Below are 144,179 nucleotides of genomic sequence, written 5' to 3'. Positions count from 1 at the left end.
GCACGACAGCTTTGTAGTCTGAGACACACAAGCGCATGTGTTCCTGTAGTGGTGAAGTGCACAACTAATCTCCTTTTTTGCTTCCCCATGATTCTAAATTCCTACTCAAAAGAAAACACTTTGGTCTCAATCTCATCCCAAGATCTGCAGAGCAAATCAACTTCTTTCAACACTGGTTTGAAACCACAATACTTGGCCAGTGTAGCTGCCATCTTCGTTTGAGATAATAATAATAATACAGTAGAGTCTCACTAATCCAAGCCTCGCTTATCCAAGCCTCTGGATAATCCAAGCCATTTTTGTAGTCAATGTTTCCAATATATCGTGATATTTTGGTGCTAAATTCATAAATACAGTAATTACAACATAACATTACTGCGTATTGAACTACTTTTTCTGTCAAATTTGTTGTATAACATGATGTTTTGGTGCTTAATTTGTAAAATCATAACCTAATTTGATGTTTAATAGGCTTTTCCTTGATCAGTCCTTATACTCCAAGATATTCGCTTATCCAAGCTTCTGCTGGCCCGTTTAGCTTGGATTAGTGAGACTCTACTGTAATAATAATAATAACAACTTTATTCTTATACCCCGCCCCATCTCACCGAAGGGACTCGGGGCGGCTTACATGGGGCCATGCCCAAACACAACAATATAAAAGCAAGCAAAACAATAAAGCAAATCACTCAACAATAAAAACAACAATATCGATAAAAACAGTCATAAAAGGTCAAAATACAAAATAAGGTGTTAAAAACATGGGTTAAAATCACAGATAACCGCTGAGCTGCTGAATTTGCCGACCGGGAAGCAGGGTGAGCTCCCAGTGTTAGCCCCAGCTTCTGCCAACCTAGCAGTTCGAAAACATGCAAATGTGAATAGATCAATAGGTACTGCTCTGGCAGGAAGGTAACGGCGCTCCATGCAGCCATGCTGGCCACATAACCTTGGAGGTGACTATGGACAACGCCGGTTCTTCGGCTTAGAAATGGAAATGAGCACCAACCCCCAGAGTTGGACTCGTCTAGACTTAATGTTAGGGAAAACCTTTACTTTTACTATAATACTACAGTAGAGTCTCACTTATCCAAGCTAAACGGGCCAGCAGAAGCTTGGATAAGCAAATATCTTGGATAATAAGGAGGGATTAAGGAAAATTAGGTTATGATTTTACAAATTAAACACCAAAACATCATGTTATATAACAAATTTGACAGAAAAAGTAGTTCAATCAATATGCAGTAATGTTATGTTGTAATTACCTTATTTACGAATTTAGCACCAAAATATCACGATATATTGAAAACATTTACTACAAAAATGGCTTGGATAATCCAGAGGCTTGGATAAGCGAGGCTTGGATAAGTGAGACTCTACTGTATTTAAGAGAAAGTACGACACTACTCTGTTCTCTGTTGACGTTCTCTGTCTAGTTCTGTGTGACACGTTTTAAGAAAGGGATTGACAAATTGAGAGGAAAGGAAGCAGGCAGGTGAAGAATCTGAAAATCAGGTTCAGTGAGAAAAAAGTTGAAAATACTGATTACTAGTATGTTTAATCCAGATTTAAAAAAGATTAAAAGGAAGACCTTTCTGACCGAAAGAGCTGTTCAGCAGTGGAACTCTCTGCCTTGGAGTCCAGTGGAAGCTCCTTCTTTGGAGGCCTTCAAACAGGCTGGATGGCCATCTATTGGGGGTGCCTTGATTGTGCATTTCCTGCACGGCAGAGGGTTAGACAGGATGGCCCTTGGGGTCTCTTCCAACTCTATGACTCTACATATACTCCATCTTAATCCTACATATAACAATCCAGGACAAAATCCTATTGACTGTGTTCCTAAAGTATATAATAATGTCTGGATTCTGCAGAGAAAATCAGAGAGCTAAACACATAATCATTACCGGATTGATTGCCATGAGTTTTGGATATCTAGATCACATTTTTTGGAGGAAAATAGCAAGGCGAATAGATTAGGTAAAAGGTAAAGGTTTTCCCCTGACATTAAGTCTAGTCGTGTCCTTAACTTCCTTCTTATTTACAAGTTTCACTCAGTGCACTTTGCCCAGCAAATTTTATGTTTTATTGCTGTGTTTTTCATGTGTTTTACAATGATTGTGATTTTTTATGCCTTTTAATTTTATTTGTGTGTTTTTGTATTTGATATTTGCATTTGATATCACTGTATGCTTGCTTTATATCTGTGAGCCGCCCCGAGTCCCTCTGGGGAGATGGTGGCGGGGTACAAAAATAAAATTATTATTATTATTATTTTATTATGACACAGCAAACAAGATAGACATGCTGGATTTCATATCACAAAATCACAAGTCGAACACTTCCCAAGCGTTTAGGACTGTGTGATGTATTTTCGGATGATGCCTGCAGATCCCAGTAGGGTGGCCTTTTGCAGTTGACAGATCGTAATTTTGTTAATGTCTATTGTTTCCAAATGCCAGCTGAGATCTTTTGGCACGGCACCCAATGTGCCGATCACCACCGGGACCACCTGCACTGGTTCCTGCCAGAGTCTTTGAAGTTCAATCTTGAGGTCCTGATAGCGGCTGAGTTTTTCCTGTTGTTTTTCGTCAATGCGACTGTCACCTGGGATGGCAACATCAATGATCCAAACCTTTTTCTTTTCCACAACTGTGATGTCTGGTGTGTTGTGTTCCAGAACTTTGTCAGTCTGGATTCGGAAGTCCCACAGTATCTTTGCATGTTCATTTTCCACAACCTTTGCAGGTTTGTGATCCCACCAGTTCTTTACTGCTGGCTGGCAGGTGGTACTTGAGGCATAAGTTCCAATGAATCATTTGGGCCACATAGTTGTGCCTCTGTTTGTAGTCTGTCTGTGCAATTTTCTTACAGCAGCTGAGGAGATGATCAATAGTTTCGTCGGTTTCCTTGCACAGTAATAATAATAATAATAATAATAATAATAATAATAATAATAATAATAATAATTTGTTGCTTAACTCCATTTCTGAGCCGAAGAGCCGACGTTGTCCATAGACACCTCCACGGTCATGTGGCCGGCATAACTGCACGGAGCGCTGTTACCTTCCCGCCGGAGCAGTACCTATTGATCTACTCACATTTGCATGTGTTCGAATTGTTAGGTTGGCTGAAGCTGGAGCTGACTGTGAAAGCTTACGCCGCTCCCCAGATTCGAACCGCCGACCTTTTGGTCAGAAAGTTCAGCAGCTCAGTGGTTTAACCCATTGTGTCACCAGATTGGCCCAAGCCTAACCTCTCTTTCCTGTAGTAATTGAAATGTCTTTTGGGCTTTTAAATAGATGATTTGGGATAACTTCCAGATAATCAAGGTATATATAACTTAGGAACACAATAGGCAACCTTCAGGTTTTTCAGCAATGTCCTGTGATGCTTGATTATGGATAGCTTTGGCACGCAATTGGAGCTGAAACAACCCAGCCAAATTGCATTTAGGATATATCATCCAAGACCGAAGCCAGAAAATGTCCCTGGTGTGTGATATGTGTGGCTTAATGAACATGGAAGGGTATCTTGCAGGAGGGGCTCAGTTAGTGTTGAGGCAAATGTTAATACTCAAGTTATTTTTCTCCTGCATCTAAAGTTTTGAGATGAGTGCCAAATACTTTTCCTCTATTGTGATGTATGCAGGCTATTTCTGGGCTGGTTCTACCATTAGGGAATGTGAGGCATTTGCCTGAGCTAGCACGTTCTGAATATCATGGGAAAAGGTAATTTGGTGTGTTATTGTTTAGAGTGGGAAGACGTGCTTTTAGGATTTTCTGCCTCGAGTGTGCAAAAATAACCAGATTGGTTTTGGTTATTATGCCCTTTCGACTTGGATCAAGTGTTGCTCTTTATTTACCAACCTGGACGCAGCATATTATTTGAGAACACAGAAATGCTGGACCACTCCAACAACTATCATGTCAGACTATACAGAGAAGCCATTGAAATCCACAAGCATGTGGACAACTTCAACAGAAAGGAGGAAACCATGAAAATGAACAAAATCTGTCTACCAGTATTGCCAGGCATCCTCAGAGGTTGTGAGGTCTGTTGGAAACTAGGCAAGTGGGGTTTATATATCTATGGAATAATGTCCAGGGATGGGAAAGAGAACTCTTGTCTGTTTGAGGCAAAAGTGAATGTTGCCATTGGCCACCTTCATTAGCATTGAATGGCCTTGCAGCTTCAAAGCCTGGCTGCCTCCTGCCAGCAGCGGCCAAACATGAATCAAGGAACATGAAAAGCACTGCAGACTAATCCAATCAGAGAAGTCAAAGAAGCATATTATTTGAGAACACTGAAATGCTGGACCACTTTCACAACCACCAAATCAGACTACACAAAGAAGCCATTGAAATCCACAAGCATATGGACAATTTCAACAGAAAAGCATGAAAATGAACAAAATCTGTCTACCAGTATTAGAAAACTCTAAAATCAAGACAGTAAATAAAGAATAACACACTGAAACAGGGAAATTCCAGACAGGAAACAATCAGGGCCAGCTAACACCTCCCAATTTTCACTTTTCCATGTACAGTAGAGTCTCACTTATCCAAGCCTTGCTTATCCAAGCCTCTGGATAATCCAAGCCATTTTTGTAGTCAATGTTTTCAATATATAGTCATATTTTGGTGCTGAATTAGTGAGTACAGTAATTGCAACATAACATTACTGCGTATTGAACTACTTTTTCTGTCAAATTTGTTGTATAACATGAGGTTTTGGTGCTTAATTTGTAAAATCATAACCTAATTTGATGTTTAATAGGCTTTTCCTTAATCCCTCCTTATTATCCAAGATATTCACTTATCCAAGCTTCTGCCGGCCCATTTAGCTTGGATAAGTGAGACTCTAATGTATTATCAATCAATCAATCAATTTATTAATGCTCCGACCAATGGTCATATGCATTTACAGAAACATGTAGTAAATACAGTAGAGTCTCACTTATCCAACATAAACAGGCCGGTAGAATGTTGGATAAGCGAATATGTTGGATAATAAGGAGGCATTAAGGAAAAGCCTATTAAACATCAAATTAGGTTATGATTTTACAAATGAAGCACCAAAACATCATGTTAGACAACAAATTTGGCAGAAAAAGTAGTTCAATATGCAGTAATGCTATGTAGTAATTACTGTATTTATGAATTTAGCACCAAAATATCACGATATATTGAAAACATTGACTACAAAAATGAGCTGGATAATCCAGAATGTTGGATAAGCGAGTGTTGGATAAGTGAGACTCTACTGTACTTGCTTTTTCTGGTTTGTTCTGAGTTTCTGGCCTGTATGGCTATGTTCCAGAAGCATTCTCTCCTGAAGTTTCACCCACATCTATGGCAGGCATCCTCAGAGGTTGTGAGGGCTGTTGGAACCTAGGCATGTGGGGTTTATATATCTGTGGAATAATGTCCAGGGTGGGAGGAAGAACTCTTGTCTGTTGGAGGCAAGTGTGAATGTTGCAACTGGCCAGCTTGATTAGCACTGAATAGCCTTGCAGCTTCAAAGCCTTGCTGCTTCCTTCCTGGGGGAATCCTTTGTTGGAAGATGTTGATGAACAAAATCTGGTTACCAGTATTTAAATAAATCTCTAATATCAGGACAGTAAATAAAGAGCAATACTTAAAAAGGGGGAAATTCCAGACAGGGAACAATCAAGGGCCAGCTAACACCTCCCAACAAAGGATTCCCCCAGGCTTTGAAGCTGCAAGGTCATTCAGTGCTAATCAAGGTGGCCAATTGCAACATCCATATTTGCCTCAAACAGACAAGAGTTCTTTCTCCCACCTTGGACATTATTACACAAATATATAAACCCCACTTGCCTAGTCTCCAACAGACCTCTCAACCTCTGAGGATGCCTGCCATAGATGTGGGCAAAACATCAGGGAAAAATGCTTCTGGAATACAGCCATATAGCCTGGAAAATGCACAGCAACCTAGAAAGGTTTTTCTACCTGTATGGAAGGGGACAATAATAAGTTAAACTACCCTCCACTGGAAGAGCTGGATTTGGTAATATTTATTGAAATGTACTTACTTTAATTTCCAAATGTATCAAAGCTGAAAAGTGACAATGGCGTGGTCCTTAACAGGAATCCTGTATTTCCCTTTGCATAAGAATATTCCATGCCAACTTCTGCTCTCATGTCTACACCATTGACAGTCTCGTCCATTTGAAGGGAAAGTGGAATTCCTGATTTAAAAAAAAAAAACAACAGAAATTTTTATTTATTTATTTATTTCCAACATTTATATCCTGCCCTTCTCACCCAAAGGGACTCAGGGCGGCGTACAAAATTGTGAACAATTCGATGCCTACACATAATTAAAACAGCAATGAAATCCAATTAAAACAATTAAAACAATATAAAAATATAAAACATATGATTAAAATCCATTCATCCAAAATCCTCGTGCTGTAGCCGTAAATTAGTCCGGGTCGTCTTTATTATTTAATCTTCGAAAGCCTGGGCACACCCTCTTATTTTTAAAAAATGATGTATTAAAATATTATTATTAAAAAAACAAAATGTATCTACTAAGTTTCTTGTGTCCCCATTAATATCCATGGGTTTGCTACTCTATTGCCATGTTAGCAAAACTATATGACCCTTATGAAGCAGATCCGTGTTCAAGGAGAAAAGAGGACTGAGCAGAAGGAAGGATTGACAGCCAGCTCTTGTGGCAGCAAAGAGTTAACTGGAAATGTATGTTTTCAAAAGACAGGGAAAACAAATCACATTGTTTTCAACTCTAGCATATCCCAGTTTCTAGCATATCACCGTTGTGAATCCCACTCACGGGAGAAAAGCGGGATAGAAATGAATATATAATAATAATAATATTCTTTAGTGAAACCTTTTCACGCTAAAGAAAAAACATCAATAGTTGCACCATCTCTATTCATGATCGATGGCATCCACAGCTTTTTCCATGCTATCAGCACACATCAGTTGCAAATGCCTTCACTTCTTTTGACATTTAGGACAAGGACAAACCTAGTGCATGAAATAGTCAGCATTGGCAATGACAATTGGCAATGGGCCCGGGCTGTGGCGCAGGCTGGAGAGCAAGCCAGCTGCAACCAGCTGCAATGAATCACTCTGAACAGGAGGTCATGAGTTCGAAGCCCGCTCGGAGCCTATGTTTGTCTTGTCTTTGTCCTATGTTAAAAGGCATTGAATGTTTGCCTATATGTGTAATGTGATCCACCCTGAGTCCCCTTCGGGGTGAGAAAGAAGGGAGGAATATAAATGCCGTAAATAAATAAATAAATAAATAATAAATCTCATATCCAGGTAAGAGCCCCAAGTGGCACAATGGATTAAAGCAAACCCTTGTGCCGGCAGGACTGCTGACCAAAAGGTCGGCGGTTTGAATCTGGGGAGAGGGGTGAGCTCCCATCTGTCAGCTCCAGCTTCCCATTCGGGGACATGAGAGAAGCCTCCCACAGGATGGTAAAACATCCGAGTTTTCCCTGACACGAAAGAAAAAATATCCAGGTAGCCAACTTGTCCCTTCATTCACTCAATCTGATATCATACAATGTATTAATTCACTGTAATTGAATGTACAGTAGAGTCTCACTTATCCAAGCCTCGCTTATCCAAGCTTCTGGATAATCCAAGCCATTTTTGTATTCATTGTTTTCTATATATCGTGATATTTTGGTGCTAAATTCGTAAATACAGTAATTACAACATAACATTACTGCATATTAAACGACTTTTTCTGTCAAATTTGTTGTATAACATGATGTTTTGGTGCTTAATTTGTAAAACCATAACCTAATTTGATGTTTAATAGGTTTTTCCTTAATCCCTCCTTAATATCCAAGATACTCGCTTATCCAACATTCTGCCGGCCCGTTTAGCTTGGATAAGTGAGACTCTACTGTATCTTATATTGTTGTAAAGCCTCCAGTGGCGCAGTGTGTTAAAGCACTGATCTGCTGAACTTGCAGCCCTTTTGGTCGCAGGTTCAAATCCAGGGAGCAGAGTGAGCACCTGCTGCTAGCCCCAGCTTCTGCCAACCTAGTAGTTCGAAAACATGCAAATGTGAGTAGATCAATAGGTACCGCTCTGGTAGGAAGGTAACAGCGCTCCATGCTGTCATGCCGGCCACATGATCTTGGAGGTGTCTATGGACAACGCTGGCTCTTCGGCTAAGAAATGGAGATGAGCACCAATCCCCAGAGTCGGACATGACTTGACTTAATATCAGGAGAAAACCTTTACCTCTCCTTTACTATATACAATAGAGTCTCACGTATCCAACACTCGCTTATCCAACGTTCTGGATTATCCAACGCATTTTAGTAGTCAATGTTTTCAATACATCGTGATATTTTGGTGCTAAATTCGTAAATACAGTAATTACTACATAGCATTACTGCGTATTGAACTACTTTTTCTGTCAAATTTGTTGTAAAACATGGTGTTTTAGTGATTAATTTGTAAAATCATAACCTAATTTGATGTTTAATAGGCTTTTCCTTAATGCCTCCTTATTATCCAACATATTCGCTTATCCAACATTCTGCCGGCCCATTTATGTTGGATAAGTGAGACTCTACTGTAGTTGTATCTTATTGTTGCATTACTGGGCTTGGTCCACATGTAAACCTCCCTGAGTCCCTTTGGGGAGATGAGGCAGAATATAAGAATAAAGTTGTTGTTGTTGTTGTTTTTATTATTATTATTATTATTATTATTATTATTATTGTGTTGTCGAAGGCTTTCATGGCCAGGATCACAGGGTTGTTGTATGTCTTTCGGGCTGTGTGGCCATGTTCCAGAAGTATTCTCTCCTGACATTTCGCCCACATCTAAATTTAATATGGATAAATTTATCCATACCTCACAACCTCTGAGGATGCCTGCCATAGATGTGGGCGAAATGTCAGGAGAGAATACTTCTGGAACATGGCCACACAGCCCAAAAGACATACAACAACCCTATTATTATTATTATTATTATTATTATTATTATTATTATTATTATTAGGGGCTCATCTAACTCTATGATTCTAAGCACTAAGCTGCAACTCCCATTAGCCGTGGCTCCTGGCTTTTCTGGTTGGTGAATTCCAGGAGTTACCAATCCAAACCCTATCTCAAGTATTGATCGCTTTGACTGGCTAATGTTTGACCGGCTGGTTAAATGACAAAAGCAGAAACTGATTTTGTGTGTGTCGATAGTATCTTTGTTCTTTTGGGAAGACTGTTTGATTTCTTGATTGCTAGTCAGATCAATCTCAGTCTGCTAACTAACAGTATCACGCCAGAGATAGCTGACTCTAGTAGCTTAGGATTTAACTTTCCCTTTTGTTAAGAATTTAACTCAAGATTTCTTTGTTTTAACAAGGGTTAATCTGTAGCTCACCTTGTTCTTTTTAAAGTAAAAATTTTAATCCTTGGCCATGAAGGACAGTGGTGGGGAAGATGCAACACTCTGAATACTCTCAGACTTCCATCATCCCGAAACCAGCACAACTTATTATTATTATTATTTTATTATGACACAGCAAACAAGATAGATATGCTGGATTTCGTATCACAAAATCACAATCGAACACTTCCCAAGTGTCTAGGACTGTGTGATATATTTTCGGATGATGCACGCAGAACCCAGTAGGGTGGCCTTTTGCAGTTGGCAGATCATGATTTTGTCAATGTCTATTTTTCCAAATGCCGGCTGAGATCTTTTGGCACAGCACCCAATGCGCCGATCACCACCGGGACCACCTGCACTGGTTTCTGCCAGAGTCTTTGAAGTTCACTCTTGAGGTCCTGATAGCGGCTGAGTTTTTCCTGTTGTTTTTCATCAATGCGACTGTCACCTGGGATGGCAATATCAATTATCCAGACCTTTTTCTTTTCCACAACTGTGATGTCTGGTGTGTTGTGTTCCAGAACTTTGTCAGTCTGGATTCAGAAGTCCCACAGTATCTTTGCGTGCTCATTTTCCAATACTTTTACAGGTTTGTGATCCCACCAGTTCTTTGCTGCTGGGAGGTGGTACTTGAGGCATAAGTTCCAATGAATCATTTGGGCCACATAGTTGTGCCTCTGTTTGTAGTCTGTCTGTGCGATATTATTATTATTATTATTATTATTATTATTATTATTATTATTATTTTATACCCCGCCTCCATCTCTCCAAAGGGACTCGGGGTGGCTTACATGGGGCCAAGCCCAGTTGATTACAATCATTTGTAAATAAAACACATCTGAATAAAATCCAGTTTCCTTTAACTACATTATTTTTATTGTGTCAGAAGCAAATTGAGAACTTACTGCAAGTCGCTTCTGGTGTGAGAGAATCAGTCATCTACAAAGACGTTGCCCAGGGGACATTGCCTGGATGTGTTACCATCCTGCTAGGAGGCTTCTCTCATGTCCCCACAAGCTAGAGCTAACAGACGGGAGCTCACCTCATCTCGCGGCTTCAAACCGCCAACCTTCAGGTCAGCAGTTCGGGCGGCACAAGGGTTTAGCCCATTGCGCCATCGTGGGCCATTAGTGCAACTACGGAAATACATTCAGAATCTATAATGCTCACAGGATTTGCTTTGTTTAAAAATGCAATGTGGGCAAGCAGCTTCCAAACTTAGTATAAAATGACATTTTGCTCCTAGTATATATTAGCGCATATTTCAACCGTGGTGCCTTTCATATCTAGTGCTAGGATCTAAGCACAAAAAAGGGAAATTCTTATTCTTCAGTGTGATAAAAATAAAAACCCGACAGTAGACGGTGGTGCAGGAGTTACGAAAAGAGCCCAGGAGCTGTCCATGGTCCATTACAGTGCTGGAAGGGGATTCCCAAGATACCGGTTTTCAGTAGAGCCGTTTAGACACATGCAGACTAGCAAACGGGATAGAGATTAAGGATCTGCCCAAGAATCCTCCCGAAAGATCTGTAATAAATATATCTAACAACTTCTCACTTAAGGACGTTCAGAAAGGCGTGGTTCCTTGCAAAGTCAAAGCAGAGTCTATTTTCAACGAATTGCATATTAAGATCTAGCAAGGGACAATTACGGCTACCAGAGGCACTTACTAGTAAGATATTTGTATTATTATGTAAGCAAAAATGACTTGTTTTCAGAGCCAACGAATCCTGTCTTCTTGCCTTTGCATTATTTCATTTGTTAGCAGAACAACAATGTTTACTCAGTCGGCTGCTGTGAGTTTTCCGGGTGGTATGGCCATGTTCCAGAAGCATTCTCTCCTGACGTTTCGCCCACATCTATGGCAGGCATCCTCAGAGGTTGTGAGGTCTGTTGGAAACTAGCCAAGTGGGGTTTATATATCTAGATGTGGGTGAAACATCAGGAGAGAATGCTTCTGGGGCATGGCAATACAGTCAGGAAAATTCACAGCAACAAAGTGTTTACAGTTTATTAACATTTCCCACATTTTTTTATAATAGGACTAATTAGGAAGGGCCATTTATAACCCAGGAACAAACATCATGTTACAGGGTGTTGTTGTTGTTATTATTATTAGTAGTAGTACAGTAGAGTCTCACTTATCCAAGCCTCACTTATCCAAGCTTCTGGATTATCCAAGGCATTTTTGTAGTCAATGTTTTCAATATATCATGATATTTGGGTGCTAAATTCATAAATACAGTAATTACAACATAACATTACTGCTTATTGAACTACTTTTTCTGTCAAATTTGTTGTATAACATGATGTTTTGGGGCTTCGTTTGTAAAATCATAACCTAATTTGATGTTTAATAGGCTTTTCCTTAATCCTGCCTTATTATCCAACAGATTTGCTTAACCAATGTTCAGGCAGCCCATTTATGTTGGATAAGTGAGGCTCTACTGTATTAAGTAAAGTAAAGATTTCCCTGACGTTAAGTCCGGTCATGTCTGACTGGGGGTTGGTGCTCATCTCCATTTCTAAGCCGAAGAGCCGGCGTTGTCTGTAGACACCTCCAAGGTCATGTGGCTGGCATGACTGCATGGAGCACCGTTACCTTCCTGCCAGAGTGGTACCTATTGATCTACTCACATTTGCATGTTTCCGAACTACTAGGTTGGCAGAAGCTGGGGCTAGCAGCAGGTGCTCACTCCGCTCCCTGGATTTGAACCTGCAACTAAAAGGGCTGCAAGTTCAGCAGATCAGTGCTTTAACACACTGCGCCACCGGGGGATTCACAACAATATAAGATACATTCAATTACAATGAATTAATACATTGTATGATATCAGATTGAGTGAATGAAGGGACAAGTTGGCTACCTGGATATTTTTTCTTTCGTGTCAGGGAAAACTCGGATGTTTTACCATCCTGTGGGAGGCTACTCTCATGTCCCCGAATGGGAAGCTGGAGCTGACAGATGGGAGCTCACCCCGCTCCCCAGATTCAAACCGCCAACCTTTTGGTCAGCAGTCCTGCCGGCACAAGGGTTTACTTTACGTATATGTCTGGACCTGTTGAGTTACAGATGCATCTGTGAACCTGATAAAAAATATCCAAACAACCCTGCAGGCAGCTTCCGAGAGAAAATGTTGGCAATTCCTTACCTGGTGCTGGGTCTCCAAAGGTAGCTGTGCTTGTATCCAGGGCAGGGTGGAGAAGGGTGAACTACAACTCCCAAATTCCCAGGGCAATCGCCCCCAAACCTTGGAAGCAAGGAGTTCCCTGCAAAAGAAAGGGAGAGAGAGAGAAGGGGAGAAAGGGTGCCCAGTCTAAAGTGAGGGCGTGGATACAGAGGGAAGGGTGCTCACTACCCACCTGGGAGTGCAAGACCCAAGGCAAGGTCCTCTTCTCCGTCGTCTCCGCTTCCAAAGCAGCATTGGTCGAGGCTCCTGCCTGCCTGCCTTTCTTTATGGAGGAGCTTGTCCTCCTTACCTGGCTGTCCTTGCCTCCTCTTTGCAGCCCTCCTCCCTGGACTCAGCACCTGGCAGCATTGCCATTGTATTCCCCACCTGTCCCTCCCGGCCCACGCAGCCGCCGCAGAACAGCACATTGGGAGAAGCCTGGAATTGGGACCCCAAAAGGCCATCCAGTCCAACCCTGCCTTCTTGATTTGTCAGGCAGGAAGACAACCATCAATGCATCCCCGACAGATGGCCAACCAGCCTCTGCTTCCAAACTTCCAGAGAAGTTCCTGAGTCTCCAGAGTCTGGGGTCTGAAAACATTGTTTGCCAGGCGGCTCACAGTTATATGGCTATAATGTTATTTTTTTTTCATAATTTCCATAATATTTCATTTTTACACACACATACATCTATATATATATAAAAGAGTAATGAAATTTCAGCCTAGGACAAAACAACAAAACTACACATCCCAGAAACACTAAACTTGGCAGCACAACCTCATCCATGCCTCTACGTTCATACAACAAAAAGAAAAGAAAAATAAAGTCCTAATTAGAGGGAGAGGAATAATTGTTTTTATCCAATTGCTGCCAGTTAGAAGGCTAAGCTCCGTCAGAGGAAAACCTTTACCCTTTACTTTAACTACCACCAATTCCTCAATACTTTATTTCCCATACCACCATACTTCGCCACAGCAACGCGTGGCTGGGCACAGCTAGTATAGATATATAATATTTTCATACAATTCATATTTTCATTCTCACATATACAGTACAGTCTCACTTATGAAAGCTAAACAGGCCGGCAGAACGTTGGATAAGCGAATATCTTGGATAATAAGGAGGGATTAAGGAAAAGCCCATTAAACATCAAATTAGGTTATGATTTTACAAATGAAGCACCAAAACATCATGTTAGACAACAAATTTGACAGAAAAAGTAGTTCGATACGCAGTAATGTTATGTTGTAATTACTGTATTTACGAATTTAGCACCGAAATATCATGATATATTGAAGACATTGACTAGAAAAATGCATTGGATAATCCAGAACCTTGGATAAGTGAGACTCTACTGTATTTCATATACAGTAGAGTCTCACTTATCCAAGCCTCGCTTATCCAAGCCTCTGGATAATCCAAGCCATTTTTGTAGTCAATGTTTTCAATATATCGTGATATTTTGGTGCTAAATTTGTAAATACAGTAATTACAACATAACATTACTGCATATTACTGTATATAATATTTTCATAATATTCATATTTTCATTCTCACATATATTACATGTATATACACACATTATATATACATATACAACATCACATATCTATAACATGACACACACATATATAACATGAGATATATATAACCTGACACACACATATAACATGACACATGTGTAACATGACATATATATTACATGTTATATATGATATGTAACATTATATGTATATTATATATAACATCATATATATAACATGACACACACATAACATGATATATATGTAACATGGTATATGTATATTATAGATAACATGACATACACATAACATGACATATATGCAACGTAATATGTATGACATATAACATGATAAATAACATGACACACATATAACATGACACATATGTAACTGTGTATACATACACAGTAGCCTCTCACTTATTCAAGACTCGCTTATCCAAGGTTCTGGATTATCCAACGCATTTTTGTAGTCAATGTTTTCAAAACATCGTGATATTTTGGTGCTAAATTCGTAAATACAGTAATTACAACATAACATTGCTGTGTATTGAACTACTTTTTCTGTCAAATTTGTTGTATACCATGATGTTTTGGTGCTTAGTTTGTAAAATCATAACCTAATTTGATGTTTAATACGCTTCTCCTTAATCCCTCCTTATTATCCAAGATATTTGCTTATCCTAGCTTCTGCTGGCCCGTTTATGTTGGATAAGTGAGACTCTACTGTATATTTATAATCTTATATTTTCTGCTTAGAACTTGATTATTTGAGGCCTCTTCTACACAGCTGTATAAAATGCACACTGAAGTGGCAGTATGGAGTCAAGATAATCCAGTTGAAATCTGATAATCTGTATTTTATAGGCAGTGTGGAAGATGCCTAAGTGAGGCTTAACTCTGCCTGTCCCCTGGGCTGAGTGGGTTGCTAGGACACCAAGTGGGCGGAGCTTAGCCTTCTAACTGGCAGCAATTGGATAAAAAACAATTATTCCTCTCCCTCTAATTAGGACTTTATTTTTCTTTTCTTTTTCTTGTATCAACCTAGAGGCGTGGATGAGGGGTTGTGCTGTCAATTTTCGAGGTTGGGGGGCCTTTAGTTTTGTTGTTTTATTGGTTGCCGGGATTCCATCACTCTTTTATACAGTAGGGTCTCACTTATCCAAGCCTCGCATATCCAAGCTTCTGGATAATCCAAGCCATTTTTGTAGTCAATGTTTTCAATATATCATGATATTTTGGTGCTAAATTCATAAATACAGTAATTACAACATAACATTACTGCGTATTGAACTACTTTTTCTGTCAAATTTTCTGTCAAAAACATGATGTTTTGGTGCTTCATTTGTAAAATCATAACCTAATTGGATGTTTAATAGGCTTTTCCTTAATCCCTCCTTATTATCCAAGATATTCGCTTATCCAAGCTTCTGCCGGCCCGTTTAGCTTGGATAAGTGAGACTCTATATATAGATGATATACATATTTATTTATTTATTTATTTATTTACTACATTTATATGCCGCTCTTCTCACCCCGAAGGGGACTCAGAGCGGCTTACAAATCAAATGTATATACAATATATCATTAGCACAGCACAATATAAACAATTAAATTACTATATTGTACTATATAATTTTATAGTAATATTATTAGTAATACAGTAGTCTCACTTATCCAAGCTAAACGGGCCGGCAGAACGTTGGATAAGCGAATATCTTGGATAATAAGGAGGGATTAAGGAAAAGCCCATTAAACATCGAATTAGGTTATGATTTTACAAATTAAGCACCAAAACATCATGTTAGACAACAAATCTGACAGAAAAAGTAGTTCAATACGCAGTAATGTTATGTTGTAATTACTGTATTTATGAATTTAGCACCGAAATATCACGATGTATTAAAAACATTGACTACAAAAATGCGTTGGATAATCCAGAACGTTGGATAAGCGAGTGTTGGATAAGTGAGACTCTACTGTATATAATTTTATGGTAATATTATTAGTAATATAACATGACACACGCACATATAACATGACATATAGACACACGCACATTATTAAGTGAGGGAAAAGGTACAATTAGCATAGCAAAACAATGCAAATTTCAGGGGCTTATATTGGGACTGTTCTCTTTCTCAAGCCACTCCAAGGTCATTCCCATTCTGAGCCCATTGCCGGGTGTGGGGACCCCTTTACCTGTCCTCAGGTGTGCTCCGGGGCTCTGGCTCCTGAATAGGGAAGCCTACAGAAGAGCTCGGCGGCTCCTTCTCGACACGTGTATCTGTGTTCGGTGTTGTTTTGGGGCTCAGCGCGCCTCGCTCTCCATCCCTTCCCCTCCGTCCCCACAGCGCCCCCTGCCGGCGGGAAAGAAAGACGCCCCGCATCCTCACCTCGCTCTGGAAGCGCCTGGGTCTCGCTCTTAAAGGAGCCGCGGACCTTCCTTTTTTTCAGTCGGAGGAGAGGGATTGCTGCTGCAGCTGAGAAGTCGGCTTTGGCTTGCTTACTTTCTCCGCCGCCCGGCTACTCGCTGCTCGCCTGCCTCTTGAGCTGCCCCCTTTATAGCTGTTTATAGCCTGGGCTGGCTCCTCCCCCTTCTGGACATACCCCTCGGCCGGCCAAAGCCATGAGAAAGAAGGGAGGGAAGGAAAGAAGGAATGGAAGAAGAGAAGGAGGAGGAGGAGGAGAGGGGCGCCGGTGCCTCTTGGCCGCCTCTTCCCCTTGCTCAACCCCTCTTGCCCAACTCCAGCCCCAATGTCTGGGCAGGCGAGAAAGAACTGGGTTGCTGGGAGTTTTCCGTGCTCTCTGAAGCATGCTCTCCTGACATTTCGCCCACATCTATGGCAGGCATCCTCAGGGGTGGAGCCCCCATATGGCGTAATGGACTAAGTGACTTGAAGGTTGGGTTGCTGACCTGAAAGCCGCCAGGTTCGAATCCCACCTGGGGAGGGTGTGGATGAGCTCCCTCTATCAGCTCCAGCTCCATGCGGGGACATGAGAGAAGCTTCCCACAAGGATGGTAAAAACATCAAAACATCTGGGCGTCCCCTGGGCAAACGTCCTTGCAGACGGCCAATTATGTCACTCCAGAAGTGACTCAAGTTGCTCCTGACACGAAAAAAAAAATCCTCAGGGGTTGTGAAGTCTGTTGGAAAACAAGGCAGGTGGGGTTTATATATCTGTGGAAGGTCCCGGGTGGGAGAAAGTTTGCTTTGGATGCATCATCGGTGCCGTTGAGTGTGCTCTCTGGCTGTAGGGTAAACTACAACAATAATAATAATAATAATAATAATAATAATAATAATTATTATTATTATTATTATTATTAATAATAACAGGAAAAACTCAGCCGCTATCAGGACCTCAAGATTGAACTTCAAAGACTCTGGCAGAAACCAGTGCAGGTGGTCCCGGTGGTGATGGGCACACTGGGTGCCGTGCCAAAAGATCTCAGCCGGCATTTGGAAACAATAGACATTGACAAAATCACCATCTGCCAACTGCAAAAGGCCACCCTACTGGGATCTGCACACATCATCAGAAAATACATCACATAGTCCTAGACACTTGGGAAGTGTTCGACTTGTGGTCTTGCGAAACGAAATCCAGCAGATCTATCTTGTTTGCTGTGCCATACAACATCGTTGTGTTGATAATAATAATAATAATACTTTATTTATACCCTGCCACCTTCTCCCCAGTGGGGATTCGGGGCGGCTTACATGGGGCCATGCCCAAAACCATACAATATGACAGAATATAAAACAATATATCATAACACAATTTAACAATACAATAAATAATAACATACATTACAACCCAAAATTCAGGGGGGGAAAGCAATAAAAACCAGGGCAGGCCACATGAACACTAAGTTAAAACTCGGTGAGAAAGACATATGAATAAAACCACGGGGAGCAGGGACATAAAATAGTGGAACAGTCTAGATGATAGATATCCCAAGGGAATAACCAAAGAAAGATATGACAGTTACTCTCCAACTCCCACTATTTACAGTAGAGTCTCACTTATCCAAGCTAAAGGGGCCAGTAGAAGCTTGGATAAGCGAATATCTTGGATAATAAGGAGGGTTTAAGGAAAAGCCTATTAAACATCAAATTAAGTTATGATTTTACAAATTAAGCACCAAAACATCATGTTAGACAAGAAATTTGACAGAAAAAGTAGTTCAATACGCAGTAATGTTATGTTGTAATTACTGTATTTATGAATTTAGCACCAAAATATCACGATATATTGAAAACATTGACTACAAAAATGCGTTGGATAAACAATAAAACTACAGGCCCCCCAACCTCGAAATTTGACAACACAGCCCATCATCCACGGCTCCAGGTTGATACAACAAAAAGAAAAGAAAAATAAAGTCCTAATTAGAGGGAGATTAATAATTGTTTTTATCCCATTGCTGCTACTTACAAGGCTAAGTTCCGCCCACTTGGTCTCCTAGCAACCTACTCAGCCCAGGGAACAGGCACAGTTAGGCCTCACTTAGGCCTCTTCCACAGATTATCTAATTTGTACTGGATTATATGGCAGGGTAGACTCAAGGCCCTTCCACACAGCTATATAACCCATTTATAATCTTATATTATCTGCTTTGAACTGGATTATCTTGACTCCACACTGCCATATAATCCACTTCAGTGTGCAGTCAGACACAACTGGACTTAATGTCAGGAGAAAACCTTTACCCTTTACCTTAACTGCCACCAATTCCTCAATATTTTATTTCCCATACCACCATACTTTGCCACAGCAACGCGTGGCCGGGCACAGCTAGTTACGATATATTGAAAACATTGACTACAAAAATGGCTTGGATAATCCAGAGGCTTGGATAAGCGAGGCTTGGATAAGTGAGACTCTATTTATTTATTCAACTTATATACCACTACTCCCAGTTTGGCTCGGAGCGGTTTACAAATATAGATTAAAACAATACACTTGGCTTTAAAATAACAATAAACCAATAAAAACAACAATAAAAGCAACAATAAAAATGGTGAGTGGTGAGTCAGTCCCCTCAAACCCCTCCAGTAGGTTGAGTTACTCATGGGGGTTCTGTGTGCCGATTCTGGTCCAGATCCATCATCGGTGGAGGCACTGTTTCCCTGGTTGTGGGTGAACTACAACTCCCAAAACGGAAGCTCAGTTCCCTGCAAAACCCCTTCAGTAATCGAATTTCGGCATATCATGCCTGTGTGCCAAGTCTGGTCCAGATCCTTCCGTGTTTGTGTTCACCGTGCTCTTTGGATGTAGGTGAACTACAACTCCCTGAAATGAAGGTGAATTTCCCCCAAATTTCTCCATGCTGGTGGAGGCCAGTGTGGATGTCATGTTGCACACGGATCACTGGCCGCATAGGGAAGCGGATGAAGCAACACAACCTGCAAACTATCCAAAGGTAAAAGATATTGGAACCTACATGCATATGTGGTGGGATTGTAAACATGGAAAAGGTTTTTGGGAATTGGTCATAAGGGAAATAGAAAATATCATCATTTATTTATTTATTTATTTACAGCATTTATATTCCTCCCTTCTCACCCCAAAGGGGACTCAGGGCGGATCACATTATGTACATATGGGGCAAACATTCAATGCCCATAAACACATTGAACCGAGACAGAGACAACAGACAGACGCAGAGGCAATTTAACCTTCTCCTGAGGGGATGTTCGATTCTGGCCACAAGGGGGAGCAGCTGCTTCATCATCCACTCTGATGGCACTTCCTCACTTCCTCATTCCAACGTCGTAAATTAAACTTGCCTCCCCACTTTTATAAGTGGTACCTTATTTCCTACTTGATAGATGCAACTATCTTTCAGGTTGCTAGGTCAGCAATGAGCAGGGGCTATATATATATATATACACATACCGTGTTTCCCCGAAAATAAGACAGTGTCTTATATTATTTTTTACTCCCAAAGATGCGCTTGGTCTTATTTTCAGGGGATGTCTTATTTTTCCATGAAGAAGAATTCACATTTATTATTGAACAAAAAAAAAAGAACATTTATTATATACTGTACAGTAGTTGTCATCACAAACCAACATAACTAAACCAGACAAACTGTGACTCCTGTTAAGAATTTATTGTTACTATCATTATTTCATATACAACTGGTATGTAAGCTGCCCCGAGTCCCTCTGGGGAGATGGAAGCGAGGTATAAAAATAAAATAATTATTATGATGATGATGATTATTATTATTGTATGACACAGCAAACAAGATAGACATGCTGGATTTCATATCACAAAATCACAAGACAAACACTTACCAAGTGTCTAGGACTGTGTAATGTATTATTATTATTATTATTATTATTATTATTATTATTATTATTATTATTATTTACATTTACCAATCCTGCATGCTATGGTGTTCTGTTTGGCAGGCGCTGGGCATGCTACCAAACAAAAACTTTGCTAGGTCTTACTTTCGGGGGAGGCCTTATATTTAGCAATTCAGCAAAACTTCTACTAGGTCTTATTTTTTGGGGATGTCTTATTTTCAGGGAAACAGGGTGTGTGTGTGTGTGTGTGTGTGTGTGTGTATATATATATATATATATATATATATATATATATATATATATATATATATATATATATATATTGATGGGTGCTCACCCCGCCAGAGGCTGGCCTCGAACTCATGACCTCATGGTCAGAGTGATTTATTGCAGCAGCTGTTTACCAGCCTGTGCCACAGACTGGCCCCTTACTTACTTATTAATTACTTATTAATCGCCCTCCATCCAAGATGCTCTAGGCGATTTACAAGCTAAGTTGTAAAGGATAAAAATACATACATACAAATATTGATAAAATTAACATAGATCAAAAGCTATAGTAAAAAGCCAGGTCTTAAGTGCTAGTGTGAAAGGCCCTAACTCACACATGGCTCTCATATAGGGCGGCAAGGCATTCCATAAGGCAGGGGCAGAAATAGAAAAAGCTTTGCTTTTTTTTTCTCTAGGACCCAGTACATAAAGTAAGTCGTGTTGGGATGGTCGTTGCGACCTCCGATGATGGGAGAAGGAGAGACGGTCCCTAAGGTATGATGGAATTTTAAAGGTCAGAACTAGCATTTTATATAGACCACGGTAATCAGTTGGAAGCCAATGCGAATGCTGCAGGACTGGTGTTATGTGGCATTTCATGGGTGTCCTTGTGAGTAGCCTGGCTGCCGCATTCTGAACAATACGGAGCTTTTGAGTCGTAGACATCGGAAGGCCAACATACAGGGCGTTGCAATAGTCCAGCCTAGACGTGACCGTGGCATGGATGACTGTTGCCAGAGCCTCATCAGATAGATAGGGTGCCAATTGCCTCACTTGTCGTAGATGGAAAAAGGTCTGTTTGCTAGCAGCAGCAACCTGAGCTTCCATTGTCAGCTGCGAATCCAAGACGACACCCAAGCTCTTAACTGTAGGTGAAGTACATAGGGCAGCACCATCGAAGGTGGGTAGCAAATGGGTCAAACCAATCGAGCGGCCATGCCAGAGAATCTCAGTCTTCTCCGGGTTCACCTTCAGTCTACTAGCACGTAGCCAGTTCGACAGAGCCTCCAGGCATAGGGTGAAATTGTCTGGTATTGACGTTGCTCCAGGCTCATAAGGGAAATAGAAAATATTATGAATATAAAAATTAGAAGGATTCCAGTGGAAATATTACTTTTAATTAAAAAAAAGAGGGTGAGAAAGATAAGAGGGGGAAAAAATTAATCAACATGCTATTAACAGCAGCTAGATTACTAATTGCAAAATATTGGAAAGGAGAAATGAAAATACAAATTAATCAACGGTATAAAGAAGTTTGGCGAATGGCACTGAATGACAAGCTTTAAAAGTAAAGAAGGGATTGTGGAAAAAATTATTTTGAAAGTATTTGGAGAACATTTCTAGAAAAATTATTGGAAAAAGAAGATGGGAATTTACCTCCAAATGAAGAATTGAACTTTTGGTGGGACTACAGAAGAAGAGATGGCTCTGGAGAAGGAGAGCACGGGGTGAATGTAAATAAAAGAGGGGGAAATGTATAGAATATGTTTATATGATTGTAACTTTTTCTCAAATAATAATAACAATAAAAATAATTAACAAAAAAAGGTAAAGGTTTTCCCCTGACATTAAGTCTAGGGGGTTGGTGCTCATCTCCATTTTTAAGCCGAAGAGCCAGCGTTGTCCGTAGACACCTCCAAGGTCATGCGGCCACTGGCATGACTGCATGGAGCGCCGTTACCTTCCCACTGGAGCGGTACCTATTGATCTACTCACATTTGCATGTTTTGGAACTGCTAGGTTGGCAGAAGCTGGGGCTAACAGCAGGTGCTCACTCCGCTCCCCGGATTTGAACCTGCGACCTTTTGGTCCGCAACTTTATTTATTTATTTATTATTCAGACTTATATGTCGCCACTCCCCTAGGGCTCGGGACGGCTTACAAGAACAGACTTATGTCTCAGGAGAAATGTAGCGCTAGGTGATTTTTCCCCTCTCTTTTAAACCCTAAAGAGATGGAGTTAGAGTAGCCAGGACTCAGTTCTTTACTATTAAGAAATGTAGTTATTATTTTGTAAATATACCTTTTGTATTTTTAAAGATTCAATTCTGGATCTTTGCCTCTTAAGTTCTAAATTTGTTACAGCCTCATGGCACTTCACTCTCTGCTTGCTGTGAGCTGAATGTTCAACTATAAGTATCCTGCTTTTGTATTTTTGGATGCTCTGCTGTACTTTTGGGTAGTTTTCCCTAACAGGTTTCAGGTTGGGGAAGACTAACCAGGGGGGGCAACAAGCATGGCAGTTGGGGATGATGGGAAATCTAATCCAAGAAATTTGAAAGATGCAAAAGACAGATGATCTAACCCGTGCCTGTCAGCGTAGGGAAACACAGGAGCCGCTCATTTAGGAACATAGCTTCCCAAGGGACTGTCCAACTGACAGACTCAATCTATATTTTGGCACCATCTCGAAAGTCAACTGATGTTGAGTTACACCATCCAACATTGTGAGATGATGTCTGTGTTGATCGTCTCCCAAGAGAGTCACTGGGGAGAAACATTTCAACTGCATTCCTGGCCAAATGCTTATGTGGTCATTAATCTCATAACCTATTTCATAGTCATACTTTTTCTCGACTTTTGTAATGGTTTTAATACATGAGAGTGAGAAATGCAATATTTTTTTTATGCCTTCACCTTGTGTCGAGAAGCCTTTGAAAGCTCACTTGGGTGTCAACTTTGCCTCCAATCCCAAAAGATCCCAGTTGAGCAATTCTGAGGGATTATATGCAGCTCTTAAAATTTCACTGTCATACAATTTTCCTTTTATATACGAGTAAACAGATGGTTCATTTCCATTCAGAAAATCAAATATGCCATTTTTCTTTTAGTAATGTGGAGCTGCGGTGGTGCAATGGGTTAAACCCTTGTGCCAACTGAACTGCTGACCTCAAGGATAAGTTGCTGACCTGAAGGTTGCTGGTTCGAATCCGCGAGATGGGGTGAGCTCCCATCTGTCAACTCTCACTTGCGTGGACATGAGAGAAGCCTCCCAGCAAAATGGTAACACATCCAAGCGTCCCCAGGGTAATGTCTCTGTAAAAGGTAAAGGTTTCCCCTGACGTTAAGCCCAGTCATGTCTGACTCTGGGGGTTGGTGCTCATCTCCATTTCTAAGCCAAAGAGCCGGCGTTGTCCGTAGACACCTCCAAGGTCATGTGGCCAGCATGACTGCATGGAGCGCCGTTACCTTCCCGCCGGAGCGGTACCTATTGATCTACTCACATTTGCACGTTTTCGAACTACTAGGTTGGGAGGAGCTGGAGCTAACAGCGGCCGCTCACACCGCTCCCGGGGTGTGAACCTGGGACCTTTCGGTCTCCAGCTCAGTGCTTTAACGCACTTCACTATCGGGGCTCCAATGTCTCTGTAGACAGCCAATTTTCTGACACCAGAAGCAACTTGTAGTATGTTCTCAAGTCACTTCTGACATGATAAAAAAGTCAAGTGGGGCAGTTTGGAGAATGTTTTGGCTCAAAGGACAGGGGCATCAAGGGCTTACTTGCCTAGAGGCCCCCACCCATCCTGTGCATAATTCCAGTGATGATTCCGATGAGAGATAGTAATAGTAATAATAATAAAAACCAAGCACCAGCTGCATCGTTTTAATGGAAAACCAATCTTCTGGGGTGTTTCCCACGATGCAGCTCAACCTTTTCCCTGCAAGATGTGAAAATGGCACACAGGAAAAGAAAGAAGTGGAAGCAAGGCGCTTTCCTATCTGCTCCACTCCCTTCTGGTTGGTATCCTGTCGCCTCCCTTCTGCCAAAACGGAGGAAGGAAGGGCTGGTCGCATTTCACCAATGAATGAAAGTCAGATTAGTAACCAGCCTGATGCAGCATTTCTCAAACATCTCTTCCTTTCAAGATGCAACCAGGTCATGTCCTCCTTAATCTACGTGGACTGGCTGTCAAATAAATGTGCCTCGCATGCAGCCTTCATTACCTTTCTGCCCTAGGCACATATTTATTTCATGAGCGAGCATATAAAACCGAGTTTCACTGGCAACCAGTCAATTTCTGGGCATAAATCTGTGCTGGTTATTATGACATATATAATAACCAGCACTTGTGCAGCTTAGCTCTAGGGCATATAAATTATTGATCAGCTTACCTTAACTCCTGGGATACAGTAGAGTCTCACTTATCCAAGCCTCGCTTATCTAAGCCTCTGGATTATCCAAGCCATTTTTGTAGTCAATGTTTTCAATATATCGTGATATTTTGGTGCTAAATTCGTAAATACAGTAATTACAACATAACATTACTCTGTATTGAATTACTTTTTCTGTCAAATTTGTTGTATAACATGATGTTTTAATGCTTAATTTGTAAAATCATAACCTAATTTGATGTTTAATAGGCTTTTCCTTAATCCCTCCTTATTATCCAACATATTCGCTTATCCAAGCTTCTGCCGGCCCGTTTAGCTTGGATAAGTGAGACTCTACTGTATATAGGTTTGGTCCGCAGAGGTTTCCTAAGCCTTTGTAAACTATAACAATTTCATAGTGTTTCATGGTATTAAAGTGCAGTTAATTCTAGTGTAGATGCACCCTTAGGCCACATTTACACTGCCATATAAAATCCAGATTATCTGCTTTGAACTGGCAGATTTTGGCAGATTTTGGTCCAGAAACCTCAGGGCATGGGGCAGACTTGGACTGGCAACCGTATTTCAGAAGTTATGTAATGCTCTGTGACACTGGTTCCCAACCTTGTGGTCTGTGGACCACCATTGGTCCTGCAAGAACTAAAATATGATCCATGGCCTCACCATTACTACTGGTAATAACACAGAAAATTGCATTGGATAGACAACATCCGCTCTAGATTATTAAATATGGTTTTCTGTGGGCAAGCAGATGGCAACTACTATATGTTCTGTTTCAGCAACTAGAGCTCGTGTGGTTTTTCTGAATCAGCACCTTATATAACCAAACCAAATCTAATGTTGACCAAAATTTGTAAACCTTTTGGTACTCATGTTGGAGAGTGGTCCCAGGTCAAAAAAAGGTTGGGAACTACTGTGATGACATTGGGATTATTATCATTTTTTAAACATCCATTTTGTTACCATTTATTTTATTATTTAGTACCGAATTGTTGTTTGTTTTCTGGGACAGCTTGTAAATACTGTTAATAATTAACACATCAAAACGGAAAGGGAGCAGAAGTGATCTGGCAGCACTTTCAGACTGTCTTATTTCAGCAGACACTGCTCTCTCTACTGCACGATCAAAGACAGAAGGTGGAAAGAGTTGTGAAAAAATAAATTACAGAAAAGGAGTAAATCAGATGTGATGTATTGAATAAGAAAGAAGAAAACAGTCCCTTCCTCTATTTTAGAAGTGGATTTTAAAGATGACCTTGGTGACCAGGTCATTAAAATCCCCAGATACAAAAGATGTATGCAACAAGGCTGCAATTTCACTACAACCGATAGAGGTCTCCGTGGCACTCCATTCGTACTGCAAAGGCTTCTTTCTCTAATTGCAAACCTATGCAGGTTTCACTCATTTCGCATTGTAACCTGTCAAGGCTAATATCAAGTAAACATAGATGTGTAGACTACCATGGCTCATAGCAAAAATATAAACAATAACACACATTGTGTATTTCAAGGCAAACAGAGCTAGAAAGATCTGAATGCAGGACCACAACATTCAAGCCCAGCACCATAACCACCAAATGACATTGCAACACAAGTCCTCCTTATGCTCTCAACTTTTGATAAATAATAATATATCAACGTCTTCCATATAAATCAGATCATAGAACAAAATGAAGCAGCTCCATTGTTCTTTACTCCATGCATCCTTTATTCCATTACAACCACTGTTGTTGCGTTCTGGCAACAAGTACACAAACCATAATCAATCCCAATCCATTTTTACAACAATCAGAGGCTTACAGTACATTTAAGGCCGTTCAATATGGGGAGAAAACCCCACAGGCCCCGTAGTGTAATGATTTAAGTGTCTTGCATATTCTGTGCGATTCCAGTGTCAGAATGAAAAAATTTCCCTAAACAAAAAAAGATCAGTTTTAATTAAAATTGTTTTTTTGTACATAAATTCATCAAAAGTAAATATGTATTATTTTTAGTTGTCTCGGAAATCTTATAAAATTTGTATTTAGCAAAATAATGCAGGGATAAAAACTTATAACAAAACATTAATATACAAACCAGAATTTATTAACTAGACTTAAATTTTAAAACTACCATTCAGGAATTATGCATAATGTAAATTCGCATATGTACAATATTTTTAAAAACTTCTATCAGGAATGCTTTACACAAGGAAATTCAAAAATCAGCTCTCTTTCAGATTGAATGATGAGGCTTAGTAAATTTACACATTTTTAAGTAAAAAGAATGAAAAGGGTTATTAGCCATCAGTCATTATACACTTTTTAAGAATATTACATGTTCTAAATATGCAGAAAATGGACAAATTGTTCCAGAATTGGCTCAATTGTAAGTAATGAGTGTACCCAGGATTTATTAATTGTTTTACTGGGGAAGCCAAAGCTGCCCACAAAGAGAAAAAAAAATATCCCCAAACCACAATGCGAAATCACCACAAAAACATTCCAGTTACAATAATAGCAGTTAGAAATGTTACATGGAGAGTGATGCTTTTAGACAAATCCATAAATGAAATAGGAAGCTGAGGTGCAGGCTTGCTGGCATTCTAGACTGTGGGAAGCATTTTAAAGAATGAGACAAGCAACGTCATGGGCAGGATAGGGAAAGGTTGGAAATATTATTATGTTGGACTAGTAATATCCTCGTATTCAAAGCTAGTCTTCCTTCCACAACTCCAACTCTTCTAGCATTAATGAAGGTTTTTTTGATTATAAAAATCACTGGGGATTACAGTAGTGACTGTTAACAATAGTTTCCTGATATAAAAAAGACTCACTTGGATCCACCCAAATGTGAGGGCATTTCTTCATAGTTATAAAGCTATTACAGCTAATCCAGTTAATGCATGTGCAAAAACAGGTAAATTCTTCCATTCACAGTTAACTGAGGTAAAAAAAAGAAAGGAAAAGAAAAAAAGAGATCAAGTCGGTTTTCTTCAGGAGTTAGGGAGTTCGTGAGATATGAACTGTTTTAGCCGTTCTAGATACTGTGCATAAAGCTCTATGTCGTTGTGGCCAGCCCCTTCCACCCAGAGGGGCTCTACCGCTCGGGGACATCGCTCGTACATTGCCAAACCATGGGAGAAATCGATGACTTCATCTTCGGTGCCATGAATCACCAACACAGGAGAGGTGACTTTAGAAATCTTGTCAATGCTGCAGAAGCAGAAAAAGAAAACCAAGAGATCACCAATGAGAAAACATTTGTGGGGTTTGCAACTCAAGATCACAGGTTGGAGAAGTAATACCACCAGACCTTGTACTACAGCTCCTATCAGTAGCCATAAGGCTGGCTAGAGCATAGGGGAGCTGGAGTAGTAGCAATAGTTTTGTGCCACAGCTATAAAAATAAGAAAGTAGTTTGTGGATGATTTTAGCAGATAATAACAACAATAACAACTTTATTCTTATGTCCCGCCACCATCTCCCCAAAAGGACTTGGGGTGGCTTACACACGGCACAAAAGTGCCTAAAAACAGAGCATAAAACAAAACACAATATAAAATGCAATTATATAAAACAAATAGACATATAAAACAACAATTTAAAACTCAATTGAAATGTGTCGTCGAAGGCTTTCATGGCCGGGATCACAGGGTTGTTGTATGTCTTTCGGGCTGTGTGGCCATGTTCCAGAAGCATTCTCTCCTGACGTTTCGCCCACATCTATGGCAGGCATCCTCAGAGGTTGTGAGGTATGGAGAAAACTAAGCAAAGAGGTTAATATATATCTGTGGAAAGTCTAGGGTGAGAGGTCAGTATGAATGTAGTGTAGTTAATCACTTAAATTAGCATTGAAAAGCTTATCTGCTGTCTTCTTCCTGCCTCTGGGGCATCCTTTGTTTAGAGTCGTTAACTGCCCTTGGTTGATTCATGTCTGGAAACCCTCTGTTTTCAGAGTATTGCTTTTTATTTACTGTTCTGATTTTTGAGTTTTGTAATACTGGTAGCCAGATTTTGTTCATTTTCATGGTTTCTTCCTTTCTGTTGAAGTTGTCCACATGCTTGTGGATTTCAATGGCTTCTCTGTGTAGTCTGACATGATAGTTGTTAGAATGGTCCAGCATTTTTGTGTTCTCAAATAGTATTCTGTGTCCAGGCTGGTTCATCAAATGCTCTGCTATGGCTGATTTCTCTGGTTGAATTAGTCTGCAGTGCCTTTCATGTTCTTTGACTCTTGTTTGGGCGCTGCGTTTGGTGGTCCCTATGTAGACTTGTCCACAGCTGCATGGTATCCGGTAGACTCCTGCAGAAGAGAGAGGATCCCTCTTGTCCTTCGCTGACCGTAGCATTTGTTGGATTTTCTTCGTGGGTCTGTAGATAGTTTGTAGGTTGTGCTTCTTCATCAGCTTCCCTATGCGGTCAGTAGTCCCCTTGATGTATGGTAAGAACACCTTTCCTCTGGGTGTGTTGCTTGGCAAGCAGAATTTCCACAGGAGTGATTAAACTGACAGGTAGCTGACACCCTCACACTAATCAAACAAAACTTCCCAGAAGACATCACAGCCCTGTTTCACCATTGCCTCACCACTAGCTACTTTCAGTGGGACACTGGATTCTATGAACAGAAGGATGGAGTGGCCATGGGGAGCCCTCTCAGCCCAGTAGTAGCAAATTTCTATATGGAATACTTTGAAAAACAGGCCCTAGAAACAGCACCAAAAAAGCCAACTGTTTGGTTCAGATACGTAGATGACACCTTCACAATTTGGAGCCATGGAGAGGAAGAACTCAGCAAGTTCCTGGACCATCTTAACAGCATCCACCCAAACATCCAATTCACCATGGAAAAAGAAAAGGAAGGAAAACTGCCATTTCTAGATGTTCTGGTCATCCGCAAATCCAATCAACAATTGGGCCACACAGTTTACAGAAAACCTACACACACAGATAGATACCTTCATAAAAACTCCAACCATCACCCAAGTCAAAAAAGGAGCACAATCAAAGCCCTGACAGACCGTGCACAAAGAATCTGCGAACCTCACCTCCTCCAAGGTGAACTCAACCACCTAAACTGGGCTCTACAAGCCAATGGATACTCCACCACAGACATCAGAAGAGCTGCAAGGCCAAGAACAAGCCATGAGAGTCAAGACAAAGATCCACCCAGAGGAAAGGTGTCCTTACCATACATCAAGGGGACTACTGACCGCATAGGGAAGCTGATGAAGAAGCACAACCTACAAACTATCTACAGACCCACGAAGAAAATCCAACAAATGCTACGGTCAGCGAAGGACAAGAGGGATCCTCTCTCTTCTGCAGGAGTCTACCGGATACCATGCAGCTGTGGACAAGTCTACATAGGGACCACCAAACGCAGCGCCCAAACAAGAGTCAAAGAACATGAAAGGCACTGCAGACTAATTCAACCAGAGAAATCAGCCATAGCAGAGCATTTGATGAACCAGCCTGGACACAGAATACTATTTGAGAACACAAAAATGCTGGACCATTCTAACAACTATCATGTCAGACTACACAGAGAAGCCATTGAAATCCACAAGCATGTGGACAACTTCAACAGAAAGGAAGAAACCATGAAAATGAACAAAATCTGGCTACCAGTATTACAAAACTCAAAAATCAGAACAGTAAATAAAAAGCAATACTCTGAAAACAGAGGGTTTCCAGACATGAATCAACCAAGGGCAGTTAACGACTCTAAACAAAGGATGCCCCAGAGGCAGGAAGAAGACAGCAGATAAGCTTTTCAATGCTAATTTAAGTGATTAACTACACTACATTCATACTGACCTCTCACCCTAGACTTTCCACAGATATATATTAACCTCTTTGCTTAGTTTTCTCCATACCTCACAACCTCTGAGGATGCCTGCCATAGATGTGGGCGAAACGTCAGGAGAGAATGCTTCTGGAACATGGCCACACAGCCCGAAAGAAATACAACAACCCTCAATTGAAATGGTGCTTATCTGGCGGTAATTTACTGTGAACATGGCCAGGCTGTAAACAAAGGCAAGGGAATGGGATAACTGCAAAGGTGCAGCCATGGGACGAGGACATGGGATGTAGTGCAAGAGTACATAATTTGCACAGAACAGCTAGGGACTAGATGTTCTCAAAAACTTGTCTGAACATCCAGATAAAGTTTTAACTTCCAGACATCTAGATAAAGTTTTAACTTACTCATTTTATTACCCATGGACTTTCTGGTTTTAATGTTGTGAATTTCTGGTTTTAATGTTGACACCTTTCTTAAAAAGCTCTATTTTTAATGCTGTAAAGTTTTAAAGTTTTATACATTTGGACTGTGACCATAACAATAAAATGCATTCAATGATGATGATGTTTATGTCTTACCTGCTCCTCCTCAAGTACAACAAATATGGAGAACAATAGATTGATAAACCCTGTTTCGTGTAAATCAGCAACAGAAAATTATTCCTGACCCTGTGCATGCTTACTCACTATTTACTAGTAACTCACAGCAACAATAATGTTGTATACAGGGCTTCTTTTCTACTCACAATCCCTTTTCATCTAACAGATTTTTACATTACTCCAGGTATATAGGTGTATGAAACAGGCATACAAATCAAACATTTACTAATAACAAATTGGTTTGTTAAGCGGGCTAATTTTCTTTCTTTAAAAAAAATTAAGTATAGTTGAGGCATTTTCTTCAGAGTCTACTGAAACACTGTTGTTGCTAACAATTTGTGTAAATGTCCAGGTGGTTTTTTGGGGGTTTTTTGGTGTCAGGAGCAACTTGAATCACTTCTGGAGTGACATAATTGGCCGTCTGCAAGGACGTTGCCCAGGGGACGCCCAGATGTTTTGATGTTTTTACCATCCTTGTGGGAGGCTTCCCTCATGTCCCCGCATGGAACTGGAGCTGATAGAGGGAGCTCATCCGCTCTCTCCCCGGGTGGGATTCAAACCTGGCCAGCTTTCAGGTCAGCAACCCAACTTTCAAGTTCAGAAACCTTTTACTGTTGCTGAATTGTTCAGAACCCCAACATTGAGCCAAAAGGACCCCATTTGGGGTTGGGACCCACAGTGTGAGAACCAGTGTTCTATGGCACATTCTGAGGAAAGAAGAAAGCCCGACAGGTGAGGCCTCCCCACCCCCTTGCACATGGGCAAGAACTCATGTCAATGTCAGCCATAAAAAGTCATGATGGATGCTATCCAGTGGGAAGGAGTGGAGACTATGGGCCCCATGCCAACACAAGAGGAATGGCTGACAAAGATCTGCAAACTAGCTCAGATGGATAAACTGATTAGATTGATTAAAAAGGAATATTTGATCAACTTCAAAAAAGATTGGGACATGTTTATGACCTTCTCACAATAATGATGGGGGTACTTATCAACTGTAGGATATATGAATTAGGAGAGGGTTACCAAAAAGTAGAAGTGTAATTATGCAGTTTTATCTAAAGGGAGTAGAACAATTAGGGATGAAACCCAAGGGATAGTGAGCATGAGGTTCATAGAGTTGTTTCAGTATCCTTTCTTAGTGTAGTTCATCTACGTAAATGTGTATAGATGTCTGTTTTGTTTTGCATGTTTGTGACCAAGTGCCCTCTCCCACACCCTGGCAGGGTTTGAGTGTATATACCTAAAGGTGGGTAGTTGGGAAAGGGATTTTGTTGATGTATTGCCCACCCTACTGCTTAATCCAGGGGAAAAGGACAGTATAAATAAATAAATAACATCCTATTTTAACATTGCCATAGTTAGCGTTATTCAGTCCTTCTTGGTCAGGCAGTTCAGAAAAACAATATTTGCAGTTTGGAAAACCATTTGAAGACATTCCACCGGCAGCTCAGCTGAACAGGAAGGCATCATTCAAAGACCACATTAGACTTATTTGGTATTCCTAACCACACTGCTCTGCAGCAGGAAGAATCTACAGAGACTACATTTTGATGGAGTCCCAATAGCAGGAAACACAAAAGATTTCTGTGTAAACTACAATTAACAATTTTGTCTTCGACCAGGCAGACAAGAAGGCATTAATTCAAATTGTAAAATATGTAACATACAATATTAATTTAAATTATTTAGAAAAAATACGTTTGCAGAAAACAACATACTTCTGCTGTAAAGCTGGTCTCTACCACTAGTGTTTTTCACCTGCTATTTGACTTGGCCCTTTTCATCCAAGCTCTGTTCCAAAGCCTTAGGAGTATGCTTTGAAAGTATTAATGCTCAGCAGAGGGGTTTGTCACACGGTAAATATCTGTAAGCTTTAAAATACAGGGATATCACACAACTAGAAACTACCCTACATGAACAGATGCCTAAGTAGTTATAACCTTTTGCATTGGTCAGATTCCTATGTTTTCACCTGAATAACTCTAATTGAGAGATGTCAAAGCTTGGAACCAGATTCCTTATGCATGCAAAGTTTGTGATCTGTCCCTGAGTTAGGAATTGCCTTCAGGCTAAGCATTCAAAGTTTGCTGTACATGTTTACACAGGCTAATATACACACGCACTCACTTGAGGACACCACAGGTACTGTCAATGAAGTAAATGTGTCCACAACCGAGTTTTGGTTTTTTTTAAAGGTACATATTCATTTTCAGTATCATCAATAAAGAATGCTTCCCTCAGAGAGAATTTCACACATACCTTGGAAAAGCATCAAAGCAATATGTTTTCCTAGTGTCCGGGAAAGCCACCCGCAACCCAGACATCAAGGGTGAATGAAGAATTACAGCTGCGCACTCATACCGGGATGCCAAGTCCACAGTGGGAACAGTTCCGATACTTTGTCCATACAGAATTATATTCTCAGGACTGACACCATACCTGCAAGGACAAAGGGGAGGAGAAAAAAAGAAGTGTATTTTCTTCAAAATAATTCAGGACATTTTGAAAGTTTTGCAGTTAAGATCATGTATTTGGTGCAAGCACACACAAATGCTAGGTACTCCTGACAAAAGGGTTCATGTGTAAAAAAAAAAAGTCTGCCTCCTTGGGTTGTGGAAACAGGAAATATAATAGATGTAGAAAGTATCAGTCATCGATCTGGTATTTTGGTCTTAGTTTCTGTACCCAGACAGTGATCACCTATAGATTTCCTCATAGCATAAGGAGAGCCGAAAAAGCAACCACACTTAGAAATACATTTGAGGCAAACTCTGCAAATGTTTTATATGGTAATGACAGGAATCTTCAAGCAATCAATTTAGTAGGGGGAAAAAATCTAAAGAGGAATGGGCAAAGAAGGAGGAAAAAAGTATAGGTGGCAGATATACATAATATAAAAAGCTTATTGACTATATAGATGTGCACATATAGCTTACACCAGTGTGTAATCCCCTACAGACGTAGACATAAGAAAAAGTTAAATGCAAAGAAATATAAGTAGATTTTAGTTCTTAATATATACAATCATGAAGAATACAGGTCTTTACCAATATACATTATAGTGTTTTTCTTCACAGCTCAGTTTTTCTGTTGAAAAATGGGAACCTCAATTCATTTTATAAGTCTGCCATGAAAAGATGTTTGTAAAGGAGACTCTTTATATCCTACGTGAGCACAAATACCTGTGGCAAGACAGACTGCCAGTGTATATTTTAATTAAAAAATTTGGAGGGGGAGAGGTAAGGCAGTTTTTATATACTTTATAATATTAAATAAGTTTTAGAACATAACATGACAGAAAAATATTTGACCTGCAATACAGCTCTTTGCTTCAAGCAGACTGTCCCAACCAGCTCCTTGGTGGTCTATCCTGGAATACATGCTAGATTTTCAAGGAGAGCTATGGAGCAACTTCTAAAAATACCTTCTCTTGACTAAAAAGAGTGTCTTTGAATACATAAACAAATAATCATATGGTTAAATGGAACATCCAGGTTAAAATGAATGGTTATGCAATCCAGTTGCCCCTCTTCAGAGGTATTCTAAACATATCAGGATTGAAAACACAGATTGAGGCTAGGGAAGCAGAAGAAACAGAATGGGAAGTTACAAAAAATAGTATCTGAACCCATCTGTTCACGAAGGTCAACTCTATACTTAGTTTTGAAGACAAAAATGCAATGAATGTTCATAGTTCAAGGAGAATTAAATGAGGGAATAAAAGAGATAGCTATTTTAAACACAGCACAGCTCTAGATGAAAACCCAGCATAGTGTAGCAGTTTGAGCATTGGATTGTGATTTTAGAGAGCATGGTTCAAATCCCCACTCAGCCATGAAACCTCACACTTTCTCTGCCTTAGAGGAAGACAAAGGCACCCCCTCCCAAACAAACATTGCCAAGAAAATCCTGTTATAGAATGTCCTTAGGACTGTCATAAGTCACAGTTAGAATGTCGGACAACGTCTCCACTGGGTGACTGGACAAGTGACCCTCTAAACATCTAAGGAAGCCAGAGGCAAACTTCCCCTGAACTCTATTGGGCAGTGCCAATATGTAATTAAAGAAAGTTGTTGTCAATATCTGAATATGCTTTCCCACTCAGGCACCCTAGAAAGTGGAAGGCCTACCACAACTTTTAATCAAATCCATGAATAATCAAATCCACAAAAGTCAAGTTGAGGAAAGACTGCACTGTGTTCAATTCCTACATATTTGCTCTATGAAAGTTGACACACATAGTAACACTAATTGGTAATTAAGATGTAGATTCAGAGCTTAATATTTTCAAGCCCAGAAAGGCTAGGTTTTTTAAAGCTGTCTGAAAGAATGAGTAAGATACTTTGCCTTGAAATTTCCAGGGATGTATTTTAAATTTTTTTTGATACTGATGCTACAAGTAACCTGCTGGGATGTGACTAGACACCAGAAACTGTTTATTCTGCTACATGAAAAGACTCTGGTTGAAAGATTTCCAAGTATTTTCTTTACAGTTTCATGGTCAGACGAATAAGCAATCTATGGTTAGTTCAGGTCGTCTTGCTCAACTTTTCTGTGGCAAATTTATACCTCTCAGTATGCGGATATAAGCATATCTAACTGAAGTAACTTGAATGGGTTTTATTTGATTATAGCTAAATTAAAGTGACCTTCCAACATGAAAAGGTTCCTCATCATTGTCCTGATCCCTTAACCCTGAGACTCCAGGTCAAAATCTGGATGCAGAGTTCCATATGTATCCATAGTTGTCTGAGCTTCAGCGATCAAACACCTCCCAACAAAGGATTCCCCCAGACATGAAGCAGACAGGCTTTGAAGCTGCAAGGCCATCAAATGCTAATCAAGGTGGCTAATTGCAACATTCACACTTGCCTGCAACAAACAAGAGTTTTTTCTCCCACCCTGGACATTTCCCAGATATATAAAACCCACTTGCCTAGTTTTCAACAGACCTCACAACCTCTGAGGATGCCTGCCATAGATGTGGACAAAACATCAGCAGAGAATGCTTCTGGAACATGGCCATACAACCCAGTAATCAATCATTTTAGATGAATTAAACATAGGATATGAAGTTCTACTTGCTCATCTAAGGAGATAATACCCGAAAAAGCCCAGAATCCAATGAAATAAGACTAATAACTGAACATATTGGTAAGCTTCTTTCTATTTCACAAAGCCTTGTGCTTCTCAAATTAGTACAAATACAAGAAAAATGGTATGTTACCACTGCCAGGACAGACTCACAGATCCTTTACTGAAACAGAATGTTCAATTAGAATCAGATTTTCTCAACTTAAAATGGAACTGACAACCAGTGCAAGGCATGACTAAGTGAAGCTCTTCTAATTCAGCAGAAGTACGTTAAGCTGTTGCATCCTTTATTGCACTTCATATCTAAAACAGTAGTTTTTATTTTAGGAGCAACAGAAAAAGATAAACCAAGATAATATCACTGTTGTAGACCCAGCTTCATCTATCTGGAGCACCAAATTTACTTTAACTGAGTGGCATTTACTTAAGTATTTCCTGAAACAAAGAAATGTTGGAAACCTAAAAGCTAACTTATCACAGGCAGGAAACATCCACTGACCACTGAAAGATTCTTTTCACTGACCAATGTATTAATAATTTAGAAGAACTAAGTTACATTCTATTATACACTTTATGGGGCTGCTTTGAGAGCTCCAAAGAAAGTAAGCCTTTGGAGGAGATTTCTGCAACTGATACCCAACACAGGAAGTTCTCTTCCCTGCTCTTTAGGAAAGGATACAAGTTAACTTTTTTTCAGGAACTATTTTTTGTTCCTCTACTGCAAGGATCCCCAAACTAAGGCCCGGGGGCCGGATGCGGCCCTCCAAGGTCATTTACCTGGCCCCCGCCCTCAATTTTATAATATAATATTTTTATATCATTTTAATAATATAGTGTATTTACATATAATATTGCTAATAATATTATAATTTTATACAATATAATACTAATACCATATAATAATATTAATTATATGTTATATATTACATATAATATTACGGTATAGTGCAGGGGTCTCCAAACTATGGCCTGGGGGCCAGATGCAGCCCTCCAAGGTCATTTACCTGGCCCCCGCCCTCAGTTTTATAATATTTTATATCATTTTTAATAATATAATATAGTGTATATACATATAATATTGATAATATTATAATGTTATACAATATAACATTAATAATAATACCATATAATAATATTAATTATATGTTATATATTACATATAATATTACAGTATAGTGGTATCGTTCTTTATCTATATATATAAAAGAGTGATGGCATCACGGCGACTCACAAAACAACAAAAGTGCCTTTACATTTGTATGCCTAACTTAATAGATTTTCCAAAAGACAAGGAAGGGTCATTATGTAGTGTTGGCTGGCTGATTGGTGAAAATGGATATATCACAGGTAGGACAAATGTTCTTTTTTCCAGCTATGTATGCTATAAACATCATTATATTGATGGGAGACATAGTCTCAGTGCAATACTCTTAACCGCTGCCTGCTTCCTCAATTGCCTAGTACGTGATTAGTATTTGGCCAGGGAGTTACAAAGATAAGTTCAGGGAGACATGCAGTAAGGATAGCATGTATATTATCACCATAATTGCTCCTGATACAAAATAGGAAACTGCTGTTCTGCTTATTGTTGTTTGGAAGACTTGAAGGCACACAGCAACATCAATCCTAATTCACTTGATTATCTCATTGGGCAGAAGCAGGCCCACACTTCCCATTGAAATCCTGATAGGTTTATGCTGGTTACAATTGTTTTCATTTTTAAATATTGTATTGTTCTTTCATTGTTGTTGTTTTGCACTACAAATAAGACATATGCAGTGTGCATAGGAATTTGTCCGGTTTTTTTACAAATTATAATTCGGCCCCTCCACAGTCTGAAGGATTGTGGACCGGCCCTCTGCTTTAAAAGTTTGAGGACCCCTGCTCTACTGGATGAATGGTACAATTGGCCCTCTGAATCCATAGATTCAACCATTCATAACTTGAAAATTTTCTCTCTCACACAGAGACTTCCAAGAGCAAACCCCGAATTTCACATTTTATATAAGGGACACCATTTTACGACAGCACTGTATATCATGGTGCTTGAGCATCCACAGATTTTTATATTCTCAAAAGGTCTTGGAACCAAACTCTAACAGATATCAAGGGCCCACTGAAGACATTTTTTTCTGAAAGGTCTCCAGGAATTCACTTCTTCCAATCTGAAGGCCAGGTACTGTTGTTCATAAACATTTTCACATTCAACTCTTCCAAACAACAATAAGCAGAACAGCAGTTTCCTATTTTGTATCAGGAGCAATTATGGTGATAATATACATGCTATCCTTACTGCATGTCTCCCTGAACTTATCTTTGTAACTCCCTGGCCAAATACTAATCACGTACTAGGCAATTGAGGAAGCAGGCAGCGGTTAAGAGTATTGCACTGAGACTATGTCTCCCATCAATATAATGATGTTTATAGCATACATAGCTGGAAAAAAGAACATTTGTCCTACCTGTGATATATCCATTTTCACCAATCAGCCAGCCAACACTACATAATGACCCTTCCTTGTCTTTTGGAAAATCTATTAAGTTAGGCCTACAAATGTAAAGGCACAATGTTGGTCATAAAACTCAAAATCCACATTCTAGTGATATCACTGTTATTTCTGCTGTTTCTGTTTGTTCTATTCCTTCAAGACATTGCTGACTAATGGCAACTCTAACACTCAATTCAAGCTCTCTTAAAAATGTCAAGCAATCAGGCTGGGATCTAAAATTAGGGCCCTAAAATAATCCAAATAACTGAAACCGGATGCAGGGATCACCAAGCTATCCGCTCTAGCAAATTGCTGGGCTTTCAGAAGGTTGTATCTAGGCAACATGAATGCCTGAGGAATCAAGACCAGTCAACAGCACATGGCTTTCTTACAACTTGTATACTGTTACAATACACTTGCTGAGCTTTAGTGCTCTGACACATACAAAGAGTTGTGCCTCAAGAGTCTATTTCACAGAGCAGAAGCACACAGGGAAGCCATACAGAGCTGCACACATGAAATACTCAAACAATCACAGCTCAATTGATGAACATTTCCTTCAGTTCAAAAGGATGTTTAAACAAAACAGAGAGGGGGCCAAATGTGTCCCACCATCACAGTTAGTCTCCCTTACACTTGTGGAGGATCTCAGATGCTTTGCTAGCTCTGGATGCTTTCCATGTGAGATGAAAGCTATAAATTAGACTTTGAATTCACATAAAGTATGTGCATACATTTATTTATTTATATATAACTGGAGTACTCATATACTGCTTTCTAGCCAAACAGGATATCAAAGTGATGATCAAAGAGTTAATTTGACTATCACTGGCCCAGTTTAATAATGTAGAGCAGGCATGGGCAAACTTCGGCCCTCTAGGTGTTTTGAACTTCAACTCCCAGAAATCCCAGCTAGCTTACCGACTGTTAGGAACTTAGTCTCTCTGACCTAGAGACTAAGTTTGCATCTACCTGCAGAATTAATGAAGTTTTGAACCACCTGAAGTCCCATGGCTCAAGGCTATGCAATCCGGGTATTTGCAGTTTGGTGAGGAATCAGCACTCTTTGGCACAGAACAGTAAAAAACTACAATTCCATAGCACTGAACCATGGCAGTTCAAGTGGTTCCAAATTGCATTAATTCCACAGTGTACATCTGTACGTAGAACATCTTGCTGCAGTGTTTGTTAGATGGCAACTTGGGGTCCTAATTTGCTTGTCAGTTGCAGCTTTTCAGCTTCTAGTGGCTTTTTCTCCTAACACAGAAATGTTGAAGACAGGGCTTGTTGTATCTGAGATTGTTTTGCTTGTTCAATATTATGGCCCAATCTGACATGTGCTTATGTGTCAATAAGCCCCTCGAAATGCATGGGGCATCAATCTAAGAAAATGCATATAGGATTACTATAAATGTATATCTTTATGACTGCTCTGTATGTTGTCTTCACAATAACCCCCTCTAAATAGAATAGATCTTACTTCTGATAAAAGTCATGTCATTATAATTGTTATACTTCATAAAAACAATGTATTTTGTTAATATGCTCAAGATGTATTGCATATTTTTGTTTTTCCCAACATCTTCTTTCTTGCAAAATTTCTGGAAATTATACACATGTATTCCTAAGTAATCTCTTGATGCTAAAAAACACATCATATCGTGCAAATATGTTTAAACCCTAGCTTTCTAGCCAAGATTGTTTGTCTTCTAAATGTCATAATTTTGTATATTATTATGTTGAAGTAGTGTAAAAAACAAGCGCAGCCACATAATCTTAAGTATTGCTGGAAACTTCACAAAGCATTTTAGGTACATGGTAGCCTAACATCATACAGCATGGTTTTATTAAAAAGAGACTACTGGGATTAACCTTCCCATTGATTTCCACACAAAGTAGTTTTTCCCAGCATCATATTTAACAGTCTGATCACACTTAAATCAGTGGGTTTTGAATTTCATTTTATATTCAATACAGATGTAATGCTAATTAAATTTAACATAGTAAGGCAATTGAGAACATGCTTCAGGCCCGTTCCTGCTTAATTTTAATGCCAATTGTGGAGGAGGATTTGTTCTGCAGTGGAACAAAAGATGTGTGAACACTACCGGGATTTGCAAATCGCTTTTCACTCTGGTTTCAAACTTAATTTTAAAAGTCGAGCATAATCCATGCAATAGTGTACTACAATTAACACTAGCCAGGCAAAGGAAAAGAGTAAATTAGAAACTGGGCGAGACAGGGATCACAACTTTGGTCACCACATGCACAAGGCTGTAAAGAGGCAATGGGTGACTGAAGATCAAAAGGAAAAAGAGGATTATGAAGAGGATTATGAAAGAAGCCCCAAAGTTCATTTTAAACATGCAGGTAAGGCTGACATAATAAGAGACAGGACAGTCCCTTTCTGAATGATAGATTTCTGAGGAAAAGAAAAATAATCCATACAAATAATTATTATCAACATTATACCCTCCGCCTCATAGGAATATAATTGGAGTTTGAGTTACCGGTAACACGCTCCTGGATATTATAAGCTGGTAGAAGCTCAAACAGCTATTCAATCTTCACTTGCCCTTTATAAATGATATCAAACCTTGCACCTTAAGGTAGCGGCGCATGTCCTCAATGAACTGACCAGGACTTTGGCTCCCTTGCATACTTTAAATGTGTTATGTTCCCTGAACACATCAGAACTTTACACTATATACTCATATTTTAGTCTAGAAATTTTAATCGCATAATCAACCAAAAAAAACCTCAGGTCAACTTTTTATGGCTTAGTGTAAGAACCGAATTGCTGTTTTCCATGTAATTTCTCATGCTGCACCAAGCATGCAGCTGTGGTTAATAACAAACCAGTATACCAAGTCAACCTCTAACCTTTGATTAATATCCTATCTTTCTCTGAAGTTCTTTTCTTGGATTAGATACCTGAAAATCACAATGAACAGAACATGTCCTGGTTTGGTTGTTCCTGCTACCAAATAACAGCTAAAGGTACAACCAGAAGCCACGATTCATATCTCAACTTATCTGAAAACAAATTTCAGTTTTCCACAAGCTGTCCAGATTTTGGAAGTTTGCTTTATTGGCTGGGGCACTTCTCCTTGTATTCAGTTCCAAATTCTTTACATTAAACCCTCCTAAACCAAGAACCGTCCAGGCGTTGAATTGTATCTTTGAGTGACCATGCAGGAAGAGGAGGATGGGACTTGTAGGCCAAAACATCTACAGTGTGCGAAGTTGGAAATGGATTGCCATAAGTTGGAAAAGACTTTAAGGTGCACAACAACAAACTACAAGAAATTATACAGAACTGTCCTTGTGAAAGGTTCAGCTGAACAGGTTCATCTCTCACAAGTTATCAAAGCTATAAAAGAATATAAGTTTCAGAGAAAAGGGCATGACTTGCTCATAGGAATAAGGATGTTTGTTTAAAGGGAGTAAGAAGAACAATTACATGCTTAGTCATATCTATTATTTGGATAGTCTTATGAAATGATGGGTGCATAAGCCTCCAAACTGAATGGTGTTTCGATTGTTTTAATGTATGGAACAATGGGATGAGGAAAGCTAAACCATTTTACAGAAACAAAGAATAATGAGACACTGATGATCCAATCCTATAGTAACTCCCTTTGCGTTCAGAAAAGTTTACTTCCACGTATGTGGGCATAATGTAGGGCTCATCTACATTAAGATTATACAATGTACACCACAAAATTACACTGAGATTGAAGTACATCAAGAAAAGTCGGGGGGAAACCCAAAATAAGCCCCTGAATGCACCGCATCACAGCTGTAATGTAAGCCACAGTGTACAACAAACTGGCTTCACATAATACAATGTTAATTGTGGACAGCCAACACGCTAATGCACACTGGGAACTTCAGAACAAGGCTAGGCAACAGGTGGCCAATTGATCACATAGGACAGGTAATTGAATATCTCCACTGCTTATTATCACTTTCTGCTTCTTTTTTCCACCTTATGTACCTCCGGCGTAAACGTGCACATCTTGCTTGAGAAACTGGAGGAAAAACCCCACATTCTCTGCAACTGTCAAGTCGCAGATAGTGCACACTGTGGAACTGGACTGAGTCCACCTTCCATAGTTAATGTAATCATTACTCTGGCTCAAATTTGTCACAGAAATTGCCATCTAACCATTTGCACAGTGAAACTGGTTTCTGCCAAACCGCTTTGGAACTGACCCCAGCAGTTAGAGTAACTGAGCCCCTTAGATTCTTTCAAATTTCAAAAATGTCTTATATGCTAAAAAAAAAACCTGCCAAAGGATATAAAAGACTCCAACCTCAAATCAACAGGTTTTCTCAGTCAGTACAGCATTCATATGCAGGCAGTCCCCCAGTTACAAACATCCGACTAACAAATAACTCAGAGTTAAGAATGGGTTTACGAACAAGATAGGTTCTGCAGGTTTGTGCTTAACTTGAATTTGTATGTAAATTGGAACAGGGAAATTTTTAAGTGTAACTCCAGATATAAATATTCTATCTTTGGATCACATAAGAAAGGGTTAACACTTCTGTAGTGTTTGTTTTGCAGTCTGTGCCACTGTTCAGAAGATTTTACCTCACTTTCTGTAGCTGTCATAATTGGATTTTGAAAAATTTGGCTTGTTGTGGAAACAAGGGATGATGATAAAGCTTCATTGGAGACACCTTTTCCCCATGATAACTCTTTCAGGAGTGAATTTCCCTTCCTGGGATTGATTTTTTCCCCTTCCTGTTCTATGAGTCATTCACCACCCTCTGGGAAGAGAGGGTGGTCTAGAAATAAAGTTTATTATTATTATTATTCATAAGTCAGATGTTTGTAACTCGGTGACTGCCTGTAATTTAAAGTCAATTGGTTACAAATTTGATGTCAAGCAAGGAACAAGCTCAAAAGATTTGTTTAGAAATAACCACCACCATTTTGAAGGCAGCTGTATCCAACCTACAATTTACCTTGTTCTGAGGGCCTGCCAAGCAGCATCGATGTCTGCATAAAGGTTTTTCTCAGATGGTTTACCAGTGCTCACTCCATAACCAGAGTAATCATAGGAGAAGACATTGCAGTTGATGCGAGAGCCTAGGCCAATATAGAAGCTGCACATCTGGCCCAGGTCCACAGCATTGCCATGGGAAAACAGTAGTGTATACCGGCTAGAAGGGGCACAGCGCACAAACATGCATCCCAGCCGATTATCCCGGGCCGTGCGCGAAAAGAAGACTTCCACTGCGTCCAGCTCCCGCTGGGAATACTGCCAGTCGGCCCGCTCCGTCAGGTGCAGGCTGCAGCTCCCGGTCGGTGTGCCCACGGCAGACCCACCTTCCTGCTGTTCGGGCTGCATCACGGTGTAAGTGGGCTCTGGCGGCAAGAAAGCCAGCTTGGCCGCAATGCGACTGGGGCAAGGCGGGCAGCAGAAAAGCCAACAGAGCTCGCCCAAGGAGAAACCGTTCATTCTGGGGCCTTGTTCTGGCATCGGCGACACTTGACGGGAAACCGCAGCAAAGAAAGAAGGACGATGAACTGAGCAGGAACAGGGTTTGAAAAGGAAAATGCCTCACCCCAAGCTACACAGACCAACTGGGACACATATTAGCAATACCACCAGTCGAATTAATCTAGACCTGCATATGGAAGTACCTACAGGAAGTCCAGACCTGACACACAGGATCTAACACAGGATTTATACTCAGCACTTTAACCTAGCCCTGGTCCACTCTTGCACAAGTCCATGCCCATCCCTCTCTAGTCTGATCATGCCCTAATCCTGGTTCTGATTGTTGAGTTTTGTTTGTTATACTTTTAATGATGTTTTTATACCCTGCTGTATTTTTAATTGTTTTAATTGAATTGTTTATATGCTATTATGTTTTTAGCTGTATTTTAGTTGCTATATTTTGTTGTATGTCTCTTGGTCCCGTTTGTAAGCCGCCCCGATTCCCTTCGGGGAGATGGTTGGCAGGGTATATTATAATAATATTATTATTATTCTTTGCATCAATATGCTGAAACACCTGCCACCTAGCCCTTTGTGCTCCAATCTGCAAGCACCGAAGATTAGCCAATACCTTTGCAGGCCCTTCTAAGTGTCACCTAACTCTGACCTGAGAAGCCTGCATAGCCCTCGAGAACTAGAACCCAAATAGATCTAAAAGAGGCACTCGTTTCGCCAAACCAAACAAGTCAAGGCTTCCCTTTAAAATCCAATTAATACACAGATAACACCTGCCACTCAAGCCTTTTATGCTCTAAACTGCAAGCACCGAAGAGCAAGCAATCCCTCTAGAAACCCTTCTAAGTGTCACCTAACTCTGACCTGAAAGGCCTGCATGACCCTCGAGGACTTGAACCCAAATAGATCTAAGAGGTACTCGTTTGACCAAACCAAACAAGCCAAGGCTTCTCCTAAAAATCCAACTAATACACAGATAACACCAGCCAGCCCAGCCCTTTGTCCTCCAATCTGCAAGCACCGGAGAGCAGCCAATCCCTCTGCTGTCACCTAACTCTGACCTGAGAGGCCTGCATGGCCTTCAAGAACTAGAACTCAAATTGATCTAAGAGACGCACTCGTTTAGCCAAACCAAACAAGCCAAGGCTTCTCCTTAAAATCCAATTAATACACAGATTTTTTTTGGAAATGTTTCCAGGTCTCACATGGGGCCCTATTCTGTGGCAAACCAGGCTTCCAAATCCCCAGGCCTTCCCTTCCCGGTGGGCCTTGCATCCGGGGCCTGTCTCACGCTCTGAGGAGGCCGCAGCCCGGCTGGCGGTGAGTCTCTGAGGGAAGGAGAGCCGTTCAGCGGCCTTCATCCGAGGCTGAGAGCTCCATGGAGGAATACAATCCAAGTCACAGCGCGGCGGCCATTACGCCTGGACTGCCTGCTCGTCCTCTCTTTCCCCCCTCAGATCTACGGCCCGACAGGATCCGCTTCCGGGTTAGCACCCGCCTGGCCCTTGGAACGACCTCCCTTAACGACGCTAACCCGCGAGAAGGCCGTCTCTATGGTTACCCCTCCGCGGGAGGAGGCGGCGGAGGAGAGCCAAATAGCCAATGAGACGAGACAGCGGGTTTTCTCCTCCCGCGCATGCGCACTGTTGGACTCTCCATCCTCTCTGCCTCAACCGTACGGCTATTTCCTTCTGCCTCGGACGCTTCGAGGAACTGACCAATCACGCTTCTTTTATTTGACGTCACCTGGACAGGAGCCAGAAGAGTCGCTCTAGTAACCTCAGCCGTTCTCAGTGCGTAGGGCGCATGCGCGGTAACGGTTTTGCTGCTGCTCTGTCTCTAGGCCAGGCCTGAGCCAACTTGGGCCTTCCAGGTGTTTTGGACTTCAACTCCCATCATTCCTAACAGCCTCAGGCCCCTTCCTTTTCCCCCTCAGCCGCTTAAGCGGCTGAGGGGGAAAAGGAAAGGGCCTGAGGCTGTAAGGAATGATGGGAGTTGAAGTCCAAAACACCTGAAGGGCCCAAGTTGGCCCAGGCCTGGTGTAGACTCACCCTTAGGAACCATGCTTCAGAGGGAATCTGAATTTGAAACTTCTCAAAGATACTGAGAAGCTACAACTCTCAGGTTGTTTAGCCAAGAAATCTCGGCCTTGTTTTCATATTTTAACTGTAACAGGGTAGACTCATATACGACAAGACTACATGCTCTCATCCTACCTATTCAACTTGTATGCAGAACACATCATGCGACATGTGGGGCTTGATGAATCCAACACTGGAAGAAACATTAACAACCTTGGATATACAGACAATACCGCTACGATGGCCAAAAGCGAGAAGGAGCTGCGGAGCCTTATAACCGAGGTGAAAGAAGAAAATGCAAAAGTTAGATTGCAGTTAAACATATGGCAACCTGACTGGCAAATAGAGGAGAAAATGTGGAGGCAGTGACAGACTTCGTATTTCTAGGCGTGAAGATGACTGCAGACACAGACCGCAACCAGGAAATCAGAAGATGACTTCTTGGGAAGAGAGCAATGACTAATCTTGAGATACTCTCACCCTACCTATTCAACTTGCATGCAGAGCACATAATGCAACGTGCATCCTAGGCTGGAGATATGCAGATGATACCACTTTGAGGGCCGAAAGCAAGGAGGAGCTGAGGAGCCTTATAACCAAGGTGAAAGAAGAAAGTGCAAAAGCTGGGTTGCAGTTAAACATCAAAAAAACCAAGATGATGGCAACCAGACTGATTGATAACTGGCAAATAGAGGGAGAAAACATGGAGGCAGTGACAGACTTTGTATTTCTAGGCACAAAGATTAGTGTGGATGCAGCTTGCAGCCAGGAAATCCGAAGATGTTTACTTCTTGGGAGGAGAGCAATGACTAATCTCAATATAATAGTGAAGAGTAAAGACATCACACTGGCAACCAAGGTCCGCGAAGTTAAAGCAATGGCATTTCCCGTAGCAACCTATGGATGTGAGAGCTGGACCATATGGAAGGCTGAGCAAAGGAAGATAGACGCTTTAGAACTGTGGTATTGGGGGGGAAATTTAAGAGTGCCTTGGACCACAACAAGATCAAACTGGTCTATACTCCAGGAAATAATGCCCGGCTGCTCACTGGAGGGAAGGATATTAAAGACAAAGATGAAGTACTTTGGCCACCAAATGAGAAGACAGGAAAGTCTGGAGAAGAGAATGATGCTGGGGAAAATTGAATTAAAAAGGAAGAGGGGTCGACTGAGGGCAAGATGGATGGATGGTATCCTTGAAGTGACTGGCTTGACCTTGAAGGAGCTGACAGGGAACCCTGGCATGGGCAGGTCCATGAGGTCATGGAGAAGTGGAAGCGACAGAACGAATAAACAATAGATTCATATAATGCAGTTAAACAGCATTATATGGCAATGTAGATAGGGACTGTCTTTTTTGTTCTTCTTTCTGGCTTGTTTCCTTTTATCCCAGTATCAGTCCAAGCAGTACAGTGCTGCTGGCTGGATCGTGATGCCAGCTGGCCGTGATAATAGTAAATAAGGCTTGAATCAAAATGTGAAACACATTCAAAATCAGCAGGGATCAAAAGGAACACAGCCGTGATTAAACTCCCAAGGAACTTGGAAACGTTTGCTGGGGATGGAACATTGCCTGATATGGAAGCACAGCTTATAACCTCGGCTATGGAGGGCTGATTAGGTAGCATTTCGGCTATGCCGATTGTAATTTATCCTGATTTATGTGCCAGGTTGCATACAGCTATTCTTCCAAATTGGGAAGTATCACTGGTCGGAGTGTGGCTGCGCTGGGAAGTATCAGTGTTTGGCAAAGATCAGCAAGACAGTGACAAGGACCAGAATCCTCTAAGCCTGCCTTATGTAACTGCATATACAGGCTTTCCCCAAGATACAAACAAGGTTCTGTAAGTTTGCTCTTAAGCTGAATTGTTATGTAAGTTGCAACGGGTACATTTTTAAAATGTAATTCCATCTCTCTCTCTCTCTCTCTCTCTCTCTCTATATATATATATATATATATACACACACACATACACACACACATGCATACACACACATACTTTGGATAGCATAGGGAAGGGTTAACACCCATGTGGAGTTTGTTTTGCTGTCTTTGTTAAATGAACATTGTTTTTTCACCCTATGAGGACAGCCTTTCCTATGAGGATGGTATGTGATCAAGACCTTTCAAGTTAATGCATGCAAACACAAATTTAAGTAATTTGTAAAATAAAACCAACTGAATAAACACATGTAAGTCCCCACTGTGGTTAGTTAAATTTTTTCTACAATAGAGCTGATGGAAAAGGAAGCAGTCTGGAGTAGGAGGTGGGTTGCACCAGCTGGATGTTGCATCCTTTAATTTTGAATCAATTTACGGAAATTAGTTTTACTGCAGCTCCAAAATCCAGCCCAGTTATGAAGAAATCCCAAAGGTTCTTTTAGGGATTTCACTTTCATCGTTCTCAACAATCTTCTCCCTGTGGAGGATGTTGATGCCTTCAGCTATTATTCCATTGTTGGCCATGGGAGCATCAAGACATGAAACACACAGGGGGGTTTCTGGCGTAATTTGAAGGGTGTTGGCTTGCACCATTTCTACTGGAAACTGGATTTATGATTGGGACAAAACCACAGTTAACAATGGAAGAAACGAGTTGACGCATGAATGTCCATTTGATGGCTAGTCACCTAAACAAACAGTGTTTTAGGAAGAAGAGCCTCTTTGACGCCACAACAGAAGGAAATTACTCATCCTTACTCTGAAATGCAAGCTTCATTGATTTTTGAAAATATCTGCCCAGAACCTGTTTTGAATAAGCCGGTGTGCCTCACAATTAATTGGCTGTGTTGAAACAAACATTAAAAATAGAGATGGCATACACTTCAACTGTTCCAATTTGGTAAGAACAATCCTAATTACCGTAATCCTCTCGTCCCACTTCTGAACTGCTTTTAAAATGTCTCAATATCTTTCTCCTTCTCTCACTTTCCTCCTTTGTCCTTAGCTAACATCTGCATCCATTGAAAGTGCATTGTCATTTGCACTCCATTGACTCAGCAGTGGGAAAAAGAGAATGGAAGGAAACATATTTACTTATTTATTGGATTTATATTGTGCTTCTCTCAAGATGTGATGCAAGCCATCTTAAAAGAATCTTCAAGTGATTAAGCTATAACACTAGTTTACAAAACTTAAAAGAAAATTAAATAACCATATTATTTAAAAACATATAAACGGTTATATTTATTCAATTTGGGTGCAACTGTTTCTTTTTGTGGGAACTGCAGGGATCAGAAGACAATGGCTTACAGATCTCAAATAGTCCCTGGACCACCACTTTGCATAGCACTCTCTGGGATAGAACAGTGTATTATTTTGAATGTTTCAAGTTCATTTTGAACCATATAACTTCATCTATCCAATTTGCAGTTTTTGCACGTGGTTGGCATACCTATCAATGATCTGCAAGTGCAAAAAGTGCATTAACCTGTTGAGATAATGGACCCCCTTCCGCCTTTAAGAATATATAATTTGGGTGATCTGGTTTCTGAAGGGTCTTGTTGCAGTTTCAGTCTGTCTTTCCTTTGTGCCGAATGTTAACTGTTATTGATATGAGTTGGCACACTCACCTCTGCACTGCAAGCACTAAAGCTTTGGGCTCAATGGGGAAGGCTGTTTCATTATCATTGTGGTGGTCAGGGTTTCAGCTGCTGCTTCTTAATATGCTGAACCTTTCTTTCTTATGGGCTTATTTCCAGCACCTCCAGCTTCCATTTTTAAGGAGTGAGTTTTCAAACATTCAATCTCTTTACCCTTGTAGCCTGAAGTGGCAGTAGGTTTTAAAGCCTCACCCTTTGAGCTCTGTGTGTAAACTCATCTTCAAAAACTGCTCTCCCACCAGCAAGATATTTGCTTTGGTCTAATGCACTTGAAGCTGGACTGATTTGGCTTCAGTACAAAAAAGCTTGTTCTTTGAATCCATCCTTTTCTTTTTATTTACACACCTGCCACCTTGGAGCATCTACATTCTTTTCTAATTTCTTTTCTTGTTGAATCAGCCTTGTTCACACTCTTGCGCCACCGATCTGGGCCCCAGCCTTGTTGCGCATACCTTCTGATCTCACACTGGAGAAAGCATATTGGTAATTCTCCCATGCTGATAACTCCATCTCTTTCATTGATTGACAGACAGAGATTATCACAGCAACCACTCCCAGTTATGCAATCTGCAAACTACTCCACACCATGAAAATGTTAAAGACCAGCATGCAGTCCAAAGCTTTGTACTTTGCTCCTTCCTCCATATAACCAAGAAAGGCATAGATGATGTCGATTTTGGCTCTTTCAGGTGTGAATTGTTTTGCATGTTCAGTCATTGTAGGAAGCTATCCCTGTTGCATCAAATAGGTTGCACCCAACAATATGCTACTCATTCACATCCTGGTTTATTGAGCTATATTTTAATCTTAAGGCTTGGGAAGCAACGGGTCGGCTTGGAGGCTTGGGGAGCAAACTAAGGCTTAGAAGCAACGGGTTGGAAGTAATATAGTTATTGGCAATATTATCTTTGAAATGAGAAAGGAAGTTACATTTTAACAGCAATGTAATAGATCGCACTAAGTTACATGTCAAGTAAGGCTTTCATCACTTCAACAAGCTGCTTTTAAAGTCAACGTGGACAAGCATTGTCCAAGTTTTGTTTTATTTTATTGTGCCTAAATTGTTAAAACTAACTTGGAATGTTCTTTAAAGCTGGGAGTGGGCAGATGTCAGGACACTTTTAGCCTCATATTCAAAAACATTATTACATTATGATCCCCCCTTCTCTTTAATTCCTTTTTCCACCCTTGAATTCACCAGTTTGGAACTTGACTTCCCTTTGGGTATTTGGCTTGGACAGGGCAAGACAGAAGATAAAAGGCAGAGAAAAATGAGCATGTTTGCAGGGGCAATGTGAGGATCTGGTATCGTTCTTTTAAAAAAAAAACCTGAAATATTTACACAGCTGCTGGGCTACTGTTGAAATGCTTTCTCACGAAGCATCATACATGGGCTGGAGGTTGCCATGGATGGGGAGAGGAAGCCATGCCAGGTCAGTGTTGGCATCAGCAAAAGGCCTCTTTGGGCTGTTGCCAAGACACATTTTGTTGTGTGTCTTCAAAGCATTTCAAACCTATGACTTTATCATGGGGCTTTCTTGGGAAGATTTGTTCTGAGTGGGTTTGCCATTGTCTTAATTTGAGGCTGATAAAGTGTAACCCAAAGGGCCTGTATGGCCCAGCAGTAATTTTTAACCCATGTCTCTCAGGCTCTGGTAATACTTGTCATGTGTTTCCCATTATTATTTTTTGGAAAAAAAAATAGAACAGCTGAGAACAGCCTGTTCAGTTTATTAGGTAAGGTAAAGGTAAAGGTTTTCCCCTGATGTTAAGTCTAGTCGTGTCTGACTCTGGGGGTTGCTGCTCATCTCAATTTCTAATCCTAAGAGCCGGCGTTGTCCGTAGACACGTCCAAGGTCATGTGGCCGGCATGACTGCATGGAGCGCTGTTACCTTCCCGACGGAGCAGTACCTATTGATCTATTCACATTGGCATGTTTTCGAACTGCTAGGTTGGCAGGAGCTGGAGCTAACAGCGGCCGCTCACGCTGCTCCCGGGGTTTGAACCTGGGACCTTTCGGTCTCCAACTCAGTGCTTTAATGCACTTCGCCACCGGGACTCCTTTAGTTTATTACAATTCCTATAATAGGGGGCACTGTGGGAAATTAAAATGAATGAATTGGATTGGATTAAAGCAGGGGTCCCCAAACATTTTAAACAGGGGGCCAGTTAACGATCCTTCGGACTGTTGGAGGACCGGACTATAGCTGGCCACTGAGCAATTATTATTACTCATATGGTACCCTTTGGGACCATTGAGTCCAATCCCCTTCTGCCTTTGTGCACCAAAAGCACAAGAAAAGCACCTGACAGATGGCCACCCAGCCTCAATGTTAGTAACAACTATACTACTACTACTACTACTACTACTACTACTAATAATAATAATAATAATAATAAAGAGGATTGGAAGAGACCCCTTGGGCCATTCAGTCTAACCCCCTTCTGCCTCTGTGCACCAAAAGCACAAGCAAAGCATCCCTGACAGATGGCCACCCAGCCTCAATGTTAATAATAATAATAATAATAATAATAATAATAATAATAATAATAAAAATAAAAAGAGGGTTGGAAGAGACCCCTTGGATCATTTAGCCCAACCTTCTTCTGCGGATAAATGGCTTCGATGGGCCGCATCCGGCCCCCGGGCCTTAGTTCGGGGACCCCTGGTTTAGAGACACAGTTCTTATTTGGAATACTGCCATCTCCATCATAAGGATGAATTTGCATCGACTAGTAACAACATTTATGCTTTTCATGCTTTTCTACAGGACTCATTGAAATAAAAGTTTGCATAAATGTAACTCCATCCTCCTCTTTGACTCCAGCCTTCTTGAGTCTGTTCCACTTCACGCTTTCTCATCTGCCTGTTCCGAGTTCCATCATTAAGGATGCATTTTCTAAGTATGAGAAGTTGGGCATTCAAAGTGGTCCTCCCAGCAATGTGGACTCAGGTTATCCTTGTGGGAGGTGGGTTGAATTTCATCACTTGCTGGCTTTTGGAAAATCACAAAAACGTACTCATTTCCTCTCGACTTGTAGGCCAGTCTTATGTTAATTCCTCGTTTGGGGGGTTTCCAGCTGTTGCGTTATTATGTTTACAAGCTGCTTTGAAAAACAACATAAATACTGCATACAAAGAAATGACAGTGTAAGTCCACATATAGTTTACTTGGAAAGAAATCCTACTTAAAATTTAACTTGCATTTTAACTCTGTGTATCTGTGTGAGCTTTAATAGTGTTTTATCTTGTTTTAACGATGTTATACCCCACCTCGAGCTGCAGAGAGAGGCAGATAATAAATTTATTATTATTATTATTGTACATCTATGTACAATTGGCTGTCTTGTCAGTGTATAAACAGCACTGAATGTTTGCCGCATATGTATGTTCTGTGATCCACCCTGAGTTCCCTTTGGGGTGAGGAGGGTGGAATATAAATACTGTAAATAAATGAATTATTATTATTAGACTGAGTGAATAACACCAAAGATCAGGATATCCCCTTCTTTTTACACTAGAGTCTAATGATCCGTCTTAAGTATGATAAATAACAAGTGGCGATGGCTCATTATTTTAATGACATTTTAAAAGGCAAGTTATTAATTATACAGAAACACAAAACTGGTTTTGCTATACAGAACACTTAGAAGTACAAAATACACCTTTATCCACAGCACAGTTCCACACAGACATGAAGGAGTTCCAAAACATATGAATGCAAACAATACAAAAATTAGCTTTTTTTTAAGGGGGGGGGGGGAGAGACATCAATTCTGAGTACTTTCAGGTTTCAATGGGAGAAAGCTTAGCACATGACTATCTCCTTCCCATTGAAAAACAACAGGAATGAAACCACTGAATTAAAGTATACCGATTTAAGAGGAAGGTAAGCTTGCAAAAGTTTGGACTAGAAAAGCACCATTCCCTCCTCTTCATTTAGGAAGGGCTAGGGATCAAACCTAGCTGGCAATGAAAGGAGCCTGAAGAACTGGGATGATCAAACAATGCAGCCAAGACAGAAGCTAATGGCAAATGGAGCCAAAATGAAACTGGACAGATTGGGTGTCTACTAGGCAGGAATGAGGCAAGTCATGGAAGAGTCAGACAGAATCTTGTATTTTAACTAGAGCTGGTTACATGATCAGACCAGTAATCATTGCTATCTGAAGTAGTGTTTGAAACAGCTTTGTAGACCAATTTCCCCATGTTTGAAGCAGCATATATTTTAATGCCCCACAAATGCAGACATAAGTGTAACAGAGACAGCCTCAATTTACAAATTTCAACAAAGGTGTGCTATAATCATGCAACCCATACCAAAAACAGTTCTCTTCTAATGTTTAAAAGTTTAGGAATCACTTCGATTTGGCCTACAACTCCCAAAAATCCCAGCCAGTTTACCAGCTATTAGGATTTCTGGGAGTTGAAGGCCAAAACATCTGGGGACCCACAGGTTGAGAATAACTGTTCTAACTCATGGCATAATTGCCGTCAAAGTATGGCTTAATCTGATGACTACAACTGGCATATCGTTCTAATAGGATATCTTGAAGACTTCATACTTTCTCCCCACTGAAATGATATTTCAAAAAGTTGGAGATTTGGCGCGGTTCAACAGTATTAAAAAGGCTTAATACCCATCAGGCCCATCAGGCCTGATATGATATAAGCAAACTGGCCTATGTCCTTGAATTCAGGCTGACAATTTAAAATATATTTGTTCCCATAAACATAGCAAAATGTCCCCATTTCACCCCATGTTTAGCAATACCGTCTCATCCAAAACAACTAAAGCCCCAGTCCTGTCCCTTTCAACCTCCAATAGAACCGGAAGAACAAACTTGCTCCTCTAAAACTACTCATTCACTTGTTATCTTGTAAGGCAACAAATCCGGCAATATGACATTGATAAGGCATTGAGGATTGCACAGTAGCCTATCTTTGGAGAAGGAGGTGCTGAGAAAACAGGACGTACAAAATATGTTAAAACAGTCAGATCAATGCAACACTCTTCTTAACATTTTATAAGGACCTTTCAAATGGTAGGTGTTGTTTTAACAATTTCAGACTGTCCTCTTGAGCAAGGAAAGTCAAGCAAACTAGACATGATGATCGAAACAGTAAGTAAAACTACATGTTACACTTAACATAGGGCCATTGCTGAAACTGGCAGCACTGCATGACCTTTGTCTCCTCTAGGACATAATGCAAAGTATGCAGGAATGCTTATCTCTTGCTCCCCTTTGCTTCTCTACCTGTTCTGCTTCTGGCTTTTTGGGTGATTTATAGCTATAGAGGAGTAAGGAGGAAATTCGATGAGCTTTGGCAGCAGTCCCAGCTCAAGAATAACACACAGTGCTGGCTGATATAAGTAAACCTTTCCCAACTAGCCTCTATAACATAGGCAGAACCATAACCATTATTAATAATGGATGTCACTGAAGCAGGCTTATCTCCACACAAAAATGTGTCTCCTCCTGGAAGCTGATATGGCTGTTGACTAAAGATAGCACGGGCAACGTTGTTTGCAAATTTCTTGCTTGCCTAATTAAAAATAAAATGAATTGGAATTCATTTGGGGACTTCTGTGTTTGTAAATGGATTTATGTCTGCAGGAAACTTGAACAGTTTCACAGCATCCATATTTAGCAAGGCATTATTATGTAGGGGCATCAGTGAAGTGACCACTGAGTGTTGTACAACAGGGCTGATGCTCAACAGAACCAATGTACATCAGGACCGAAGCACAAAAGGATGAATGTACATGATGGGATGATCTGTCTTGCAGGTGGCCTGATACACATATTCACAATTCATTAGGAGGGTTTCTTAGCACTTCTGTTACATAGCTTAGTATAGGTTAACATAAACTATGATTGAACATTCTGGTCTATTTTATTTTTAAATCAAAACTTTTGAGACAATTGAATCTCCTTCTCTGGAGGTTTTTAAGCAAAGTCCGAATGGCCATCTGTCAGGAATGCTTTGTTTTCCCCTGCATGACAGAAGGGGGTTGGACTGGATGGCCCTTGTGGTTTTTTCCAGCTCTATGATTCCATTATTCTACACAACTATTAATGGTACCAAAGCAGTCGCTGCTGCTTTTCATTATGGCAATCCTAGGGGCTGTGAAGTTCAGAGACAGTGGGCTCTTATAAATGCTAATTTTCAGCTGAGCTACTGACAGAAGTTGCTCATATCCTCAGTTAATAAAGAAGTTACTTTCAAAGTTGTATGAGAAATCTCCTGCTCATTTCTGCCATATTGCTGAACCCAAAATTGTGCTGGTTTCAAAGCAGAAATGCTCAGTAGTTTTGAAGATATGAAGAAGGGAGCCTTATTCAGATGCTTTGCAATCTATTCTGAGTGAACAGGAGGGGAGAGTGAACCAAGCAGAGCAAAAAGAGGAGAATCTCTCTACATGTGGAGAACCTTCATGCATTTTGGATGGCCCCTCTCCACAGGGACAGAGAAGGAGATGGGATTAGAATGTCCCCTTTCTTGATGTGTTTACTTAGAGCAGATTACCAAGCAAGAGGTGGTGCTGACAACTTTGAAGTCTTAACAATCATGAGAGGATTAGGTCATGTGGGAAAGTCTTGTTTCGGAGCACTAGGAGCTCTGTCCGGAAGGCAGAACTTTCCAAAGTACAGGCAGTCTCCAAGTTACAAATATCCAACTTACAAACGATTCATAGTTAAGAATAGGGTGAGACAACAGGAAATTAGCCCTAAGAAGGGGAATTCACTTCTGAAAGAATTATTATGGCAAAAAGGTGTCTCCACTTTTATCACCAAAAGCCACATTTTTCAAAATCTATTTATCTTAGGGACAGAAGTGAGATTAAATCTTCTGAACAGGGGCACAGATAGCAAAACAAACACCACAGGAGTGTTATCCCTCTCCTATACTATCCAAAGCTTGTGTGTGTGTGTGTGTGTGTGTGTGTGTGTGTGTGTGTGTGTGTGTGTGGAGTTACACTTAAAACGTACCTTTTCCGACTTATATACAAATAAAACTTAAGAACAAACCTACAGAATCTATCTTGTTCATAATTTGGGGACTGCCTATACTGAAAGTGATCATTTTTTGCTTGAAGATCAGGTTGACCATTTGGGCTATGGTTATTGTTGAGTTCTCAGAGGAGCAAAAATTCCATAAACTCACTTCTATGATAAGCATAATCCAAATTAATGCTCTTTTGAAACTTATCACAATGCAAAATGAAACAGTTACTGCATAGAACCCAGAGCAGTCATACAACCTCAACTGTGCACAGTCATTGGCCTCACTTGTTGAACTGGGCATATAAAAAAGCATGCCTCCAGCCACTGTTTTTATTTTTTCAATCCAGTACTGTCTCAAACTAGATTTCCCAGGTCTCAGAACAGAGGACATTTCCAGCTCTGACCCCACCTACACTGCCATATAATGCACCTTAAATGCACTGAACTGGATTATATGAGTCTACACTAAAGTTAAACCTCATTCTGAAACTGCATTATATAGCAGTGGAGGTGGGGCTTCTGTTAATTGAATTAGTTTCCAGTGGAGATGCCAAAGAAACTGAATACAAGACTTCATCATGCAAATCATTAGCTCTAGTCATTGAGCTAAGTGCCTTCCATAGTAAAACATACAGGAACTGAATCTGTATTTCTTTTAAGTTAATTCTTGCTAAATGCACCATACTCAATCCATTGAACTATCCTTGCTCTAAGCCTTGATGAAATCCAAGTAGCTTATGTTCAAGTAATATGCAAAAAGATTGGGAGTGCTTGTTATTTCATTATCTATTTACACAAACAACTTTCTCTAAAAGGGAAAGTAAGAAGTGGTTCACATTCAAATGTAAAGAGCTTAGAGAAAGTTCACAAAGTGCCTTCCATACTACTGCATCCCCACCCCAAACCCCACTCTCTACTGCAAATGGACATGAGATATAAAACGAATCCTTACATGAACCCCAACCAGGCAGCATGAATTATTTCATTAGAACTTGCGCGGTCAGCATTTGGAAGGACAGCAAGTTATTATTATCTAAGAAATGGGAATGGAGACTTCTTGTTTAATCACTTCTATGATAAGTTAACACAGAAAAAAAGCAGAGCCCAACCTACACCAGTGCAGATTCTCCCTGCTTCAGGACATTCTTTTAAAAGGTTATCTGGCTAGATACATTTACTCAGAAAACGGAGGAAACATGCCCAGATCAGCAAAATCTTCAATGTTGTAATTCCCCGTCCCCTGTGTTGGATCACCTGGGATAGGTAACATATCCTAGAAGATAAGGACAAGTAAAACAATACATTATTTTCCTTGTTTTCTTATCTCAGGCAAAGTTGTTTTTGTCATCTGCTTTTATTGCAAGATGTACAGCAACTAACTACAAAACTAAAAGAACAGACTGGAAGCAAAAGTACAAGAAACAGGCTTCATTCGAAATATCAGAAACTACCAGTGTTTGACATATGTCCCAAGTCTCTAATTCTGAATCCAGGAGTAAGCAAGTAAACGTATTTGGCTCATTTCAATTAATCTCATTGCAGATCTGACTCTTCTCAGAAGATATCAGAACTTAAAAAGTTACTTTTTGGACCACAGTTCCCAGAACTCAATGGCGACTTGAGGATTCATGGAGTTTTAGCCCCCCACCTCCCCCCCCCCCCCCCCAAATACCAGCTGGTACATACCAGCTGCCATTCCACTGTATTTCAGGCTTAGTTTTACAAAGCTGTCTCGTAATAAGCTTAATACTATCACCTCACCCTGAAAAGTCCACACACTATTTCTTGTGGCTTGTGAAAAAGAAACAGCACATTTCTGAAAATGGAGTACAATTTCTTTTCAGGTCTCCACCCTTTAAAATTGGGATTTTTAAAGCAGTAGTGCCTGAACTCACCTGGAACACTTCTGTCTGGCTTGTTTGCTGGTGTGGGTGCTGCTCACTGTTCTGCTGGTTGTGATGCTGGCTTTGCCACTGGGACCACACTTCTGAAGGCCTCCCTTGAAACTGTCCACTGCTTTGACTGCTCTCAGCTGAAAGAAACCCATCTACAAAAGTTATAAGAGTATAATTTTGTATTTTTTTTAAAAAAAAACTTTTTGTCCCCACTTCCAGTATTATTTCAAACCAAATATTCTCTTGTGCTTTAAACTGTGGGTCTCAATCATTTAGATCGATGTTGGGGTCATGAACAATTTGGCAACAGTGAAAGGTTTCTGAATGCCACCCATTCACACAATCTTGTTAGCAACAATGAGCCGCCTTAAGAGTGAATGCAGAAGATGCTTCAGCTATACTCCACAAAAAAGAAAACCAGCCTCTTTAGCAAGCCTTGCAAATACGGATTTATTTTCAGTAAATGTTTGGTTTTATACCTATTTTATATATCTAGCGTCACATTAAAATGTACATCAGACATTTCCATTCCATTCCAATGACCCTTCACTTTGAGCAATCTCTACCTGAGTACAGCTCAAGCCCTCTCCGTTATTTCACACACCTTACTTACCAAATTAACTCCTTTAGTTCTGAGACAGGCCAAGTGTGATTTTATGGCCAGCAAGCTCCAATGCAGCTTCACCTTTTGGTTAACATTTCTAACAAAATTGTTGCCTCTTGGCTCCAGAGGATTCTAAAAGTAATGGATTAGGTCCAAGGTGAAAATGTTTGGCCCTTGCATCTCTAACTTTAGCTGACAAGTGACTGGTTTGCTTGTTGGCCTGCCTGGTTGGCTATTTAAAGCTTTATGTGCTTCTGCTATCACCAAATCTGAAAGTTCCATATAGTAATAGTAGTAGAGAAAGGAAAACAGACATACAGAATAACAGCAGTAGCAGTGGCAGCAGTAATAGTCATAATCATCTAAATTTACTTTAATCCCATTTCATTCTTACCAAATCCTGCTGTTCTGTTAGCTAGGCTGGAATAGGCGTTCCCACTTGGAGAAGAGGTGGCAGGACTAGACAGGGGACTGTAGGATGCTGGATCAGTGGGATAGGTATGGCTGGTTCCAATCGCGAAGGGAGAGGATTGAGCCTTGCCAGATTGTGAAGCAATTTGCTGAAGAGGAGTAATGTGGAGGTGGGGAAGCAAAAAGACATTATTTTTCTGGATTTCTGGCATAGGAACAAGGGCACAATAGAATTCCAGTGTTATTAAAGACAACATAATTGTGAAATAACCTTTATCTTTACCACCCCTAATTATGCTGCAGCAATGTGAACTCAAGGTCAATTCAGTTTAAGGGGTTTTGTGAGAGATGCTCTCCTACAAAATAGTTCTCCATTAAGGTTTGCCTGGGCCTCTGAACAGAATGCCCCGAGTCAACCTCTATCCTTGCCCTTTTCCTTACTGACAATTCATCTATGCGTTCCCTCTGGGTTGACAGCTGAGGAGGAAAGAGCAAGATGTGGGAGGACCTCTGCTCCTTTCCCTTGGCATGCTATTTTTCACAGGATTGGAGAGGGCAAATTTCAAGAGGAGACATCAAAAAAGAGGAAGGCCTGAAGGTTGTTTGATCATGTAATAAAAAACTGAAAGAGAATGGTCAGGTTGCTTACCTGTAACCATGTTTCTTTGAGTGTACTCTGTGAATTCACACTAATGGAGAAGGCTGCACCTGTGCAGGCTCCAACGAAAACTTTTCCAAGCTAAAGTTTGAATTTTGGTGGTAACCATGCCCCTCTCCCCGCAGGGCATATAAGGCAGCCCTGGGCGCTCGCTCCCCAGTTCCTGCGTTGCAAAGGCAACAAGAAAGGGAGAGGTTTGCCAGCGGGGATGGAAGGGCAGGTTTGTATAAATTCACAGAGTACACTCGAAGAAACATGGTTACAGGTAAGCAACCTGACCTTTTTCTTCGTGTACTCTGTGAATGCACACTAATGGAGACTAGCAAACTGAGGTCCAGGACGGTGGGACAGAGCAAACCCGACAACAAGTTGAATGTCCAAACCCAATGTTTATTTGGTACAAAAGAAATAAGGCACAATGCGGAACGGGGCAGCCTTCTCCATTAGTGTGCATTCACAGAGTACACGAAGAAAAAACAGAAGTTCCCTGAGGCTAATATGCAAAAATTAAAAGACCAAAACAAGAAAGCTGATAGTGCAGCCAGCTTTTACTGATTTAAAATCTAAGGAAACTATTATAAAGCTTAAAAAGTTTACTTTTTAAAACTATAGTCCATGTTTGCATTCAGGAAGTGCAAAGGGGGAAGGCATTGTAGCTTTCATCCAGTGTGTATACATTTCCCGAATTTTCAATTTAAGGAGACAATCCTGGTGGGTTCACCTGCCTGATGCCCAAGCTGAAGACTGTGAGCAAATTTGTTTGGACAACTGTTAAAGGAAATGGTGTAAAGCCATGTTTCATATGCCCTTAAATATGAATTAAAGCCATTCACATTGATGTTGCTTCACTATTTGCTTTGGGGAATGTGACACACACACACAAACACAGAGGCAGTCCCCAAGTTATTTTTCCAACAAGCAGATAAAAAGCAACTTTCACACCTGTCCAGGGAATGGAGGGCGGCTCCCTGTCCAGGCCACTTGGCTCTGATTGAGTTGTCGAGAGATCTGGGTCAAGTTCTGGCTGGTTGATGAAGAGGACTGAATGTCGTTGACTCCTGGCACGTGGACCACAGATGAGCTGAAAAGAGGAAAATGGACTTGAAGGCTCAGGGAGGCTCACTTTGGTGCACTGACACCTTTACAGAAAAGGAAGTATGGAACAGAAAGTGATACTTCCTTCTGGTTAACCTTCCAGGGGCAATATGTAGTTGAGGGACAAAACCAAATTTGGCAGGCCTACCACCTTTTCCTTTTTATACACACACACACTTTCATTTCACTCTTTCCTCTCACTTTTCAGTAGAGCTTTCTTTTCACTACAGCTTCAGCTTTTACTCAACTACAGAAGAGGGAAAACCAGAGTGAAACAGGTTTTTGGACCATCTTTCAAATCTCAATTACTATTACATTGATGAGGAAAAGAAACTGGTATTATTTGTCACATTAATAATACATTTATTTGCAATGATATCTTACACAATTATATACACTACCTGAAGGTTTTTCCAGAATGTCCTGGCTGGAAGGGACTCCCTTGAGAGTAGATCTGCTGGTTTCCTCCTGTGGATGCTGAAGGCATCATCTTTTTATCAGCTGCAAGAATAACCCACAGGACAGAGAAGTTTCAGGATTATCTAGCTGAATGAATCAATGCACAGCACAAACATGTTGGTGTCTGTTCACTAGAAAAAGATGGTGGCACTCCTTTGGATGATGTAGGCAGATGCTATGGGTTTTCTTCAGGTTCAGTGGCAACACACAGTGATATCTGATAAGACTGCTGTTAAATCTGTCCCATTAAAGCATGGCTGGGCAATAGGACAGGGAGCAGGGGTCATTTTTCATTTCTGTATCTGCCCAATGGAACACAGAATATTTTGGTGTGCCTGAAGTGACCTATAATGCTGATACATTTTTGGCTCCTCTTCCTTCTTCTTGCACAGGGAATATTTGGAAGGTTAAAGGAAACATTTATAGACAATTTGGAAGATTTGTGGGCAAAAAAATCATTTGAGAATTGAAAAATTAAATTTTGGAGGCAGTGTCCAGACAACTTGCTATATAAATTGATAAATAACATGACCTAAGTTCCTGAATGACCCAAGGTGCTCTTTATCCTTGCCCTGCAAGGTTCAAAATGTGCATTTCCAAGGGATAGCTATGATGCAAAAAAACCAGTCAGCAATGTGTGCTTGCTGACCTCACCAGGAGCATTAAATAGTTTAACTGCTACACTGCTCTGTTTCTTGTGGGAATGAGTCATGGGTAGAATGGATTCAATGAATGGCTGCTGACTGAGGAAGCATACAATTCTACTTAGCCTTATTTGACTTGGTCTAAAGCCATCTAATAAAATACACTAAAAGCAACATTATATACTAAACTGCACATTCACAGAAAATGTTGCAAAACCCTTGCAGACAGTATTCTCTGAAATGGATTTTCTCAATTCAACTATCTAATCTGTAATCCTGTTTGTTGGATTACAAATTAGATAGATAGGAAGCAAATACATGGCTACATGGCTGTCAAAGCAAAACTGGTTCTTCTTCACAATCAGAGTTGGAAGAGATCCCAAGGAACATCCAGTCCAACCCCATTTTGTCATGCAGGAAAACACAATCAAAGCACTCTGACATGATAGCCATGCAGCCTCTGGTTAAAAACTTCAAAAAATGAACTTTCATCATGCTTCAAGGCAGCATATTCCATGGGCAAACTGTTCTTACCACCAGGAAGTTCTTCCTAATGCTTAAGTGGAAACTTTTTTCCCTGTCATTTGAATCTATTGCTCTGTGTCCTAGTCTCCAAAGCAGAAGAAAACAAGCTTGCTCCCTCTTCAATGTGACATTTTTTCAAATATTTAAACGTGGCTATCATGTCCCTTCTCAACCTTCTTTTCTCAAAGCTAAACACATGGGCTTGGCTTCCAAACCTTTCATCATTTTGGTTGCCCTTCTGTGGATACTTTCCATCTTGTCCATATCCTTCTTGAATTGAACTGCTTTGCCCAGAACTAGACACAGGTGAGGTCTGACGAAAGCAGAATAGAGTGGGACTACGATTTCCCTTGATCTAGACTTACAGTACAGTCAGCCTTGAAAGACATAAATGTAGGCCAAGGGCTATGCTATGTCACATGCTCCATGTGTGGATAAATTAGGAGACACAGAATACTATACACTAGTGCTATTCAAAAGGCTGCCTGCCTAGTGAGATTTCAGTGGGGGGGACAAACAGTTGTAATTAATGGGCACAGATACAATGGCACACTGGAATAAACAAAACCTGCCAGTCTTGCACACCAAATAGCCTGAAAAGCACTGCCACAATTACTGTAAGATCCTTTTCCTAAGGTAAGAATATACTTCAACAATTTAACATTTAAAACTGATTACATTTCCTCCTTGCTTTCAATTCTCGATTGCAGCATGAAGTCAGTGACTTATACTTTATGTCAAGGCGTACTACTTAGCCAGTTTTCCATACAGAATGGTCTTTGTTTGCACATGGGCAAGGAATAGAGGAAAGGTTCCTTATTTTTTAATCTGGGGATTCTATGAGTACAGGTAAACATGCACACGCATGCACGCAAATACACACATCAAATGTCTATCTTTTAAGGCCTGCTGCTTATAAACATTTGGCCGTGGCCAGAAGACATATTTTTCCTGCTAAAATACGTGCTTGACGGTTGCCGAGTGAATGTCCCCACCATGCCTGGCTTCCCTGCATGAGCTCCAACTATTTGCACAAACGGAACTAGAGCAACTCAATCCAAAATCAACATAATACAAATGCCTAAAAGTAACATGAAGTTTTGCCTGCACATCCGGACTGGGGAACCACTGGTCATCCAGATGTCTATTTAGTGAGGAATATGAAAGTTGTCTTTCCTATAATCCATCATTCCCAGTACAGTGTAGTAGTCTTTGAGTATTAGATAAGGGCTCTGAAGACCAGAGTAATGGTAAGGGGAAGGAAATGGCAAACCTCTGAATAATTCTTACTAAGAATACCCTCATTATGAAGTTACTGTAAGCTGACTTGAGGGCACCTAATAACAACACTGGTAGCCAGAACAGTGCAGTGGTTTGAGCACTGAACTATGACTCTGGAGAATGGGACTGGATCCCTTCTCACCTATGAAAACGCACTGCATAAACTTGGGAAAGTTACACTCTCAGCCAAAGAGGAGGCCAAAGGCATACTTGATAAAAACAAATCTTGGTAAGAAAAAACTGCAATAGGCTCATCTTAGGGTCCTCAAAAGTCAAAAAATGATCAGAAGACACACACCAGCAAATTTTAATTACATATAACAGGACAATGGTTTTATGTCCCATTATATATCTTTGATGGAAGTACACAGGAAAAATAGTACTAAACCATCACAAGATATTTTACATCAAATTAAGGGTGGAGAACCTTTGGTGTTCTGGGGTCAATTCTAGTCATTAAGCATCCACTGCAGGGTAGGAAAAAAAGTCTCAGTTGCTGGAAACCCAGTTCCAGTTTCATTGATGTTCCTACATGTGAGTGAAACAAGGTATAGAACTGCAGGTCACTGTGTCCGCTTATGAAGTCTTTCAGCAATCTTTCCATAAAGTGGACATTCTCTCTCTCTCATTTTTAAAGAACATTTTTGGGAAAGGGCTGAAGGGAGTGCAAAACTGGGTAGCAGGTTGTCTGCAACTCATAGGCAGTGTGTTACTGCCCCCTGATGTAATCCAGGTGAGGCTGCAGACCAAAGAATAGACTGATCTATGGCTAATCAATCCAGATATGATGCAGAATCTGTTAGTTGCTTATTTATTTACTTAGCTGGATAACTACAGGAAAGGAGATTCCACCTGAACATCAGGAAGAACTTCCTCACTGTGAGAGCTGTTCGGCAGTGGAACTCTCTGCCCCGGAGTGTGGTGGAGGCTCCTTCTTTGGAGGCTTTTAAGCAGAGGCTAGATGGCCATCTGTGGGGGGTGCTTTGAATGAGATTTTCCTGCTTCTTGCAGGGGGTTGGACTGGATGGCCCATGAGGTCTCTTCCAACTCCATGATTCTATGATTCTATAATGTTCAACAGGGATGGCTGCTTGTCACCCAAATAATCAGATGTGTAATCTGTTATTACCCACTCACTCAGCCTAAGAGAAAAGAAATGGCTAGCCTCCTTTTTTATAAATCTTGCCAAGAAAATCCTCTAAGACAGTTGAAAGCATCTAACAATGACACTGGGAGTCACCATGGTGTAGTAGTTTGAGCACTGGATTACAACTTTGGAGACTAGGATCCGAATCCTTGCTCAGACACAGATAGCCATTGAGTGACACTGGGCAGGTCACACACTCTCAGCTTTTCACGAAGGCAAAGGAAAACCCTCTCTGAACAAATCTTGCCAAGGAAATCCCATGGAAGGGTCACTTGAGGATTGCTACCAGTGAAAAATGACTTGAAGGCAGAAAACAATACAAGAACAACAACATACCTCCAGGCTGTTTTTGCAAATGGTCCAAAAAATTGCCAAGCTCAAGACAAGACAGCAACATGGTAAATTGGGGCTGGAGGACACTAAAATTTTATACTAGAGCTTTGTCATTAAACACTTGCTTCTGTACTCAGTTAAAAAGGACCAGTAACAACTTTCAAAGCCCTAAACAGCTTAGGGCGAGGCTATCTCGGAGGACTTACTCCTCCTTGACATCATCTTCTAGATGTCTCCCCAACACCTAGAAGACAGTATATCAATTATGTAAATAGCATTAAATAAAATAAAAATGTGATAAGTTGCATACTAACAAGAGGTATTTTTAGTGACAGTGCAGCTCAATCCCCAGTAAGGCAATGTTCTTCCCAATAGATTCAAAAATCATGTTCATTTTTGCTAAGTGAGTGTAGGAAGGAGATACCCCAACCTCAGGGATATCTAACTTATGAAATAATGTTCTCCATGTTGGAACAAAGATCACGGTGTACCCAGAAAGGTGCCTCAGCAGTCTCTACATCTCACTGTGTCCTGTCTAATAGTTGGATGTTTCTGCCTTTGCTAAGAGCTGCTTGCATGATGAGTAATTCATAATGAATGTAAAAACTTCATCCACTGCTAAGAAGGTTAAGAACAATAAACAGAGAAGACTGTCATGTTAAAAACAATCTTTAAAAATAAGTAGAGAACATAACACTCCTTCTCTCCCCTGCCTCAGAAAAAATGGAATGTTATCTGATTAATACTTATGTATATGAAATAAAAGTGATGTTTGCTGAAAATAATAGAAACAGAAGAGCTGGAAGAAACTACAAGTGCTGCCCAGTCCAACCTCATTCCGCCATGAGGGAATACACAATCAAAGCACTCCTGATAATGGCTATCCAGTCTCTGCTTAAAAACCTCCAGATAAGGAGACTCCGCCAAACTCCGAGGTAACAGCATATTCCACTGTCAAATAGCTCTTACTGTCAGGAAGTTCTTCCTGATGTGTAGGTGGAATCTCTTTTCCTGCAATTCGTATCCAATGCTCCATGTCCTAGTCAGCAAAAAACAAGCCTGGCTCCATCTTCAACGTGGCATCCTTTCAAATATTTAAACATGACTGTCATGTCCCCTCATGACCTTCTAAATGTACTCAGCTCTTTAAGCTGCTCCTCAAAGGGCTTGGCTTTGAAACTTTTGATCATTTTGGTCACCCTTCTCTGAACACATTCTAGCTTGTCAATATCTTTCTTGAATTGATGATCAGGTTTCAAATCCCTGAAAACCACCGAGTGACCTTGGACAAATCACCCTCTCTCAACTTCATGAGAGGGCAAGAAATCTTGCCAAGAAAACCCTGCCAACCAGTTGGTATTGGGTCACCATAATTCAGAAATGACTTGAAGGCATACAACTACAAATTACACACAAATCATTGGGGTAAGTCAAGATTTCAAATGGATAATAGATCACCACTCCTTCCCCACATGAATTATCATCTGGAAGGAGATGTTGGATTCAATATCTTTTTACAATACAATGGATAGTTAATATCAGAATAAAGGAAAACAACAACAAAAAATGGAGCAGAGAACTGCCACATACAAGTAGTTATGCCAGTGAACATCTCAGCAAATCTCGGGTCTCTCTCTTGGGTGAAGATAGCATCAGGCTTCTCCACTGGCTTCCCACTCTCATGAACATTTGATTGTATACTTGGAACAGGCACCTATTTTTGACACACATACACAGAGGAAGAGAGAGAGAGACAAAAATGCTCAGAGGTTACATTTTTCTTTATCAGCAAGTTTCTATATAAATAACTCAAATCTGTCTTCCAGGTTTACTTTCACAATGAATCTGCATCAATCTTTCTAGGTCTGGTGTCTTCCTGATAGGATTATCATCCAGCATTGCAAAAAGACTGATATATAGAGCGGGCTGGACAACAGAGATCCATGATTGCTATTAATGCAGTTGGATATTTCTCTACATCTTCCATAACATTATGAATTTCCACTGAGAAAGCCAATTAATCAAGGGGTCTGATTAACCATTTTACCTCATTCCCTTTCACCTGTCAATCCAACAAAGAACGCACCCAGGACTTTTCTTGCTTTTGCTGTAGTAAAATACAGACAGTGTAAACACACTACTTTTAACATATAGTCTGCACTTCTTGTCTTAAAGATCTCTTATTTCCTGTCTAATTAACCAGTCAGGTGTGTCTCACCTGTGATAACTCATATGATGACAGTCCATCTCTCTGGTGTACTTCAAGTTCGGCTTGCTGTTGCTGAAGTTGCCTGGAAATATAAATCAAAAAGGTAGGACTGCAGATTCCTTTGAGACTATAGGTCTATATTTAAAGGACATAAATGTGTGTAGGGAGGGTGGATCCAATCTAATTTCCTGCCACACAGAACAGATGGCCATCAAGTCACCATTTAACAACCTCCTAAGAAAAAGACTCCAAGGCTTTGTATTATACTGCCAAAAAACACACTCTTGTCATCAGGAAGTTCTTTCGAATAATTTGGGGGAATCTCTTTTCCTGCAGTTTGAATCCATTGCTCCATGTCCTAGTCTTTAGAACGCCTTATTTTGGATTGTAGTTCCCAGAATCACCAATCATGACTGCCACTAGAGGATTTAAGAAATTGTGATGCAAAACGGATTCATAGCAGGCTCTGGATAGTTGAATGCAAATTTCAGTCCATTCATAACCTGCATTTCAACTGACCAAAGGAAGTAAAAATGACAATGTAGAAGATGATGTACTTTATTTTTAGGTACAGTAGAGTCTCACTTATCCAAGCTTCTGGATAATCCAAGCCATTTTTGTAGTCAATGTTTTCAATTTATCATGATATTTTGGTGCTAAATTCGTAAATACATTAATTACAACATAACATGACTGCATAGTGAACTACTTTTTCTGTCAAATTTGTTGTATAACATAATGTTTTGGTGCTTAATTTGTAAAATCATAACCTAATTTGATGGTTAATAGGCTTTTCCTTAATCCCTCATTATCCAAGATATTCGCTTATCCAAGCTTCTGCCAGCCCGTTTAGCTTGGATAAGTGAGACTCTACTGTATGTACATAGCATGAAGCACACTATCTAATGGTTCCTTTATTTATTATCTTTATATTCATCAGAGATTGCTCCAAGCAGCTCAAGGTAACACATGCAGTTTTTTCACCCTCTTCAGCTTCACAAGGTTGACAAGAGAGAATGAGAGACCAAGAATTCTTAGAAGGCTTCATGGTTGGGTGGAGATTTGAACCTTAATCTTGCTAATTCCTGGCCAAATTAGGATTGTAAATTGTGGGCTAGATGGAGAGTAATGGGGGCCAGACCAGCCTCAGGGCAGTAGGGTACCATACATTGCTTTAACCCCAGTAGTATAACTGTAGGTGCTAAAATGACACCTGCTACTAGGAGATTTTATGCATACATGTATCAAATATAATTCAAAGCATATTTTCAAAACTGAAATGGGTTATCTATTATATCTGTTGAAACAGTTCTTACTTTATTGACTGACTATGCATTGCAATCCCAGTATGTATTTACATAAACACTGAGTATTAGTTACCTACAGAACTTAGAGAGGCTATTTTTGTTTGGACCAGTGTTTCTCAAACTGTGCTCATCCAGGTGTTTTGGACTTCAGCTCCCAGAAATCCCAGCCAGCTTACCAGCTGTGAGGAATTATGGGAGCTGTAGTCCAAAACATCTGGAGGATTACAGTTTGAGAAACTCTGGTTTGGACTATAGCTCTCCCAAATCGCATACATTAAATGATGTGTGGCCATGCTGGTTAGAAAATTCTGGGATTTATAATCCAAAAAAGCAACTTTTATAAGCTGCCGTTACCCCGAGTTTGATTTTTGCAGTATGCTTCACTGTCTTTGAAATTTGTTGTTGTTACTTATCCAACATCAGGGTTCTTCAAAACCAGAGTAAACTTTATCGAATTGTTGAACTGGTCGTGTTTTCTTCCGGTAAAAGTCACATAAAGTTAATCTTGAAAGGGAGAAGCAAAAAGTCTGTATACTGAACTTTGCTTTGGAGCAAAATGTAACACAAAACCCTAAACACTACATGCCTTGACTCACCAAGAAGTTCGGTTTGGATATCTGTGCCCAAAATAAACTACTTTTTGGAGGGAAATAACTGAACATTTGAACTTAATGGTGAGTTTTTTTCCCAGTATAAAAAACATATTTGGAAATCTGAGGATTTGCAGCTGGAAGGGAGCATAAAATAAACTTTAACTGACTATCATAATCAGCAGCGACCTCTACAGTCCCGTGTTTTTAAACTTTGAAAGTTTTGGAAAGCTTTTTGCAAAAAGACCTGATTCTGTATAGATAATCTCTATATTTTCAGAAAAGGAAATATCATCTTTCCCACCACAAACAGCATTCACTAATAATTCTATATTTATCATTTAAATAGATATGTTTTTGTCTGTGTTGCATAACAGCACATCTCATAAGCTAGAATGTATCTTCAAAAATAACACATTATTAATTAATATATTTACATCTCATCATGTATCTTAAGATACCAGAGTGATGTAATATCTCTTTAAAACAGTAAAAATAATTAACCAGTTAAAAAGCATACTATACAATCTGATATTAATTTTAATAACTTTAGAGCCATACTTGTGCAGTATTTGCACAGATTTGGGTGAAATCATTAGATCTCAAAGGTGGGGCTAATGGCAGACAATCACATAACCATGGAATCAACTAAATTCCACAGAACCAATGACTTTTACTCAGACTGGCCAAACTTATAGTGAGGATAAACAAATAAGGTCAGTTGTGTTCATAGAATCATAGAATCATAGAATAGTAGAGTTGGAAGAGACCACATGGGCCATCTAGTCCAACCCCCTGCTAAGAAGCAGGAAATCGCATTCAAAGCACCCCCGACAGATGGCCATCCAGCCTCTGCTTAAAAGCCTCCAAGGAAGGAGCCTCCACCACGGCCCCGGGGAGAGAGTTCCACTGTCGAACAGCCCTTCTCACAGTGAGGAAGTTCTTCCTGATGTTCAGGTGGAATCTCCTTTCCTGTAGTTTGAAGCCATTGTTCCGTGTCCTAGTCTGCAGGGCAGCAGAAAACAAGCTTGCTCCCTCCTCCCTATGACTTCCCCTCACGTATTTGTACATGGCTATCATGTCTCCTCTCAGCCTTCTCTTCTGCAGGCTAAACATGCCCAGCTCTTTAAGCCGCTCCTCATAGGGCTTGTTCTCCAGACCCTTAATCATTTTAGTCGCCCTCCTCTGGACGCTTTCCAGCTTGTCAACATCTGTTTGCCACCCTGAAGCGAGTGGAGAAAAATCCACTCACACTGACTAATGCAGATGCTTTAAAAAGTAGAACATAAAGTGCAACAAGGATATAGTAACAGTTATATTAGAAGAAGGAGGCACTTGGGAAGTGTCAAGTCACGTACTTTACATTTGTGTTGGTGCATATGATGTACTCGATCTCATCTGAATAAGGGTTCTGAAAAGTAAAGCTGCTAGTCCTGATTAACATCCACTCCCGATTCTTAGTACGGAAACGATACATCACAGAGAGCACCTGGCCTTTCAGCTTCACAACCTGCAGAAGCCATTGGAAAAGTCAAGGTGAAAAAAGTTGTGGTGATTAATCACGTGTAACTTAGCAGTAGATGTTCCACTCATAGGGTGTGACCCAACAGTAGTTAACACTGAAGTCCTAAACACAACTGGGATAATGTGCAACGAATTGGTTGCAACATTTAATATATCATGAATTATCACTGACTATGGCCTACCCTATCAGATGCACTAATGCAAGGTAAAAGTTCCCATAGTGCATAGCTGGGGAAAGTCAGAGAGTGGGGTTCTATGGGATTCAAACTCTGATGTCTAGAATTGTGGTCCAACACTAAAGTACTTCATTATATAAATAACTATAAGCTTGTGATGCAACAAGAAAGAATGTAGTAGCCCTCACTAAGTTTGGTATGGTTTGGTTATTAAAAAAAAAACCAAAATGACAAGTACCCTCTTTATTCATTCATTCAATCAATCATAACAGATTGCTTTCAGGTTCTGCTACTAGGGAACTAGAATCTCAAGTCCCACTAGAAGGAGGATTGTACAGTTCCCAGAAATCTGGTAAAGCAAAACCAAGGGAGATCAAGCTCTGACTTCAATCAAATGAGACATATCCTTTCAACAACAACTTTCAACCACCACACCCCAAAACGGGATTATAAATGAAAGAGAATTGGTGTGTGAATGGCCAGCTGAAGAGTTTCCTAATGGATATTAGACAGCCACCCTTTCCAACATTGATATAAAACCCACTTGTTGTTCTTGGCCTCCAAGCTTTTTGTCCAAACTTAATTTTTCCCACCATAATGAATGACTTTATCTTCTCCAGGCAGTAAAAACTTTGAAACAGATACTGGCAACTGGCCAAACATTGCAAAATCCCTCCCTGGATGGCTTTGTCTGATAAGGCCAGCAGTTCAAAAATGCCCAGTTTTCAATGGGCTATCGCACATTCACTACTCTTGGAATAAGGTATCAACTACCAGGGATGAAACAACCTCAAGTCATTCTTAAAGGGCTGTAATAATAAATCACAGATCTTATGACAACAGCAACAGAAAGGGTAACATCAATGCTTATGATAATGAACAAAGAACTATTGCCTCCCTACCACTCATTCTGGAGACCAAAAAACTCAGACTTTCAATAGACAAATATCCCAAATACTACAAAAGATTTCAGGAATCTGCAGGGGAGGGAGATTTTAAAAAGAAAGCAAAAAGAAAGTTTATATTGTTGCTTTTTAATCCCAGGAGCCAAATCAGTTGGGAAGTCTGACAGCACAGTTATAATATTCTCTGTGCTGAAAAAGGAGGTTTTATGCTTGCATTGATCCATACCTTACAGTTTGACTATATAATTCAACAGACATTGTATTAAAATACATAAGGGAATGAGTGTAGAATATGGAATGCAATGAAACCGAATGAATACACAGAGCATTACCTGTTGGAAGCTCTCCCTCAAATGGTTTTGATCTTCTGGGTGGCAAAATTCTAAAATGTCTTTCCCCAAAAGGTCCTAGTAAATAATCCACAAAAAAGAGAAGGATAAAAAAGATTTTTTAAAAACCTACAATATACTTCAGGCATCAAAGGACCAGTCTGGGTAAGCTTCAGGATGTGTAGAGCACATTCTGCAATCTGGTGCCATTCAGAAGTTTGAGACTACAACCCACATCACTATCGACCATTAGCCATGTTGGCTGGGGCTGATGGGAGCCGTGGCGTGGGACATATGGAGAACACCACGTTAGGGGATATTAGTGCACAATTTTAAAATGTGGGCACAGTTCCTGGGCCCACCAAACACTTTCTCATATTTCACCATGACCCTTCCATAAAGAAATAGGAAGCAAACTCCCAAATGTCCCACCGTCTGTCTGTCAAAAGAACGAACCTGTGGTTGGTAGCCAATAACACTGATACATCTTGGATCAACAAAGGTGATGATTCCATCTGAGTTATGTCTGGACAAGAATTCTGTGGGAGCCGACATGCCATTCATGTCCATGCACACCGGAGAACTTGTTACCTGCAAGTAAGAATAGGGGATGCCCAGTTCCAAGAAATGGAAGAATAACATCTACTGGGAACACTCTCGCTTAAAAAAAAATGATGGGCAATTGTAACCTTCCAGATTGTCTGACCTTCAGACAATTTTGGTCCAAAAACCTTACTCAAATACTCCCTAATGAGTGAAACATGCCTACTTCCACAATATCTTCATATTCAACCATACACTGGCCAAGCTGGCAAACGGAAGGTACCCCATGTTCATTTTTTGTCATTATTTCGACAAATGTGGGGTAATTTTTAGATGGAACAGGTAGAGGCAGTTTGGAATGGCATATGTGTAAAGAAGGCTCTTGTCCTAGTTGCCCACTCTTGTGCTATATGAAAGAGACAGGATGAGTGCCTAGGTTACCTTTTTAGGCATGCAGGGAGAATACTGCAAGGTTGCAAGAATAAACTATCAGCAGAGTTTAAATATTCTGCCCAATCCATACCCTGCAGATAGTATATTTTAAAACTTTAAGACAGAAATGAGAGAAATTAGGTTACTGAAATAGGATTTCCAAAATCTCAAGCCAAGGTGCCCAGAGAAAATTGCTGCCATAAAAAGTAACTTTTCTAAGCTCTGCTTTAAGAGCAATGTACCACATCTGTTGGTCACAATGAGATGGATCCTAGCAAATGAAGAGAGAAATGAGAGCAATAAAGACTTTATGAGAAAATCTGTGAATTCTTTTCAAGGTCACAAGGAAGTTCGCTTTTCTGTGACCTCTCCTCCACACCCCACAGTGCCAGATGAGTTTCTCAGGCACAAACAGCACGTATGATGTTTCTTTTCTTTAACATTGTCCTCTGAACAGCAAGAGTGTCCGGATGCCAATCTGAGGAGTAAGGAGGTCACTGGCTTCCAGCTGGATGATTTACTTCCCAGGGGGAAACAAGTTCATAATTCATGCTCTCTCCACCCCATGGCAACTTCTTTATGATTAAATCTACCCATCTCCCAGTGTATGTGATGACTTCCTCTGTCACTCACAGCATTCCTTACATAAGAAAGATGTCATTGCTCTGTAGGCAACAAGATGGATTTCTCGATAACAGTTTATTTTGGCAGCTGTTATCATCTGCAAAAGAGTTGTCTTGCTCCACACATGTCTACCCTCCTTGGAACTTCTTTGTCTTTCAACTTAATTGGGATTATGATTGCAATGCAAAGAAGTTCCAAGGAGGGTAGACATTGGAAGGAGATTGTTCTCTCCACCCAGTAATGTGGGATCTGATGTGATCAGCTGTTCACCAAACAAACACAGGGTTCTTGTCTCAACCATTCCCAATGCTGCTACTTAAAGATCTTATTTCTCTCACTCAGTTAAAGCACATCTGTGGCTTCAATTCTTGACTATTCCAGGTACAGCTGGGAAGGCCTCTGAAGTGAAAACCTGGAAACTAATGTACAGTATTTTTCTCTCTTAACTGCCTTTCCTCCAAAAGTGAGACTTGAGTTAGAATGAACAAGAGTAGTGCAATGTTTGTGTTGGACTAGGAATTTGGGAATCCAAATTTCAAATCTCTATCTGCCGCGAAAACCCAGTGGGTGATCCTGGGCAAGTCACACTCACTCTCGGTATCAAAGGAAAGCTATGGAAAATTCTCTCTGAACAAATTTTCCTGTGAAAAACTTGTACTTTAGTGAGAAACAACCTGAAGGTTCATAACAACAACAATATCCAGTAAACTGCCACTCCCAGACCCCAACGGATATAACTGGCTGAATCTCTGGTCAACATATGACTATATGATGTGTATCTCCTCCCCAAAGGGTTTAACACCACAATATTAGCCAGTTTGTACTGGGTTTGCACTGGATGCTTGATTAGAGTATTTATACCCTGGTTTTCAGCCAAAAAAGCTCTTAGAGCAGCTTACAAATTATTAATTTGACAGTTCCCTGCCTCCATGTTGACAATTTTAATATGACATCACACATAAGGCAAAGGGATGGCAGTGGAGGATGAGATTAAGTTCAGCAGTGTTGTTGATTCCTCTCTCCCTCTGAAGCCCAGGCAATGGCAGTTGGGACAGAAGGAGGTCCTTTAACCAGTTGTTGATGCCTATTTCTATAATTAATGCTGAGATTTTAAGTGAAAATCAACAATTCACATATTAATTTATTGAAGTTATTTAGAAGCATAAAATGTCTTTACCTGCAGTCTTCCTATTGCCACCAGACAATATTTGCTGCCTTGCCCCACCTCGGCATCTTCTTCTGGTATAGTCATTCCTAAAGACAATCCAACAATTAAAATTATACACACACACACACATATATACACACATACATATATATACACACACACAGCTGATATATACCCTTTGTACTCCATTCAATGGGCAAACATGGTCCGCACTCTATGCCTTGTTTTTGCTTTGTGTATTTTGATATATATTTTATAGAGGTATGTTTCAATATGTGTATTTTACAGTGTTTTAAAATGATTATATGTTTGTATATGTTTTAGTAGTGCTGCAACCCACCTCGAGCTGTGAGCAAAAGTGGACAAGAAATAAAGCTAATATTATTACATTTATGATTGAAAGGTAGGCCATGTAGATGCTAAAGATAGGAGAGAAGATGGACCATGATCTTCACGTCTTAGACAGAAGGGCTGCATCGCAAGAAGACTCGAAAGAATGCCTTTGGCAATAGCACTGCAGTTTGATCAAAAGTGCTTCTACACTGTAGAATTAATGCATTTTGATACTACTCAAACTAAATATTAGTAAAAACTTCCTGAAGGTGAGAGCTATTTAACAGTAGAATGTGCTGCCTTGGAGCATAGTGGAGTTTCCTTCTTTGGAGGTTTTTAAAGAGAGGCTTAATGGCCACCTGTCAGGAATGCTTTGTGTGTTCCTGTAGGGCAGAGGTTTGGGTTGGATGGTCTTTATTGGTCTCTTCAAACTATGTAATTCTAAAATTCTATAGTACGGTCCCGAAGAAAACCAAACAGTAATACTGGGCTTTTTACGAAACAGGATAATCTGAAATATTTTCAAGGAATAGAATACAAACATCAAGAATACAGCACGAAGAACTGCTTCTTCTTTTGTCCATGGATCCTTCCACATACTTTCCAGTACCAGTAGTGGCCATGTGAAGGTACTTTTGCCAAATTTTGAGGGATGCCTTTGTTCTTTTATGTCCAAAGGAGGACTTCTTTAAAACCAGAAGTGACTTCTGAGTCACTTCCTACTTTTCAAATACTCTCCTGAGGGGAGTGGGTGGACATGGAAAGTCAAAAAAACACAGCAAATTTGCCTTCTCCCCCAAGGATGAGGTACTCTGAGCAAAATACATGTTTTCCAAAAGTCGACAGCATATAGAGAGCAATCCTTTGTGGTCTGCAGAGTGTTATACACAACCTAGAGACTTGGGTTGTTGCCCACCCAAGTCTTAGGAGTATCCCCACAGTGGTCTTGCTTCACTGCTTTCAACTGTAAAAAATAAGTACTCTACAGCTTCTATTTATATACAAAATATACACAAAATCAAATCAACATATTTTGTCATACTGAAAGGAAATAGCAGACTGAAAAATATGTGGGTGTTTCATTATGCTTCATGTGTTTCAACATTCTAGTGGGATTTAATGTCATAAACATAAAAACAATACAAAGGCATGTCAGGATACTATTTTTGGTGCCTTGTGGTTACACAAACATCAGCTTTTTGGTACATCTGCCTAGTGCTCTTCTAAATCTTTAAGTAATTCGATTTCCTAAAGTTTGGGGGCCATAAACTTTCTATAAATACTTCAATGATGTTAAGGTTTTCAAAACCCTGTTTCCCCAGAGCATCTTGGATTTATGTCAAATCTCCATGATGCAACATTGAAAAACATATTTTGGCACATTAATCAATTTAAATAGAAAGTAAACTAGTGTTTCCCTATAGAAATTTAAGTCAAAGGATGTTAACCCTATTTAGACAAGGAGTGTGTTGTGCATGTGTGTAATCAGGAAACAAATCCTATATTGATTGTTTTAGACTGAGTTCCATTTGTTGTTGTTGTTTAGTTTTTTATACTAAGGAAAAAACATTTTTATTGTATAAAACTTGATAACATACAAAGCCTACCCACACACAGACATCTCTGATAATAGGGGAAGTCCTTCTATTATGTTTTCCACTGCAGAAGAGCATGGTGGTTCGTAGGGGCTGCATGTGGCCTAAGGACTACTTTCCCACTCTCATGTTCTAGGGATATGTTCTAGGAATATGTGCATGGGATTGCAGGCTATAACGGAAAACATTTTTCAAAGTGATGAAAGGGGGTCAGAGCATTAGTCAAAACCCCAATATGCTACGTTTTGCTGGAAGAAATGTAAGGAAGATATGTCACAGCTAGTGACAAAACAAAAGTAAGGCATGAAATGGAAAAGAACACTGAGAAAGAAATATGAATTTTATTGTTACTTTTGTTAATTGAAAAACCTTCTTTCTAAGACACGCACTGGGGTAGTTCCCACAACACTTATCCTGTCTTTGATTTAACTGTTATAAAAATTCTTGTACACACACACACTACAGTGTCTTCCTCAACCAAATATTTTCCACCAAATGTTATGTGATGAACCAAACTGATTAGGGGGGAATCATATGGACTGGATAAAAATTAATTTCCTTCATAGAAATATGAGATTCCTTAATTGAAACAGAGGAGTCAGGGGACACAAATATTTCTTTAAATTGAATTTAGAATGAAAATACCAAGGAGTAGGGAGTCTGCATTTTATATGTCTACTTCCTTGGTTGGGTTAATGCAGGCAACAGTTTATATGCTATAAGATGCACAGAGGCAGCAAACAAACAAGCATGTGATCAAAAGTTTGAGCACAAAACTTGTTTCAAACAGGATGGCCCTTACTCTTAATGCTACAGCACTTACTGACATAATATACAATAATGTGCCTTATTCATAACTGAGCCCTTTGTCTCAGTCCCATCAGACCAGAGCTTTCCCAAACATTTCATGCTGATGACACACTTTTTCAGGCATGCTTCATTTCACGACACAGTAATTCAGTTTTACCAACAAACCAGAGGTTAAACTAACCCCATATAAAAGATACAGACTTACACATTAATGTATGGGGACACAACATATCTCATAAAACCCTTGCATTTATATATTTTTAAATATATGATTTATTGCTAATTTCACATAGACTTAGAGATTTCTAACTATGTTTGTGCAACACACCTACACATTGCAGCTGACACAATAGCGTGCTGCAGCACAGTTTGGAAAGCTCTGCATTAGACCAACTTAATCACAACAGAAACAATATTTGATACAAAATGTACACCTGGGACATCTTCTTTGTAATTTTTAAGTATATTTTCCCTACTGAAGAAGCCAGTGGAGCTTGAAACATTTTATACTTGTTTGCAATATTATATATTGCTTCTGTTATTTGTTTTCAAGCAGTTCAATTATTTATTGTGGTCTTGTGAGGTATGAACACCCAACATGTTCAGAACATGACCTCCAAATTCTCAAGACAAACTTAAAATATTTGTGAGCCTCCATTAACCAAAAAATATGGAGGCTAAAGTAATCATGAGACAGGCCTGGAAGGAGTTGTCACTTTAACACTTCACTCCGCTCATGGAGTCAGACTTCAAGGCTGCCAACCTTTTCTCCAAAAAGGATAGAATAGAAGGAAAGAATCCTTCTTCATAATGACCTCCAGACAAAAAGAAGTGAAGAACTGTGAAATTAGGTCATCTGTTTGCTCACTAGAACAAGGCTCCTTGTGACTCTGAGCTCAGGATAAAAGCAAGAAATTCAATGGAAAAGCTAAAACACCAAACCATAACCTATCCCGCAAAGTGCAATTTTGCCTTTTTTTTTTTGTTTCCCCAGATTCTTATGAAAACTGCTGGAGAATTGCTGAACAGATGACTTTGTAGCTGGATGAACCTAAGATATAAAGGTCTGGTTTCATTTAGTTCTGAGACATCTGTTTGGTACTACATAAATAAATAGCATAGGACCTTAAGGAATGTTTGGCAGGCAGGAAAGAAAAAAAAAAGTGTAAGGGAAGAGAGGGGTAAAATTCTGAGAGGAGAGAATATTGCTGGATGGATCTGGACACCAATGAATGCCAGTCATGAAAGGGCACAAGTTGAAACCTGGTCTAGAGAGGCAGTTCCACATTGGAGGAGTGGGCTTCCTTTCTACCCATAGTTTTTCCTCCATGGGTTCCAGCACTAGAAAAAGGGATGTAGGCCAGGCATGTTTGGTGAGGACATGGCAGAAAGGCATCTCAGCAACTGATCCCAGGTTATTTAATTCCCTCCCTTCTAAGGCAAAGTCGGCTTTTTCTGTGCTCTCTTTTTGCTGGAAAGCAAAGACTTCATTATCCTCTCTAAGCCTTTCACTGTTTACTGGCTTGGCGAACATCTTTTCATGAGGATGTCCTGTATTTTTCATCACTATTATTATATTTCAGTCCAGCCTAAATATCCTGTCTGATCTTGGAAGCTAAGCAGGGTCAGCCCTGTAAGCAACTGGATGGGAGACCACCCACAAAGACCAAGTGCTATAGGCTATATTTCAGAGGAAGGAACTAGCAAATCCACCTCAGTATTCCTTACCTAAGGAAACACTGTAAAATTCCTAGGATGGCTTTACGTTGACAGGCGACTTGAAGTCATTGACAGAGATAGATATTATATTTGAACCTTCTTTTTCAGTATTAAATTGATATTTTAAACATGATTGTTTAACTTTTTAAACTTTTGCATTACCCGTGATTTTAAATGTATTTTGTTTTGAATTATACATGAGTGCCTTGGATCAGATATTAAGAAAAAGATGGGAAACAAATAAACAAATAAAAACATCAACCAACAGTTGGCCCTGTCCAGGCATTAAAGTGCTGATAAAAATGTAGTGGAGCAGGAAGCGAGTGCAGGCAAAGCACAAACAGATGGGGAGATGTGAGGAATATCAGGACTGAGCAGGGAATAGCAATGGGTTAGTAGGTAAAGGTAAAAGTTTTCCCCTGACATTAAGTCCAGTCATGTCCAACTCTGGGGGTTGGTGTTCATCTCCATTTCTAAGTCAAAGAATCGGCATTGTCCGTAGACACTTTCAAGGCCATGTGGCCAGCATGACTGCATGGAGCGCCATTAGTAGGATGCACTTAATACAATTGGATTCAGAACAGCTAAACAACTGTCCTAGTAAAATCTAATACAAATCTGAGTGGGATTTTCATGGTCCTTCAGGATCTTTACTACTGATCTGAAGGGATGAAGCTCTAACCTTGGAAACATACTTATTAAATTACTGAAATAGTTATTTTTAAAGAACCTGATGACTAGAGGGGATAAAACCAGACCAAATGGACAAAAAACTTGATCTATGTTAAGGATTGCTGCCTATGTTTCAATATTCTTCTTTCTTGCAACATGAAAATGATTTTTTTAATATACAGTAACTGGAAAAACTTGCTAATACCAACTGAATCTGCAAAGGAAGAAATTCTGGGCTAACTTCATTACCACACAGTTGCTGCCATGTGATATCAATTAGGCTAATTTTGTTTTTTTCCCAAAAATTCCAGAAAAAGATACGTCACGTGCACAAGTGCACGCAAACAATAAGTGAGCTATAGACCTGTCAACAACAAAGTGATTAATCAAATACGTATATTCATACACAAAAATCCATTTAAGTCCATTTTAGTGTGACTGGACTGTTGGCACTGGCAGCCTCTGGGAGAGGAAAGCAAAAAAGACCACCATCATTCCTTAATGTTTGCGCTTAAGTTCCACTCAGACTACAAAAGAGCAAGGCAACTCATGTTCTGAACTCATGTTCTGATTCCTATCAGCAGGAGATGTCAGAAAGAAGAGAAGTCTCTCAGTTCATCAAGTGGATAGGTCAGCCAAACCATCCCTTAACAACCTTGGATAGGATCTTCTCTTTGTCTCCTGTGGTTTTGCACATTTTCCCAGATGTAAATATTCTCATCTGCAATACAAAGTTACTGGGATGTTTTTATAAAAGAGAGCAATTAGACCAAAAAATGAACTTTCATTCGCAGCAGTCTTTTTGCAAACCAGGAAAAGCTTACTCAGGAGGTGGAAAATACAACGCATGGGATCTAAGAGCTTGAGCTTGTGCAATAGGACTGATTTGAACATTAATTCATCTCATCACACTGCACCCTTCAGGTTCAAAATTGCTTTACTGATAATGGCAACTATCCAAAACAACAAGACCAACAACAAGATATAGTAGATATAAAATTATGCCTTGCCTATTTTCCCTGCCGGAGGCCAGGCCTTAATGTAACCAGTACAATGAACCACTGCGTATTGAGCTTCTCCTTCTTTCACAGGGCCAAGGCCGTTCCTAGGGAGAAATAAGGCATTGTTTAAAAATATACAACTGGCAAGGCTGTCCAAGGCATATGATGCTTTTAACAATGTTTTAAAAATTGCTTTAACCTTGCAGCAGTAAAAATTATAAAGATGCTAATGATCTTTAATGTTATCAGTTTAAGTATTAAAATTGGATATTGTAATATAAACAAACAAATATTATAAAACAATATTTTATAAAATATTGTATTTTTATCCCAATCACCCCAAATAAAATATGCATATTTAATTTAAAAGTATTCTTGTAATTCCAAACAACATTTAATATGCTATCCCACACTTGTGACTCCAAAAGAAATTCTCGCTTTATTCAATGGATTATATTTCCATAAGCCTGGACAATTATAAAATTAGAAAAAAAAATACAAGTCGAATAATGGTCAATAATCAGGACACTTTGATTTTCTCCCTACCCAGTAGGTACTATGTTTCTATATAAGAATAATAAGGTTTGGTGAAAAATGTTTTGCTTTTCTGCTTTCCATATGCATCGAGCTGGCTGCTGTGTGAATAAAATGCTGTACAGTATCAGATGTAATTAGCTACTTCTCAAGTTACTTTTCTAATGAAAGTAGTTCATAGTCTAAGCAGTGTAATTAATTATTATCCCAAGCCACCCCAAGTAATTTCTCATAATAAATACTTTTTTTTAATTATCCGCCTTTCCTTTTGGCTCGAGGACCGAGATAATTTTAAACAGACTTATAATACAAAAATACAAAGGCAACACACAGGCAACTCTAAGACAAACTGTGGTTTAGTAAGTAAAAACAAGAGCTGGTTTCTTTGTTCTCCATAGTCCCATTATTTTGCCAATTTCTTAATTTAGTTGCTCAATTAAGTTTCAGTCTGCACCTTGGCACAGTTATAGAATCCATTCACCCCTGTATGTCAAGTATTAACCACAGCTTGGAAAAGTGGGTATTCCATCTATTCTGTAGTGCAAATTGTTGCCCAAAAGGTGATCTTTTGATATGCTGATTGTTGTGTGCCTTCAAAGTCATTTCTGACTGATTGGGATCCTAAGACAAATGAACTTATCATGAGATTGCTTGGTAAGATTTGTTCAGAGGGGGTTTGCCACTGCCTAAGATAGTGTGTCTTACCTAAGGTCACCCAGAAGGTTTTCATGGTCAAGCGAAGATTTAAATCCTAGTTGCAGTTTAATAAACGTTTTCCATGTTTTTATGATCGAACAAAAATAGTGTTATGCATGGCAGGGGGTTGGACTAGATGGCCCATGCAGTCTCTTCAAACTCTATTATTATTCTAAGATTAATAATAATAACTTTATTTTTGTATCCCGCCTCCATCTTCCCGAAAGGACTCAGGGCGGCTCACATGGGGACATGCCCAATCAACATAGATTAAAACATAATTAGTAAATTTAACAACATTATAACCACATAAAACAACATCAACAACAATTTGAAACAGTATTACCGAACAGTAATAATTACTGATTCTTTTGTTTACATGCCATATTCATGAGTCAATGAGAGAATATGTATCATCATATTTAATAAATGCAGATTACCAATTTTAAAGCATGCAGAACAAACTAAGATTCTAAGCTGATCCTATGGGCATTCATAATATATGAATGGAGAGTTGTGAAATGGCCCAGGAGGCTATCACTGGTCCAGAAGTTGTATGATTGCCTAATCTGTGAAAGGCCCTAAAAGGATTGCTTATTCTCTCCCAGATTTCAGATCTGACTACAAAGACCAATATCAAACTAGGAAAATGCCCACCTGTAACGTTTCCGCATGGTAGTTAATCTGTTCAGAGGTAAGTGATCTAGTGGGGCATTTCCACACCTGAAATGAAAGGAAATTTAGGAATACTTCACCACATGTTAAAAACAGAGAGAAAAAGAACAGTATGGTTTTAAGCAACTGAGTTAGAATAAAAATAGTAAGCTTTTTCTTTAACACTTCCTGCCTATTATCTTTTTCTTGATTTCCCTTTTTCAGCACATTCTGAATGTTCTTATTCAAATTAAGAAACATAAGAAAAAGATTGTGACAGGGATATGGATTTTGAATTCATGCCAGTCATAAATAACATTATGTTTACATGCCATATTCATGAGTCAAGGAGAGAATATGTATCATCATATGTAATAAATGCATGTTGTCGATTTTAAAGAATGCAGAACCAACTTACAAGTGAAATTAACACAAACTGGGAATACCATGATTTATCCATACTTCACAAGCAAAATCCTTTCCAGCTAACAGCCCATTGTGTACTTAAAGCTCAATACATCAACATTGAACTTAATTCTCGAGACAAAAAGAACGTACACGTTGAAGAATCCCAAGTATTTTTCAGGCTAAAGAACAATTAAACCACAACCCAGGAAACCTGAATAATTCCCAAGACATATGACTAAGATAAAAACATTTAAAGACAGGCTCCACAAAAGTTTGAAAAGTGCAAAAAAAATGAAGATGTTCTCAAGTTTTGCTCATGTGCTTAAAATTAACCCAGTGATTAATTCTTTTCCCTTCAACATGTTTTTTAAACAAATGATAATATTGCTTTGCTGAGACCGAAAAAATAACCACAATTCCATTTCATTGTGAAATGTTTGTTTCCAAAAGTACTATTTTAAATAATCTCACATTAGGGTGACACAATGGATTGCATTCCTGTGGTTAATGGGATGTAGGGTTTCTCTGAGTAAGGTCAGGGGAAAATTAAGCTCTGATAAATATATAGTGGAAAAGATATAAGCTGCTGATTTCTTTATTAACTGGAGAAAAGTCACAATTTAGATTTACTGCTATGTTAATTAAAACAAGACCCCCTTTTAAAAAAAGAACATACTATTTTGGAGTTGGTGATCATCTATCTCTTTTACTATGGTGAAAGGAGCCCCCGGTGGCGCAATGGGTTAACCTATTTGCCGGCAGGACTGCTGATCGAAAGGTCGATGGTTTGACCCTGGGGAGCGAGGTGAGCTCCTGTCTGTCAGCTCCAACTTCCCATGCAGGGACATGAGACATTCCCACAGGATGGTAAAACATCGGGGGGGGGGGGGGGGGGGGGCTGGGCAATGTCCTTGCAGACAACCAATTATCTCACACCAGAATCAACTTGCAGTTTCTCAAGTCGCTTTTGACACACAAAAAAACATGGTGACTATGTAGCATAAGACGATTTGTGTTTTCCGTGGTATGAGGAAAAGCCTGAATTAAAATGTGATGTTGGAATAAAGATTCCTGATATGACATGGTTGAAATGGACCCCTTCTAACTGGGTCACTCAGCCTGTATTAAATATACAGATTACAACAGTAATAAGAAATAAATGGTGAAACAAATGACTGTTTGGAACTATATACCTCATTCTACAGATGAATGAACGCCTTGATCCCATGCACATTCTCATTGAGGACTGCTGGCCTTCTTTCTTTACTGTCCCAGTCTTCAAATCCAGAATCCTCCCTAAAATAATTGAAGTAAGAAAGAGGAGAAAAGCCCCAAATAAAGATTAATGAATGAGCCTCAAATATGCCTGTTTTACTTATTACACCTATGACCCAAAAGCAGGTGACTTTATAAAGGTAATCAAGAACAAGTCTGTCTGCATGTGGTAAAAAAGGCACAGACATATTTTCTCAGTGAAAATTCTGTATATTTGAACTTTCAATGCTTGCTACATCTCATTTCAGTACTGCATTCTTCTCCAGTACAATATATTACTATCCATGTTCTCACAAACTGTAACAAAAGAAAAAGGAAGAAGAGAAAATGGAACCAGTAAACAACAAGTACTGTTAGTGCTGCATGAGCTATCCATGTTTGCAGTTCTGCTGAGAAGTCCTAAGGGAGAACCATGCTGATATGAGTAACAATCTCATAGCAATTCAAACTAGTATGCAGTGAAACATTGCTTGATTTTATTTAATAGGGAAAGGTTCTAATCTGTTTTTCAAACTAGTTGTACAGTGGCTTACAAGTGATCTGAAATGAACAAGCACGCTGAACTAAATGAAAACAATCAGTCACAAAGAACAGATCAATATTGAATACCTTCACAGTGATGCATACTCCTATTCACATAAACAGAAAACAAAGGCCTAACTGAAAACAAGTATGTATTTTGTACAGTTGTATTCATCAATATACATTCCTTCAGCAATACAATGAGTTAGAAAAACAACTGGAAAAACCAATTAGGAAAATAATTCTCAGTAATGACAAATGCCTTTCATAAAAGCAAGAAAACATGATGAATGCTATGATCAAATTCTGGAAAATGGAAATGACTCCCTCCTGCTCTGCTCCCAGTGGTAGACAGTTACACAAGACATTAACTGCCCTCATATGATAGATATTTTGGCAGACAGCACCTTAATGCAGCATGCTACCCACTGTCATATTTCTGGCCATTACATCGTCTCTTTGGAATGTCTTTAGATGATGTCTCCAATGTATTACTGCATGAGCCAGGTCCTGCTCCAAATTATACCCTAGCCAGCCCCAGTGACCTACTTGAGGTATGACCCAGAAGAATATTTATGACCAGAGAAAGGATGACAATTATAAAGTGTTCAAAGAGTTAAAACATTACACAGCAACCCTGGCTCATTCTTACATTTGTTTCTGTCTTAAAAGCCTGCCTAAATAGCAAGGTTTCAACCTACCACAGGAACGACAACTTGTTATTTCATTAACTCAGGACAAAATGTAACCTACCACCTATTATCCCTGCTGCACCCTCCTGATTTCTGTGCTGCAGGCTTCTTCTTCCATTGAAATAAAACTAAGAAATGAGTTTTGTCTTGGGAAAGATAACAAGAAATGGTTTTATACTCCAAGACAAATGCTCCAAAGGCTGCTCAGAAAAGAAAACAGAAAACAGGGATTAAAAAGGTAGAAGAAGAAGTCTTGGTATAATCAAAAGACACCCTTATCTTGTTGTGGGAAGAAATCCCATAAAACAAGACACAAATGAACAAGAGGAAATTATTAATGGTTTGAAGCAAAAATGAGAAACGTATAGTATCCCATGCAGCTCCAATTAGAAACAGATCTTATGTGTAAAGTTTGACTAGAAGTGATCAAATTGGGTGGTTGTTAGCTTCTTGAGTCCCCATGGGGAGAAAGGCAGAGTATAGAGTACATAAATACAGAAATTAATAAACTCACATGTAAATAGTGTTCTAGTTAATCCTCAAAAGCAAGTCCTGTTCTTAGGTTTTTCACAAAATAAAACAAGAAAGCAAAGCTAGAGAAATTACTTTTGGGGGCTACAACACTCAGAACCCTACAGCCAACTTCCACTATTACTTCTGTTTGTTGTCCACAAAATGTGGCCAACACTACCCAAGCTGCAAAAAGGGAATGAAACAAGAATATGAAACACGAACAGATGTGACTTCTTGGGTTTTGCAGATTTAATGAAATGCCATTCAACAGCAGTAAAAGCAAAATGGAATAAGGATGGCACAAGAATCACCTTCACTTTCTTTTTTATGAATGCAGACTTTGGCTTCCATGAAGAAAAAAATACAAAGTCAGAAGAAAAAAACCCAGAATAATCCTGATATCTTTATTTCTTTTCTTCCCACCACTCCTATACCCAATAATCTTAAAACATGGTATTTGCATTATATGATTGGCCCCTTTTCTACTTTATTTTTTCTTGTCTTATGCTTTTGAAACATCCCAGAACCAACACAATCATGTTGCAGAGGGCACCGCCACAGGCAGCTCTTGACAGTCATTCCTGGCAACTCATATTTCTTGAAGGCTGCTTAATTGATAAATGACACAAGATAATCTTTCTTGTCTAACATCCTGGCCCTCCTAGACTCGTATCTGATTTGTTCTGCTTGTGGTTTTTACTTTGGACATCTTGATTTTGTGTCAGGATTCGAAATGAATTACTCTCACTTAGCATGTATTTATTTGACATTAGGTTAACCACTGACCCTACTGTGACCTTACTCCTATCTGGACAGTCTGCTACTTCTCAAGAAATGGACCAATGAACTTGATCAGATGATTAGCTTGTACCTGCCTTCTTTTAGTGCAGGACAGACAGGGAGTGGTGGTAACCATACTGTCTGACACAAATACATACCCCTGAAATGCATTCAGGTATCTCTGGTAAGCCCCAAGGAAGCCTGGATATCCCTTAAATACAGATTGAAAGACTATTTATTTATGTGTATTCAAAACTGCTAAAGGTCTTTTGAGTTTCCTCCTGCTTCCTGTTGCCAAAGTCTGGTAATTTCTGAGTTTAGTTATGGAGAACTAAGACCAGTGCTGTTCCAAAACTTTAAAAGAAAATGAAAAATATAGGAATATTCTTGTATAGTACTAAAAATGAGGCTAAGCATACAGAGCTCCAAATAAACTTTTCTCACTGGAACAAAGACAATTGGCTAGTGTGGATGGAAATTGCTGCTATTAAATTATGAAACTTGCCAGAAATTTCATAGAAGCTCACAGCTCTGCACAGAAATAGATATCATGTGCCAATGTGGTAGAAAACCAAATCCCCATGCATTTCAGTGCTATAAATGGGACATACCAGGCCACTTCTCCAAACAGCAGACAAAAGAAAGAAGGGAGGGAAGGACGGAGAGCGAGAGAGAGAGGTACAGAAAGCAGATACTGGGTGTATGCATGTCAAAATAACCCCATTCCTGGGTCTAAGAGGTCCTCATATTCATCACACCCCTACATTTTAAATTTAATTTTGTTGATCTCATTGCTCAAAACGCCTTATGGGTGCATTTTAGTTTTTTGTGCCATGCCTGATTAGGCAACTATCCTATGCCTCAGTCAGCAAATGTCCCAGTATTTAGGATACAGGAGCTGTTGAGTAGTAAATTCCATCTAGGTGTGATGACTCATGGGCCTTGTAGTCCTGTTCCTAGTACTATTGTGGCAGACGAAGAGGAAAACATGGGATTTTCGCCGGTTCAGCCAGAGCCAGAGCCTCTCCACCTGGAGGATGTTTGCCCTCAAGAATTCAGCCAAACAGGCCTTGGGCAGAACTCCCCCCCCCCCCCCCCGTTTTCCCGGAGGGACAATTATACTAGAGATAGAGGAGTCAGAGAGGCTAATCGCCGGAGCCTGAGAATCGCTGCCAAACAACTAGCTGATTAGGTCTGCTTCCCTTGGGAAATTCTAAGGAGTCATGCATCTGGACAGAGTTGGGTTTTGCTTCTCGTTCTCTAGGGAAAGTGTTCTGTTGGAGGGAAAACGAGACCCAATATAGGTGTTTGTCGCAAGGGGAACTTTGCGGAGTCAATTGATCAGCTTGAGGAGAGAGATCGTGTGTGGACTTCGTAACCCCAGTTCCTTGCTTCCCGGATCAAGTTTCAAGCCTGCCTTGTTTCACGTTTTGCCACGGACCTTGTTTCATGCTTCATGTTTGCCTCGTTTCAAGTCTTTGATCTAGCCAAGAATCAAGTTTATTTTCCAGCCTTGTTGTCAAGCTACATTGGACTTTAAAGACTGTCATTTCCCCACACTATTGCTTGGCAAAGTGTGTGTTTCGGTCAAGTGGATTAAAACTTTGAACTCTAATATCTTATATTGGACAATACATTTCTGGACTATATTTGACCTCATCTGAAAGGTCTGCTTCTGAACTATATTCTTCACTTGTTTTTATTGACTTTATATATTTCTTTAATAAAGATATTAGATAGCTTCTGGCCTCTGTGTAAGGTTATTGGTGCTCTGCAGCCTGGGTCCTGACACTAGGGCACTTAAGAGTATCTAGCAGGATGAAAAGAGAAGCATGAGGGTAGTCGCAGACAGTCAAGGAATCATTCAGAAAGTTAGGAGTTCAGATAAACAAAGCTAGCAAAAAATAAAACAAGGTTATAAATCATAGTCTAAGGTCAGGAAAACACCAAAGTACTGCTAGTTATCAAAAAGTGAGGGTTGAAAACAACAAAGCTACTAGAGGGTATTTGGAAGAATTATAGACAGATGTCTCCAGACACAAGGCACCTAATTAGGTCAGCGTCTACTACTTAACAACTGCTGGATATGATGCAATCTCTCTTGGTCACTTTGTTGATTGGTGGCTATTGGTCTGCAAGTTCCTACAAGCAAATACCCACCCCCTCTGCCTCAACCACCAATTAGTTCCTTTTACTCAGAGAGATCACTGTTAACATGAGTTGCAGATTTAAGGCAATATGCCACCTCTTTATCTGAAGCACCCAACTCAGCATGCTGGCTGCATAATGAGCACCAATAATCAAAACAGAGAAATCCAGTACAGATATTGGCAGCAATCCATTGATAACGGCAACCAAAGCAACCAGATATCATGTGGGGTATTTCAAGAGATGTGATTAAAGTGGAAAGGAGTGGCACTAAATTGATCACGAACCACAGGGAATAAAAGATATAAGTAAGTCTATGAAATGTCATTTGGGGGTAGGAATCCAGACTGCTATTTGTGTGGCACTGACCGTTTATTATCTTCTGGTACTTATTAAGCAAACAGTTAAAGGTATTTTTCTACCCCTTTTCTCCACTGCATCTTCTTTTTTGGCCTGGTGTCATACACTGTTAACAGATTAATTAATCTTCAATCACACTCAACCAATCTGCCTCCAACAATATGTGGATTTTCTCTCTGTGTGCAAACTTTGTTTGCCACAATGATCCTTGCAACTGGACTTTAAACTAAACACTGCCCAGCTGTTGAAGACATCAGTATCTGCAGATCTTATGTTTTCTGAACGGCAGGTTTCCTCTTATTCTGATCCCTGCAAACTCCCTGTGTATTCCAATATTAGGGTACACAGCTTTTCTGCAGTATCAATGTAGAATTTATACTCTTGAATTTAATAAAAAGTCACCAAACAAAAAAAATCCAGTCTGCTCTCATCACTGTTTCCAGTAAGATTTTTTTAAAGTGTACATTGTTTTCTGTTGTGGCGCCGCAAAACAATCATATAAATGGAGCATGCAATCCTGTCAATGCCAAACAAATTAAAATCAATTAAATCTGCTTGTTTGTGCTTTTCAGTTGCACGGGACAAAAAGGACATGGATGGTTTCTGCGTTTGATTATCTGTTTTTCTGAAAGTTAAACCTCTCAACACATCTCAGAAGAGACAATAGCCATAAGCTTGATTAGGAGAAGAGTTGACCAAAACCCTTCACATTGTTTTGCTCCAAAACGAACCCAGATGGCCTAAATCAATGTCATGTATATAAATTAGAATTACTTTCTCCTTGCTCAATAAATTCAAGCTTTAGTCAACTGAAACAATCTGAGGGCATAGGGGGGAAGTGAATAGATGGGAGAGAATGGGGACATGTTGAAAACAACTGAAAAAAGTAGAATGGCAGAGGATTAATCTTCCCTGGCAAATCAGGACAGAAGAATGACATGTGTCTGGTCCCCTCTTTGCTATGGATTGTTTGTAAACGATATCTCAAATATATTGTAAGCCACCTTGCAAACACTTCTCAATTGAATGGCCATTTGTAAATGTAGTAGTTACTAGAGATAGTAACAGTTTTGATCTCTGCCAGGACTTAGAGAATGGGCAAAGTCCTTTCAGAAATTGCTGGATGGAATATTTTAGCATTCACCATTGGCTATGCTGGCTTGGCGTGATGGGAGTTGCTGTTCAGCAATATTTGGAAGGCTGTGCTTTAGCTTCAAACATGCCATCCAGACAATTCTAGGGTGCAAGCACAAGATATACTTCAGAAATAGCAAGTTAAATGAGCAATGTTTGCCATCCAAAGTAGCACAAGATATACTTCAGAAATAGCAAGTTAAATGAGCAATGTTTGCCATCCAAAGTTCCTATTGGTTGAGATTGATATTGTACAGATGTCAGTAACAGGGCATTGTTAAGCACATCTGAATCTCTAGCTGGCTGTGGGGAGCCAGGGTTTTTTTAAGGAAAGAAAAAAAGCCAGAAATAAATATATTAGCTGGCTACACTACAGCACAGTCTTCTTTCAGAGCTTCTGCTGACCTTTCTTTTCCCTACAAAAACTTGTTTGCCTGGAAAAAGTCTTGGGGCTGACCAGATGGCTTGCCAAGTTCTGAGTTGTCTCTGCCACCCCCCAAAATAATTTTATGTGATATTGTAAAGCATGCTTTTCTCCCCACTAGCTTGCCAAGTCATACAAGAACAATGTGAAACAATACCATTAAAAAGCAGAATGCTATCTATTAAAATATTTCAGAAGTTACAAAGATCAAAAAGCCTGCTGGAATAAAGAAGATACTCTGTTCTCTTCCTAAACTTTTGAAATGCTACTTGGAGAAGCTACATAACTATGAGCCATGACCTAAAAGGCTGTTGACCCAAATTTATTTTCAGAGAAGTAGGAATTTCCTGAGAAGTGGGGCCCCACCATAAGTGATATTCTCCAGAACAAAATGGGGAGTTGTCCAAGAGTTCAAAAGGCTTTAAAAAGGGTGAAAGAAATTAAAAGAGTGCAAATCAAAACCAGGCAAGGCAACCAGTAGTCTTTGGTCTCTGCAAATTCAATCATATGAGAAGAGCAATTTGCTTTGCCTACAGCAGCCTGATAAGCAGGGAGGGAAACAAAGGGAAAGAAAAATAAACAAGTACTAGAAAACAAGAGATTGAAAGAAAGGACCTCACAGAGCAACCAGAAGGTTTCTGTATAAAAGCATGGATCCACAGAGTTGGAGGAGACCACAAGGTCACAGAGTTTATCCCATTCTGCCATGTAAGAACACACAATCAAAGCACTCCCGAGAGATGGCTAACCAGCCACTGCTTCAAAACCTCCAGAGGAGACTCAACCTGACACTAAGGCAGCATATTCCACTGTCAAACAGCTCTTACTGTCAGAAAGTTCTTTCTAATGCTTGGGTGGAATCTCTTTTCCTGCTATTTGAATCCATTGCTCCATTGTGTCCTAGTCTCTAGAGCAGAAGAAAAGAAACTTGCCCCCTCCTTTTTACCATGTCACTTCAGTTTAATCTTCCACCATTCTGCAATCTATGAGATCACATTCCATCAATTTGAAAGACATTACTGAGAGTTCCATATGCTTCTGCTATTATTTTTAATGGGAAAAACAGGCAAGTTCGTGGTCACTGTCATAAAGGAAAGGAAGTTAAACACAGAAACAGAATATGGAATAATCCAAGAAAAAAGCACACACACAGAGATCCAGAAAGGCAATGGAAATACACACACAAAAACAACTTCAATGAAAATGTAGCAGCACAGCCAAGGTGAACACAAAACAGCAGCCAAAACAAAGTTGAGACAGTGGCTAAGACAAAAAGCACAACAACAAATTACTTACATCAGCATTCTACGACCAGCAAGAAAAGGTCAGCCTCACCAAAACCACAGAAGAAAAGATCAGGCTTACAGGGTCTGTATTTTTGCTCAGTCTTAGGGATAAACTTTCCTACATTATATGTGCTTTAATTTGCCCCACCTCCAGCATGCTTACATAGATTATTTTATTTCTCATGCACAATATAAAAATATATATCTTGCATTATGTGATTCCCAATAAGAATTCCCATATGACAGAATTAGAAGATTGATTGGAGTGACTTACAGATTGTTTGTTTGACAGTGCTCTGCCCTCATATTCATAGTCTCTAACCGATCTCATTAAATAGGACCAATCGACTCCAAACTAGAGTAGATCCCTTATGTTGTACTGGTTCATTGAAAAATAATGTCAGACATGAATTTTGATGCAACATTAGTTGAGACCAAAAATGGTCCCAATGGTACAAACTCACATAATTTGTTGGGTACTTTTTGTTCCATCACCATCACTGGCTAATGGTGAGAAATTGTAGGTCTGACGTCCTTAACAATTGGAGGACATCAGTGGCCTTTCACACTAAATTAGTCCTTCACATTTGCACAGGACCCCATGAAAGGGAAAAAATGCAAACAAAGGAACTGGGTTTTTTACCTGAGAAAATTTCTCTGTTAGAATGTCTAGGTCTTCTAACTTTCAATGTCCGCTGGAAGCTGAACAAAGAATTGCACTGGGAGACCTAAATATTCCTAGAAATGTGTTTTCTCTTGAAATCTCCAGCATGACTCAAGAAAGTTAATCACAGTCCAACTGGAAGGTCTAGCAATTCCTGGAGAGAATATTTTTAATCAAGCTCCATAAATCATCAAATTCACAAGTCGTTTGCCAGTCAGATAGTCCCTCAGGCATCTGAGGCACTACCAAGAAATAATGCTAGCCAATGGACATGAAGATGGTACTGGCCTCTGGCAACTGGGAAAATTGCTGAGTGCCCATATCAGATAACCTGGTAACACTGCATCAGGGCATTTTCATTAGAGACAGTGACAATATTACAGATCATTACAAGGAAACTCACACCTCAAAAGAAAGCTGACCTGTCATTGAGTTCTCAGAGGTACAGAGCTGCTCCCTCAACTTCTCCACATCATCAGGATGAACCTGCTCATAGAGGGTGCTACCAAACCATTCGGACTGTGGCTGGTTCAGAACAGGAGTAAGAGAGTCGGACACATAGATAACTCGGCCCGTTTCAGCAGCAACCACAAAGAGAAAACCGTCCGCTGCTTCGAGGATGAGGTGTTTCAGTTCCTTGCCAAGAAAACAAGAAGAAAGTATTAGCAAGCCAATGAAACGTGAAGTAATTTCACAGGGCAGCAGAACGTTTTGTTGTTGTTGCTATACAACTCAATATACTTCATTTGTAAGACCAGATCTTACCCCATAATGTGCTAAAGTGTACTTTTAAAAAAAGAAAACAACATTATACATTTCTAATCACACACCTAGGTTTTAATTTCTCTTTCACTAATTTGAAGCTATTAATTTTAGATGTATGGAACCATTCCCGATAGCTGCCATTATTTCATTTCACTGCAGAACATGACACCAAAGTTATTCTGGAAAAGTAAGATAAATAGGGGGGCTAAATCTTCCCTAAAGGCATCAGATTCTGTCTGATCTTGGAAGCTAAATAAGGCCAGACCTGGTTAGTGTCCATGTCAGATAACCTGGGAACAATGAATGGGAGATGGCCAACTAATACCACATGCTACAGGCTATATTTCAAAGGAGCTGGCAAAACCACCTCTGAGTATTCCTTGTCTAAGTAAACCTAATGAATTTCAACAGCAACACACATATAACATTAAAATAGTCATGAATAGCTGCAAAGATTAGCTTTGCTGCCACTACCCTTGTTCTCTCCACAAAGACCCCCATTTGCTATTCTGAGCATTAATTTTAGAACAAACAAAAACACGCTCCAAAGTTCCTTAATTATTTCCTTCCAAAACAAACACGGAAGCCTATTGTCTAATAAATAGCAAATTCTAAGAGGTCCCTGTGCCAAGTGTTTGAATACAGAATTGTGCTCTGCCAAGGCCTGTTCTACTATTAGATAGAATGGGTAACAAGTTTTAGAGTGTGAGCAGTGAAAGGCAGCAAGGTGTTTGTGAGGAAAGAATGACAGGGGCCAGGTGACCCATCCCCCTGCACTCCTTCAACCAGTCCGCTGGTCTCAATGTTGAGGATGCCACTGTCCTTCGGGTTCTTCTGTAGGACCAGATTCTGCTTAACAAAAGGTTCTCAACACTGCATCCATCTGCAAACTGTTCACTTCCCATGAGCTGCTAGGGTCTCAAGAAGGGTTTTCAGACCAGGCTTGGCTTTCGCTTTTATAATTCACACTCCTCTGTATTTGACAGGCTCTTCCACTGCAAGCCTACCTATCTACCTACAGAAGATATGGCTTTTTTGCTGCTTCACTCAGTCTTTAAAGGTCTTTCCTCACCTGAGGCTTGAAGTTTGCCAGCTGGCATTGATGTTTTTCTTTCAGCACAAGCTAGAAAGCTTTTTCTTTCCTCAGAACTTCTGGGTCATTCTAGTTGCACCAAAAAGGGAATTCACTATGCTGCATGGCTACATATTATTTTATTGCAATATGATTTTCATCTTTCTGCTTGACTGGTTTTACATGCTGTTTTGGGACTTGAAACTGAAGACTGGCTAACAAGCACTTGTAGCAGTGCAAACTCATACAAACTTCATTTTAAGAAAATCCATTTTAATTTTATAGGGCACAGTAGAATTGAATCTGGCAATTTGATTCTAGATTTTGTCCACTGCTGGTTTTTCAGTAGTAGAGGACTGATCCTTATATAGCACAATGTTAAAATTATCACTCTCTCTAGTCTACAGTGCAATTTCAAAAATCAAAATGGTCCATTTTCATTTATATTGTATTTCGGTCAAGCTTTCAAGCTTTCCATAGAAGATGGAAGGTTAAAGGACAATGATTACATTCAGACATAATGCCTAACTACATTTAAATACATGGAGCATTACATTTTCTTTCCTCTTTTTGAACTTCATGCTTCAGTGTTGCATTATCCATAGTCTGATATGTCCTATCTCTCATCTTCATCTCTTCTCTCTCACACACACAAATGCAATGCAATAAGAAGGACTATTCTGTCTTTTCCTTCTCCCCCATGCAAAGGTATAAATTGCCTGTAGCCTCCTGCTGATAACATTCCATGAATGAGTAGAGTTAATTATATTCTCACTAAAACTTCCATCTACAGTTAAATGCATTGGTGCAGTTACATGTGCCTGTGCAAGCACATATGAACAAACAACAGTTTTTCTGGTCACTTAGATCAAATGGAAAAGCCATAGCTCAGAGCCGTACACAAAGTCTCTCTCTCTCACCCCTTAAATTTTTATTCAGCTATTAAAATTTCTTTCAACAACAAATGTTAACTACTTAAGAGGCAATTTGTGAGAGAGTTATATGCCAATCCAAACTAACTAGATGCTGGATAATAATAACAAATAAGGGTTTTATTTAATAAGCAAACTATCATGGCGGATGAATCCCGATGGGAAGGAAGTTCCACAGCTGAGGAAAAAGGTATGGAAATTACACAGGCACACAAAGACTTTTCTTGATATATGACAATTTTAGGATGTCATAAGATGTGTTTGTACATTCCTATTTCTGATCAACTAAAGGAGCAATGGGTCCAGATGGAAAATTCATCCTGTCTACAAAACAACAGAGCTCACTTTTCCAACTACAGCATCTAGAACACAATGGCCATTGCAGTGCCTCAAACCACCTTCCGTACTTCCACACCCATGAAGCCACCCACCTGCTCAGTTAGGAAAGAAGGTTTATATGCGCCATCAGTAGATTTGTTCCCAGTGCCCCTCATAGACTTCATGTGTGACACTGCCATGCGGAGAATGGTCAGCTTGTCAGGTTTGCGCGCCAAGGCGCTGCAGGTGGGCACCATGTCAGAGAGCTCGGTGATGTACTGGGTCATCTTGTTCCTCCTGCGTCTCTCGATCTCACTATGGTTCTCCCTAAACGCACATGAGAAGGAGCAAACCGAGAGAGAAAGCGAGATGCTGTCGGTAAAAGATGTGGTGCTTGGAAATCATTACAATTGATCAGAGCGTATTCAAAAGGGCCAAGAAATGGAACCCAGAGGACAAGGCTATGCAGAGAGGAGAAGGCTAAATTCTCAACAGTTCCCCCTGTGACCTATGGCACTGCTGCAATCCTAGATGTGACTTTGTGGTTTTCACTTTGGGCAGGCATACAGAGAATTGCACTGTAAGTTTACTGCAGAATACAAAATTATTAGGTTATGATTAAGCAGTTTTAGCCAACCAACCCAAACAGAAGTTGGGAAGTAATTTTCTTGGACTGAAATTCCCAGAATCCCACAGCCAATATGGCCTCATGTTCACTGGGAAGTCTATAAGCCGAAATTGTTACTTTTCTGGCCCTACATTTCATACTCTCCAACATGTCACCGATAAAAACTGGGACACAGTGCAAAGGTAATTGCACCCTTTTAACTCTATCTGGTTCACAAGTTGTTGTTGGACTACAAGTCCCACCTTCCCAGACTATTCACCATGCTTATTAGGCTCTGATAGACGTTGAAGTCCAACAACCATAAATTACCCACCCTAATATCATATGTTCTCCACATGAAAAGAAGTGATGACCATCAAACAATGATTGGGAATAAGTAACAATTCATGGGGAATAAGAACTGCCATTATGCAGTGAATACTTTGCAATTTTCATGGCATTTTTCATGCATATTAAGGGCAAAGAATTACTGCCTTTAATTAGACAGGCTGAAAATTTACGGCAAGTAATCCCCAAGCCAAGTGATTTCTTACAGGCACAGAGCACACCTGGAGCTCCCCTGCCCACAAAGCCTTAAAATTGCAATGGAGGAAATAGATCCACTTTCACATTTTCTGGCACAGGCAGATCTTCCTCCTCCACTGAAATGAACAGGGTGGATCTCTACAGGCCGGGGAGCTCCATGTATGCATTGGAGTACACAGGAGCTCTGCACGGAGGCTATGTATGGCTGAATACTAGTGTTAGGTCCCACCTGAAGTCCAATCTGAGCTTGGCAGCAGGCAGGGGGTGGGCAAAGAGTTTTTAAAAAGCACTGCAGGAATCTCAAAGAAGTTTTAAGGAATCCAACTTCCTCCCCCCCCCCCCCAAACACCATCCCACAAGTCTGGTTAACATGACTATAAGTGAAGTTGTTCCCCGCCATTGAAACAATCTGCACAAACAAATCTTACTTTGCCAACATATTCTCTACATTATCATACCTATATATGCATTTCTAAGTGTGCTGGCCATGTAAATATTTTAATGAATTCATTTAGACCCAGGCAAAACACAGCTTGATTCTTTAACATGCATAAATTATGAAGCTAAGCAGATTCTCTTATTTTCGGTTCATACTAATTTTGTCAAATCCATGGGGAGGTGTCCAGAGAAGCCACCACCTGGAAACTGGAAATCTTTGTTCCACCACCCTCTAGCTTCTGATGACTCCGTAGACATTGTTGTATACATAATTTCAAGTGAAATGATGTTTTTAGAAAGCTAATTTCTACACCCAGACATAGTTGTTTTACATCTAGAACCAAAATCCTGAACAGTCATAAAGTTCTACACAGGGCGAAGTACATGTCTCCCTCTCCCAATTCAGTTTTTAAGCTACTGTAGCCTTCTACCTAGAGATCACTACAGAAATATTTATTAGTGGTTTGAACATGTTTGTAATTCATAGCATTTATGAAGGCAACTTGTGGAGAGAGAGTAAATGTTACTCAGTAATGCTGAATATTTGAACAGTCCATGAACATGACTTGCTCTCTCTTTCAAACACCATCCTGCAATCCATTTGGAGGAAAAGACCATTTATGTGCACTTACAGTGTCCAAGTTTTAGGTGATACCTGACGGGTAAAGAAGCCTGACAAGCCCACTGCAAGAGAAAACGAGCTCAGCTGCAGCAGTGATGTCTCTGCTGCAAATAGTAAGATATATTAACCACAATTTGGCATGTCACATGTTACATGTTACCTTTGGAACATAGCAAAAGCTAAGGCTTAATGCAGGGGTTAGATTTTCCACAGATCTTCTGCTGCCCCCCACAAAATGATCGGGAGATATCATTTTACAAACATTTCAGGCTTTATCATGATGTTGTCAAAAATGAGCAATGGGGGAAAAAAACCCTGAGCTTGAAACCCATTTATGAGATGCTGTTTTCATGAAGCCTATTTTTAAAACCGCAAATGTGTCAAACTGGCATGTATAGGTGAGTGATAGAAGGAGAGCAATGAAACTGTAAATATAAATATTGCTTTGTCATTTCATTAATTTCAAGAGGAATTGCTGATGCAGGCTGTGGGAGGACAGTGCAATAAAGCCAGAGTAATAAAAGCTTACAGAAACTGACTTATGATAAAAAGCACCATTCTGTCTCACTTCCTCGAACAGACCAATATACTGCGCTGTGCTTTGTCAACACAACAGAAAAATTATTTTAGTACACAATCAATCTACCACCTTGACGTCCTCCATCTTGGCACTAGGAAGAAAGGGCATAAATTCCCTAACAAAATCAACACTTAAAATAGTGCCAGGCTGATTTTTCATGTGTGATTGTAATAATTATCAACCACTTTGATAATCTGAAAAGGGTTTCATTTCATTCTGGGAGAAATTAATTTAAAAATGGAATAATAAGAGTATTCATTGAAACTAGAGATGACAACACCATATTAGAAGAGGCTGTTTCTTCCAGGTGCTTGAGAAAATGAGAATGCATCTGTTAAGAGATTTTCTGCTATGACTCATGAATCTAATATCAAAAATTTGTTTATATGCAAGTCTGGAGCCAGGGCTTTTCAATATTGTTGTATTTTGTTCAAAGCCATGCAATATTAGGTATAATATCAGGTATAAATTATGCAAATATATGCAAATCAGACCTATTACATTTCATATGATTTATCAGATACCTTAATCACAATAAAATCCTGTTACTACATGTAAGATGTTTCAACACCATCTTGAAATAATCTGAGTCTGAATTTTCAACGTACCTTGAAAATTTGCTGGGCCCTTCACCATCTTCGTCATCAAAGTCCATTCTGAAAAATGTTAAAAGTTTCCTGAATGAGTCAAACTCACTGAATGAAACAAGTGGTGGATCATTTTACCTTCCCATTTTCGTAACTCTACTAAACTTTCCATTTTCACTTGCTTTTTTGACTAACTGGTCAAGATTTTATAAATATCCCTGTTCAAATAACTTTTTCTTATTGAGAGATATTATATGATGACACAAAGCCATGATGGGAAGCAACCAGAAATGTTTATCCAACTTGTGACATTCCCTCTTGCAGAAGACCTGTCATCCAGTTTCTCCATTTTTTGGCAGGCAAAGGCATTTTTTATATAGGCAGGCCTTTGGTCTTTGAGTTACGGTGTGGAATGAACTTTCTATTATGTTTTTATGTTTTCATCCAAACTTAAATGTGTTTTCAACTGTTGTGATTTGTTTGTTTTTTTAAATGGAACTGTTTATGTAATGCTTTGTAAACTTTTGTATCATCTAGGCTTTCGTGTACAGTACTCTATGTTGCCCTTAATGTGATGTGAACCAATGTAGGTCCTGTCCTGAAAGAAGGTCAAGATTTAATTTAAAAGGCCCCAAGATCCCCAGCCAACATGCCCATATTGTGGGATGATGGAATCCAGAAAGATCATGAAGGTAGCCAAGGGGGAAGAAACCTTCCTTTACTATCCTGTCGTCTTTTGGAAAGCAAAATTTGGGACCACCTTTGAGTACTTCTGGTTCTTTCAACTCCTTCCAGCGGCATCTTATTAAAAGAGAAGCCAGTTATAACTGCTTGGAAGCTGATGAGCATCTCTTACCTAGAGTCTAGCCTATAATTACAATTTGCTTCTGACTGATCTCACCCCGATTCCTGCTCAGCGTTTATGCTTTTTTCTTACAATCTAGATTCTAGACAGACAATCAAATTCCAATGTACTCAATGCTTCCTGATTACTGGCCTGTATCTTAATGTGGGTATATGTAAAAATCCTACAAACCCAGAATGATGAAATAGAGAAAACTTATACAGGCAATCTCCGAATTACAAACATCCGACTTAGAAACTATTCATAGTTAAGAACAGGAGTTAGACAATATGAAGTGAAAGAAATCTACATCTAGGAAGGGAAATTCATTCCTGAAAGAGTTATTGTGGGGAAAGGGGGTCTCCACAGAAGGTTTATCACCAATATTTGTTTCCACAACAAGCCAAATTTTCCAAAATTTTCACAGGGACAGAAAGTGAGATGAAATCTTTTGAACAGGGGCAGATAGCAAAACAAACACCATAGTAGTGTTAACCCTTCCCTATGCTATCCAAAGCATGCACAGCCTGGATTTTAAATACACACACACACACACACACACACACATATAGCCATAAATAATGAAAGAACGCTCACAGGTAATTTGCCATATTCAACAGGACAAGAGGTACAAACATACCCATACAGGCATCAAAATTCCTGATTCATTGCCACCAAGGCAAGACGTCTTGTAAGAGACACCTTAGCTATTTTTAGCCCTCTGAATATTGTTAGGCTGCAATTCCCATCAGCCCTAGCCAGCAGAGCAGGGGTGAAGGATCTTGGGATTTGTAGTCCAATAACAAGAGCCATACATGCTCTCAACTGTCTTAAGCACTATGTTACATTCATTCATAATTGTGCCTTCAAATTTTGACCAGGTTTTGCCAACTCACAGCCATTATTTGTTGGACAGGAGAGATGGGAAATTGTGTGTTTTTCATTAAATCCAGAGTTCTTTCTGAGCCCCATAATTTATGTTACTTCTTGCAATTATATATTGGTGGAGAAACAGTGGCCTCCAGTGGTCATTTTAATTTGCTATAAAGCGAGCTCAGTCAATGTCAAAGATACCTTGAAGTCAAACCAAGTCCTCTCGTAGGTCTTCAATCATCACATCATTTCTACCAGGAAAATATCAATCCTGCAAGTCTTTTTTTTTTTTCAAAACAAGCTCTTCTTATTCATACACAAATTAGATTTAACTAAATCTCACTCATATGCTTTAAAAATAACAGTACATCTATTTAATATCCAAAATACATGTTTTGCCAACAACTGTTCTCATATAACAACACAAAAGGAAACCATAAAGATTATCAACATTATCTTGCTTCCACAAGTTCTTTGTAATAGCAAGCAGACATAAAGCAATTATTCCTATCAAAAGAATTTCAAAAAAGAAATAGATAGTACAAATTGTATATAGTTTTACCTCAAGGTCTACTTATTACATAGCTTTTAGAAATGTGAAGAAAGATATAGATTAATGTGTTGTCCTAAAATTCATCATTCCGTAATTCATTTTCTCATTTTTTCCAGAAAAAGAAAAGTTTTAGGGTAAAACAAACTTTTCTTGGCCTTTACATTTCTAGGTGCCCATATTCTGTTACTTGGAAAGAGGCAGCTGTAACCATCTTAGCACTTACAGCACATGATGGTGCAGCACATTGAACTGCTGAGATTTTATATGGACATGTATGCAAATTATAAATTACGTTGAATGAGACTTAATTGGGTTGAATCTAGGATCCGTCTTCCACACAGATCTGCTTCTCATCCAACAAAGTCCTTTCATCTGATTTTACTGAGCAAATGAATACAAGATAACACAGAACGTAATAAATATTTTTGTTAAAAGTTTCTAACCTTTATGGTAACAAAAACATTTGTTTTAATCAGTGTAGACAATGTCTGGTGGCAGCTCAAATGTCAGAGACTTATCAATGAGCAGGATACAAGGATCTTGTTTAGCATCTTGCACAAATAACAGAAGTGCAATTTTCCTCAATCTGTGTGCATTGCAGAATCCATAAGTCTAATTTGTTTAAAAAATTGCTTGCTAGTGCAGATTATACACTGCTTTCTAATCTGCTGGCTCCCAGATCTGCCCAGAACAGTGGTTTGCAACCTGTGGGTCCCCAAATGTTTTGGCCTACAACTCCCAGAAATCCCAGCCAGTTTACCGGCTGTTAGGATTTCTGGAAGTTGAAAGCCAAAACATCTGTGAACCCACTGATTGAGAACTACTGTCCTAGAACAATTAACCTCTACTTTGAAGGATAACAGGGCTATCCAAGCCAATGTGTAGTGATGGCAAATATATGTCACTTCCAGAATTAGAAACTTCATGTCTCCAATTCCAGCCATGATAGGTGCTTTGTAAATCAAAGTATCTTGGGAGTCCAGGATTCCACCATCACTATGGTAAAAATTGCAGTAACAATTCTGCAAGTTAGTTCAGTAATACCTAGGACACCAACAGCAATCGGTGATGTTAAAATTAAAATTGAGAGCATGCGATTAAGAGGCAAGCCTTGGTGTTTCAAAAATATAATAGTCAGGAAGTTGTTATTTGTTATTAATTGTTTCCAAGCTCTGCAACTGCCAGTGACAGCTCTGGCACCTTCCTCTAGCTTTAAAGGTATGCTCATAAAATAAAATTTCAACATTATTTTGAATCCATGAAGTCAACTTACCCCGAGCGCCTCTTTCCTCCTCGACCAGGCACAGACCCTGCCATTCTTACTTGCCCCGCAGCCATTGGTGCCACCGGCAACGTCACTGGTCCAGGTATGTCTGATGCCATTTCTGTAACAGAGACAGAAAACAGAGGAACAGTTTAGCATGATGAACTCATTCCAGAATAGTCAGATTTTTGGACCTGGAATAGTCTCTCTCATTCATCTTGACCTTATCTTACAGTCCTATTCCCATGAGAATAAAATAAAGAGGAGGAATATTGGGTATGATATCTTAAATGGACGAATAAGCAAATACATCATTTGGAATGTATTTATGGCTGGTATACTGTTGAGAATATGCAACATCATAAACCAATGTACAATTTTGAACAGTTTTGAACTGTGGAGTTGCACAATGGATGTATTTCTAGGAAAGCAGCATTACCATACCATAACTTTTTAAAAATGTAACATTTCTGTATTTCTGTATGCTTTGAATTAATAACTCTCTTCAAAACAAGCCATTTTACATGAATGCAAATACAAACTATAGCTGATTCTAAAGTAAATTGACATCATTTTTTAAAAGGCAGACTTCAAAGATAATGTGATTTGAGCCATGAATGATAGTCTTGTAACCTCTGTATAACCAACAATCTTGCAATTTAATACTCAGTAATTTGTAGATGGGCACGGTAGATGAGTGAAGAAATTAGCTACAAATCCTTTACTATAATGAAAGCTTCATAAGAATATCTCGTGTAAAAGACAACTGTAAATTTAGTCCTCTCCTACTCATCTAGCAATCATCAAATTAACATCAAAATAAAATAAAACTGAACCCTGCAAAAGAACAATGAATGAAAGTCCTTACTCAAAAGTAAAAATTTTTGAGTAGAAACCTCAGAGCTGAGGCTTAGAACAGAAGGAAAAAATCTTAAAACAACAGGTATGCTATAGAGGTTACACTAAATCCCTCCCTTTCCCCATCTCCCCCTTCAGACACACACACTGTTCTTACAACAAGACTCAGCATGGCTATCCAGACCCCCGTATCACATCTCCCACCTGTATATAAGTATGACCTCAATGATATCGGTTTATCCTTGGGATTGAATCCTCCTTTAAAAGGAATTCGTGACAAATACTGGAAACCTTTGGGAAGAAATACAGCCAAATTGGTATTCTGCTCAGAAAGTGTCATCACAGATCTGTTTACCTTAACTGTGGACCATGATTCAGCTGGTGACAAATGTCTTGCATACTGATCAATTTATTGTGAAGTGGGGAGCTATCACCATTTTCTAAGTTAACCATTTGTGTTCTGGAGGTAGAAAGAATTACGGGAATGCATTTGGATGCCACCCAGTTATATATTAAAATTTGGGCATCTGCTAGTCCACTTTCTCGCTATCCAGATGAATCTGATTATTTGGCAAATAGGTTACTCAACACTGCACAGATACCTCACCCAAAACTATCATTTGCATTGCAGTTTGAAGCAGGTACCAAAATGTACCCTCTGATTGTCTTGATTTGACAAGAACAGTTCCAGTTAATCCTCTATTGTTCCATCTTTTCAAACACTTTTTAAATGTCCCAGTTTCCCTATCCTCCCATTCCCCTTTGTCCCCAGCTTACTTAAAAGTATACTCAACTAAAGGGGCAAGAGGAATCTTACAATTCCCAGGAGGCTCAGGCAAAAGCAAGAGCTCCAGCCTCTCCTAGTTTTGGTGTTTGCCTATATTTATAACTTTTTCTATCTTAAGCACACTTTGATGTTGCTTGACCATGGGTCTCCTGGTTTTTACCTTTGAGGTTTAAGAGGACATGAACTGGTAGTGCTCCTTTCTGAGTGCCAGGCACAGTGTTAGCTTTTCTAACCTTCACAATGGTATCCTCTACAAATAAGAGATGAGACTGCCATTCTCTATTCCAAGCATGTCACAAAACCTCAGCATTTGTACACTTCAACTAAGACTCCAAGCAGTTCTTCTGATAAAAATTGCTAGTCTCCCTTCTCTAGGCAACCTTGTGTTTTCACCGGCAATCCACATCCTAGGTCTTTAGCCACACCTGTTACATTATGACCTGAGCCCTGGCATTGAACATCAAGGCTGGTATCTGCTGCAAAAGCTGACACCTTCAATATTCTCAACATGTTGATATCTTGCTTGATTCTGATCTGCTCTGAGTGGAGGATCTTGGTCATCTCCTTGACCCACAATAAGTTTACTCTTGTCATGATAGAGATGGAAGCTGACTTCCAGGGCCAGATATGGCCTCTTGGGTTCTTTTGAAGCCTGTTTCCACCTTCCTGTTTTCTATGGCCTTCACAAAATCCCCTCCATCTTTAGCATTTATTGAGAAAAAAGGGCTGTCACAGGTCCATTGAACAATAACAGCTAGAGCTTATCTATAACCTTGCTTGACACATGCAAACGTATAGATCAATGCTATGGAATCTGGGAGCTAGTTTGGTAAGACAGCAGCACTCTTTGGGAGAGAAGGCTAAAGATCTTGTAAAACTACAGTTCCTATGATTCCGTAGTATCGAGCCATGGCAGATAAAGTGGTGTCAAACTATATTCATTCTACAGCACCCATAGGCAGCATAACCTAAAAGAAGAGAAAATCACTTCCCTGCTCAAGTGTACATTTGGTACTGGGGAGGAGGAAGGCAACAGAATGAATGGGAAGGCAAGGATAATGAGGAATGCTCTGTGAGCCAATGCAACTTTGTGAGGGCTGCACATAAATACTTATCCAAGGAGTGCAGACCTTCAATTGCTCTTGAGCTAACAGTCAAATACAAACAAAACAGAAAGCTCCTTTTTTGGAGGCTTTTAAACAGAAGCTGGATGGCCACCTGTCAGAGATGCTTTGATTATGCTTTTCCTGCATGGCAGGTTGGACTAGATGGCACAAGTGATCTCTTCCAACTCTGATTCTATGATTCTACACTTACACAATGTATTTCAATCAATGTAAAATGTGTGTCACCTCGTGTTTGGGCATAAGGCTCTCCTCTCCTTAGGGGACCAGCTTGCTGGCACTTTCACAGCTGAACAGAACTGGGTCTTTTAAAAGTACCATTTAACTACTCCAAAGTTGCTGTAGAACAATGTAATCATTTATATTTAAACAATAGAAAGCGAGAAGTGAGAGAACTGCTGTTTAATCCTCTGCAATTGCTTTTAGAAATTCTGGAACTACACAGTATAGCTGGAAAAAAAATGAAAAAGGAGAGCTTTGATCAAGGAATAAAGGAAGGGGGAGAGAGAGAAAGAAAAGGGAAATGAATGGGGGAAGAGCAAGGAGATGGAAGAAATAAGGCATTTTAGCAAAGGACAAGAAGGATCGGAGAAGCCAGAGGAAATGAGAACACACAAAAGGAACAAGCAAGGTACAATATGAGACCTGGACAACAGATCAAAGAACGAAGAATGAAACACAGGAAAACCTGTTTCATCAGGATGCAATAATATCTGCAATATCCTTAGTTGTTTGCACTAAAAGAGCTTTACTTTTCCTGTGAAACACTACCATACCAGCAAACCTCAATTAACAAAACCTCTGACAAAGAAGCTCCCTCTTTATAATATTTTATGACTGGCCACCCCCCCTCTTCAACACTGACATTGGGAGGATGGTAACGGAAGCTGGAGAAACGCATTTTCTGAACCAGGTTGTAATAGCAAGTCTTCAATAGACAACACAATAAAATTTGAACTGGGGTAGAATAAAAATTCTACCATAGAAGTATTTGCTGATTGCAGTTTTTGGATTATGTCCCAATAAAAAAGTGTGTTTGAGAATATACATTTATTCCATATGACTGTGCAGCGAAAGAGTAGCTGATATACCCCAAAAGACTATATCTGTCCAAAAGGACATGACATTACATTTAAGTTAATTGAAGATCCTTTCTCTATGGATCCACAGGAACTCTCTGTGCATTTAGAACTAGAGGCTATTGAATTTCAGTGAAATAAACACAGAGAAATCAGCCTTGAAGACTTCTACAAGAGTTTGGATAAGGGAATGTTTAAAAATCTGCAAGATAGTGACTCAAAGCAGTTCACAAATTCAATGCCTCACAAAATACAAAATGCATCACATTACTAAAATTGCATATAACAATAGACTAAGACCAGTAAACTATAAAACATCGGACACAAACAAACATAAAACATAGAACATTCGACACTGCACCAATCCCAAAGTTATCTTGACTGCTTCATCTCACTCTACAAATACTTGCTTGAAAAGCCACATTTTAAGTAATTTCCTAAACATCAGGAGGGAGGGGGCTGATCTGATCTAGCACGGGAGGGAGTTCTACAGCTGAGGGGCCACCACCGAGAAGGCTCGGTCTCTCATCCTCACAAATCATGCCTGCAAGGGCGGTGAGACCAAAAGCAGGACCTCCTCAGACAATCATAATGCTCTAATTGGCTCATAAAGGGATGTGCAAAATACTTGGAGGGCCAAAGTTTTCCCATGCCCGTAATAGCCCCACTGTCTTCTGCTTTGGTCAGGCCTCACCAAGAATAATGCTGTGTTCAGTTCTGAGCAACCCAGTTCAAGAAGGGCATTAAAGTAGAGGCTGGGTGGCCATCTGCCGGGGGTGCTTTGATTGTGTTGGGCTGGATGGCCTTTGTGGTTCCCTCCAACTCTATTTATTTACCATATTTATATCCCGCCTTTCTCTACCCCAAGGGGGACTCAAGGCGGCTTACAGACAGTGCCTGGGACGTAAAAACATAAACTTGAAGTAAAATTAAATTAAAATTAAAGACATACATAAAAACATAATTACAATATAGTCTAATGTTAAGGTACCTTATCCAAAAACAAGGTCTAAGGCCGTTCCATAGTCAACTGCACGATTTCCAAGTCAACTTATTGTACTGCACTATTTTTCAAAAGCCAGGTTTTTACTCTCCTGAAGGCCAGGAGAGAGAGAGTTGATCTAATATCACTAGGGAGGGAGTTCCACAGCCGAGGGGCCACCAGAGAAGGAGACACCACTGACAAGCTAGAATGTGTCTTAGTAGAGCAGAAGCTGCACATGAGCCAAAAGTGTGATGCAGCATCTTAAAAAGCCAATGCGATTCTAGGCTGCATCAATAGGAGTCTAAATCGAGAGGCATAATAGCCCTGCTCTCTTCTGGTCCGGTCAGGCCACACTAGAAAGAGCCCTGTGACCTGTTCTGGGCACCACAGTTCAAGAAGGCTGGGTGGCCATCTGTCGGGAGTGCTTTGTGTTTTCCTGCATGACAGAAGGGGGTTGGGCTTGGTGGCCCCTGGGGTCCCCTCCATGACAAGCTACAATGTTTCTTAGTAGAGCAGAAGCTGAACACGAGCCAAGAATGTGATGCAGCATCTAAAAAAACCAATGCGATTCTGGGCTACATCAATAGGAGTCTAAATCGAGAGGCATAATAGCCCTGCTGTCTTCTGCTCTGGTCAGGCCAAACCAGGAAGAACCCGTCTCCATGGCAACCCTCCTCTACTCACCGGAGGGGTTCACAGCCGCCGGCGCGGCCATCTTGCCTCGGGCCCAATTCGGAGCCTTGCCAGCGGAGGACCCGGATGAAGGGTAGCCAAAGCGAAGGAGGCCTTTGGGGCAGATAAGGATGGAGAGCGGCCTCCTCGGCTACACGAAGGGGAGCGCCCTGGTTCTCCTCATGTTGCCCAAGACGCCTGGCCCAAGGAGCCCTCCCCGAACCCGGCTCCCTCCCCTTTCATTTCCAACCCCGCTTCTCCTCCGCGCCCCCTCCTCAGCCGGACTGCGCATGCGCCGAGCAGCACCTGGGGGAAAAAGGTCCCGCCCCCCCAGCGAGCCTCCCATTGGCCCGCGCGCGGCTCCCCCGTCTTCTGATTGGTGGGATATGCCCTGCTTGCCTCTATGCCTTTGGATGGAGCCTGAGCCACACTTTAAATCAGAAATGACACAACTCTTGAATGGGATTGTCTTAAAAAGCAATGAAATGAAAGGTATTTATTTCGTGATTAGAACTTCTGTAGGTGTCTCTGCGCCCTAATAGTTGGTCCCTTTGCCGCCCTGAGAATCACACTCCCTTGACCATCTTATTCTTAAAGCCGCAGTACAACCTTTTGCCCACGGCTCCAATAGATGGTCCTTTGGCGCCCCCAGTGGCCACATCGGGAATTTGCAACATTTCATTTGCAACACTGAGAATGGGAATTCCAGACAGGAAACAATCAGGGCCAGCTAACACTTCCCAACAAGGCAGGAAGCAGCCAGACTTTGAAGCTGCAAGACCATTCCATGCTAATCAAGCTAGCCAATTGCAACATTCATACTTGCCTCAAGCAGATAAGAGTTCTTTCTTCCACCCTGGACATTATTCCACAGATATATAAACCTCAGTTACAGTAGAGTCTCGCTTATCCAACGTAAACGGGCCAGCAGAACCCTGGATAAGCGAATATGTTGGATAATAAGGAGGGATTAAGAAAAAGCCTATTAAACATCAAATTAGGTTATGATTTTACAAATTAAGCACCAAAACATCATGTTATACAACAAATTTGACAGAAAAAGTAGTTCAATATGTAGTAATGCTATGTAGTAATTACTGTATTTACGAATTTAGCACCAAAATATCACAATGCATTGAAAACATTGACTACAAACATGTGTTGGATAATCCAGAACGTTGGATAAGTGAGTGTTGGATAAGTGAGACTCTACTGTACTTAGTTTCCATAGATCCCTCAACCTCTGAGGATGCCTGCCATAGATGTGGGTGAAATGTCAAGAGAGAATGCTTCTGGAACATGGCCAGACAGCCCGGAAAATTCACAACTACCCAAAGAAGGAACTGTGGGTTGCTATTAGTTTTCCAGGCTGTATGGCCATGTTCCAGAAGCATTCTTTCCTGATGTTCCACCCACACCTATGGCAGGCATCCTAAAGGTTGTAAGATCTGTTGGAAACTAGGCAAGTGAGGTTTATACATCTGTGGGATCAGACCCTGGGATAAAGGGCAGTGTAGATCCATCCTACACTGAATGGATCCCCTGGTGGTGCAGCGGATTAAACTGCTGAGCTGCTGAACTTGCTGACCGAAAGGTTGGCGGTTCGAATCCGTAGAGCGGGCTGAGCTCCCGCTGTAAGCTTCACCCTCTGCCAACCTAGCAGTTTGAAGACATGCAAATGTGAGTAGATCAATAGGTACTGCTCCAGTGAGCAGATAAGGGTACTCCATGCCATCATGCCGGCCACATGACCTTGGAGGTGTCTACGGACAACGCCGGCTCTTCGGCTTAGAAATGGAGATGAGCACCAACCCCCAGAGTCGGACACGACTGGACTTAACGTCAAGGGGAAACCTTTACCTTTACCTTTTTACCTTTAGAACAAATCGACAGAAAAACCAGTTCAATACATGGTAACACTATGTATTAATTACTGTATTTACGAATTTAGCACCCAAACATCGCAATGTATTGAAAACATTGACTACAAAAACATTGACTACTAACAAATTGACTATAAATAGAGATAGAATTGCATAAAATGAACTTACAGTAACAACACTGTCGAAAATTAAATCAGTAAAACATTCAGTCCTTGCCGCCTAGAGAAAGAGCTGTGGATCCGGGCGGGAGGCAGTCTGCGTTGAATAATCCAGAACGTTGGCTAAGCTAATGTTGGATAAGTGAGATTCTAAAAGGTAAAAGCAATGGTTTCCCTCCATTTCTAAGCCGTTGTCCATAGACACCTCCAAGGTCATGTGGCAGGCATGACTGCATGGAGTGTCGTTACCTTCCCGCCGAAGCGGTACCTATTGATCTACTCACATTTGCATGTGTCCAACTCTGGGGGTTGTTGCTCATCTCCATTTCTAAGCCGAAGAGCCGCCGTTGTCCATAGACACCTCCAAGGTCATGTGGCTGGCATGACTGCATGCAGCGCCATTACCTTCCCGCCTGAGTAGTACATGACATGACTGGACTTAACGTCAGTGGAAACCTTTACCTTTACCTTTTAGAATCTCACTTATCCAACATTAGCTTAGCCAACATTCGGGACTGCATGGAGCGCCGTTATCTTCCCGCCGGAGCAGTACCTATTGATCTACTCACATTGGCATGTTTTCGAACTGCTAGGCTGGCAGGAGCTGGAGCTAACAGCGGCCGCTCACGCCGCTCCTGGGATTTGAACCTGGGACCTTTTGGTCTGCAAGTTCAGCAGCTCAGCGCTTTAACACACTTTGCCACTGAAGCTCCTATAAATAGAACTTGAACTTACAGTAACAACATTGTCGAAAATTAAATCCGTAAAACATTCAGTCCTTGCTGCCTAGAGGAAGCTGTGGTTCTGGGCGGGAGGCAGACTGTGTTGAATAATCCAGAAAGTTGGCCAAGCTAATGTTGGATAAGTGAGATTCTACTGTATTATTATTATCCGCCTCTGTTTAAGGGAGTTCCACTGGCTGGTTATCACCTACAAAGCCCTAAACGGTTTGGGACCCACCTACCTTAGAAACCGCATCTCCCCCTATGAACCCGCACGTTCTCTTCGCTCATTGGGGGAGGCCCTCCTCTCGCTCCCACCACCTTCGCAGTCGCGGTTGGTGGGGACGAGAGAGAGGGCCTTCTCCGTCGTGGCCCCCCGCCTCTGGAACTCGCTCCCTAGGGAGATCAGGCAGGCCCCTACCCTCCTCTCCTTCCGGAAGAGCCTAAAAACATGGCTCTTCCAAATAGCCTTCGAGGGTTAATTATTGTAGGGCTGATCTATCTGCCCATCTAACAATAGGATGCCTGGCCATGATTATTTTGCACTTTATTGACTGTTTTAACTGTGAAACTACCTCTCCCATGTTGAAGTTTTTTGCACTCTGGCCCAGATCTGTGTTTTTAGCCTTCCCGTTTTTAATCATTTTATGCTGTATGCCGACTTTTATGACTGTTTACTGATGTTGATGTTTTATTGATGCAACATTTGTTTTATTCTCTATATTTGTTTTATTGCTGCTGCCGTATTGTTGTCGGGCATGGCCCCATGTAAGCCGCTCCGAGTCCCCCCGGGGAGATGGGGCGGGGTATAAAAATAAAGTTTTTATTATTATTACTAGCTGTGCCCGGCCACGCGTTGCTGTGGCAAAGTGGTGGTGGTATTGGTTAAAAATTGTGTAATTTTTATTTGACGTTATTTGTATTTTTTTAATAAATTTTATTGTAAGTTATCTTTTTATTATATTTTATTATTTTCTTGTATTATTTTTAGTTATTTTCTGTTATAGTATTTTATTGTATTAATTAATTTTAATTATTTTTAGTGTTTTTTATTATTTTTATTGGGTTGCTAGGAGACCAAGTTGGAGGAGCTTAGCCTTCTAACTGGCAGCAATTGGATAAAAGCAATTATTCCTCTCTCTCTAATTAGGACTTTCTTTTTCTTTTCTTTTTGTTGTATCAACCTAGAGCCGTGGATGATGGGTTGTGTTGTCAAATTTAGAGGTTTTGTTGTTTTGTGGGTCGCCGTGATGCCATCACTCTTTTATATATATAGATTATTATCTGTCAGGGGTGCTTTGACTGTGTGTTCCTGCCTGGCAGAATGGGGTGCGACTGGATGGCCCTTGGGGGTCTCTTCTGATTCTAGTTGCAGGAGGGGAGATACAGAGCCTTGAAAACAGGAAAAGTGCCTTTCAGATGGTTCAGGAGTGGTGCCAATGAGCTGGTGCAAAACAAACACATTCTCACCCCCTCTTGTCTAAATCCTCGGAGTTGTGCCTCTCGGTTTCTTGGATATTTGCTTATCAGGCCACAAAACCTATGACTAGGGGAAACAAGTGACTGCAGCCAGAAACAGGCGTGAAAGCGGTTGTCGGGAGGCGAAGTGTGTCGGACAGAAAAGCAGGGACATAAGCAGGTGTCGCTTGGAACAACCAGGGGCTCTCAGATGCCACTGGGAAAGCAATGCAGTAAGCGATCCCCATATTGCAGCAGACGTGGTTCCCTGCGATTAGTTAGCAGCAACTGGGGGAAGCCTGGCTGCTTTGTGGCAGCAGAGAGAGCGAGAGGAAGGCAATTTCTAGACCTGGACCGGTGTCAGAGCAGAAGGGAACCTCTCATTGGTCCTCTGGGGTCCGGGAAGCAGCCAGAGGAATTTCACCGCTCTGCAAGATGCTCAGAGATTGTGCATCGCTTCTACGCATCGCAGGGGAGGGCTTGCTGCCTTGATGCTCCTGGACTGAACAAGTTCTGATAGGTTGGTAACTCTGTATTTTCCGATTGTTTCTTAGAGAGAGAAAAGAAGACATGCTTCATAACCTGCTGGTCTCCTCACCTGTATCATTTGAGCATTCGAAATAGCTGTGAAGGGGGGAAACATTAAAAACTGCATGAGGAATATTTTGTTCGGAAAAGAAGGCACATCAGAGTTCGGGTAGAAATGGATATTCAATGGAGAATGAAATCATTTCATTGACTGTACTGGCTTTGCTTAGTTTCTGTTTAGTTTTACCGAAGATTTTAGGCTGCAGCTGAATTTTCCTAGAAGCTGCATCCTTTCCCAAATGTGTGTGCAGTGAGCATGTCTGCGTGCAAAAGCAAATGTGCCGAAATGTCACAGGCTTATTTTGATACAGAGGAGACTGATGGTGTGATTGAAAGTTTGCATTAGTCATGGGCCAAAGGATTTGTCTCTAACCTGTGAAAAAGAAGGTGGGAGAGAAGAGTTTAAGGCCTGGCATTAGAGCTCTTGATCCATCATAAGGCGGGGGTCTCTCATGAATCTGATAACTATTCGCTTTTATTATATTCTCAACTCATTATTGCAGCAGTGGATTTGTGCAAAAAGAAAGAAAACAATGTTGGGCAGATAGTGCCAGTCTTATTGATACTTTGGATGCTAAAATATGGTTCCCTGTGTATATTGCAGTAATATCAGTCGCAAATTGGTTATTGAAATGCTGTAATTCAGGAAGGTACAGTATTCACGGTTTCCCCACTCCTCACAGATTTCTTCAAAAACTAAATGAAATCATAATACATGTGTTGTCGAAGGCTTTCACGGTCGAAATCAACTGGGTTGCTGTGAGTTTTCCAGGCTGTATGGCCATGTTCCAGAAGCATTGTCTCCTGACGTTTCACCCACATCTATGGCAGGCATCCTCAGAGGCTGTGAGGTCTGTTGGAAACTAGGCAAGTGGGGTTTATATATCTGTGGAATAATATCCAGGGTGGGAGAAAGAACTCTTGTCTGTTTGAGGTAAGTCTGAATGCTGCAATTGGCCACCTTGATTAGCATTGAATAGCCTTGCAGCTGCAAAGTCTAGCTGCATCCTACTTAGGGGAATCCTTTGTTGGAGGTGTTAGCTGGCTCTGATAGTTTCATGTCCGGAATTCCCCTGTTCTCGGAGTGTTGCGTATCTGTGGAATGTTGAGGGTGGGAGAAACAATTCCTCTTTTTTCTGAGTGTTCTTCTTTATTTATTGTCCTGATTTTAGATTTTTTTTTAATACTGGTGGCCTGATTTTGTTCCAAACAGCTAATACCTCCCAACAAAAGATTTCCCCAGGCAGGAAGCAGCCAGGCTTTGAAGCTGCAAGGCTATTCAATGCTAATCAAGGTGTCCAAGTTCAACATTCACACTTCCCTACAACAGACAAGAGTTCTTTCTCCCAACCTGGACATTATTCCACAAATATATAAACCCCACTTGCCTAGTTTCCAACAGACCTCACAACTTCTGAGGATGCCATATATGTGGGCGAAATGTTAGAAGAGAATGCTTCTGGAACATGGTCATACAGCCTGGAAAACTCACAGTAATCCAATCATAACACCGTCCACAACATCATAGAAAATAATATGTATTTGTGGCAACAACCCAAATATATTTTCTGTTTTTCTAGCAATATTTACGATGGAGTGTACAGTTTAGGAACACTTTTACCTTGTCTAGTTTATTGAAGCTATTTATGTGTAAGAATGTATGTTTAAAACTACTGAGCTTTGTGGTTTGCATCATATGCCTCTTTATATGTCCAGCAGCCTTACTGTGTTCAGTGTTAATTATTCCAAAGTAAGAGTTGTCTTTGATGTGACAAAAGTACTGGAATTACACAGGTAAGGGCCAGATTATGGTGCACATAATGCCAAATGTTATTTAAGAAGTTAATACAGAGTTTCCCATTCAGTCTATGGAATCTTGTGTTGGTTGGATGGCCATATCATACTAAAGTCATTAACAGCACCGTCTTGTACATGTTTACTCTGAATTAAGCACCACTGAGTACAGTTGGAGTTATTTCCAGCCATGTTTAGACCGTATGTTAAAGTGGGACTAACTATTACCATTTTCCAATATGCTGAATTGGTGCCCATTGGGAACAATAATTTCTTACTTTTCTGGAAACCTTTAACAAGCAATGGCTCTGGAACCAGCACTGGTCCAAGGATTCCCACTTTGAGTGGAGCAGCTCTAAAGTATGAACGCAATTCAAAGCATAATCCTATGAGTTACTGTATATACTTGAGTATAAGCCTAGTTTTTCAGCCCTCTTTTTAAGACTGAAAAAAAAAACCCTCGACTTATACTCGGGTGAGGGTCCTGGTTGGCTTCTATTTGGGTCAGCTTATACACTCGCTTATCCAACAGTCTGGATTATCCAACGCATTTTTGTAGTCAATGTTTTCAATATATTGTGATATTTTGGTACTAAATTGATAAATACAGTAATTACTACATAGCATTACTGCGTATTGAACTACTTTTTCTGCCAAATTTGTTGTCTAACATGAAGTTTTGGTGCTTCATTTGTAAAATCATAACCTAATTTGATGTTTAATAGGCTTCTCCTTAATCTCTCCTTATTATCCAACATATTCGCTTATCCAACATTCTGCCGGCCAGTTTATGTTGGATAAGTGAGACTCTACTGTACATTTATTATTTTTCTCTATTATTATTGGTATTATTACATTATTTTTCTCTATTATTGTTGCTACTATTACATTTATTTTACTCTAGTTTTTATTATTATTATTATTATTATTATTATTATTATTATTAATACATGTATTATTTCACACTGATATTATTATTATTACATGTATTATTTTACTCTATTATTCTTAAAAGGATAAATAAGCATATTTACATCAAAGAAGATAAGAATAATGATTTGATCAGAGTTGGACAGTCTTATCTTAAATTTGAGCTTTATGTAAATATTCAAAAAGATTTAACCAAAAAGCATTAGCACTGGCATTAAAACACTTCGAATAAAATCTCTAACCTAGCAATATTATTCAAAGTGTTTAATGCCAGTGCTAATGCTTTTTGCTTTTGCTTTTTGGTGTGTTTCTTTGTCAAGTACTTTTGCATTTTTATATCGCCATTTGTTCAGATTTTTTCTTCTTTTTTATATAAATACTAGCTGTGCTAGGCCACGCGTTGCTGTGGTGAAGTCTGGTGGTATGGGAAATAAACTATTGAGGAATTGGTGGTAGTTAAGGTAAAGGGTAAAGGTTTTCCCCTGACATTAAGTCCATTATAAATGGGTTATATAGCTGTGTGGAAGGGCCTTGAGTCTACACTGCCATATAATCCAGTGCAAATTAGATAATCTGTGGAAGAGGCCTAAGAGAGGCCTAAATCTGCCTGTCCCCTGGGCTGAGTTGGTTGCTAGGAGACCAAGTGGGCAGAGATTAGTCCTCTAACTGGCAGCAATTGGATAAATACAATTATTCCTTTACCTCTAATTAGGACTTTATTTTTCTTTTCTTTTTGTTGTATCAACCTAGAGGCATGGATGATGGATTGTGTTGTCAAATTTCGAGGTTGGGGGGCCTGTAGTTTTGTTGTTTTGTTGGTTGCCATGATGCCATCACTCATTTATATATATAGATGGACATTTTAGCTTTGTTTTTGGTTTTTGGTGTTTTTCTCTCTCTCTCTCTCTCTCTCTCCCTTTTTGATCCTTTTTAAATCTCAGTTTTCCTACTTTCTATACAATCAAATGTTCTCACTCTTTCGATGTTAATTTACTCTATCTTATAAGGTAAAACTTCAATAAAAAATATATTTTAAAAAAAACATTTAACCTACTGATGCCTCAATTAATGTAATTTTATTGGTATCTATTTTTATTTCTGAAATTTACCACCCTCGGCTTATGCTGGAGTCAATGTTTTCCCAGTTTTTTTTTGTGGTAAAATTAGGTGTCTCGGCTTATATTTGGGTCGTCTTATACTCAAGTATATATGGTAATCCAAAGTCCAGGACTTTAAGTAATACTAATTTGAGCAATAAGATGAAGCAAGGGTGGCAAAAGGAGCTCCAAAATAAAGGGTTAAGGGTCCCTCTATGTTCAAGCCATGAGACACCGTGATCTATTAAATTCGAGGCATTAATGGGAAGAAACACGGTGATAAAGGCATTATGTTGTATAATATTTCCCACAAAAGCACATCAGAGTTAGGAAATGCAGAGGAAGGTATCCAGATGGGAAGAAGTGGCATAAGGAGAACTGAAATCGTAGGAGAAAGCTGAAAAGACAAGAATTTCTGTTGGCTTTGCCAGTTTGGTTCAACAATGCTTGAAAATGTAAACATATTTTCCCTTGTGTTTTCTAATTGCATTTTTAATTTTTCCTCAATGTGGAGATACGTTTGTTTGTATCCACTCCCCTGGTTTTTGTTGACATTTCTAAATTCAGCTCCCCACTGGGAAATGGTGCAGGATATAAATAAAGTTTGTTGTTATGTTTCAAATCCACTTTTTCTCACTCTGGTTGCTATTTTTGTTGCTATTGTTATTATCATTTCTTCTCTTGGTGTAATTGTTTTTCTTGGTCGATTTGCTATGCTGTGATTCATTTTCCTTGTTCAATCTGTGCTCTGACTCTTAAGATTTACAGTAGAGTCTCACTTATCCAAGCTTCTGGATTATCCAAGCCATTTTTGTAGTCAATGTTTTCAACATACAGTAGAGTCTCACTTATCCAAGCTAAATGGACCGGCAGAATTTAGCACCAAAATATCACAATATATTGAAAACATTGACTACAAAAATGGCTTGGATAATCCAGAGGCTTGGATAAGCGAGGCTTGGATAAGTGAGACTCTACGGTATCATGATATTTTGGTGCTAAATTCGTAAATACAGTAATTACAACATAACATTCGTTTGCATTGAACTACTTTTTCTGTCAAATTTCTTGTATAATATGATGTTTTGGCGCTTAATTTGTAAAATCATAACCTAATTTGATGTTTAATAGGCTTTTCCTTAATCCCTCCTTATTATCCTAGATATTCGCTTATCCAAGCTTCTGCCGGCCCGTTTATGTTGGATAAGTGAGACTCTACTGTACTTGCATTCTGTTATTATATCCTTTAAATCCTGCTTAAGTTTGGTTGCAAATTGCAGCCTTAAATTGCAATAGCAATGCCAAACTCTGGAGTTGCAACATCTTTCGGTGGTTTTCATAAAGAGCAAGGAATCATAGAATCATAGAATAGTAGAGTTGGAAGAGACCTCATGGGCCATCCAGTCCAACCCCCTGCCAAGAAGCAAAGTAGTGCAAGGATTTTACTTCCCTCCAGAAAAGAAAATAAATGCGTTCATCTATATATATAAAAGGGTAATGAAATTTCGGCCTAGGACAAAACAACAAAACTACACATCCCAGAAACACTAAACTTGGCAGCACAACTCCTCATCCATGCCTCAACGTTCATACAACAAAAAGAAAAGAAAAATAAAGTCCTAATTAGAGGGAGAGGAATAATTGGTTTTTATCCAATTGCTGCCAATTAGAAAGCTAAGCTCCGCCCACTTGGTATCCTAGCAACCCACTCAGCCCAGGAGACAGGCAGAGTTAGGCCTCACTTAGGTCTCTTCCACACTGCCTATAAAATACAGATTATCTGATTTGAACTGGATTATATGGCAGTGTAGACTCAAGGCCCTTCCACACAGCTATATAACCCATTTATAATGGACTTAGTGTCAGGGAAAACCTTTACCCTTGACCTTAACTACCACCAATTCCTCTAGACTTTATTTCCCATACCACCATACTTTGCCACAGCAACGCGTGGCCGGGCACAGCTAGTAGAATCATAGAATCCTAGAGTTGGAAGAGACCTCGTGGGCCATCCAGTCCAACCCCCTGCTAAGAAGCAGGAAAATTGCATTCAAAGAACCCCCGACAGATGGCTATCCAGCCTCTGCTGAAAAGCCTCCAAAGAAGGAGCCTCCACCACACTCCAAGGCAGAGAGTTCCACTGCTGAACAGCCCTTCTCACAGTGAGGAAGTTCTTCCTAATTTTCAGGTGGAATCTCTTTTCCTGTAGCTTGAAGCCATTGTTCCATTGCGTTGTAGTTTCCAGGGCAGCAGAAAACAAGCTTGTTTCTCCTCTCTATGACCCCCCCCCCTCACATATTTATACATGGCCATCATCATGTCTCCTCTTAACCTTCTCTTCTACAGGCTAAACATGACTAGCTCTTTAAGCCGCTCCTCGTAGAGCTTGTTCTCCAGACCCTTGATCATTTTAGTCGCCCTCCTCTGGACACATTCCAGCTTGACAACATCTCCCTTCAATTGCAGTGCCCAGAATTGGACACAGTGTGATTCCAGGTCTGGTCTGACCAAGGCAGAATAAAGGAGTAGCACAACTTCCCTGGATCTAGACACTAGACTCATATTGATGCAGACCAAAATCCTATTGGCTTTTTTAGCTGCCACATCACATTGTTGGCTCATGTTTCACTTGTTGTCCACAAGGACTCCAAGAAACAACTTCAAGGTATAAAATAACAAGGTTTTTGTAATTCCTCTTGATTTAGATTAAGCCTCATCTGTGAAGCCTTAGTTCTCACTGCTTTTTCTCCTAAATCAGTATACAGTAGAGTCTCACGTATCCAACATAAACGGGCTGGCAGAATGTTGGATAAGCAAATATGTTGGATAATAAGGAGGGATTCAGGAAAAGCCTATTAAACATCAAATTAGGTTATGATTTTACAAATTAAGCACCAAAACATCATGTTATAGAAGAAATTTGACAGAAAAAGTAGTTCAATATGCAGTAATGCTACGTAGAAATTACTGTATTTACGAATTTAGCACCAAAATATCACGATGTATGGAAAACATTGACTACAAAAATGCGTTGGATAATCCAGAACGTTGGATAAGCGAGTGTTGGATAAGTGAGACTCTACTGTATCTACATTCATTATTCCAGTTTTTACAATAGTCTTCTCATACTCCTCCATTAACTTTGCACAACACATACGTGTGGTGTCTTTAAAAACAGGTGAAATGCTCCTTATCTTTTCTCTCATTTTAATGGGGGGGGGGGGGGGGAAACAACAACAAAAAACCTATAATTCCAGACAGGGAATGTATGAAAACAGCAGTGCAGTAATGTTCAAGGAGGATTAAAGGACTCCAGCCCAAATGTTGCTGACTGGGTGGTTTTCCCTTAAAGAGAAGGAAAACATAAAAATGAAATAAAAAAGGGTACAATATGGCTTCGAAGACCCATTCCTTTGCAGAAAGGAAAATTACAGAAGATCTATAACAGGGTCGGTTACTAATGATTCCAGAGCTGCATGCCTTGCACAATGGAGATTTGACCTTCAGAGGACTGAGAAGTGGCCAGTTTTTCCTAAATCGAGCTCTCTATAACCCAGACAGTGATGCATTCAATGGGATACTGGAGCGGGAATTGTAGGGAAGTTTAAGGAGGATTTTCAGAGCAGGAGTAATGATGTCCCCAACAAGTTTTACAGTTTTTGCAATGCAAGCTTGAGCAACATGGATCTGAATTCTGAAGTCCAAAATATTCCAAATGGTTGAGATGCATGGCTAAGATAATGACATCCTTATTTTTTGTCTGCTCTGTCTATATAAACTTTGTTTCATGCACATTTTGTATGAAATTCCCTTTATGCGACATATACGAAACCTAGACGAATGTCATGTTTAGACTTGGCCCCATCTCTAAGACATCTCATTGTGAAAGGTAAAGGTTTCCCCCTGACATTAAGTCTAGAAGTGTCTGACTCTGGGGGTCAGTGCACATCTCCATTTCTAATCCAAAGAGCCGGCGTTGTCCGTAGACACCTCCAAGGTCATGATTGCATGGAGCGCCGCTACCTTCCCGCCAGAGCAGTATCTATTGATCTACTCACATTTGCATGTTTTCATACTGCTAGGCTGGCAGAAGCTGGGGCTAACAATGGGAGCCCAACCTGCTCCCCAGATTCGAACTACCAAGTTTTTGGTCTGCAAGTTCAGCAGCTCAGCGGTTTAACCCGCCATGCACCAGCATACGTACAGTAGAGTCTCACTTATCCAACATAAACGGGCCAGCAGAACCTTGGATAAGCGAATATCTTTGATAATAAGGAGGGATTAAGGAAAAGCCTATTAAACATCAAATTAGGTTATGATTTTACAAATTAAGCACCAATACATCATGTTATACAACAAATTTGATAGAAAAAGTAGTTCAGCACGCAGTAATGTTATGTTGTAATTACTGTATTTACAAATTTAGCACCAAAATATCACAATATATTGAAAACATTGACTACAAAAATGGCTTGGATAATCCAGAAGCTTGGATAAGCGAGGCTTGGATAAGTGAGACTCTACTGTATATGCAAATACAGATATTCCAAAATACAAAAAAAAATGTATAATCCCCAAACACTTCTGGTTGCAAACATTTTGGATAACCTGTATTAACAAAAAAGGAAGTCAAAGAATACAAATTTTAAAAAATTACAAGGTTGGGAGAGCTCTGGAAAAGTTCTCCCTTATCACCTATCTGTTGTTGAAGGCTTTCATGGATGGAATCACTGAGTTGCTGTGAATTTTCTGGGCTGCATGGCCATGTTCCGGAAGCATTCTCTCCTGACATTTTGCCCACATCTGTGGAAAGTATTCTCACACCTCTGAGGATGCCTGCCAAAGATGTGGGTGAAATGTCAGGAGACAATGCTTTTGGAACATGGCCATGCAGCTTGGAAAACTCACAGCAACCCACCTTCTATCCGTTCCTTTAAACCAGGGATTAAACACTTTATTGCAGCAATAAAGTAAACCAGGAGCAAAGGAGAAAGTGGAATGAGGAGAAAAAAGCTGGGGCATTTCATAAGCTAAGAAGTCAGTATGACAGATTAGTGTATATATTGTATATACTCGAGTATAAGCCTAGTTTTTCAGCCCTTTTTTTAAAGATTGAAAAAGCCCCCCTCGGTTTATACTCGAGAATATATGGTACATTTATTATTTTTCTCTAATATTATTGGTATTATTACATTTATTATTTTTCACTGTTATTGTTGCTACTATTATATTTATTTTACTCTATTTTTATTATTATTATTAATACATTTATTATTTCACTCTGATCTTATTATTATTATTGCATTTATTATTTTACTCTGTTTATTATTACTTGTATTATTTCCCTGTATTATTATTATCAACACAACGACGTTGTATGGCACAGCAAACAAGATAGATATGCTGGATTTCGTTTCGCAAAACCACAAGTCGAACACTTCCCAAGTGTCTAGGACTGTGTGATGTATTTTCTGATGATGTGTGCAGATCCCAGTAGGGTGGCCTTTTGCAGTTGGCAGATGGTGATTCTGTCAATGTCTATTGTTTCCAAATGCCGGCTGAGATCTTTTGGCACAGCACCCAGTGTGCCCATCACCACCGGGACCACCTGCACTGGTTTCTGCCAGAGTCTTTGAAGTTCAATCTTGAGGTCCTGATAGCGGCTGAGTTTTTCCTGTTGTTTTTCATCTATGCGACTGTCACCTGGGATGGCAACATCAATGATCCAAACCTTGTTCTTTTCCACAACTGTGATGTCTGGTGTGTTGTGTTCCAGAACTTTGTCAGTCTGGATTCGGAAGTCCCACAGTATCTTTGCATGTTCATTTTCCAATACTTTTGCAGGTTTGTGATCCCACCAGTTCTTTGCTGCTGGGAGGTGGTACTTGAGGCATAAGTTCCAATGAATCATTTGGGCCACATATTATTATTATTATTATTATTATTATTATTATTATTATTATTATTATTATTATTGGTATTATTATTATTATTACATGTATTATTTTACTCTATTATTATTAAAAGGATACATAAGCACATTTACATTGGAGAAGATGAGAATAATGATTGGATCAGAGTTGGACAGTCTTATCTTAAATTTGAGCTTTATGTAAATATTCAAAAACATTTAACCTACTGATGCCTCAATTAATGTAATTTTATTGGTATCTGTTTTTATTTCTGAAATTTACCACCCTCGGCTTATACTGGAGTCAATGTTTTCCCAGTTGTTTTGTGGTAAAATTCGGTGTCTCGGCTTATATTCGGGTCGGCTTATACTCAAGTATATACGGTATGCTGGATTTCGTATCACAAAATCACAAATTCCCAAGCATTTAGGGCTGTGTGATACATCCAACCCTTTTTATTATTTTTATTATGATTATGATTATGATTAACATTGAGGCTGTATTTGTTCCTGTTTGGGTTATTTTTTACTTCAAAATAAGAGATGTGCAGTGTGCATTGGAATTTATTTATAGTTGTTTTTTTAGCTATAGTCCAGCCCTCCAAGGGTCTGAGGGACCGTGAACTGGCCCCCTGTTTAAAAAGTTTGGGGACCCCTGGACTAGGGAAAGATGCTTAGTTGTTGGAGGGATAAGGATCCAAGCTGACCCTTTGGTTTTCTAAATGAAATATCATTTCATTTCCCCACGGAACATCATGCTTCACCCTCGGAGCGTGGCCTCTGGGTGCTTGGAGTGAAATATGGCTTTATTAACACCCTTTCAGCTTAGGAAGATGGATTCTGTTTCCTGACAGACGTTCCAGCTCGTTGATAGTTTACAGGAATCCTCTTCTTTGTATTAGGCTATCCTTCTGCTTCTTTAAGCTAGCATCAGCAAAGTGTCAATGACGACTAGAGCTGGCAATTAAAAGCCAAGCAACAAATTACATTGCCTTGATCGCCTGATGTTCTCATAGGATCAAATTTGGTGGAAAGAAAGCTATGAGTCCATTCCGATATTATCCTGTTTCTTGTAAGATCACCATTCTGTGTTGCATTGTTTTTTTTTTTATTAATGAAAGTGAAAAACAAAAAATAGAGTAACATGTATCCATATACAACCGCAGAAGAAAAAAGAAAAAAAAATTAAAAAAAAAACATAGACCTGGAAGAATGGGAATATCTCTGGAAAAAGGGGTTTAAATTCTCTCTGGCCGGCTCAATTAGAGAGAATATGTTTAAAATGTTCTATAGAACATACATAACTCCAGAGCTTCTGGCGAAAATAGAGAAAACAGAAAGAGGGGCCTGTTGGAGATGCAAGAAAGTAAAAGGAACATTTTTCCACATATGGTGGACCTGTAATATAGTTCAAGAATTCTGGATAAAAGTGGTGAAAGAAACAAATAATATGATTACCAATAAGGTCAAGAAGAACCCCGAGACATGCTTATTAGGTTTATTTAGAAGGCGTATTAGCGCAGGAGATGAAGAAATTTGCCAATATTGTTTTGCTGCGGCAAGACTAATAATTGCAAAAACATGGAAGGGGGAAGAAGAGCTAAGTATTAGAGACTGGAGAGACAAACTGGGGGGTTATATCCAAATGGCCAAGCTGACAAATAGCAACAGAGGAGGAAATAATGAGGAGTTTGCAAATAAATGGAGGCTGGCACTTGGGTATTTGGAAAAGAAGACAAAGGTAGATTTGATGACAGCCTTAAAGGGGATTTAGCGAAAGAAGATACAGGGGTAGTTGACAGTCAGTTACGTGATACTTACTGAGGGGTATTGGAGGTCTAGGGGGTCGGGTTCACGGGCGAGGGGCAAGGGGGACAAGGATAAGTTAAGGTACAACAATGGTATAGCAAATCTGTGATCATCCATTAGTTTAGCGACACTACAGTACAAATTGTTATACCTGTGTTGCATTGTTTTGTCGTTGTCTGATAGACTGCATTCATAAGCAAACCTTAATCACATCCCATCATTAGCAATTCCATGTCAGTGCTGCAAGTTTTCTCTTATCAGGAACCTTGAAGAGGATCAACCCAAGTCCTTTCTCAGTGAAGGGTCTGCAAGTGCAAGGTTGTGAGCAGAACGTACTTAGGCAATCCCTCGTAAGGATTTTCCACAGTTTTTCCACATGTTTTTCCACAGTGAGGACATAGGTTCCAAATCTATGATTCTAAGGTGAGAGTGAGATTTACTGGAAGAGAATAATAATTATTGGAAATGTTGCAAAAATGGCAGAATGAACTGCTGGGTGGTTTAATAGCTAGAGTGTGAAAATACTTACCGTATAGACTCGAGTATAAGCTGACCGGAATATAAGCCGAGGCACCTAATTTTACCACAAAAAAACTGGGAAAAGATTGACTCCAGTATAAGCCGAGGGTGGTAAATTTCAGAAATAAAAATAGATACCAATAAAATTACATTAATTGAGGCATCAGAAGGTTAAATGCTTTTGAATATTTACATCAAGCTCAAATTTAAGATTTGTCCAACTCTGATCAAATCATTATTCTCATCTTCTTCAATGTCAATGTGCTTATGTATCCTTTTAATAATAATAGTGTAAATACATGTAATAATAATAATAATAATTAATAATACAGGAAAATAATACATGTAATAATAGAGTAAAATAAATACAATAATAATAATAATAGAGTGAAATAATACATGTATTAATAATAATAATAGCATAAAATAAATGTAATAGTAGCAACAATAATAGAGAAAAATAATAAATGTACAATAATAATAATAATAATATCGGAGTGAAATAATAATAATAATAATAATAATAATAATAATAATAATAATAATAATAATAACAACTTTATTTTTATACCCCGCCCCATCTCCCCGAAGGGACTCGGGGCGGCTTACATGGGGCCTGGCCCGATAAAACAAACAAATAACAGTAACAAAGCAATAAAACAATTATCCCAGTAAAAAACATCAACATCAATAAAAACAATCATTAAAATCAACAAGCAGGATACAGTATTAAAAACAGGAGACTAAGTCGTAGATCCCAGGCAAAGTGCAGAGTGTTACTAAATGGGGAAAGGAAATGTCATAGTTGAATGGACAATAAAGTGCGGTATAAAATGACAAGACAACAACAATGGGACTATTATGGAATGGACAGATAGATCAATAAATAATAAATGTAATAATAATAATAATAGGGTAAAATAATTGTAATGGTAGCAACAATAATAGAGAACAATAATAAATGTAATAATACCAATAATAATAGAGAAAAATAATAAATGTACCATATATTCTTGAGTATAAGCTGACCCAAATATAAGCCAACCAGGACCCTCACCCAAGTATAAGCCGAGGGGGGCTTTTTCAGTCTTAAAAAAAGGGCTGAAAACCTAGGCTTATACTCGAGTATATACAGTACATGCTGACATCCTTTGAAATACGATGCCTAACAGCTGATTATGTATGTGCAAAATCCAAACAGGAGTGTAATTAAGTGAGAGGAAGTGTTTGGTATATGAGTGAGTAAAGCAATGTAAATAAATTACTTTCTTTTGGATGGGCACTTCCAGAATCCACAGCCAGTATGCCTGTAAGCAGTTATTTCTAAACAATACGTTGTGAAACTCTGTCTTAAAAGACCCCTGGGTCTGCAATTAATAGATTGGAAGGAACATTTTTTTTTGAAAAAAAACAAACCCTAAAGCAATTAAGCTTGGGCAGGACGCATGACCGATTTACTTCTCCTGAAGGTTAGTGGCACAGAGAGTCAGCGAGAGGCGAAATAAGGGCTGCTTGTTTTCAAAGCCCGGAGGCATCTCTGTCTGAGCGAATGTCCTTGTACATTTTGTCAAAAGCATGTGTCAAGTGAATGCATCCTTCACCCTTGAAGCAGGTGACAGGATTTTGCAAGCTTACTTATGCCACTGAACTAGCTATGTGCAGATTTAAAACCAAGAGGACAGTGGTGGAAACGTGTGAATGATTAGACACTGTAATGGCCATGCACACAAAGGTACGCCTCCCAGGAGGAAAGGCATGCCAGCATTGTGATGTCTTGCAGGTCAGGGTCACAAAAAGGACTTTTTGATTAGCAGGGACAATGACAAATCCGCCAGATGATCAGACTTCCTTGTTTTCTGTGAGCGTATGCGCCGTCTTTGCAGTCACTTTGGGTGCAGGGGATGGATCAGTTTCTTGGGCATAATCTATTGTTGCAGACTAGCTTTATTGTGGCCATCTGTTAGGGGTGCTTTGTTTGTGCTTTTGGTTCACAAAGGCAGAAGAGGGTTGGACTCAATGGCCCAAGGGGTCTCTTCCAACCCTCTTTATTATTATTATTATTATTATTATTATTATTATTATTATTATTATTATTAACATTGAGGCTGAGTGGCCATGGCCATCTGTTAGGGGTGCTTTGTTTGTGCTTTTGGTTCACAAAGGCAGAAGAGGGTTGGACTCAATGGCCCAAGGGGTCTCTTCCAACCCTCTTTATTATTATTATTAACATTGAGGCTGGGTGGCCATCTGTTAGGGGTGCTTTGTTTGTGCTTTTGGTTCACAAAGGCAGAAGAGGGTTGGACTCAATGGCCCAAGGGGTCTCTTCCAACCCTCTTTATTATTATTATTATTACTATTATTATTATTAACATTGAGGCTGAGTGGCCATGGCCATCTGTTAGGGGTGCTTTGTTTGTGCTTTTGGTGCACAAAAGCAGAAGGGATTGGACTCAATGGCCCAAAGGGTCTCTTCCAACCCTCTTTATTATTATTATTATTACTATTATTATTATTAACATTGAGGCTGAGTGGCCATGGCCATCTGTTAGGGGTGCTTTGTTTGTGCTTTTGGTGCACAAAAGCAGAAGGGATTGGACTCAATGGCCCAAAGGGTCTCTTCCAACCCTCTTTTTTGTTGTTGTTGTTCTTTGTTGTTGTTATTATTATTATTATTGCTCGGTGGCCAACTATAGTCCCGTCCTCCAACGGTCCAAAGGATTGTGAACTGGCCCCCTGTTTAAAAAGTTTGGGGACCCCTGGCTTAGTCTTTTCAAGCCCTTCGCATTCGATGCCCCTTCCTTCTTTTGGCACACGGTGGGCTCCAGAACATTAGACAGGCGTGGAAAGCATCAGCTACATAGACCTACAGTAGTCATGTGCAATTCCATATTAAATTGCTAATAGTGTTCCAAGGTTACCTGCCTTGGAAACCTTAGAGATTGTGTATAATTAACTCCGCCGGAATCAGGCTTTAAGAAGCGGGTGCAAATGTACTTAATTCATCTGGGGAGTTGCAGATTTAGAAGCGACATGGCAAGGGAAAAGGGGATGAACTAAATCTTTCCCCTTTCCCTCCTGATTGTCCGATGTGCAATTTTATTTGACAACTAAAATTATTAAATTATTATAAATTATTAGGGCAACTAAAATGATCAAGGGTCTGGAGAACAAGCCCTATGAGGAGCGGCTTAAAGAACTGGGCATGTTTAGCCTGCAGAAGAGAAGGCTGAGAGGAGACATGATAGCCATGTATAAATATGTGAAGGGAAGTCATAGGGAGGAGGGAGCAAGCTTGTTTTGTGCTGCCCTGCAGACTAGGACGCGGAACAATGGCTTCAAACTACAGGAAAGGAAATTTCATCTGAACATCAGGAAGAACTTCCTCACTGTGAGAGCTGTTCAGCAGTGGAACTCTCTGCCCCGGACTGTGGTGGAGGCTCCTTCTTTGGAGGCTTTTAAGCAGAAGCTGGATGGCTTATTTCACTCTGATCTTATTATTATTATTGCATTTATTATTTTACTTTATTTATTTATTTATTATTACATGTATTATTTTATTCTATTATTATTAAAAGGATACATAAGCACATTTACACTGAAGAAGATGAGAATAATGATTGGATCAGAGTTGGACAGTCTTATCTTAAATTTGAGCTTGATGTAAATATTCAAAAACATTTAACCAACGGATTCCTCAATTAATGTAATTTTATTGGTATCTATTTTTATTTCTGAAATTTACCACCCTCGGCTTATACTTGAGTCAATGTTTTCCCAGGTTTTTTTGTGGTAAAATTAGGTGCCTCGGCTTATATTCGGGTCGGCTTATACTCGAGTATATACGGTATGTATTGCACATATCTCAAAAGGTGAAGCAAATCGATGAGCTTCACATACTGTTGATGCCAGCCTAGCTTTTGAAGAGGCTAATATTTTTGCAAGCTGCAGTAATATTTTATCATCCCATGTCTATTTCTTGGTTGTTTAAAAGGCTATCAAGCTTCAGCCTGAAAGATGTAGCACTGCTGGAAGGTGGCTTGGCCAACCACAAGCTGTGCAGCATTGACTACTGGGGACTTGCCATTAAAAGCACATTAACCTTGGCTTTGCAGCTGCACTTCATTTATCCCTATATGATGCTCTGCTGCTGCCAGGCTCCTGACAATCTGAAGCTACAAACCTAATTGTAGATTGCTCAGGCAGTCCCAGGAAAGGGAATGGACTTTGCTTATGCGGAATGTACGGATGAGTAGCTGGACTTCCATGTCACTCTTGCTTGTATATAAGGCAGGAAATTCTGGATGTAATTTGTATCGTGTGTAATTATAGTAGAGTCTCACTTATCCAACATTCTGGATTATCCAACGCATTTTTGTAGTCAATGTTTTCAATATATCGTGATATTTTGGTGCTAAATTCATAAATACAGTAATTACTACATAGCATTACTGAATATTGAACTACTTTTTCTGCCAAATTTGTTGTCTAACATGATGTTTTGGTGCTTCATTTGTAAAATCATAACCTAATTTGATGTTTAATAGGCTTTTCCTTAATGCCTCCTTATTATCCAACATATTCGCTTATCCAACATTCTGCCGGCCTGTTTATGTTGGATAAGTGAGACTCTACTGTTTTGGCATTTCTGCTGTTTGGATTATGTTTGCACAGAAAGTAAATATGACCTGGTCATTGATCGGCACCATATATTGTTCAATTTGGATCCGATTAAGGATCTGATCAATTTGGATAAGATTAAGGAGCCCTCGGTGGTGCAGTGGGTTAAACCGCTGAGCTGTTGAACTTGCTGACCAAAAGGTTGGTGGTTCAAATCCAGGGAGTGGGGTGAGTGCCTGCTGTTAGCCCCAGCTTCTGCCAACCTAAGGTAAAGGTAAAGGTTTTTCCCTGATGTTAAATCCAGTCATGACCGACTCTGGGGGTTGGTGCTCATCTCCATTTCTAAGCCGAAGAGCCGGCGTTGTCCGTAGACACCTCCAAGGTCATGTGGCCGGCATGACTGCATGGAGCGCCAATGTTACCTTTGCGCCGGAGCGGTACCTATTTATCTACTCACATTTGCATGTTTTCGAACTGCTCGGTTGGCAGAAGCTGGAGCTAACAGCTCCGGGGTTAGAACCTAGGACCTTTCGGTCTGCAAGTTCAGCAGCTCAGCGCTTTAACACACTGCGCCACCACCAGTTCGAAAACATGCAGATGTGAGTAGATCAATAGGTACAGCTCCGTCAGGAAGGTAACAGCGTTCCATGCAGTCATGCTGGCCACAAGACCTTGGAAGTGTCTACGGACAACGCCGGCTCTTCGGCTTAGAAATAGAGATGACCACCAACCCCCAGAGTCGGACACGACTAGACTTAATGTCAGGGGAAAACCTTTACCTTTACTATGGATCCATATAATTCAGTAATGTGGGTGCATAGTGACCAAAGAGATGTCTGTGTGAAGCTGAAAGGCAAGAAAAGAGTTCTCATTGTTACCTTCAAGTATCTCATCTCTCAAGGTGGGGAAAGCAAGGGGAATCGTCTTCCTACCGTAACGTTTGGTTCCATTCCATTTTTAAGGAAAATGGCTATTTTCAACCCCATTATATGTGATATATTTTGACGGTTTCTACTGTAGTCCTCCGCATTGTGCTCTATCACACAGGCGAGTGTTGTCCCTCCTCTTCCGTCTTCTTTTAAGTGGGAACTTCACATCCAATATCTGTGTCTAAAAAGGGGGCTGTGGCGCAGGCTGGAGAGCAAGCCAGCTGAAACCAGCTGCAATGAATCATTCTGACCAGGAGGTCATGAGTTCGAGGCCCGCTCAGAGCCTATGTTTGTTTTGTCTTTGTTCTATGTTAAAAGGCATTGAATGTTTGCCTTATATGTTTAATGTGATCCGCTCTGAGTCCCCTTCGGGGTGAGAAGGTCTAATTGCGGTCTCGATAACAAAGGGCGGAATATAAATGCTGTAAATAAATAAATAAATAAATGTAATCACATCAAAGTGGTGATATATCAAAATTGCGTAATTCCTGATAAATAATTTTTTTTTAAGTTTACAAGTTTTATGAAAGAGGAATAATGGCTAGAAAAGGATGCATCGAGGCTCATTTTGAGACCGCCCATAGGAACACCTATTCTAAACGTAACTAAAAAGAATCTGTCAGTTCCCATCCCACATGTAGATAAGTGCCTTCAGGTCTTTCTGCTTGCATTAGGAGTTCTGAAGACGATTGCTCCTCAACTCCATTATTTAAAAAACTCTAAAATCAGGACAGAAAATAAAAAAACAACAGTCAGAAAACAGGGGAATCCCAGACAGGAAACAATCAGGGCCAGCTAACACACAGAGCAAAGGATTCCCCCAGGCAGGAAGCAGTCAGGCTTAGAAACTGCAAAGCCATTCAGTGCCAATTGCAACATTCTGTGATGTCTCCTGAACCCTTGGGCCGTGATCCTGCCTCCATTATGGACCAAAGTGACGAGGAAATGGGGTTTGTGCCGATTCAGCAAGACTCTGCCTCGTTCTAGATGCTCCCTATTGACAATTCTAGCCCACAGCTCATTAAAAAGGCCCTTGAAACGGAGCCTTCTCCCACCAGTTCCCCTCCCTTTGATAGACGGATGTTTTGGGAAACTAGTAGGTTTGAGAAAGCTGGCAGAAGAAGGAGCGCGCGATTAGCAGCTAGAGAATCTGCTGATTAACCTGTTTTCCCCTGAGAATTCTCAGGGAGGATCGCATCTGGTTGAAGATGTTGTTTTAAGCTCTTTTCCCTTGGGAAAAGAGCATTTGGACACCTGCTCTGTGGAAAGATTTGAAGTTCCTTAAAAGTTCTGTGCGCTGGCTAGCCAGCGCGGAGTCAACGTGTCAGTTGGAGGATTAACTTCACTTCCAGCCAAGTGTGGACCGCGTTTGGATCCACTACCTTCTAGCCTAGCCGTGCCTTGCCTAGCCGTGTTTCCGTGCCTTGCCTAGCTGTGATTCCAGCCTTGCCTTGTCGTGCCGTGAATCCAGCCTTGTCTTCAATTCCTTGCCTTGGACTTGCTTTTGAACTCTAGTAAAAGACTTGGACGTTTCCCCACTCAAACTGCTTGGAAGTTTGAGTGCGTTTCGGTTTTTTGGATTACAAACTTTGAACTCTAATATTAGACATTGGACAATATATTACTGGACTATATTTGACCTTTCCTAAAAGGTCTATTGATGAACTTTATCTTCTGCTTGTTTTTGTTTTATTTCTTCAATTCTTTAATAAAGATATTAGTTTGTTTATTGGCCTCAGTGTATTGGTTTCCAGTGCTCTCGCAGCCAGGGGTGTCACACATTCACACTTGCCTCAAACAGACAGGAGTTCTTTCTCCCTGGACACTATTCCACAGATATATAAACCCCACTTGCCTAGTTTCCAACAGACCTCATAACCTCTGAGGATGCCTGCCATAGGTGTGGGTGAAATGTCAGGAGGGAATGCTTCTGGAACATGGTCATACAGCCCGGAAAACTCACAGCGACCCAGTAATTCTGGCCACGAAAGCTTTCGACAACACATCATAGTTCCTACCCATTACACTTAGGCCCCTTCTACACTGCCATATAGTCCAGATTATCAAAGACACAAGAGAAATGTCAGGAGAGAATGCTTCTGGAACATGGCCATACAGCCCAGAAAACACAAAGCAACCCTTTGATTCCGGCCATGAAAGCCTTCAACAACTTATTGGGTGTTATTCATCTGGCATTAACATTAAGATAACAGCAAGCATAGTATATAAACGCTATAGATATGAAAACAGGTTCCATTTGCACTTCCAAATTATTCTATCTCAGTACAGATAGTTTGTGTGTTGCATTTTGGAGTGCAACTATCAACATTTTATCCATCCGTCCCATCAATTTTTTTAAAAATGAGTCCACATATAGTATCTTTTTTTATCTGACTGCTTGTATTTGTTGTTTGCTCTTTGTTTTGAACTTTTGCTCCTTGTTTTGAACTTCATGTATCACATGCATTGCTGAATTCTCTAATTCAGCCATTGCCTATCATTCTGATTCACAATTCAGGGAAATGAATGTGTTAGATGCACCAGACCGTAGCTTCCTTTAAGAGAGATTGCCTGAAAGACACAAAAGAGCCATCTTTGCAAAGTGTTCTCTTTCTAGACTACTGATTTGTAAAATTCCATTTTGGAACCACTCTATAAATATCCATTGATTTCCTGAAGGACCACAGGTTAAACGGTATTGGGAAAATACTATCTAAGATCTCTGGTTCTCGAAGGCAGGAAGAGCTTTAGCATTGTCATGAATTAAAAGGGAAACATAAGAGACGCTGCATCTCCCTAAATTGCACCAGTAATAGAAGGAAATGGAACAAAAGAAAGAACAATGTACAAAAAGGAGAAATAGAAAGGCAAACCAAGACATTCCAGGGGCAATGTGGGTTCTTCTGTTGTTATCAGAGCTTGGGTTTCTTTTCCGAAAGAAAAGGATGATATATGTTTCTAGGCAAATCTTGCTTTCTAGGCACTTGGAATGGCCAGCCTGTGCACATCCATCAGCAGTATTTCACTGTATAATCAAAGAAGCAAGAGTTATTAAATCGAAGTTGGAAGACTATAGACATTACAGTGCGATGAATCATTTCAGCTGCTGTTTAATGGACCAAGAATTGAAATTAGAGGCAATTGCATTGGCATCATTTTGAAGGAGCCGGTGCCGTGTGGCAGTTTCCGCATTGGACTATGGCTCTGAAGATCAGGAATCAAATCCCTGCCCAGCCATTAAACCCACTGGGTTACTTTCGGATGGTCACAGTGCCTCAACTTTATAGGGAAGCAATGGCAAGCCTCTTCTGAAAACACTTGTGTAGCCATAAAGGTAAAGGTTTCCCCTGACGTTAAGTCAGGTCATGTCTGACTCTGGGAATTGGTGCTCATCTCCATTTCTAAGCCGAAGAGCCGGCGTTGTCCGTAGACACCTCCCAGGTCATGTGGCCGGCATAACTGCATGGAGCACTGTTACCTTCCCGCCGGAGCGGTACCTATTGATCTACTCACATTGGCATGTTTTCGAACTGCTAGGTTGGCAGGAGCTGGAGCTAACAGCGGCCGCTCACACCGCTCCCGGGGTTTGAACTCAGTGCTTTAGTGCACTTCGCCACTGAAACATAGCCATAGAAACATCTTAAAGATACACAACAACAAATTTTAATGAGATAACAGATAATTGAAAGGCTCTTGTACTAACTTGTGGAAAATTTTGTTTCATTGAGTCATTGAGTCCATTTTGAAAGACAGCACATTACAGGAACTGTCTTCATAGACCTGTCAGCAGCTTGTGATACTATATATCATTGCCTCCTCCTGAAAAAAAAATGTATAATATCACAAAGGATTACCATCTCACCTGATTCATAAGAAATCTGCTACAAAACAGGAGCTTTTTTTAATGAGTTTCAGGGCCAGAGAAGCGGATGGCGAAAACAGAATGACTTGCTTCAAGGAGCATGCTTGTTCCATCAATGTTTAATACAGTAGAGACTCACTTATCCAACACTCGCTTATCCAACGTTCTGGATTATCCAACGCATTTTTGTAGCCAATGTTTTCAATATATCGTGATATTTTGGTGCTAAATTCATAAATACAGTAATTATAACATAACATTACTGCGTATTGAACTACTTTTTCTGTCAAATTTGTTGTATAACATGATGTTTTGGTGCTTAATTTGTAAAATCATAACCTAATTTGATGTTTAATAGATTTTCCTTAATCCCTCCTTATTATCCAACATCTTCACTTATCCAACATTCTGCTGGCCCGTTTATGTTGGATAAGTGAGACTCTACTGTATTTACAGAAATCTTCAGCAACTGCCAGAAGAAACAGAGAGTTTTATCTATGCTGACAATCATGCCATCACCACTCAAGCAGGGAGCTATGAAATGCTTGAACAGGAACTCTCTGAAGCTTTAGGTGCTCTTACTGCCTATTACAGGCTGATTCCTAATCTATCTAAAATGCATACGTGTGCTTTTTATCTTATAAACAGACAGGCATCCCAAGGTCTGAGGATTACATGAGAAATGCTTGGAACACGCAAGCTCCCTCACCACGACACGGTGACAATCCATCGAGAGGGATTGTATGACGGTGTAGACTCGGATAATCAAGTTCATAGCACATAATGTGGATTGGATTATCTGATTGGATAATCTGCATTATACGGCAGCGTAGAAGAGGCCTTAGAGGATGTATGTGCTGGTACGGCTGTACCAGAAGCTCCAACTTTATTTTCTTTCTGCTAATGTTTGCAGTCATAGGACAGGCCGCCTGTCCATCATCATTAAGTTTGGTTCCGTCCCTTGTTCAGGGCTCTGGGAGGGAAGGAACTTTTTTAAGGAAGCTAAGCTATAGGACGTAGACCAGCTCGTCCCGTAGAAAAGCTTCATATCTCAATAACATCCAGGGATATAGAACATCCGAGAAAACAGAAACAGAAATTCCAGGTGAAAAGGTCCCAAAAGCTCTGGCCGAGAGCTTACAGCCTCTCAGCCCCACAGCTCCTGAGGGAAACAGCCCTAAAGTTTTCAAAGAAACCTCGGAGAGAGAACAGCATCACAGATTCACGGAACCCCAGCTGAAACATCTGCAAGCCTTGGTTGGTAGGTCCACTCGATGCTCAGACGCATTTGGAATCGGTAGTAGGTCCCACATCAGCTAGGCCCATTTGATAGACAGCCTGGGAGAGGTTATAAAGGGATTTTCTTCTTACAGAGAAAATATAGTTATCCCAAGCCAATTGCCCATCCCCTGAGGACAAGATTGAAAAGCCAACAGTTTATTAAGGAAACCTTGAAGTGTTATTTGACTCCTTGAAGATTTATTATTTGTTCATAAATAAAAACTTTGTTATTTCATTAAAGACTCAAAAGGCCATCCTTTTCAGGGAAATCCTCAAGAACCTCTCTTTAGGTGCCCTGGCTTCCCACTGGGCATAAAGTATACGTCCTATACAAAGACAATAGTTACAGCCCCAGCGCGTGACAGAACAATGTAAGTGAACTAGGGAAACAAGGCATTGTCTTTTTAATGGGAAGATCCTCATATAATATTCTCATTCGCAAAACAATCAAGTCATGCAAAGAGAGGTAACTTTTATATTAGTATGAAAACAATCTCGATTCGACCCTGAACGTCTTTTTGACTTTTATTGCTAACTGGATTTTTTTGGTTCTGTTTTCTATTAGACCTTGCAAGGCTTTTTTTGGAATTTCTCATTTATCATCTCCTTGATAGAAGGAGGCTAGAATCCGACATGGTGCTGCCTGTGTATATTTTAAAGACATCTAACGCCGGACTTATCTGTAACAGCTCTATATGCCAGCAAAGGATTAATAAAATTCAGGAATGCAGACATAGAAAAGTAAAACGGATGAATAAAACTTTCCTCACTCAAGCTGCAGGAGATACGGTTAGAGTATTATAACCATTTTTTCTTCTTTTACTGTAGGAATCTTAATCTTCACCTCTCGACCGGATCCAGGGTGCATGACAAGGAAACTTTCCTTACACAGCTGGAACCCACACTGTAGATCAGGTCAGTTTCTTTTTCCTTTGAAAATAGAAGTCAGTATTGGTGTCGCAAAGAGGGTTGTTGTCCTGGCCCACAGTGGCTGGAATCCTGTTCATGACATACCGTATATACTCGAGTATAAGCCGACCCAAATATAAGCCGAGCAACAGAAGGTGTGTATTTCTTTTTATTCTTAAGGAAACAAAAATGGGGTGGGTTTTTTTGGGAGGGGGAGAGAAGTTTTAAAAAGCCTTTTCTGGCTACTTTTAGAGTTTGAAAAAGGGAGAAAGAAAAGAGGTGGGAAAGGTCAGGAGAAAAGAGAACAAAGTTGTTTTTAGGGGGCTTTGCTTGCATTTCTTCCTTGGGTAAATGCATGCCCCAAAGCTTCTAAATATTTATATAAATGTTCCCCCTACAAATACATTAGTATATGAATTTTCCCCTCATATGTTTACAGGTCTTTGCAAATCCTATGTAAATATAGATAACTAGAGATTTCCATGTACCTGTATATCTGTTCCTATATGTATACATTAATTTTATATATTTTATACGAATTTTACCCTCACATGTTTGCAATTGCAGAGGGAAAATGCACGTGCACACACACGCACGCACACACACACACAGATGTCTAGATAGATATAAACATTGATAAATCGGGCTTGGGGATATTGCAGGAGGAAAATGCACATAGAGAGGGGATTTGCAAAGGTTTCAGGGGGAAATACACATGTGAAATTAGTATATATTATAATAGATCTATATCTAGCTCTGCATTATTTATGTAGGCATTTTATGTTTGCCTGTTACTATGTTGGAAGCTGGCCTGAGTCCCCAGGGGAGAGAGATAGGGCAGGGGACAAATGAAGCAGTTGATGATGATGATGATGATGATGATGATGATGATGATGATGATGATGATGATTATAAAGTTATTAGCTTTGCCCGGCCACGCGTTGCTGTGGCTTATGGGAATCCTTTGTTGGCCAGATGGAATAGCAGTGAATAGCCTTGCAGTCTCAAAGCCTGACCATTTTCTGGAGTAGCTGGAGCTTTTTGTTGTATGAATGTAGAGGCATGGATGAGGGGTTGTGCTGCCAAGTTTAGTGTTTCTGGGATGTGTAGTTTTGTTGTTTTGTCCTAGGCTGAAATTTCATTACCCTTTTATATAGAGAGATTGTTGCCTTTCCACTTATAGAGTTAGTTTACTGTTTTTCTTTGAAATACAGTAAATATTCAAAACATTTAACCCACTGATGCCTCAATTAATGTAATTTTATTGGTATCTAATTTTATTTTTGAAATTTACCAGTAGCTGCTGCATTTCCCACCCTCGGCTTATACTTGAGTTAATAAGTTTTCCTAGGTTTTTTTGTGGTAAAATTAGGTGCCTCAGTTTATATTCGGGTCGGCTTATACTCGAGTATATACGGTAACTTCAATTACACATAGTCATGTAGTATTTGAAGATGATGCCTGAGGTCTTATTTATTTGCTGCTTGCAAGACTTCTAAGCCATGCAAGCAGGCCCTAGCAGTGCTAACATGGTCACTGGCTGGCTGAGGGTGATGGAGAAATGAGAAGACAGAGCTGTTCAGTTTTTCAGCCGAGGGAGGAGAAATTGGCCTCTATCACAGACCTCTAATGAATCACTGGAGAGCTGAGAGCGCAGCTTCATTTCTCTTCTCCTATCTCACTGCAGAATTTTATCTTGGTGCTGCCTGTCTGCCTTCTTTTTTCCTTCTCTCCCCAAACAGTCATTACAGCATCTCTGCCAGGGTGATGCACAAGCACAGGGCTGTATGTCTTTTGCATTGTGCCCTGTGTACTTCATCATGGAAATCTAACCTTCATTGACAAGGGATGCTTTAGACTGCCCATGCCTGTCTCACAATTCCTTTTCTGCTTAGCAGCAAACCTTATATTTGCAAGGTGAAGGTAGTGGCCAGGGCCGGTTTAACCTATACGGCCGCTGAAGCGCCCGCCTCGGACGCACGCCGCTAGGGGCGCTGTCGAGGCGTCGACAGCGCCCCCGTAGCGCCGCCGATGCTGCCGCTGCGCCGCCGCCGTTTGGCTCAACGGCCTTGCAGCCTGGGCTCAACACAGGCGCAGATCGCCAGCCGATCTGTGCCTGCGTTGAGCAGGCAGGGAGGAAATGGGCGATCTGTCCCGTGCGCACGCGCGCGGGGCAGATCGCCCATTTCCATGGTGCCTGCTCAACGCAGGCACAGATCGCCAGCTGATCTGTGCCTGCGTTGAGCAGGTAGGGCGGAAATGGGCGATCTGTCCTGTGCGCATGCGTGCAGGGCAGATCGCCCATTTCCACGGAGCCTGCTTTCTCGGTGATTGAGGTTTTTGGGGGGGGGGGCACCAAAATCCTTTTTCGCTTACACTTGAAAATTTCCTTGGGCCGGCTCTGGTAGTGGCCTAATCTATATATATAAAAGGGTAATGAAATTTCAGCCTAGGAAAAAACAACAAAACTACACATCCCAGAAACACTAAACTTGGCAGCACAACCCCTCATCCATGCCTCTACGTTCATACAACAAAAGGAAAAGAAAAATAAAGTCCTAATTAGAGGGAAAGGAATAATTGTTTGTATCCTATTGCTGCCAGTTAGAAGGCTAAGCTCCGCCCACTTGGTCTCCTAGCAACCCACTCAGCCCAGGGGACAGGCAGAGTTAGGCCTCACTTAGGCCTCTTTCACACTGCCTATAAAATACAGATTATCAGATTTTAACTGGATTACAATATATGGCAGTGTAGACTCAAGGCCCTTCCACACAGCTATATTACCCATTTATAATCTTATATTATCTGCTTTGAACTGGATTATCTTGATCCCAAACTGGCAGATAATTCACTTCAATGTGCATTTTATACAGCTGTGTAGAAGGGGCCTCATATAATCCAGTTCTAAGCAGATAATATAAGATTATAAATATAATATGTAATAATTACTGTGATATAATAATATAGAACAATATAATCTCTAAAATCAGGACAGTAAATAAAGAACAACACTCTGAGAGCATAAGCCACAGCAACGCGTGGCCGGGCAAATCTAGTATATATATGTGTGTGTGTGTGTGTGTGTATAATGTGCATAATTTCCATGGAGTAAACAACAAAACCACTGGGCCAAATCACACCACATTTGGCCATAAAAGACATAGTCATCCAATCAATCTGCATGCAGCAGCGTGTCCACAAAAAATTGCTAGGCGTGTCAGTGCTGACACACGTGTCACAGGTTGGCCATCACTGTTATAGGGTGTACAAATGCATCCTCAAAAACAGAATAAATTGTGATAGTTTGTCCCATGGATTTTCTTCTATCCTTTGCTCCTAGCTAACACATCGTTGTTATGTTTTGCAGGTATAAGATGATGGTAGCAGTGGAAATTAACCCTGATGTGGAGAGGCATAAACAATGGAAGAGCCAACACCCGAACCTCCCTTTGTCGATGTGGACAAAGGACTAACCTTAGCATGCTTTGTCTTCCTTTGCCTCTTCCTGATTGTCATGATCATCCGTTGCGCCAAAGTCATCATGGACCCTTACAGTGCCATCCCGACGTCCACATGGGAGGAGCAGCACCTGGATGACTGATGGGCCACGGAGGCAAGGAGAGAGGCGGGCACAGAGCGACCACAACATGGACCAAGCGGGAGCACCATGCGGATGGTCGCCTCATTTGGAGGAGGGCACGGAATATTCTTCTGCTTTTCCGAGACAACTAGTGGCGACTCTGATGAGAGTTTTCTGCCTATGTTCACTATGTGACCCTCCAACCTATTTCTATGTCGTGACCTCCAAGGTTCAATGAGGGAAAGGACTATATGATTGCGTATCAAGTAGCACAAAAGCCCTAGCACTGTCTTCCAAGCTTTTTCTAATATATCCTCTCTGAAGCACCTTCTGTGTTTAAATCATTATTTATAACTGAAATGAGCAATAGATGTTAAAATGTGTACATGGCAAATACTTAGGAATAGATATCGGCAAATAGGCCTCAGGAAACGAGGGTCAAGGGTGCTGCGGTCAAGACCGGTGCGGCGATTTTTGAAATAGACTGGCAATAAAAGGCTGTAAGGTTTTTCTTCTTCTTTGAGTTTAATACGCTGTGTGTTGCAAATGTCTTTTTAAACAAACTCAGTTCAATAATCTTATATATATACTAGCTGTGCCCGGCCACGCGTTGCTGTGGCGAAGTATGGTGGTATGGGGAAATAGTATTGAGGAATTGGTGGTAGTTAAGGTAAAGGGTAAAGGTTTTACCTTACATTAAATCCATTATAAATGGGTTATATAGCTGTGTGGAAGGGCCTTGAGTATACACTGCCATATAATCAAGTTAAAATCAGATAATCTGTATTTTATAGGCAGTGGGGAAGAGGCCTAAGTGAGGCCTAACTCTGCCTGTCCCCTGGGCTGAGTGGGTTGCTAGGAGACCAAGTGGGCAGAGCTTAGCTTTCTAACTGGCAGTAATTGGATAAAAACAATTCTTCCTCTCCCTCTAATTAGGACTTTATTTTTCTTTTATTTTTGTTGTATGAACGTAGAGGCATGGATGAGGGGTTGTGCTGCTAAGTTTAGTGTTCCTGGGATGTGTAGTTTTGTTGTTTTGTCCTAGGCCGAAATTTCATTACCCTTTTATATATATACATATATTATACTAGCTGTGCCCGATCACGCGTTGCTGTGGCTAGGACTTAATTTTTCTTTTCTTTTTGTTGTATGAACGTAGAGGCGTGGATGAGAGGTTGTGCTGTCAATTTTTGAGGTTGTGGGGCCTTTAGTTTAGTTGTTTTGTCCGGTGCCGTGATTCCATTACCCTTTTATATATAGAGATTTTATATGTACATATATGTAATTATATATTATATTTTACAAGTACATATTTTACTAATAATATTACAATATATTGATACGGTACAATATAGTAATTTATTACCAGTATTGTACTATGCTAATATAATATTGTATGTAAATTTAATTTGTAAGCCGCTCTGAGTCCCCTTCGGGGTGAGAAAGGCGGCATATAAATGTAGCAAACAAATAAATAAATAAATAAATAATCTGTATTTTATAGACAGTGTGGAAGAGGCCTAAGTGAGGCCTAACTCTGCCTGTCCCCTGGGCTGAGTGGGTTGCTAGGAGACCAAGTGGGCGGAGCTTAGCCTTCTAACTGGCAGCAATTGGATAAAAACAATTCTTCCTCTCCCTCTAATTAGGACTTTATTTTTCTTTTCTTTTTGTTGTATGAACGTAGAGGCATGGATGAGGGGTTGTGCTGCCAAGTTTAGTGTTTCTGGGATGTGTAGTTTTGTTGTTTTGTCCTAGGCTGAAATTTCATTATATATAATGTGCATAATTAGGATTGAGTTAACAACAAAACCACTGGGCCAAATCCCACCAAATTTGGCCACAATACTCATCACTCTCCATCAAAGTCTGTCTGCTTCATACCAAAGGATTCCATTGTTAACCAACTTAAATACCATTGAATACCCTTGCAGCTTCAAAGTCTGACTGCTTCATACCTAGGGGAATCCTTTCTAGGACACCTTGAATGCCACCAAAAAAAACCCCACTTAGGACTACACCACAGCAATTCGTGGCAGGGCGCAGCTAGCAGATTATAAAATGTGAGTGATACCTTCTCGAAGACTAAATTCTGGGGCCAAAACAAGGCTGCAAAGGTAGAAGAAGGAGGCATGGGTGTGTTGAAGTGAAAGCTATGCAGAAGCAGAGACCTTTTGACAGCAAATGGAATTAACTGGGATGTGTTGGGGTATGAGGGGAAGGGCACAGCAAGATATTTTCATGGTTTACTCCTTTTTGTTGAAATTGTCCACATGCTTGTGGATTTCAGTGGCTTCTCTGTATAAGGAGGAAACCACGAAAATGAACAAAATCTGGCTACCAGTATTTAAAAAACTCTAAAATCAGGAAAGTAAATAAAGAACAACACTCAAAAACAGGGGAATTCCAGATAGGAAACAATCAGGGCCAGCTAACACCTCCGAACAAAGGTTTCCTCATGCAAGAATCAGCCAGGCTTTGGAGCAGTAAGGCTTTTCAATGCTAATCAAGGTGATTAATTACATTTATACTTGCCTCCAACATACAAGAGTTGTTTCTGGACATTATTCCACAGATATATAAATCTCATTAGCTT

At 40.1% G+C, this 144,179-nt stretch overlaps 4 protein-coding genes across 6 annotated transcripts in view; 1 reads left to right on the top strand and 3 right to left on the bottom strand.

Moving 5' to 3' along the window:
• Nucleotides 1–16,669, bottom strand: part of cemip (cell migration inducing hyaluronidase 1) — a 160,871-nt gene extending 144,202 nt beyond the window's left edge. The window contains exon 1 of the mRNA XM_008118541.3: nt 16,503–16,669. The gene's annotated coding sequence lies outside the window, so the exon portion shown is untranslated. The remainder of the gene's footprint in view (nt 1–16,502) is intronic.
• A 9,830-nt stretch (nt 16,670–26,499) lies between these two features.
• abhd17c (abhydrolase domain containing 17C, depalmitoylase) lies at nt 26,500–45,876 on the bottom strand. Its single transcript, XM_003225903.4, has 3 exons — nt 43,765–45,876; nt 33,464–33,643; nt 26,500–28,009 (listed from the first exon to the last, which is right to left on the bottom strand). The coding sequence occupies exons 1-3, from the start codon at nt 44,280–44,282 to the stop codon at nt 27,790–27,792; spliced, it is 918 nt and encodes a 305-aa protein (XP_003225951.1). The 5' UTR covers nt 44,283–45,876; the 3' UTR covers nt 26,500–27,789.
• Nucleotides 45,877–53,506: 7,630 nt separating this feature from the next.
• Nucleotides 53,507–109,826, bottom strand: arnt2 (aryl hydrocarbon receptor nuclear translocator 2). 2 transcript variants are annotated; one of them, XM_062963425.1, is made up of 19 exons: nt 109,552–109,826; nt 104,044–104,155; nt 100,522–100,569; nt 97,234–97,447; nt 94,456–94,669; nt 85,429–85,531; nt 83,831–83,896; nt 81,953–82,047; nt 75,823–75,899; nt 73,503–73,637; nt 73,050–73,124; nt 71,471–71,622; nt 68,225–68,297; nt 67,597–67,720; nt 62,019–62,118; nt 61,465–61,603; nt 59,848–60,013; nt 58,850–59,001; nt 53,507–58,227 (listed from the first exon to the last, which is right to left on the bottom strand). In XM_062963425.1, exons 1-19 carry the CDS (start codon nt 109,580–109,582, stop codon nt 58,129–58,131), a joined length of 2,175 nt encoding a protein of 724 aa, XP_062819495.1. In that variant the 5' UTR covers nt 109,583–109,826; the 3' UTR covers nt 53,507–58,128. The 2 variants fall into 2 exon arrangements, with proteins under 2 accessions (XP_062819495.1, XP_003225950.1); XM_003225902.4 differs by having other exon boundaries at nt 58,850–58,986; nt 109,552–109,825.
• A 3,525-nt stretch (nt 109,827–113,351) lies between these two features.
• Nucleotides 113,352–143,078, top strand: ctxnd1 (cortexin domain containing 1). 2 transcript variants are annotated; one of them, XM_062963426.1, is made up of 3 exons: nt 113,352–114,280; nt 137,926–138,012; nt 141,374–143,078. In XM_062963426.1, the coding sequence occupies exon 3, from the start codon at nt 141,428–141,430 to the stop codon at nt 141,605–141,607; it is 180 nt and encodes a 59-aa protein (XP_062819496.1). In that variant the 5' UTR covers nt 113,352–114,280; nt 137,926–138,012; nt 141,374–141,427; the 3' UTR covers nt 141,608–143,078. The 2 variants fall into 2 exon arrangements, with proteins under 2 accessions (XP_062819496.1, XP_062819497.1); XM_062963427.1 differs by lacking the exon at nt 113,352–114,280 and adding an exon at nt 127,637–127,717.
• The last annotated feature ends 1,101 nt before the right edge of the window (nt 143,079–144,179 follow it).

The sequence above is a fragment of the Anolis carolinensis genome, unplaced genomic scaffold (genome assembly GCF_035594765.1).
Source record: "Anolis carolinensis isolate JA03-04 unplaced genomic scaffold, rAnoCar3.1.pri scaffold_11, whole genome shotgun sequence".
Lineage (NCBI taxonomy): Eukaryota > Metazoa > Chordata > Lepidosauria > Squamata > Dactyloidae > Anolis > Anolis carolinensis.
The sequence above is the reverse complement of the archived record's forward strand: the minus strand, read 5'-3'. Positions and strand labels throughout refer to the sequence as shown.

Excerpts from the sequence above, each read along its gene's own strand:
- abhd17c (XM_003225903.4), bottom strand. The coding sequence starts at position 44,282 with ATGCCAGAACAAGGCCCCAGAATGAACGGTTTCTCCTTGGGCGAGCTC. Across the intron at positions 33,644-43,764 it reads TGGCAGGCCCTCAGAACAAG|GTATGGTGTCAGTCCTGAGA; the intron begins GTAAATTGTAGG and ends TTGTCCTTGCAG. Across the intron at positions 28,010-33,463 it reads TGCTTTGATGCTTTTCCAAG|CATTGACAAGATTTCTAAAG; the intron begins GTATGTGTGAAA and ends CTGCTTCTGCAG.
- arnt2 (XM_062963425.1), bottom strand. The coding sequence starts at position 109,582 with ATGGCCGCGCCGGCGGCTGTGAACCCCTCCG. Across the intron at positions 85,532-94,455 it reads CTCTGAGAACTCAATGACAG|GGAGGATTCTGGATTTGAAG; the intron begins GTCAGCTTTCTT and ends CAATTATTTTAG. Across the intron at positions 62,119-67,596 it reads GTTCACTGGCATAACTACTT|CTGATAAAAAGATGATGCCT; the intron begins GTATGTGGCAGT and ends TTATTCTTGCAG.
- ctxnd1 (XM_062963426.1), top strand. The coding sequence starts at position 141,428 with ATGGAAGAGCCAACACCCGAACCTCCCTTTGTCGATGTGGACAAAGGA.